Source organism: Emys orbicularis, chromosome 10, assembly GCF_028017835.1.
Source record: "Emys orbicularis isolate rEmyOrb1 chromosome 10, rEmyOrb1.hap1, whole genome shotgun sequence".
Classification (NCBI taxonomy): Eukaryota; Metazoa; Chordata; order Testudines; family Emydidae; genus Emys; species Emys orbicularis.
In genome coordinates, this window is record NC_088692.1 from 50,217,883 (window position 1) to 50,346,747 (window position 128,865).

The 128,865-nt window shown below is 49.3% G+C and overlaps 5 protein-coding genes across 5 annotated transcripts; 3 read left to right on the forward strand and 2 right to left on the reverse strand.

Moving 5' to 3' along the window:
• Positions 1-4,171: 4,171 nt before the first annotated feature.
• UBL7 (ubiquitin like 7) lies at positions 4,172-15,708 on the reverse strand. The gene is made up of 11 exons (XM_065411976.1): positions 15,675-15,708; positions 12,617-12,861; positions 11,971-12,090; positions 11,291-11,373; positions 11,046-11,130; positions 10,274-10,331; positions 8,406-8,539; positions 7,441-7,490; positions 5,561-5,728; positions 5,162-5,284; positions 4,172-4,779 (listed from the first exon to the last, which is right to left on the reverse strand). The coding sequence occupies exons 2-11, from the start codon at positions 12,798-12,800 to the stop codon at positions 4,642-4,644; spliced, it is 1,143 nt and encodes a 380-aa protein (XP_065268048.1). The 5' UTR covers positions 12,801-12,861; positions 15,675-15,708; the 3' UTR covers positions 4,172-4,641.
• Positions 15,709-15,916: 208 nt separating this feature from the next.
• Positions 15,917-18,026, forward strand: LOC135884494 (actin, cytoplasmic type 5-like). The gene is made up of 2 exons (XM_065411903.1): positions 15,917-16,028; positions 16,357-18,026. The coding sequence occupies exon 2, from the start codon at positions 16,368-16,370 to the stop codon at positions 17,496-17,498; it is 1,131 nt and encodes a 376-aa protein (XP_065267975.1). The 5' UTR covers positions 15,917-16,028; positions 16,357-16,367; the 3' UTR covers positions 17,499-18,026.
• Positions 18,027-27,394: 9,368 nt separating this feature from the next.
• On the reverse strand, positions 27,395-29,799 carry LOC135884450 (actin, cytoplasmic type 5). The gene is made up of 2 exons (XM_065411824.1): positions 29,700-29,799; positions 27,395-29,056 (listed from the first exon to the last, which is right to left on the reverse strand). Exon 2 carries the CDS (start codon positions 29,043-29,045, stop codon positions 27,915-27,917), a length of 1,131 nt encoding a protein of 376 aa, XP_065267896.1. The 5' UTR covers positions 29,046-29,056; positions 29,700-29,799; the 3' UTR covers positions 27,395-27,914.
• A 232-nt stretch (positions 29,800-30,031) lies between these two features.
• Positions 30,032-72,027, forward strand: ARID3B (AT-rich interaction domain 3B). Its single transcript, XM_065412312.1, has 9 exons — positions 30,032-30,100; positions 33,446-34,086; positions 45,169-45,240; positions 46,658-46,730; positions 63,002-63,185; positions 65,984-66,243; positions 67,285-67,542; positions 70,414-70,521; positions 71,873-72,027. The coding sequence occupies exons 2-9, from the start codon at positions 33,526-33,528 to the stop codon at positions 72,025-72,027; spliced, it is 1,671 nt and encodes a 556-aa protein (XP_065268384.1). The 5' UTR covers positions 30,032-30,100; positions 33,446-33,525.
• A 29,160-nt stretch (positions 72,028-101,187) lies between these two features.
• Positions 101,188-108,469, forward strand: LOC135884400 (synaptotagmin-7-like). The gene is made up of 5 exons (XM_065411749.1): positions 101,188-101,332; positions 104,569-105,452; positions 106,463-106,628; positions 107,582-107,748; positions 108,308-108,469. The coding sequence occupies exons 1-5, from the start codon at positions 101,188-101,190 to the stop codon at positions 108,467-108,469; spliced, it is 1,524 nt and encodes a 507-aa protein (XP_065267821.1).
• Positions 108,470-128,865: the final 20,396 nt, after the last annotated feature.

Here is a 128,865-nt window from a genome sequence, read left to right on the forward strand (position 1 = left end):
TCCTGTTCATGGCCCCCAAACAGTGCCACTCCGCAGTGGTTGGAGCTGGAACCCAGACCTGCCCTGTACTCCGGGTTCCACTCCAGGGCCCTCTAGTGAATAGTTAGGGTCTGCATCGCCATCACCTTACTGCTCTCACCCTGGCCAGACACCTTCCTACCAGGCTTCTTCTCCCTTACCCCAGGAGGACGACTGCAGGCTTCCTCCCTGCTGCTTGCCAGCCTCCTGGCTTTGCAGAAGCCCCACCTGTTCCCTCACAGGCGATCCTTCATCTAATTAGCTTCCTCCAGCTTCAATCTCCTCCCATTTGCAGCCTAACTGGCTGATTGGGCACACATGGCCTAAATCAGCTCTCTTGGGGCTATTGGGGGGGGGGAGTATGCACTATCACATGGGGTTGCATCCCTGCCCATCTTGGCTAAGAGCCATTGATGGACCTATTCTCCAGGAACTGATCTAATTCTTTTTTGAGCCCCGTTATACTTTTGGCCTTCCAAACGTCCCCTGGCAATGAGTTCTGCAGGTTGACTGTGCATTGTGTGAACAAGTACTTCCTTCTGTTTGTTTTAAAGCTGTCACCTATTAATTTCATAGGGTGATCCCTGATTCTTGTGTTATGTGAAGGGGTAAATAACACTTCCTTGTTCACCTTCTCCACACCAATCATGAGTCCATAGAGCTCTATCACATTCCCCCCATTAGTTGTCTCTTTTCCAAGCTGAACAGTCTCTATCTTTTTAATCTCTCCTCCTCTGGAAGCTGTTCCATCCCCTAATAATTTTTGATGCCCTTCTCTGTACTTTTTCTAATTCCAATCTCTCTTTTTTGAGATGGGGCAGCCAAAACTGCAGGCAGCATTCATGGTGTGGGCATCAAGATGAGGCTGGTTGCTCCTGCACTGCCTCTGGTGAGGTCCCAGCATCATGCAGGAAGCGGATGAGGCTGGGGTAGGGTGACTAGACAGCAAATGTGAAAAATCGGGACAGGGGATGGGGGGTAATAGGAGCCTATATAAGAAAAAGACCCCAAAATCAGGACTGTCCCTATAAAATCGGGACATCTGGTCACCCTAGGCTGGGGACAGGTGGAGGCATAAATTGATGGGGGCGGGTGGTGGAAGGAAGCTACTGTGACAGCGAAGCAAGGACATTCACATCTCCATTCTGCTCCATTTGCAATGTCACCTTCTCCAAATCCCCTTCTTGTCACCGAATGACGTGTCCTTGGCCGGGGAGGCCAGCCATGCCGTGGGATGTTCCTAACCAGCAAGGTGAAATGTGGTGGGGAGGGTGGATAATAGCCAGACAACATCGCAGAGTGGGTCTGGCAACCAGGAAATCGGCTGGGCCATGATCCAGGGCAGCTGCCCAAGAACAGGCACTCAGACCTGCCCTTCCAAGAAAGACAAAGTCAGTGACAGGCGGCCCCAGTATGCAGTGGTGAAGGAAAGGATATTCAGAGATAAAGATGGAAACAGCTGCTACCAACTGATAACACACTCGAGGGCCACTTCGCTCTCCCTACCCTCCCGCAGAGTGATGTTGATGGGGGCAGTCAGAAACTTAACCAGTCAGATTCACTTTGATGCCAAAAATGGGAAGTCCCTGGTGAAACATGCTTACAGCGAGAGACCCTGAGGTAGCCCCATACCACAGAGGTAACTGAAGAGCTGCTAGCACCAACTGAAATTGTATGATCAAATGAACACGTTTCAAAAATCCTATGAGCAAGCCAGCCCATGCTGGGGCAGGTAAGTCTACGAACATTTGACTAGCAAGTAACTCAGCCCATTGGAGATCATGTGCCAAACCTCAACATAGGAGGAAACGTAGGCAGCAATATATGTAAAAATATACTGTTCAGCCCCCTTTAACACAGATGTACACAACAGGAAGTAAAGCAGGTGACTGCATCATCCAGGAAGAGCAAGAAATTATAGGATCTTAGAGATTAGTACAATGGGAAGATCTGACTTGGGCACATGCACCTTTAATAAGAGCAGAAAAATTTCAACCCAAACTAGCATGAACAGGGAGCGAGCTAGCTGAAAAGTAGCTATGGTCAATGACTGAGGAGGGTCGGTAGACAGCAAATTACAGACACGCTTGTGATTTTTGCAGCCACTTGGATTCTGTGCAGCTCACGTGCAGCCACAACATTGTAGAGAAAGGAAGTTGGGGCCGAGTCCCTCTTGGTGACACTGGTGATACCATATCTGGAACAATCATATGCAGTTCTCAGGACCAAGATGATGTCAACAAACGAGAGGGAGTTCAGAGAAAATAAACACAAACCAGTAATGAGAAACTGACTTGGGAACATTGATCACTTGATGATTGCCTGTTCTGTTCATTTCCTCTGAAGCACCTGGCATTGGCCACTGTCAGAAGACAGGATACTGGGCTAGATGGACCTTTGGCCGTCCTTATATTCTACCATTCTCTCAAAACAAAATCAAGATACCCTCCATGGTGACTAAGGGAGGTAGGTCTCAGCAGGGGCCTAGGAGGCAGGAGACCTAGGAGGCAGGAGACCTGAGCTCTACCAGGGACTCCCCATGGGTACACATCAGTGAAGCCCATATGTTCAAGTGTCTACTTATTTTGGGGGACCACCTTGAGATACCTAGGGCCCGATTTTCAGGGTTCCAAAGCATCCACAATGGCCATTGACTTCACTTACTGTGAAATTCAATTAATTGACTATGAAAGTCGGCTCCAAACTGTCCTCCAGTTGGGCAACCAAAACCAGGGGCCACTCCTGAAAACACGGGCCTGGGCTTTTCTGTACCCAGAGTCTCTCCTATGAGAACAGGGATATTTTCCTCCCTGCAGGAGCGTGGTAAAAGCCTTTGAGGTCCTCTGATTACTGGCTTGTCTGAAGTGCACCTCCGATGTGATGTGCCTTTACTGCCACCCTGTGGTGGCTGTGTGCTACTGCACCACCTGCTGGGAATAATCCAATCACATTTTTGTGAATGTGATTGATGAAGTGGGCTTTAGCCCACGAAAGCTTCTGCTCAAATAAATTTGTTAGTCTCTAAAGTGCCACAAGTACTCCTGGTCTTCAAATTCCAAACTGGTTCCCCACAGCTGGTGGGGGCAGGTCTCAGCTGAAGAGGGAATCTCATGCTGTAGGGTACTGAGTCTCTCCTTAATACAAAGCAACAGAGAATCCTGTGGCACCTTTAAGACTAACAGGTTGATAGATTTCCATTCCATACGGCTAAATGCAGTGCCTTGCGTGGTGTCAAGTATCAGAGGGGTAGCCGTGTTAGTCTGGATCTGTAAAATCTGTTAGTCTTAAAGGTGCCACAGGACTCTCTGTTGCTTTTTACAGATCCAGACTAACACGGCTACCCCTCTGATACTTGACACCATGCAAGGCACTGCATTTAGCCGTATGGAATGGAAATCTATCAACCTCTTAAAGGTGCCACAGGACTCTCTGTTGCTTTTCACAGATCCAGACTAACACAGCTACCCCTCTGATACTCTCCTTAATACAGATGCCTGTACAACCCCTCCTGCTGACAAGGCCAAAAGCTCGTATTCACTTAACACAAAGGCCCACGTTTCCAGAAATAGCTGGTAATGCAGGGTGCTCAGCAGCTGTGGCATCTTTCTCTTTGCACTTGCACCCACTTGCATGTCCCTTGCATGTTTTGGTGGGGTGGAATATGGCAGCCACTATAATGACACCAGCACCAAGTTAAGAGCAGAAAACGAGGAGGAAGAGCATATCCCTGGAAAGCAAGAAGAGAACTTTCAGTGGGCAGAATGGAATTATTCCTCCTGGATTGTAGCCAGTTCCTGTCCTTCCCTGCTTTCGCCTACTTCCCAGGGATTATGTGAGGATCAATCAGTGATTGCAAAGGGCTTTGCAGATGAGAAGTGGGATGTAACTGCTACATGTTGTTATGAGGACCCCCCCCCCCCATTTTAATGCACACAAATGATCATCTTGGAACATTTCAGTCAAGAGACAGCACCTCTGACATCACCCAGGGACATTGGCTCAGCATGGACTCCAGGGGAAGAGCACCCCCAGCTGAATTATCGGCAGTACTTCCTCCAGCAGCCTAGCTTATTCTTGGAGGCCTCCCACCCAACAACCACTCAGGCTAGCTCTGAAATCTACCGGATCACAATTCCAATGACAGACAAGTGGAGAGGTTCAGCTTTATTAGACTCAAACACTGATGAACTAAAACTGACCGAGGCTTTCTAGGGTGGCAGGAATGGAAGTACAAGCAGGAGAGGGAGCTGGCAGATGCCTCGTGGGAGCAGCTGTGGCTTTGCAGCATCTCCTGGTTCAGGGGGCTGTTGCTCTTTTCCTGTGGCTGTACAGAAATCCAGTGGTCTTGCCTGTGGTGGCTATAGCCCAGGGGATTGCAGTAGGAAGAACCTCTCTGAGTTCTGAGTCAGAGTTCCCATCCCAGCGTAGTGCATCATCTCCTCTGCCATCAACTGCATCCCGACAAGGCAGGGGAGAGTCCCCTACACTGCCCAGGGCAAGAGAGACGCTCAGTTCTGTCCAAGTGTTTCAGGGCTGAGGTGGGGATCGGAGAGAGGAACTTCACAATCGTCCTAACGTAGCAGCATCTCTGAAACATGCCAGTCTGCCCTCGCTCCCAGGGAGTTAGGGCGCCCCGCCTGCAAATATCAGCTCCAGGGCAGCCTGAATGTCCCCTCCGGTGGCCTGGAGGGCTCGGAGGCTCAGGTCGTCGTCATGTATTCCCATGTCCCGCAGCTGCTGCAGCTGCGGCTGCCACTGGCTCTGTAAAGAGAGGAGAGACAGCTAAGGGGAATCACTCAGTACCCGAGAAACGACAGTTATTCCCGACCCTCCTCCACAGCCTCCAAAGCCGCAGCTTTTCCTTCCTGCATTTCTACACCTCTGTCATCTTGGGATGTAAGCACCTCCTGCTGGGAGCAACCCCACAGTCCTGCCCCATACCCTCCACCTCCAGTGCTTCTGCATCATTCCCTACAGCACCTCCTGCTGGGAGCTCCGGCCAGCCACTGAGCCACCTTTGGATACTGAGTGGCCTGCAACGCGGGACTTCAAGTGAAAGACTTTCCTGCCCTGCAATAGCTCCTGGAATCAGGGTGGAGAGGTGGGTCACAGAACCCTGAAATGACAAGACTGAGTTACTGACCTGCATGGAGGGCTGCCCAGATGCCTGCAGGGCATGCTGCAGGGCCTGGCTGAAGAGGTCGTTGGTGATGGGAGTTCCTGATTGGACACTGGAGGACATCGGAGAGGTGCCCGATGAGTGACCCTGGAAGACAGGAGACCATGCTAGTGGGATCCACACACAGCTGTAATGTTAACTGGCCCACACAGCGATCTTCAGGGCAATGCCTCCTCCACAAGGGTCTCCCCAAGCCCAAACATTCTCCCTCCCGGAGTCTGTACAGAGGAGACTCCTGCCATAATGGGCTAGCCCAGTGTCAGGTCCCAGGGCCGTTAGCTGGGACTGGCTCTCAGCAGTCAGTATCTCGCTGCAGTTTGTGATCTGAGAGAGGGGTTCCCTGATGCTGTGCTGTTACCCTACCTGGGTGCCAGGGGTAGGAGTGTGTGAGCTGCTCTCAGGCGTGCTAGCCAGGGCCAGCGCAGTTGCCAGTTCACTCTGTGTGATTGGCCGGGGTCCAGCAGCCCCAGTGTAGCCGAGTGATGCTGGGCGGGATCCAGAAGTGCTGCTGGAAGGCGTGGACCTTGTGCTCTGCCGGGACGGGAGAAAACCCATGAGTTAGCATCTATGTCACAAAGATACTCAAGGTGCGCTCAGGATTCCAAAGAAGTCACCATCACAGCCACCTTTAGAACTAACATTGCACAGCTCGGCCTGCCAACTCCCCTGCCTTTCAACGTTAACCTTCAGAGTCACCAGCTAAGAACCCCCAGTATTAACCACAGCTGTTATAGAGACACTGGAAGCCCTGAAAAGATGCAGCAATGGACGATCATACTGCAGCGGTGTCAGTAACTTCAAACAAACAATGTGACAGAGACCCAGAGTTCAGAGGTGGCTGGGGCCACCGCCAGTCTGGGCCATCTAGTGATCATGGCTCAGTGCTGGGAAACTGAAGGGAGACAAAGAGAAAACACAGGGTTGGGGGTCAGGGGAGTTGGCTTTGATCTGACACTTGCAGTTACAGGATGTATTATACGGAGGGAATGATTGACTAGCCATTATCAGTGGTTCTGTAAACGGACCATGGGTTGGGACATCGCCTCAGCTTAATGATCCCTGTCAAGCAGGATGTCCCTCCCCACCCATTGCTGAATAATCAAACAATCATCCCCACCAAGACCTTGTTCCTCTGCAAAGAAACCTGCAGTGCTGCCCTGAAGAAGAAGTACTTGCATCACCCACTCTTCACATCCAGGCAAGGTGCTGCACAGCTCCTATGGTATTTGGTGCTGGCATTCAGGGAAGCACCATTCCCTGAGCTGGACCTACTTATTTCTTACTACGCGAGCCTAACTAAGTACTGTTGTGGCTCCTCTCGCTGTAGTATCTGAGCATCTCACAATCATTAATATCTTGAGTGTCACAATAGTCCAGGGAGTTAAGACAGAATTTTTATCCCTAGATCATGGGTGGGCAAACTTTTTGGCCCGAGGGCCACATTGGGGTTGCAAAACTGTATGGAGGGCCGGGTAGGGAAGGCTGTGCCTCCCCAAACAGCCTGGCCCCCGCCCCCTATCCGACCCCTCCCACTTCCCACCCTGACTGCCCCCCTCAGAACCCCTGACCCATCCAACCCCCCTGCTCCTTGTCCCCTAACTGCCCCGACCCCATCCATACCCCCGCCCCCTGACAGGGCCCCCAGGACTCCCATGCTTATCTAACCCCCCTCCCCATCTGTCCCCTGACCGCCCCCCCCAGAACCTCCGCCCCATCCAACCGCCCCCTGCTCCCCATCCCCCGGGACCCCCTGCCCCTTATCCAACCCCACGGCCCCCTTACCATGCCGCTCAGAGCAGCATGTCTGGCAGCTGTGCCACCCGGCCGGAGCCAGGCACGCTGCTGTGCTGCCCTGCAGGAAAGCGCAGCCCCGCCACCCAGAGTGCTGCTCGCGTGGCTGCGGGGGAGGGGAGACAGCAGGGGAGGGGCCGGGGGCGAGCCTCCCCGGCTGGGAGCTCAAGGGCCAGGCAGGACAGTCCCGCGGGCCGTACTTTGCCCACCTCTGCCCTAGATAATACAGATGGGGAAACTGAGGCATTGGGAGAAGAAGCGACTTGCTCAAGGTCACACAGGAGGCTGCGGCAGAGCCAAGGGCTGAACCTGGGTCTCTCAAACCCTAATCCAGTGCTTTGACTGCAAGACCACCCTGCCCAGGGTGCAGCTCCAGATTCTCTGATTTTACTGTGCCTCTAAATGCAACCATCCCCCAAACCCAGACCCCTCACCTGCTCCACTAACATTACCTGATGAAAATCATCTTCGTCGTCAGAGAGACCTTCAAACAAAAAGCCACCTGCCCCAGAGAAGAGAACACATTCAAGTGGAGAAAAGCTCTCAAACCACAGACAACACAAAATCTCAGCTCCCACTTACCCTCCCTGCAGAGACTGTTAGATCTCCCATGCCTTCAGAGAGGTCAAACCAGCTGATAGACAACACTCAGCCTCCCAGGGAAAGACACTTCATGGACTGCGTTTTATAAGGGTTGCCCACTCACCATTAAAATGCAGTCACCTCTGGGGTGGAATGCAGTGACATTAATGTGCCTACAGCACTAGATGGGGAAGTGAAAAATAACTTCTCCTAGTGAAAGTACAGAGGAAATTTAGGGAGGCAGCATAGTTACCCAAATTAGAATACAGCCAGGACAATGGAGCTAACACCTCTTCTCACACAAACCAACTATGGGATCTTTAATATTCACAAGTGTTTTATGTCTCATTGGAAAAGGCACAGCCTTCAGCAGCACAGGGCCAGGACCGCTATGTGGGACACTGGTTTAGTTCTGATTCAGAGGAAAGAGTGCCACCTATGAATCACCAGCATCCTAGGTTTTCCTTGGAGGATTCCCACCCAAGTGGTGAAGAGGGTCAGATCCTAAGTGGGATGGAGAAGATCTACAGCAGCTGAAGGGTTCATAGTTGCAGGCCTAACACACCCAGCAACTTCTTTATTGCACTCTAATTGGATGATTCAGTGAGTTCTACTTAACGCTGCATATGTCAGAGGAGAAGGAAAATCCCTCTCTCTCTGCCCTAAAGATTACGTCCCAGAACAGATGCACGTTACCAACTCAATGAACCAGGCCTCCTGCTCCACCTGCCCCTGGAAGGCTCAGGGTCAGTTACTGCCTGGATTAGTCTGTAGATCCTGCAGTTCATCTACCCATGTGCACACACAGCTGGATGCTTCACACAGGCAAACTGACCAGGCATGTCCCTGTAGGAGCTGGAGGGCATGCTGCGTGAGGAGGTCTCCGGAGTTGGGAGGGGCGTGCTGCCCGCCACTGAGTGCAGAACCAGGATGATGGCGTTCACCAGAGCAGGGTGAGCTGGGATTAGCCTGGGCAGAGACAAAACAAGAAACCTGGAGGTGGCACCAGAGGAACGGAAGGGAGGCCGCCACAGCGCCCAGAGCAGCAATTTCAGGCTTCCCAGTGGGCTATGCTTCACCACCATCTCCGATCCCGGCTCTGGCAGCCAGATGATGTAACCCCTCCAGCCTACCTGGTCTAGTAATAATCCTGCCACCAGCCCAGGAGTCATGCTCCACATTTTTTTTTTATTATTTGTTTTGTTTGTTTAAGTGGATTTGGTGCTTGTGAAAGATGGCAGGTTTGACATCCCCAAAGGCTGGAGTCCTCTCTTCATCCACTGAACATGTACTGCATGGGCCACAGTAGTGCCAGCTCCTCTGGCTGATGTATCTCATGATACAGAAGGATGATCTCTAGGTGAAGGAAGCTCCCTCCCCTTGACCCACTGATTCCTACGCACTCTGCTGAGTTGGCCAACAAGAGGGGCCAGTTAGATCCCATTTTGGCAATGAGTTTCTGATTAGGATCGCCAACCCTCCCAGACTGGGCAGGAGTCTACTGGTATCAGCATCAATCTCCTAGTGACTATTGAAAGCAATCCGGGAGATTTTAATAGGCCGCTAAAAGTCCAATTGGCGGTGCAGCAGGGCTAAGGCAGGCTTCCTACTTGCCCTGGCTTCGTGTGGCTCCCGGAAGCAGGCAGCATGTCTGGCTCCTAGGTGCAGCGGCGGCCAGTGGGTCTCTGCGTGCTGCCCCCACCCCGAGCTCCAACTCCGCAGCTCCCACGGGCTGGGAACCACAGCCAATGGGAGCTGCGGGAGTGGTGCATGCAGGCAGGGGCAGCGCAGGGAGCCACCTGGCTGCCCCTGAGCCTAGGAGCAGAAGGGACATGCCAGTCGCGTCCGGGAGGCACCCGAGGTAAGCGCCATCCAGCCAGAACCAGCACCCCTCACCTACCCCAGCCCTCTCCCACACCCAAAGTCCCTTCCAGAGCCCACACCCCAACCCCCTACCAAGCCCATAGCTCCCTCCTGCACTCCAAACCCCTCGGCCCCAGCCCAGAGCCCCCTCCTGCACCCCAAACTCCTCATTCCCAGCCCCACCTCACAGCCTGTATCCCCCAGCCGGAACCCTCAGAGCCTGTACCCCTCCCGCACCCCAACCCGCTGCCCCAGAGAAAGTGAGTGAGGGTGGGGGAAAGCGAGCGATGGAGGGAGGGGGGATGGAGTGAGCAGGGGCAGGTCCTTGGAGAAAGGGCAAGGAAGGGGCATGGTCTCGAGGAAGGGGCGGGGGAAGGGTGTTTGGTTTTGTGCGATTAGAAAGTTGGCAACCCTATTTCGGATGCAGGCTGCCCACTGGGACCAAAAACGAGATTCCCCACCTCAGCTCGCACAGGGCTCTGAGCAACAATCAGATGGTAGCAATTTTCAGCCACAACCAACCAAGCCTGGATTTGAACTCAGGAAGCAGAGGTAAAAGATCCTGCACTGAAGTACAAATCTCTTGAGCCATCCCGCCCCCTAAAGTGCAGCATGGGCAGCTCACTGACAAACACCAGAGAGAGGGGTTGGAAGCAGGAAGAAGGGAAGGGAAAGCCTTCGACCCTGCCTATGCCAATGGAATGGCATGTCCACACCGGAAGTTGAGAACTGGAGTAACCCTCTCCTCCCACTTAAAGAAAAATAGACTGTGCAATTGTACAAACAGGCATTGCGTAGCTACGTGATGGCTTGGACACAGGATGGCCATTCAAAACTTACGTGTCCAGCATGTTTGGGTCAGCAAAGACCGAGAAAAGATCTTTGTCCTGCAAGACACCTGTAAGAGACCAGGAAATGTATTGAATCAGGGACAGGAAACAAAAGGGGCATCTGTCAAATGTGACCCAAAACACAAGCAAAAGTCACTCAGTTCCTGGAACAGCTTTACTCCTGGGGCAGTGGAGCAATGTGTACTCCAGATGGTATCTCTCCACTATTATTCTCTTGTAAGGCTTCCACCTCTTCCCTACAAGGCTCTGCATCATGACCATCAGCTCCCAAGCACAAGGACCATGTTTTGAGTCAACAATGGTTGCTGCTGAGCATCATACAATACTTCCGCTCTTCAGAGCTATCTGCTCTTGTTGGCTCAGGGCCGTAAGAAGCAATAACCCAAAATCCTACTGGAATCTGCACATGGCCATGCAGAGATGCTGCTAGCTCACTAGGCCAGGCAAGCCTGGATTAGATTTAATTAATCCTTTGTGGCACTTGGAAGGGGCAGGTGCAAAGTAGAGGCATTCATTATGCACCTCCCTCCCTCCAGCTTCCTTATGGGCCAGTCCAACAACAGATAGCACAATAGTAAAATCTGACTCCTGGACAGATTCAGACCTCTCTGTCTCAAAGGTGGAGAGTCTCTGCAGACACTGCCTTTTCCTGCTCTTCCTGGAGCCTGACGCTCCCTCCCCCAACGTGAGGAATTAATAGGTTCCATGGACCATGTCTATTTACTATGTCCTTTACACTGTCTGGCCACATCTGAACTCACCCAGAGCAACAGGGTCGCTGCTGAGACCAGGGGTAGCTACAATGATCTGATCCAGTGATTCCTTGTTCCCCAGCATCTTGAAGACCTACCAAAGAAATCAAAACAGATCAGCAATGCCACATGAGGCCAGTCTAAAACTGGGGTAGCCCAATTCAACTGCTGTTGGGGCTCTCCATCCCTCTCCTTTGTTCAGTCACACATGGTGGATGACACACACTTAGGGGTGAAGAATAAGCCACACTCACTGCGTCTCTGTATGCAGGACTGCTATGCAGGGCGGTGTGCAGGACCCGGAACTCTCGCACTGCAGCCACTTTATCCACAGGCTCTGGGGGAGACATTCAGAAAGGGATGGGAAGAAGAATCAAGAGCTTTTATTGGTCAGTTGCATTCTGCCTGCCCTTTATGTCATCCATTTCCTCATAGCCAAGAAAGCCAAACCCAGTCTGACAGAACAGTGTATGTGCGGGGGAAGAATCTAAAGACCTTTGCTCTAGCACTCCCAACTCTGCAATCCCAGTGCCACTGCTTTAATTTACCTGCTCTGATGCTGACCACAGAACACTTCAAAGGCAGAATAAAGATGGATCAAAATGAGTGGGGATCTGATTTTGGTCCTCAACAGAACCAGTCTAATTGACTGGAATTCAGCTAGGAGGTTCTTTCTCCATGTATCATGGGGCTCTTTCCACAGTTCCCATGTCAGCGTGATACAGACAGAGAGCTCCCCTTCCTTTGAGATTGGCGGTTTCAGAGAAAACACCAGATCAATCCCAAGGAATTCACCTCCTTCCAGTATACCTCTGTCCCTGAAAATGACAGGCAAGCAGGCGTATGTGTCCCCATCTCAACCACAAGAGTTAAGCACCACACATACACACGTTTAAGAGTTCCAGAGGGTCATCCCAGGCATCCTCTCTCTCACCTGGTTTCTGATCCGGCTCGGGCCACGACTTCCGCAGGACATGAACAGTTGAGCCTGACTGGATGCCATAAAAATCAAGTGTTTGGTCATCCTTCAGCTTGCGGCCACAGTAGATCAGATCTGAAAGAGAGAAAGCACAGCTCTATAACACAGGGTGTTCCTGTAGGAAGCCCTATTGCTTGGCCTTTATGGGATAAGTACATTTCCAGGCATGCTATCAGCCTGCCACATGATGTACCAATTGAAGTGGCAACTCCTAAATATTCAGCCACATAAACACTTGCACATTTAAATTCAAGGGGACCTTGAAGCTTAGGACACAAGCCTGGCTGTGCATCCTCTCACAGAACTACACGGTTTAAAAGAATTACCCCAACCCCACAGAGTTCTACTGCTGTCAGACACAAAGTATATATCATAGCAGAGATAGGTGTCTACTAGCCTGCCTTGTTAGAAGGATTTGTTAAAAGCAAACCTGGAAAATAGGGATGGCTAATGTCTCCATAATAACTAACATTATACACAGCAACACTGGAAGCAAAGAAACTATACCCAACTGAAACTGCTGTATGTAATTACTCAGTTGAAATTTGGCATGATCCCAGGCCTGACTAGGCCCAACCTTGCAGTAAAAGCAGCAACTCACCAATGAGTTCTGGGTCTGGGACTGACTCCTGCAGCTTTCCAGTGATAAGCTGCTTCAAGTAGGAGATGCTGCACCCACCCAAAGGACACTCTCCCAGCTCGGTCTCTGGTAGCCGCAGGATGGATTTGGGGGCCAACGGCTGATCTGCCAGCTTCACCGCAATATGCCACTCTGACAAAGACATTGTAACTGTGTCACCGAGAGGAACTGAGCCTCAGAAACCCAGTTCTGAACTCCAGGAGAGGCTGTGAATGGAACGAAACAAACCAACATGAGACGGAATGGATCTACACTAGGCTATACCCTGTCCCCAGCTCTGGGTGGGGATATCCCTGCCCTAGTCCCCAACACTGAGGGGGCGGGGGGGACTATGTCCTTGTCCCAAACCCTGATAGAGCAGGGAGGGGCTCCCCTACCAGGCCTTACCACAGAGCCCAGCTCGGCGAGTGGACAGGTTCTAGGCAGTACCGGGTTTACATTGGCACCAGTGGTGCCATGGGGCCGGGCCCACAATCAGAAGGGGCCCTGGCCGGCCCGATCCCCCGGCTGGCTGAGCTGGCCAGGAAAGCTGACCCCACCCCGCCTCTTCCCCAAAGCCCCCACCCCTGTTCCGCCTCTTTCCCATGGCCCCCGCCCCCGACCTATTCCCACCCCTGCTCTGCCCCAGCCCTGCTCCCACTCCACCCCTTCCCCCACAAGCCCCCTCCCCTGAGCTACACGTCCCGGGGGACTTGTGTAGGGGTCGGGCCCACCCTACAATCACCGGGCGGCAGGAAGTGGAGTGACCCGGCCCCAACCTGCTCCACTCTGCCGGTGAGTGCTGGGGGTCCAGCCTGGGAAGGAGATGGAGCAGTGGGGAATGGGCATGGGATGGGGAAGAGAAGCGGGGGCTGGGGGAAACAGGCAGTGGGGGAAGGAAGGGGATGGGATGGGATGAGAAGGAGGGGATGGGGGAAGCGGGGGCAGGGGAAAGAGGCAGTGGGGATGGGGGAAGAGAAGGGGATGGGGGAAGTGGGGGCAGGGAGGAAGAAAGGGGGTGGGATGGGGAGGAGAAGGAGGGGATGGGGGAAGGGGCATGGGATGAGGAAGAGAAGGGGGCAGGAGAAGCAGGGGTGGGGGTAAGTGTGGACTGGGGGAAAGAGGCAGTGGGGATGAAGGGGGTGGGGTAGGGAGGGGATGGAGTGGTGGGGAAGGGGCATGGGATGGGGAGAAGAGAAGGGGATGGGGGAAGCGGGGACAGGGGGAAAGGGGCAGTGGGGAGATGGAGCGGTGGGGAAGGGGTATGGGATGGGGAAGAGAAGGGGGCAGGGGGAGATGGGGCAGTGGGGAAGGCGCATGGGATGGGGGAGAGAAGGGGATGGGGGGGAAGCGGTGGCTGGGGGAAACAGGCAATGGGGATGAAGGGGGTGGGATGGGAAGGGGCATGGGATGGGGAAGAGAAGGGGATGGGGGAAGCGAGGGCAAGGGGGAAAGAAGGAGGTGGGAGGGGGAAGAGATGGAACGGTGGGGGAGGGGCATGGGATGGGGAAGAGAAGGGGATGAGGGAAGCAGGGACAGGGGGGAAGCTGGAGCCCAGCATGCGGCATCCCCTTGGCAGAAGCTGGGGCTCCCCTGTTAAGCCGGCCCATCAAACCCTCACCCTGACAAGCCCCACCTCCCCTGCATCTGTACCACCCCGTTGAGCCCCCAAGACACCCTCCCCACTGAGCCCCAACCACCTGCACCCCCACCCAAATGAACCCCACCTCCCCTGCACCTAGACCCCCCCTGCTGAGCCCCAAACACCTTCATCTGGATCCCCTGAAGAGTCCCATTTCCCCTGCACCTGGAACTCCCCAATGAGCTTCTGTGCATCCAGATCTCCCACTGAGCCACCCGCACCCAGATTGCCCCACAGAGAACTCTCTTATCCCCACCTGGATCTCCCCACACTATGTCCCCCTGCACTTGGATCCTGCTGCCGGGCTGAGCCTGCTCACCCACACCTGATGAGCCTGGCACAGGGAGGCAGGGCCCCAGGGTATTTCTGGGGCAGGCCTGGCCCTTGCACTGTCAGGATTGGGTGCAGGCTCGCTGCCGAGTCCTTGTCACGGGGTGGGGTTGGGGGAGGCTGCAGGGTAATCTCCCACCTCCATGCAACCAGTGGCCAGTGCTCCCCACTGCCATGTTGCAGCCTCCACATTTATTTATTGACAAATAAAAACTTGCAGAATTTTAAAATATTGTTCACAGAATTTTTAATTTTTTGGTGCAGAATCCCCTCAGGACTATGGGGTACTATGCAGCTGTGATGGTGGGAATGTGAGGAGGGTGGTGGGACATGGGGAGGTCCATGGGCGGGGGGCGCTGGGCAAGAGGTGTGGTGTTCAGGGTGTTGTGCAGTTGTGGTGGAAGGCCCGTGGGGGAGGTCTCGGGGAGGGGTGGGGGCTGGACATAGAGGTCTATGGTGGTGGTCTCTGGGTGAGGGGGCGCTGGGCATAAGGGTGGGGCACTGGGCAGAGGGGTGCTGTGGTGCGGGCCCGGCCTCAAGGGGAACAGGCATGCTGGTAGCACAGGGCTGGGCAGTCCAGTTTGTGTCTGGCAGCTGCAGGTTTGTAAACAGTGCCCTCCTGCTGGGCGCTGTGCCTCATTGCCCCCAGCCCGCCCTTCACTCTGGAGACTGACCATCCTGCCCCCCTGCACCTTGCCCCATGGGGGCCCACAAATAGGTTTGGCACCGGGCCCACAAAAAGTTAATCCGGCCCTGGTTCTAGGCCCCCAGCCCGGGTTAGGGGTGGGGTCTATGTTAAGCCTTGCCCTGGTGTCCAGATCCGAGTGCCGGGGTCGCTATCAGACCCCAAACCCAGCCCACAATCCTAGCGGGAGACGGAGCCACACCAGGCCGAACCCTAGTGCCCAGCCCAGTGGAGAGGGGGCCCTAGGGTAGGCCACAGCCCCTGTGGGGATGGATCGATACTGATCCAACCCTGCCCCGAGGCGGGAGTCGAGGCCAGGCCAGCCCCCGCAGGGGCCGCGGCGAACAGCTCTAAAACCCCCATCTGATGTTGTTTACACTCACCTGAGCACCATCACCGGAAACAGGAAGTGCCGGCGGCTTCACATGCCGCATGCTGGGAATTGTGGTTTACGAGGCGAGACCAGACCGGGCTTAGCTCCCCGAGCGCCTACAGCTCCCAGCATGCTGTTCGGCCTCCCTGCCGCAAGGCCTGCTGGGAACAAGACTGGTTTGGTCAGCGACGTTCTGATAGGTAGATGGGAAGGTGGTAAGGGGCGGATTATCATCGCGGCAACCAATGGGCGAGCGGGGCCGGAGGCGGGTTTCCATTTCCGGTGGGGATAAAGCGGCGCGCGTGGTGCCTGCGGAAGGAGACAGAGGCTGTAGCAGTTTCCGGACGTGACTGAGCTGCTTTAGGTACCGGATGGTGGGGGAGGGGAGGGTCTCTGTGCCCCGAGGACAGGGCGGGGCTGGCGGGAAGAGGTGTGATGGCCGCTCTGGGCTGGGGTCTAGCTCGCTCTGGTCTCCAGTCGGAGCCGCTGAGTCCGCGGGCGGGGCGGGGCGGGCCGGGCCTAGCCTATGGGGCGGGAGCTTCCTAGGCTGAGCACTGCCGCACCCACATCCCGATCCAGACAACAACAGCGTCCCCCTGCCGTAGGGCGCTTGGCGAAGGTAGCCAATAGCATTTCCTTGAAAGCTTCCATGCACCTAACAGGCTCTGTGCTCCTCCCCCTCTCTCTCTCAGATTAACTCAAAATGGCCGATGAAGAAATTGCCGCCCTCGTTGTTGACAATGGCTCCGGGATGTGCAAAGCTGGCTTTGCTGGGGATGATGCTCCTCGAGCCGTGTTCCCCTCCATCGTGGGACGCCCCAGACACCAGGGTGTCATGGTGGGCATGGGGCAGAAAGACAGCTATGTGGGTGATGAGGCCCAGAGCAAGAGAGGTATCCTCACCCTGAAGTATCCCATTGAGCATGGCATCGTCACCAACTGGGATGACATGGAGAAGATCTGGCATCATACCTTCTACAATGAGCTGCGGGTTGCCCCCGAGGAGCACCCTGTCCTGCTCACTGAAGCCCCCCTGAATCCCAAGGCTAACCGAGAGAAGATGACGCAGATCATGTTTGAGACCTTCAACACTCCAGCTATGTATGTGGCCATCCAGGCTGTGCTGTCCCTGTATGCCTCTGGGCGTACCACCGGTATTGTCATGGACTCTGGGGATGGGGTCACCCACACAGTGCCAATCTACGAGGGCTACGCCCTGCCCCATGCCATCCTGCGTCTGGACTTGGCTGGCCGTGACCTGACTGACTACCTCATGAAGATCCTGACCGAGAGAGGCTACAGCTTCACCACCACGGCCGAAAGGGAAATTGTGCGCGACATCAAGGAGAAGCTCTGCTACGTCGCCCTGGACTTTGAGCAGGAGATGGCCACGGCCGCTTCATCTTCCTCCCTGGAGAAGAGCTATGAGCTGCCTGATGGCCAGGTGATCACTATCGGGAATGAAAGGTTCCGGTGCCCAGAGGCCATCTTACAGCCCTCCTTCCTGGGGATGGAGTCCTGTGGCATTCACGAGACCACTTTCAACTCCATCATGAAGTGTGACGTTGATATCCGAAAGGACCTCTATGCTAACACAGTGCTGTCTGGGGGAAGCACCATGTATCCTGGCATCGCTGACCGAATGCAGAAGGAGATCACGGCCCTGGCACCCAGCACGATGAAAATCAAGATCATTGCCCCACCGGAGCGTAAATATTCTGTCTGGATTGGTGGCTCCATCCTGGCTTCTCTCTCCACCTTCCAGCAAATGTGGATCAGCAAGCAGGAATATGATGAGTCTGGCCCATCCATTGTCCATCGTAAATGCTTCTAAAGAGGGTCCCAGCAGGTGTGCTCAGCCTCTGCTGATGGGGTTACACACAGTATAATTGTCAGGGCAAATGTATTTACCAAATTGAGTAGTTACTTGTAAACTTTGCCCTTGAAAAGCTTTTCATGTTGGACCAATATTGTTTGATTTATTCACCTCCCCTTATGTTTAACTTGACTATTCCTTTGATGTACTGTGCAGTAACTATATCCTGTGCATCATAAGCTCTGTTACAGGTTGCACATGTGACCAAGGTTACAGTTAACTGTATTAGTCGAGAGAGAGAGAGCTACCTGTTAGGCTTTAGTTTTCCTGTGGCTGACTAGTGACTCTTAACTTTTCCCCCCCTTTAGCTATAAATTCCCTGGGGCTGGAGACTAGACTAAGGGTGGTTGACTTTACAATGTAACTTTGATGTAATGGCATCTCAGAAGTAGATTTGTAACTAACCCTAAAGGTGATAATTGTATTGTCACTGACAGCTCCTTGTGTAAGACAAACTAATAAACTTCTGTGGCTTAAAATTTAAAATGTGTTGTACAATTACTTCAGGGTAACTGGATTGATCAGCATGGAAAAGCTGATTATTCTTTAAGTGTACTAATAGAAATGCCTGTTCCTTAGTAGTTTGCATAATTAAATTGCAAGGCTATACTGCAGCCTACCAGATTAATCTCGTCACCCCTAGCATGGTGATGAGTGCCCAGAAAATGCCATGGGGACTTCTAAAATCTGCCTAACATGTCTTGCTTCTATTTTGGTGTACAGAGATTAGCTTGGTGTTCACTAGGTAAGAAATTTTGACCTGCATTTACAGCGGGGTCATGAAGCGCCCTCTACTTTGTTAGAAAAGCATGGTTACCTGTAGCTGTTGCTGGGTACCACTAACTTTGTTCAGCGAGGAAAAATGGTGTGTAAAACATCTGTTAAAGATGGGCAAGAGAAATGGACCGGAGGGTGGGGAGGGATACACTGTATGATGTATGAAGGCCTGAATGTTAAGTGGATTTTCTGCTGTAGAAGAGGACAGAATTTCTGCCCCTGAGAATTGACTGGAGAAATAGTGGAAATTCACCTAATGTTTGAAGTTGGGGTGGGGTTTTAGGCTGCTTAAACTGCTCTTTTAATACTGTAAGAATTTTTTTTAGTTTTTTGGAAATTTACTTTTTGGCTTAAAGGTCCATCATCCTGCTGCTTCAACTAAGATACAAGAACCCACAATAACATCCACTCAGGTATCCAACATGTCCTGCCTGGAAGACAGGACATATCATTCCTGATGTTTAAAAATATCTTCTGGACTGCCTTTGGACCATGAGTACTCAAAGCATAGGCTTAACGCTAGTAAAAACTGTCATACACTTCTAAGATCAGTCAGACCAAACCAAACACTATAACTATCTTAAACAGAACTGCCCTGTCCTGCCTTCAGTACTGTCTCCAAAAGAATAAACACACTCCACCCTAGTCTTGTAGGAGGAACAGTTTTTTGTATTCAGCTGGACAGACTTTTTGCAGAAGTGGCCCTTAATTCAGATTTTTGGCAGGCTTCTGTTTCAGTTCACTTTGAAAACACAAGTGTGAAGCTAAACTGTCTTCAGGATGAACTCAAGATGAAGTGATGGTATCCTTTTAAATAGGATACCTTCTTGATCTGGTCCTAATGGTTGGTGGTAAAACTTACCTACCTCTCTTCCTTTCCAAACAAAATCACTCCAAAGGGTAAAACTACCAGGTGTTATGATCTCATAAAATAGTCATTTTATATGCTGTTGTATATCCTTGATTTTTGCTTTTTCTGTATGTGCCCTGGTTTGAATCGCATTCCTTGAGGCTTCCGGCAGCTATTTACCTTATCCACATATTTCATTGCCTACATGCATTCCCATCCAGAATGTCTAGCTAGCATAAGCAAAGGCCAAGTAGCCTGGGAAGAGAGTCACACACAGTACTGAGAGTGCTGGACTGGTGGTTCCTGGTTTATCAAACTTTAGTATAAAGTCCAAGATGTACAATACTTAAAAATATTTCTATGTCCCTATCACGTTCAGATACCACTATGGCAAAGTTACTTTGCTGTGGCAACAATGGGCTTGCCTGTGATCTAGGGCAGATTATATATTTACCCACCATTGTGTACAGTATAAAAGACATGGGTGAGTATTGTGCTGATCTCTATCCAGCCAAAATCCAGATTGCAGCCCATGTACTCTGTGCACACAGCTGGTATCCTGTATAATGAGGAACCCTGGGGGTTTATGACAAAATAGGTTGGAAATAATATGAAGTGAGAAGTGTGGGGCTTTGACATTGTGAGTGTGCAGGACAATGGTGCCCAGCTCCTACACAGGCAATAAAGGCACAAAATATAGGAGGTGCAGGCTCTGAGGCAACACTGTTAATGCTATCTGAATTCACAGACATCTGGCAGTGTGCCTACTTTCTCTCACCTGTCCTTACTCCCATAGCTACTGCCAGGGTGTGGCTTGTGTGCCTGTTACTTCCCCTCCTAATATGACTACCCCCATACCTCCCTCCTGATTCCCCATAACCTGGTCTTTAGCCAGTCCTGCCCCACTGCCAAACTCCTGCTCCACACTAACATGCCTTGCATTCTGCTACCAGGTGTGAGGACTGCAGCCTCTCTAGTTTTTTCTATTCTCATGAAAGAGGAAATACTTCTTTCAGTCTCTCAAGGTGAACAGCTCTCTTTTTGGGGGGGAGGAGAGGAGGGGTTTGCTCCTTTTGCTGATGGATCCTACTCTGTTTCCAAGTGTAGCACAGGAATAGTTTCTAGGCACTTGCTATGGGGAGAACACTCTTAAATGCCATATACTTGACAGGCAACCAAGAGGCTGCTTACAATTGTTCCAAGAAAATGATTGGAGCATTAAACTATAAATCAAGTGGTGAGGTGGGGACTTGGAACCTGAGCCTAATGCAGTCCATGTGGGTTTCTCTCTTGACTACAGCAGGCTTTGGATCAGGCCCTGAATGCAGCATCTTCTGAGGAATTACAGAGACTTGCTTTGCTGCAGGTTTATAAAAGATGGTAGCCAGTAAGTCATCTTCCTACCCTTCTGCTAATAAAATGTTCAAATGGAGACCGCATGAGGCCAACTTGCTTGCCAAGCTGTACAAAGTCATAGCTTACCTGCCAACCCAGGCCCTGATCCCAGAATTGAATCCACTAGCTTGGAGCCTTGCACCCTACATCCACGAGTCAAGGGGCCTTTGTGGGGGTGTTTTGGGATCCCTTGCAGGATCGGGTCCAAATGTCAGACTACAAACACAACAGCTTGTGGTGCTGCAGTCCAGAAGGATACCTTTAGGAACCATCCATACAGTCGCTTCGGGAGCTTGATCAGCCTTGAAGCATAGAAGGGCCCACGCTGTGTTTCAACCATCTTTTCAAATCATGTTGCCATCTAGGGAAGGTGGGTTAATCTCACCTACATTATAAGATTGAACAATGTTTTACCTCTGGTGGCTGATGGCCATATGGTAACTAAGCCCCCAAGGAGGTGAGAATGATAGTATAGATAAGCCCTTATTAACACTGCATAAGCATAAATCTGCCCCTAGCCTCCCATCACTAGTGGGAAACCAGGGATCTGGCTACAGTGTGAAACTGACCATGTTAATAACATCCCTTGGGCCAGCTGGCAGCAAAGACCCAGGTCCACAAAGGTATTTAGGCTCCTAACTCCCACTGAAATCAATGGAAGTTAGAAGTGTAAATACCACTGAGGATGTGGACCAAACTTATAAGCAGGGTACTTTTTGTTTTAAAAACAGCCGTGGGTGTCATGAAGAGGTACAGACCCACTGAGAGTGAGAAATGGGGAGGGCAGAGCCCTTTGTCTTCCTTATAATGCTGGTGCTAGATGAGGGTGTTTGGGGGAGGAAACTCCTGTGGGCCTGAATTTAAGAGGCACTCACCTCTCATGGAGTAGGGATTGTGGATGGCTACCTGCAGAGGGTGGGTGCTGGGGGGGAGGTTCCTGTCATAGGCTGGAGCTGACGCAAGCTCCAGCTGTAGTGTGAGGATGGTACCTGCCATGGAGCAAGGGAGGGGACTAGTGAAGGTACCTGCCATGGGACAGGTGTAAGCGGGGGAATGGTCCCGCTATTGTGGGGAACTTTCCTGGCTTCTGCACTACCCCGGTGAAGTGGGCTAGCAAAAGGATCTGAGTCCTCGCTCCCACTTCCTTTACCCAGAGGCCTCCCTGCCCTTGAGGACTCCCCTTCTACTCTCCTGTCTGGCAGAGTCCTCGTAAACCCCGACAAGGCTGGGCCCAGGATTCCTGGGGGTCTCGACCCCCAACCCTGCTGTGGTCACCCAGGACAGGGGCTAGGGTGTCCCCACTCCGGGGTACTCTCTTTGCACTGGGCACCTCCCTGACCCACTGATCATTTCATACAATTTAAAGCAAATACAAGTTGTTTAATTAACAATTAATTTAAAAAAAGAATAAGGAAAAATGGGAAAAGTTAAAGGAGAAAACGTCACCCCGCTCTGTGGCAGGGAACATCACAAACAGTGTCTCTGGAATGTCAGGGCAGTTCACAGTCTGTTCCTTGTAGGTCCCAGGCTCCTTCTCAGGCCCTGGCTGTGCTGCAGAGATGCTGCGGGTTGGACACTTGCTCCGGCGGTGGCCACACGCTCTCAGGCTCTAGGTGGCAGGTCCCTTCTTCCCAGTGTTGCCCCCGCCCTGACAGGGTTACAATCCCCCTCCAAGTCTGGCCTGCAAGGCCTCTTGGCTGAGGCGTCTCCCTGCGCTGGGCCACTGCCCAGGGTCCCCCTCCTCGCCCCAGCTGCTCACCGCACCCAGCTCCGGACTGCTCCAGCCCCAGCTCCACACTGCCTCAGCACGGCTGCTGCTGCTGCTGCTCTGCCTTCAGCTCCCTGGGCTGCTTCTCTGGCCTCTCTGGCTCTGGTTGCTACAGCTCTGCTCCCAGGGCAGGTCTGCTCTTTTTGGGCTGTGCTCTGGCTTTGGGGCTGCAGCTCTGCTTCCAGCAACTTAGCTTGGGCCCCTGCTCTCTCCTTAGCTCGGCCCCACTCTGTCTGACTCAGGCCATTCCAGTTCACACGGAGGACGAGACCCCCCTGGCCTCCTGACTCCCTGATTAGCCTGCCCGCCCTGTCAATCAGGCTGATCTGGAGCATTGGCCTCTCCCCATTGTTCCTGGGGACTGTCAGTCTTAGGCTCCTGATTTGCCACCGACCCTTCCCCTTTTAGTGCTGGGAGCTAGCCAACCAAAACACCCCCACTGAGTGTTAGTAAGGGGGCATCAGTCCCCTTACACAGGGATGCAGTGGAGGACAGGATCAAGCAGAGGAGGAGGAGGCCAGGTTAGAATGGCTGCAGTGCTCTGCTTCCAGCATTGTGAATGAGAACGGAACGGAATCTTTCCCAACCTCATTTGTTTCCTCATGTTTTGCTGACATCCAGCACAGGCCAGGAAGCAGGGCTGCTTTGCCTCTGTGCCAATGGCTTTGCTTCATTCGGCTTCTAGACCAATGGTGCACACAGCCCCTGCCAGCCTGGGAAGAGAGAGACTGGGGTTGGGTTCTGACTCATCTCCCGCAAGGCATCACAATGTAATGAATCTGCTGAGTGGTCATAGTCCGAGGGTGGCAGGTACTGAGGAGTGGGTCAGGCAGGCAGGGCATCTTGGGGACCAGGAAGGACGGTGACCTTTGGAGATAGCTGGGTCATGACATCAGGGATAGTGTCCATCAGCCTGTGATCTGTCCTATGACAGCAGGGCTGCGTGGCACAGCAGGGGAAACATTAGAGGCATCCAGGACCCAAAACACCTCTGCTGGCCAGATGCCATTTTGGGCCTGTGATCATGGAGGTACTGGCACCCATGGAATGGGGGATGGACGGGGTGTCCCATGGAGAAGGACATGTGGGTGTTTCCAAGGAGGAAGTCACATGGGGACAGGTAGTATCTGGCAGGAGGGTCATGCTCAGCTGGGTGGTGAGTCTCTAGAAGTCTCTGTGATGTCTAGAAGTCTCCAGTATGGGAAGTAAGACCCCAGCAGGGAGCATCAGAGGGGCGCATGGGGTTCCTCAGCAAGGGAATGAGGGAAAGGGGAATGTTGTGTCAAATTAGAATCACAGAAATATCAGGCTGGAAGGGAGCTCAAGAAATCATCAAGTCTGTCCCCCGGTGCTGAGGCAGGACCAAGTAAACCTAGACCAGCCCGGACAGGTGTTTGTCCAACCCGTTTTTAAAAACCTCCAGCAATGTGAATTCCACAACCTCCCTTGGAAGTCTGTTCTAGAGCTTAAATACTCTTATAGTCAGAAAGTTTTTCCTAATATCTAACCTAAATCCCCTTTGCTGCAGATTAAGCTCATTACTTCTTGTCCTATCTTCAGTGGACACAGAGAACAATTGATCCCAGTCCTCTTTGTAACAGCCCTTAACATATTTGAAGACTATTATCAGGTCCTCCCTCCGTCTTCTATTCTCAAGACTAAACATGTCCAGTCTTTCAACATTTCCTCAAATGTCAGGTTTTCTAAACCTTTTATCATTTTTGTTGCTCTCCTCAAGACTCTCTCCAATTTGTCCACATCTTTCCTAGAGTGCAGTGCCCAGAATTGGACACAATACTCCAGCTGAGGCCTCACCAGTGTGGGACAATTGCCTCCTGTCTCTTACGTATGACACTCCTGTTCATAGACCCCAGAATGACATTAGCCTTTTTCACAGCTGCATTATATTGTTGACTCATATTCATTTTTGATCCACTATAATCTCCAGATCCTTTTCAGCAGTACTACCACCTAGCCTTGCTGCCTCCCCCCCCCCCCCCCCGTAACTTAATCTAGACCACATTTCCCTAGTTTGCTTATGAGAACGTCATGTGGGACTGTGTCCAAAGCCTTATTAAAAATCCAGATATAGTATAGTGTTATATTTGGATTAGATTGCAAGCTCTCTGAGGCTAGGGACCATCTGTTTCTTCTGTCTATATTGCACCTAGCACGTAGGATCCCAGTCCAAGCTAATATTGCAATACAATATTTCTGTCCACCGTGTGCTTTTGTAGTCATCTTTCAGTGATCTCTTTAGAATAGAAAAGACCCACAAATAAGTTAAGTCTCTAAAAACACTGGTGTTAAAATGTCACTTCCTTAAATGCATATTTGCTTGTGTAACAAGTTTGCCACCCCCTGGTTTAGAAGTAATGAGTATTATTTATTGTAATTAGAACAGGTAACAGTTGAGTCCCATACTACAAAGGAAGAATTTAATCCCCTCCCCCATCTCTTTTAAGATGTGTTAATGAGAAACTGCTGGTAAGTCTGGTTTCAGATGTCAACTCTGCAAAACCTCCTCAAAAACTTATAAATGTATCTAACTTTTTTTAAACAAATGTGATGGGTATTTCCAATATTAATTAAGGTCATGCAAGAGTAAGGTGCTGCCTGTAATCCTGGGTCTTCAGAGGTAGTAGAAGCTAGTCTTAGAGGATGGAGAGCAATTACTCCCTAGCCCTAAGGGGTGGGGTCTAAGAAAAGCATGTTTTCAGAGCGACTGAAGACACTCCTCAGCCCTTTGGGACAAAAATCACCATTTTCAATGGGACTTTCTTGCCTCCATTCCCCAGTTCCAAAAGGTCCCAATATTTAGGAAAAGTGGTTTCCTCGAACAGTGGAGTAGGTTAAGCACAGATTAGCTGTAACAAGTGCAGAGGCCATGGATGGGTGTGGGAATTTCTTCTCTGAGATTGCCATGTTTTCAAGTGGTCCAGTTGCACCATTCAAAGCTGGAGATGTAGGGCTACAAGTTCTTGATCCTCTCCCCTGTATCTCAGCAGCTGGGTGGAGCCTGGGAAGAAGGTTAGCAAGTCCACAGCTAGAGGTCTGTATGGTCCCCATCCCTCCCCCTCAATCCTCAGGAGGGAGAGGGGATGCAGCTGGGGAAATATTCTGAGCCTACATCTCAGCAAGAGGAGATAGTGATGTAAGAAAGCATGGTTCTCCCGTCCTTGGAGCATGCAATGAATTTTGATATCATGGAGTGCACTATACATCACATCTTGATGGTTACAGACTTCCACAACTAACCAGAGAGCCTGCTTAGTACATTGCCTTGAACCTGCCTCAGCTATAGTGCTCTGCTGTATAGGAAGTCATTTGAGCCAGACCACCGTGGTCCAAAGTGGCACTTTAGGTTGGGTTTCTGCATTGTAGGCGGCTGACCCTAGCTGGAGTGGGGTCCCATCCAAGGCTCTAGTCCCTGAGAAAGAGGAAGAGCTAGCTAAGAGAAGTGACTGAGGAACCAAGGGGGCTAGAAATTCAGGCAGAACTGAATGTATCTATGGGGAAAGCCAAACCAAGAGGCGCACACATATACAAAAGGGAGAAAGCTGGGAATCTGTACTGCTAGAAGGAAGTTGGGGGTTAAACTAGCAAGTAAATTGTGTATTAGCTTGCACGGTGTTGGGATAATAAGAGGTGAGGTCATTTTGGGGGAGCCTGAAGCTGGGAGGTAATAATCAGTTGGTCGGCTCTCAGATTTTGATGTTTGAGGACAGTATTTTCCCCCTACCTACCCACAGAACAAGACCATTTTAAAAGAAAACTGCATGATTGAGGACTGGGGGAGATTGAAGAGTCAGTCTTGATCTCCTATATAGGGGCAGGTTTCAGAGTAGCAGCCGTGTTAGTCTGTATCTGCCAAAAGAACAGGAGTACCTGTGGCACCTTAGAGACTAACAAATTTATTAGAGCATAAGCTTTTGTGGGCTACAGCCCACTTCTTCGGATGCATAGAATGGAACATATATTGAGGACACACACACACACTGAAGTTTTTTTTCTCTTAATTTGCCTCTCAGAGTTGGTAAGACAACTCCCACCTGTTCATGCTGTGTGTGTGTGTGTGTGTGTGTATATATATCTATGTTCCATTCGATGCATCCGAAGAAGTGGGCTGTAGCCCACGAAAGCTTATGCTCTAATAAATTTGTTAGTCTCTAAGGTGCCACAAGTACTCCTGTTCTTTATATAGGGGCAATTGCTAAACTGTTTAGAAATTCACACTTTGCCATGCTATAGTAGGCTACTGAGAGAATTTGAAGGAAACTGCAAGTATTAAGTTCTAGTATCTTCTCTTCCCCAACCCCAAGACAACTCCAAAAGAAGGACAAAGCGGTAGTTTTTAGAACCATGGTTAAGGTCTCATTTTACTATACGTAGGAAAATTCTATACCTTCATTGCAAGTTACTCTTCCCAGGACAACTACTGCAACTTTGCATGGTTTTGCTGGTGTGTTAACCTTGTAGAAAGCCATCTTCAGCTAGACAACAATGGAGGCAGTAAAACACTCCACCCCAATGCCATTCAGCTACAGGGAATCTTAAGAGGAAAGTATTCTTTATACAACAGCAAAGTTATACTCCTACAAAATCAGGAAGTGTGACTTAACTGCATTATATTAAACTGGTTTTGCTTTTAGACATCTCCCTACTTGCACCACCATTAGAAAGTGTTAGCTTCCTTTGCATCAAGATATCAGAGCACTTTTGTTCCCCCTTCTCCTTACTTTGTCTTTCAATGTCAGAGAACAATGCATAAAAGGAACCCCCATCTACAAACTGAGTACGAGGTTGATAGCTCCAATACCACATTAAAGTCTTTAAATATTGAATTTGTGGTATTTCTCTCTACTTTGGAGTGAGAGAGTACATGTGTCCAGCACAACTGTTCCTACTGAGGCATCAGCCTTCTGTACATCACCAATTTGTCATGCAAGAGTTAGAATTATGATTTAGCCAATATATGATGGTTTTATTAAAAAGTGAGATGACCAGGCTCATTCAGCCTGGAGGGCAGACCATGTGTGAGTCCAGGCATACAATTATGACAACTTTTTAAACCATGGAAGTTTATTAGTTTGCCTTATACAAGGAGCTGTCAGTGACATTACAGTTATCACCTTTAGGGTTAGTTACAAATCTACTTCTGAGTTTACAATGTAACTTTGATGTAATGGCAAGTCAACCACCCTTAGTCTAGTCTCCAGCCCCAGGGAATTTATAGCTGGGGGGTGGGGTGGGGGAGTAAAGGGTCACTAGTCAGCCACAGGAAAACTAAAGCCTAACAGGTAGCGCTCTCTTCACTAATACAGTTAACTGTAACCTTGGTCACGTGCAACCTGTAACAGAGCTTATGATGCACAGGATATAGTTACTGCACAGTACATTAAAGGTATAGTCAAGTTAAACATAAGGGGAGGGGAGTAAATCAAACAATATTGGTCCAACATGAAAGGCTTTTCAAGGGCAAAGTTTACAAGTAACTACTCAATTTGGTAAATAAATTTGCCCTGACAATTATACTGTGTGTAACCCCATCAGCAGAGGCTGAGCACACCTGCTGGGACCCTCTTTAGAAGCATTTACGATGGACAATGGATGGGCCAGACTCATCATATTCCTGCTTGCTGATCCACATTTGCTGGAAGGTGGAGAGAGAAGCCAGGATGGAGCCACCAATCCAGACAGAATATTTACGCTCCGGTGGGGCAATGATCTTGATTTTCATCGTGCTGGGTGCCAGGGCCGTGATCTCCTTCTGCATTCGGTCAGCGATGCCAGGATACATGGTGGTACCACCAGACAGCACTGTGTTAGCATACAGGTCCTTTCGGATATCAACGTCACACTTCATGATGGAGTTGAAAGTGGTCTCGTGAATGCCACAGGACTCCATCCCCAGGAAGGAGGGCTGGAAGATAGCCTCTGGGCACCGGAACCTTTCATTCCCGATAGTGATCACCTGGCCATCAGGCAGCTCATAGCTCTTCTCCAGGGAGGAAGATGAAGCGGCCGTAGCCATCTCCTGCTCAAAATCCAAGGCGACGTAGCAGAGCTTCTCCTTGATGTCGCGCACAATTTCCCTTTCGGCCGTGGTGGTGAAGCTGTAGCCTCTCTCGGTCAGGATCTTCATGAGGTAGTCAGTCAGGTCACGGCCAGCCAAGTCCAGACGCAGGATAGCATGGGGCAGGGCGTAGCCCTCGTAGATTGGCACTGTGTGGGTGACCCCATCCCCAGAGTCCATGACAATACCGGTGGTACGCCCAGAGGCATACAGGGACAGCACAGCCTGGATGGCCACATACATAGCTGGGGTGTTGAAGGTCTCAAACATGATCTGCGTCATCTTCTCTCGGTTGGCCTTGGGATTCAGGGGGGCTTCAGTGAGCAGGACAGGGTGCTCCTCGGGGGCAACCCGCAGCTCATTGTAGAAGGTATGATGCCAGATCTTCTCCATGTCATCCCAGTTGGTGACGATGCCATGCTCAATGGGATACTTCAGGGTGAGGATACCTCTCTTGCTCTGGGCCTCATCACCCACATAGCTGTCTTTCTGCCCCATGCCCACCATGACACCCTGGTGCCTGGGGCGTCCCACGATGGAGGGGAACACAGCTCGAGGAGCATCATCCCCAGCAAAGCCAGCTTTGCACATCCCGGAGCCATTGTCAACAACAAGGGCGGCAATTTCTTCATCAGCCATTTTGATTTAATCTGAGATAAACAGTGAGGGGGGGGGGGAGACAGAGAAGGGTTTGTCAATATCTGGCTACCCTTCGTATAAGCCCTACTTAGATTACATTGAGGCAAGAGGATAAGGATCCGTGTTTAGAAAGTAACACGAGAGCCTGGGTGCAAGGCTGCAGGTCTGTATAGGGAGGGTGCATAAGGATGTCTCACCTGAGGGAGATCCTAGCCGCTCACATGACCTGGCTCGACTTCCAGCCAGGCACAGAGACAAGCACTCAGCCAGGTTAAGTGATTGTACACTAGGCACTAGCAGCAGCCTAGACAGGGGAGTTTAAATCTGAGCTAGTTAAACTGGCGCAGTTTTTGCACTCCAGACAACGGCTGAGCCGGGCGAGCCTGGGAATCCCGAGGCTCATTCCCAGCCTTCCTCCTCCCCCACGAGTGGCATCACGTTACGCCATAACCGAAGCGGTTTAAGCGTGTTCACACGAGGGGTTTGCGCCCATTGAGCTGGACTGATTGCAGCTCGTGTCGGGGGGGGAAGGGGTGCCCACGGGGGCGGCGGGCCCCGCTTGCCACACCCAGCCCATAGCACCCTGAAGGCTGGACACGGCCAGCCACCTCAACAGCGGAGATCCGCCACGCCCCTTCCCCACCACCCCGGTACCTGCAGCGGCTGCCCACACACGCTCCAGCACTACTCAGCTTCTTCCCCGCGGCAGTCAGTAGTGTCCGCGCCCAGCACCGCTTTATCACCACCGGAACCGGAAACCCGGCCCCGGCCCCGCGCGCCCATTGGCTGCTGGTGATAACGGCCCGCCTACTCGCCCCAGTTCCGCTCCTTTCCCGAACACTTTCCGCTAGCGGATTCCGCCTCCTGACAGCTACTTCCGGTCAGCGTTCTCTCTGCGGGGGGAGGGGAGGCTAGTGGCGTAGCTTCCGCTATGTGCCCCGCCCCCTCCCAGCTCCGTTTCCGGTCTTGCTAAGGGGGGCGGGGGAGGGGTGACGGTCAGAGCCGAGTGGCTGCGCGCGGGCCTGCAGCGACCCGCTCCCCTCGCTCTGGAGGAGGTAATGGCCCCTCTGCTCCCGCTGGTGGCAGGGCTGGGTGTGAGGTAGAGGTGGGGGCTGGGTGTGTGGTAGAGGTAGAGGTGGGGACTGGGTGTGCGGGCAGGCTGTGGGGGCTGGGTGTGTGGTAGAGGTAGGGCCGGGGGCTGGGTGTGTGGTAGAGGTGGGGCTGGGTGTGCGGGCAGGCTGTGGGGGCTGGGTGTGTGGTAGATGTAAGGGTGGGGGCTGGGTGTGAGGGCAGGCTATGGGGTTGTTGTTGAAGGGCTGGTTTTGGAGAAGCTGGTTTGGAGGAGAAAGGGGTTATGGGGGCTAGTTATAGGTGGTTTGAAGAGGCTGTTTGGGAGGGAAAGGGGTGGTTATGGGGGGCTAATTGTCAGAGTTGGTTTTGTGGGGCAGGATATGTGATTGGTTCTAGGGAGGCTGAGGGAACTATTGGGGATCTCTGTGAGGAGGGGGTTATGAGTGTTGAGGAGGAGCGGGTTGGTTGTGGGGTTGGTTGGAATGACTGGCTCTGGGTTAGTGGGATTTGTGGGGGGTTGCTTACTGGGAAGAGGGGTTTGGTTGAGGGCCAGGGTATGGGATTGGTTAGCGTGACTATGGTGGGAGGAGTTGGTTGGGTGACAGGTTATGGGTGAAAGCGATTAGTTAGGGGGCTGGTTTAGGGAAGTAGGTTACAGTGGCCTGGTGTGAGAACTAGATATAGAGGGGATAATAAAAGCTTGGGGGAGCAGGAACATTCCATAGTGGAGCCTGCCTGAAAATATAGGGAGCGTTCACAGTTTTGTTTACTACTCCTTTCTAAAGCCTCTCATTTCTTTTCAGAGGAGCTTGAATTGTATACTTTTCAGCGTTTTTTCTGTTTCAAAATGTCCTTTTTATAGCCCCACCCAAAACTGCCAGAAGCACATTACCAGTGTGGTTTAATTACAGTAATTAGGTTTTGTTAAAACAAAGAAGGAAGGTTTAAAAATTCAGATGGGAAGACTTTTTCTTTAACTGCTCTTCCAGGATGGAAATCCACATGAGGTTGGGTTACTGCACGAGAACGTGAAAGTTAAACTGAGTAGTTTCACTGACCAGAGTTGGTTGTAATTCAAAAAGTTAAGCAAATACTAATGCTGAAAAGAAAATCAGATGTTAAAACTATTTTTAATTATCTAAAGTAGTAATAGCAACCCAGATGGAGAATTTAAAAAAAAAAAAAAGTATCCTGATCTTGTACTCTTTGTTGTAAGTATCTTTATTTACTTAGTCAACATTTCTGAGCGTTTTATCTTTTTACAATCACATTAATACCTAATTAGGGTGTGGTTACTATATCTTTGGTTCTGGAATCATAGAAGATATGGGTTGGAAGAGACCTCAGGAGGTCATCTAATCCAACTCCCCTGGAGCCCTTGGGTTTCACATTCATGTCTAATCCAGGAGACATGTATGAATCTTGGTATAACCTTTCATGCATTATTGTATCAGAGCTGTGTGAGACACATTGGAACCGCATACCAAGGCTGTGTTTCTGCATCTGAGGTGTGTTTACCTGAAGTTAATCACATACCAGTCACTTCTTATTGTATTGCACATGAGGCATGTATTAACTGCACACCCTGTTGTGTATTGCTACATCTGAGATATGATAGTTGACATCCTAACATGCCTCAGGTGCAGCGCTACACAATAAGATGTGTTGTGGGAGTTGTATACACATGCCTTAGGCACAGTAATACACAATCTGGTTTGTGTTTAATGTTAGAATCCACATTCCAGTTCATTATTATTGTACAAGGGAGATGTGTATGTATTATAACACCAATGCCAGGCTGTGTATTGTGCCTGAGGAGTGTGTGATGCCCTAATCGCATGCCAGATGATGTATGATTGTTACTGACATTTGAATTGTGTGTTGCTTCACTTTTAAGCTAAAGGATATATTGGAGTATGATAGTTAAGAATGCTGATAGACCTGTCATTGGAATGATTTTATTTATGACAATAGTTGCTTAATACAGGAAATGATTTGCTGAGAAAAATGTCTCTGGTATTGTAACTTGCACAATTTAAAATCAATTGTATTGTATTATGTTTGCAGAAGATATTGTTGAATCTCTTTAAGGAGAATCTAGGGACATTTGAGGTCTTTTCTCTTATTTTGGAACTGTGTGGAAATTGCGTCAATTAGTGTATTTGACTTACCTACAGAAATGTGTTTTCTTGCGTTTAACCATAGAGCATTAGCAAACTATCCTCCTTTTTAAGGACCTGGTGTTGGTTAGATTGCATACCACAGTGCTGTTATGTGGGTGGAAGGAGGATTTCCTTAGTTTGTTTGCTGGCTGCCTTTCCTTTGTTTCTTGTACTTTATTGACTGTGTTCTGATTTACTGGTAAGTCTTGAAGGGCAGCTACTTAGCAGTTAGATCTACTTACATTTCTGAGTTCTGTCATAATGCCTGGAAATGCACATTCTCCTTTAGCCTTTGAAAAGTAGGAGCACAATTGTCCTCCCAGGATTTGCCTATTATGTCTCAACTGTATACCTGGTTCTAGTCAGGTCTGCTAGTCTCTGTTCAAGAGGTGCCTAATACTGGAAGAGCAAGGGATGTTGTAGATCAAAATGGAGTACTAACAAAGCCCTGTGCATCCTCTAATTAGAATAACAGAGAGTGTCCCAGCTTGGGATGTTAGGTGCATTGGCAGAGTTGTATGTGGAGAAGGTGGGGTAAAGGTTTCCCAGTGACTAGCTATTTGGGGGTAGGATGATCTTTACTTTCATGGCATCCAAATTACTCAGAAGAGTAACAACTGCTAAAAGAGCCCTGTTTTTACTAAGATCTCAGGGAGCATGTGGAACTTCTTTAAAATCATGAGGGCATGAAATAACCTGCAAAGACAATAGTATTTGGTACAGGATTATAAATACATTTACTTAAAGAGCATGCACTTAGTGAAATTATTATGATGTGCAATTCCTTCAGATAGTATATGGAGTAAGACTGAAATCTAAATTTTAAAATCAAATACTTTAAAGGTAACTAGTAAAACTTGCGGGAGAGGGGTCAGTGAAGAATATGCTCTTAGGGCAGGGGACAGTTTGCAGTTTGTAAAAGCAGTTCAGGTAAGCAGTTTGCACTTTGTAAAACTGAGGTTATGTTGTCGTGTGTTCAGTTTGAAAATACAATTAAACACACTGAAAATGGAGTGCAAGTTTGAGCCTGAGGCTGCAAAACTCTAGGTTTACTATTTCATGGTCTCCTGGACTGGAAAGAGGACTGGCTTTGCAGCCTGCTTATCCTCTGACAGGGAAGAAGATGAAAGTGTGTTATATTCATACAAATATTTATCTATCTTTTAGGTTCTATTGATCTGTGAAGGTCAGGGCTTGAGCCCTGCTGGATAGAAAAGCTGTCTTTTCACAGCCATGCTAACTGCGGGATGAAGCTAGAGGCTGTTGTTGAGCAGCTGCAGAAGCAGCAGCAGCAACAGCAGCAAGGTCCTCTGCAGATGGATTCCAGAGAGAGACAGCAGAGGCAGATGAGAGAAGCCCAGCTGCTTTATACTCAGCAGCTGGCAGCACAGCAGGCTGTTCTAGCAGCCACATCTGGCAGGGCTTCGGGCAGCCAAGCACTTGGTCCTTTGGCCAAAGTTCCACCTGTAGTTGGGGCCATCCGAGCTTTTGATCACAGCAGTGTGACCTCAGAGCCAGAAGAGGATGAAGAAGAGGATGAAGAAGAAGAGGGTTTGGAAGATGGAGATCTGGAGGAGGACACTGAAATGACTGGGAAAGATGCCTGTTCTACTTTGAAGTATTTTCATTCTCAAAAAGTTGCCCATCACAACCAAAGAGTGGCTTCTACTTCGAATCCTCTTCCAGCCCCGGAACTTCAGCGGGGACAGCAGGAAAAGGACGAACAGGGTAAAGACACTACTAAACAATCATGTTCTGGTTCTCCATCTGGGCGGCAGACCTGGAGAATGGATGAGCAGCTCAAGCAGGTCAGTTCTGACATCTCTTCTCTCTGAACAAAGGCTCTTTCTTTCAAAAGTGAATTTAGTACTTGTAAAAGGGGCTATATTTGACAGCTCTGGGGGTGCAGCTCTCTAACTGTACATGGAAGAGGTAAATTAAAGCCCCTTATCTACATGTGTCAATCCTGATCAACAAGGGTCACTGCTAGAGGTGAAAAAGGAGTTTGGTCTTCGTGGCTCATTCATTCTGTCACCTTTCTGCTGAGACTGTCAGCATGGGGCTAGTTAGTACCAGTTGTTGTGATTAATTTTGATATAGGCACCTGTCTGCTAGTAACTGACTTAATTTATTTCACATTGACCACCCGTGAGCCCTCAGGTAGTAAAGATTTCCAGTTGCTATGAAGTTGGCCAGAATTTGAACCTGTGTCCTTGTGGGGAGAAAGTCCATATCCCATTCCTGATCATCTGAGCAGCACAGCCATTTTGTATTTCATGAGTGGATGGAAAGTGACTGACTTGCTTATTGAATAGTTACAGCAGGATGTTAATATTGGGTTTGAATCAATAATTACCAGTGCTTGAAGCTATATGCCAGTACAGCTAAGAGCTCTTCACTTTACTGTGTGCTTCATCATATATGGGCATTTCTTTAGTGTAGTGCTAGGGTGCTTTATAGAGTTAAGATTAGCTCTGTTAGGTATAGGAACAGCCCATCAGTGGGTTGAGATTGGTTCTAAGGTTTAGGTGTGGGGGTTGGATTAGCTGCTCTTTGCTACAAGCTATAGTGTGGGTGAGTTTGGGTAAGGGTTCCATTAGGTGCTGTTAAGGTGGGTTGAATTAACTCTGCTGTGGAAGTCTCTTTGGCTATAGACAGAGAGTTTCTCCCTTGGAAATCCTGTGAATAAGTGGGAAGATTGGAGCTCCTTAGTGATGGCCTATGATAAATCATAGACTTCTGAATGTTTGCTATGAGCGCTGACAGTTCAAAGCCTGTCCCCTAGATACTGTGGGTCAGAGACAAGAGGGCTTTGCTTTACACCATCATGGGTTTTTTCAGTGGGGAAAGATTCTTATTTGACCGGCATAACATGACACAGCTCATGGAATATCACCCAGTAATTCCTGCATCAAGCTCATATCCTGATTCGCTAGCTTCCATGTTGATGCACTTGGCAGGATTCCGTGAAAGTTGCCAGGTCAGTGGTAAATGGGATTCCTGACTCTCCATGCTGGTGAGCACACTAACTAAACAACTGTAGGATTTGTCAGCCTGCCAGCTGATACTCCAAAGTGCTTGTTGCTCAAGAGGGGCTAATTTGAGTGAGGAGTTATTCAGACTGTTCTCAGGAAACTAGGTGGGTATGTCATTCAGGTGACTAGGTCTTTGGAGAAATTGCTTCAGAACTTGCTGGGCTTTCTAAACTGGAGTATAGTGGTTGAAGGGAAGACTAGTTCCCTTTTTCCAGTCTCTTGATATGACATAGCAGTCAGGGAGCTAACAGCACAGCAAGGCTTCTTGATGGTATATTGTAGTGGCCTTAAAAAATGAAAACCTGGAATTGTAGGCTCCTTTGTAGTAGCTGCTGATCATGTTGAGGTAGAGGCTTGTATTTCTATGTTGACTCAGAAGACTGTTTTTGTTTCTGGCTTGGCCAGTGCCTCGTGACTTTCTTTGTGCTTCAGTATAGTACTTTCGTATCTTGCAAGAAATTATGGAGCTTTGTAAGTTAATAGGCTTGATTCACAGCCCCATAGCAGCCCCTTTATGCCACTCTGACAAACCATAAGGGCTACCAACTTGCCAGCTCTGGTGCTCAGGTAATACCTCCGGCATAAGATTCCCCAGGTGGTATAAAGATATTGTTACAGCTCCACCCTGGCTTACATGCTTGCAAGCTCTCATTGCTGTTGTACTTCAGCTGTCCTCAGCTGCCATGTGACCCTTTAGGGTCTGTTGCAACCTCATGTAGTTTTGGACCTGCCAAGTTTGTTCTAGAATCCAGGAAGTGTAAAAGGGGGTTTACAACTAACTTTACTCCCCACCTCCGTGGCCTTCCTGACTGTAGTGTTGCATGGATCTCTACTGCATGCATGAATGTGGCCCAATGTTTGTAAAGCACTTTGACACGCACAGATGAAAATCACTATGGTTGTGTAAAATACTGCTGGTGAATCATGCTCGCTTTGGGTAGGGTAAGTATCAGAGGTTGATTGTTTGTGCCCTCAGTTGGAGTCTCCATATAGGAGAGTGACAATTTAACTGCAAGATGATAGGTTCTGTCTGATGCTAGTCACACTTAAGGTACTGGTAGTTTTACCACTGGCTTCAAATGAAATAGGATCAAGTCAGTAGCAAGTAGCTTGTGTGGTGATTTCTGAATGCAAGAAAGAGTAGGCAGACATTTTTCTTCCGCTATTTAAATGATTTTTTGTTTTGTTTTCCTGGTGAGGTAAAATACCTTAAAAACACATGTATCTGTCTTTTTATTTAACTAACATGCAGCTTTTAAAATGATTTGTGCTGGCCTTTTTAGAAGCTTCAGAATATTAAATACGTCATCATTTCATCCTCTACCATTTACAAATGTCTTTCTCCACGCCCTATTTTTTAAGATGTAAGTTCATGCTCAGATTTGTTTTGCTTGCTTGTTTATGCACCCGCATCATTAGTGATGTTGGCACAACATTGGGAAGAGGAGCTGATTAAATGATGCTGTGACTGCAGCAAGCAGGGATAACATTTTTTTAGGTTGTGGAGCCCAAATGTTTTTAAAGTGTGTACAAATTTTAGCAGTGGTATTTTTAACTGAACAACAAAGTAGCAGATAATGGGTACAGTTTTCAGAAGTGCCTAACTCCCATTGACTGTCAATGGTACTTAGGCACAAAAGTCACTTATATGCATTTTGAAAATGTTATCTTCTGTTTTAATACTGTACAGATGTTGAGCCTGGAGGGACATTCACCAGCAGGATATGACCATTTTAGGCTAGATCAGATTTTTGGGGTAAACTTTATGACAATCTCATGATATTTGTAGGTTATATTTAGCTAGTTTTTGCCATTAATTATGGAATGGAAAGTCATTTGTATTGCTTCTCTTGATAGTGATTTTCTTTTTAAAATGGGGTCTTCTGAAAATTTTTTGACTTCCTAGCATAAGACTGAGATCCTCTGGAAGGGACCTAATACTAGGGCGGTAGAAAGATGAATACCAGCATTGATGTCTGGCTACTTTTAGAGACTTATTCAGCTTTGGACAGCCAAGTAAATAATTGTAGAACAAGCCAGCAGACAAAAGAGCTGGCTCAGCTTCTGACACGGGCGGTGGGAATCCTGTCAGCACAACACAAGGAGGGAGTGTTAGCTGCTTGTCAAGGGGTTGCAGTTCCGAAAGAAGGGCAGAGGGATGCGGTAGGCTCAATCTCTTCTAGCACTGCTCAAATCCTGTGTAAAGCCATCAGCTCTCCGACAGCCGAGGTTTCCCACGGCTCCTGTAGAAAGGGAGATGTGGGCTGCCCGTCTTCATCTGAAAATAAATGAGATTTTAATTCTGCGGGTGAAAATGTTGCTTTTAGCAGACGGTTGGGTGTGAGTTTGTCTAATTTTAAGCATAGCTTGACAGTTTCTTTGGTTACTGGGAAGAGCCTCACTGCTGAGCAGATTGCAGCCAGTTCAGTTCTGCTGCTGCCTTTCCAGTTCAGGTCCCAGAGAATCCTTCGAACTCAGGCTGGTATGCTCAGCATCACGCTATACCAGTGCTATACCACTTTGATTGTAGATATCAAAGTGTATACATTAGTACTTGTATCCCTTCATGGGCTATAAATAATAAGGCCAAGATTTTCAAGTGCCTACTGACCTTGGGTGCCTCATAACACTTTAAAACACTTTAAAAGGGCCTGATTTTCAGAGGGTTGGTGCTCAGTACTTCTTAAAAATCAGGTGTCTCAGGTTGTGTACCCAAAACCACTAGTAACTTTTCAAAATCTTGACGTAAACTTTTAGAAAGATATTATGTGTTTGCAGAAAGAAGCCCACTTAGAGTGATCACTATAAACTGGCTCTGGGAAAGGGTGGCAGAAGTTCCATGGGTGCTGTGTTGCTTTAAATATAATCAATGCTGAGGTACTATTCAGAGGGGATACCTGGTAATCCAAAGGGATTGGAAATCATGGGAATAAATGAATTGTTTTACATGCTAAATGCCCTGCACCTTATTTGGAGCACTCAGTGCACACTTCTTAATATGGATTTCTAATTCCACTTGTGGGTCACCTTTAAAAAGCTGTCATGTAATGGAAAACAATTTTCTCTACTAGCAACTGTGTGTATCGCATGTTCATTTAGTTCCTCTTTATTGCAAAGAACTCTTGCATGAAAACAAATTATTTGATTCTTAAGAATTTCCCTGCTTTTCCTTCTTTGAATTCATTTATTCCCCATCTGAATTCCTTATCCGCTCTTAGCTGTGCAGATGACTGATGTTGCACCACAGCAGAGGTCACCATTGAAGTTGTAACTTAAAATGGGAAATAAGCAGCTGGAGCAGATAAACATCTCAGAAACAAAGATGCTATTTTTATCCCAAATTATAGAGTAGAGAAAGACAGAAAAATAATTGAAATTTACTCTGTGGCCAGGTTTTCAAGATTGGGTGTGTACAATTGCATGCACATATTTGGATAAATCTATGTGCACTAGTACCTGATATTCATGCACAAAATCAGGTATTTGTGCATGTTCATGGCCTGTTAGATAACAATGATATACCCAATATACAAGCATAATTGCATGTATAAATTAACTTTTGTACAGTTGTGCTCACCTGATCTTGAATTTCTGGCTCCAGATATCCTTTTAAAATTATCTAGGAGAAGTCAGTGTGTCTTGGTCTTCTTCATGGTTCTATTGGCCCTGTTATCTTTGAGCTGTAAGGCAGAAGGGTTTAATTTTTTAATTGGAATGCTCTGATCCAATTTCCAGGGAGCAGATTTGGTGCTGGTTTATATCCCATGCAACTCCATCTGCATGGGATTATAAATTCCAAATTTGGCTCAAGTGTTTGCCTTTAACAATGCCTGTAGCTTGTTGTTCCAGTGCTACTTTACAGGTGTACTAGTTAGACTAGGGGTACATCTACACTACAGCTGGGATCGACGCTCTGAGATTGATCCACCGGCAGTCGATTTAGCGGGTCTAGTGAAGACTCGCCAGATCAACAGCAGATCGCTCTCCAGTCAACCCCTGTACTCCACCCCCGATGAGACGAGTAAGGTAAGTTGACGGGAGTTTCTCCAGTCAACCCCCCCCTACCCCCGCAGTGTAGACCCTGCAGTAACTCGACCTAAGGTACATCAACTCCAGCTATGTGAATAACGTAGCTGGAGTTGCGTAGCGCAGGTTGACTTACAGCAGTAGTGTAGACATAGCCTAGGTCAGTGTTTCCCAAACTTGGGACGCCACTAGTGTAGGGAAAGCCCCGGTGGGCTGGGCTGGTTTGTTTACCTGCCCCGTCCGCAAGTCCGGCCGATCGCGGCTCCCACTGGCCACGGTTCGCTGCTCCAGGCCAATGGGAGCGGCTGGAAGCGGCAGCCAGTACGTCCCTTGGCCTGCGCCGCTTCCAGCCGCTCCCGTTGGCCTGGAGCAGCGAATCGTGGCCAGTGGGAGCCGCGATCGGCCGGACTTGCGGACGGGGCAGGTAAACAAACCAGCCCAGCCCACCGGGGCTTTCCCTACACTAGTGGCGTCCCAAGTTTGGGAAACACTGGCCTAGGTGATCATGGCTGGGAAAGGCTTGGGTACCTTCAAGGTGAACATGGGAAATGGCTTTGCTGTATGCCAGTGCGAATCTCTTCTCCCCAGCCACACAACAAATCACAGATTTCTTTGAAAATTAAATACAATCAGCATTGTGAAATTGCATCGCCTAGACTTTGGTTTACTTTGTTCAAGGGCCCAATTCAGCAGTACCCAAATACTGTGAAGTTCTTGTCTTCCATTGGTTTCCTGTTCCACTGGGAATCAGGCAATTGCAGCAGCTGCACAGCTGGTAGAGAGTTGTAAAGGAATCTTTATTAAAAGGTTTAACTGTCTAATTCCGAATTCATGCATTTCAGTCCTTTCTTTTATTTCCTCCACTTAATCTTGAGATCACTAGAATAAGAAGCACCTTCAAAGCCATAGATGTTGAACTGTGCTATCTTGCTAGTAAGAGTGGACAGGATTTTTCAGCTCCTACAAAGTTTTACCAGACAACGGAAGGTGTGTATGTGATAATTATAACTTGGTTCTTACAGTGCCTGAGAGTTTGCAGCTCAGGGCAGTAATCCTGATCTTATCGGTGTTTTGTAGTACAACAGTTTTCTTTATACTGGCATCTGTTTCACTTCCTAGGGCTCAGCCCCACCCACAAAAGGAATTTCTGCTGATTCTCTGATAATCCTGAAATCACCCCTTTGTACATTTCCCATTAACTCAGTGTTTGCTGTTAAGCTAGTGGGACAGGGTAGAAAAGGGTTTTTCACAGTAACATTTAGCTTAGTGTCTAGATAGATATTTGTCACTGGGAAACCACCACAATGTTTGAAGTCTGTCTAGAAACACTAGGACTGAAATAGTAGTGATGGAGGAAACAGATCAAGTTTGAGGTACATTGGCAGGTGAGGCTCCAAGCCAATGTGCTAATGCCTCCTTACTTTTTGTGAATACTGAACCTGCTGAAGTTTACCCAGAATAAATACACCATGGGATATAAGTCCGACTTCATAGTCTCATAAACCTTATCAGACCTCAGCTGAGTCTCATTAAAATTTTTAAATAACAAAGGTATATTAAAACTTTGAGAGTTTTTCCATGAGGCGAGTCTCATGCCTGAGGTGCAGATATTTTGACTTTTAGTGGTGAACCTTTAGGTCCTGGGCCCTTTGAGTTGAACACAGGATTTTGGTTCTTGGGGAAATTAAGACTCTGGCCACTGTACAGAGGGTTGGAATATTAGAACACCTCTACCCCGATATAACGCGACCCGATATAACAGGAATTTGGATATAATGCGGTAAAGCAGTGCTCCGGGGGGCTGCGCACTCCAGTGGATCAAAGCAAGTTCGATATAACGCGGTTTCACCTATAACGCGGTAAGATTTTTTGGCTCCCAAGGACAGCATTATATCGAGGTAGAGGTGTACTCTTGAGTTCTAAACAGCTCAATCATGGGAGTTTTTAGATGAATAATTTGGAGGTTTGGGGCTTGAAGAGGCTGGAATGAAAAACAAGTCGTTTGTAATTGTCAGTGACCTATTCCAGTAACTTGTTTTTGAGGAAAGGGTTAACTCTGGCTTTTGTAGGTGGTAACTGAAACTGCTTTTGACATCTGAGCTCTGCTTTAATAAGATATTCCAGGTGCTTAGGAAGTAATCCTAAAATAGCCCATGTTCTAATTGCTTCTAAAGTCAAGCCTGTCCTCTCTGGGGAGGAGCAGAACATTTTGATAGCTGATGAGCTTTAGAGGTGTGTTTGGGGATGGGGGCAAGGGGAATGGAGCAGGCAGCTTCTGTGGACAGCCTGCAGGCTGAAAGTTCTTTCTCGCGGCAGGAACTATTTACAGAATTCTCTGCCTTTCTTCTACTGATACATGATGTCAGAGAGCTGAGCCAAGCCACAGAGGGGGGTTCTTTAGGTTTTTTTTTTTTTTTTTTTTTTTCCCAGATGTCAGAAACATCAGGTGAATTCTTGTTTGTGACTTCCCAATTGGTAACTATGGAAATGATTATTTCTCAAACATCAAGTAAATTCCCTTGCTACAAAATGAGGGAGAAAACAGTAGCATATTCCTTGATATTAATTTTAAATAGTACTGGAAGGAAGCAGAAAGCATCAACTCCTGACCTATAAAACCCCCTTTTGATGCCTGGTGGAAGGAATATTGATTTCTCGAGCTCCTGCTGTTAATGGAGAGAAGGGTCTCCCAGCATAGAGTAATTGTTTTCCAAGGAGTGAAAGTTCGAGATACTGAAGCTTATGCAGAGCTATATCCTCCGTGCAAGCCTTTATGTAATATGTAGGATCATTTATTTATGTCAGTAATTGTGCAGCATTCTCATCTGTAATTAGATAGCTATTTGTTTTCTTCCTTTTGAGCTCAAGTCACTAGCAGTGGAACGCTGTGAAATTCTGATGGCTGTTGGTGGCTTATGTGAAATCAGTTGATGGATCATGGTCTGTTTCCCAATGAACTGGTTTCTGACCTCACAAAACTGGCATTGCAATTGTCACTGCTTGGTATTGTTGTTGGTAGTCTTGGCAGGGAGGCCACAGAATGGTTGCTCATGAAGGTAGTCCCTTCAGATCACAGTCAAGGTATATGGGCAGGGGAACGTTTGTCTGTTGTTGCCCATGCTGTGGGCCTGTTCTATGGATAAATTGACAATACTGGAGAATAAAGTCTATCTGGTACTTTATACTAGCCTGAAATTCACTAACTCCAGTCTCCTTGTCCCTTACCTTTGCACTGGATTATACTCCGTTGCTACCCAGAAGCAGCCCTGATTGCATGGAAGGGAGAGTTATAAGAATTTGGTCTAGCTCATCATAAAAGAAGCATGCCTTGTGCCCTGAGTCCCATGTACTTTTATTTCCCCAGGTCTCATTATCTGGGAGCTTCAGTACCTTTGTCTCTCTGCTGCTTGCTATGCCAAATGTTGCCCATCTCATCCAGCCACTCAGTTAAGCATTGCAATGACAGAGTTCAGCTGGCCGTTATCTCCTTTTCACTAAAAGATATAGAAGTAGTGATGCTTTCTCACCTTTGAAGTGCTTTGAGATCTAGCGATTAAGGGGCACATAAATACTACTACTTTGTGTTTTTTATATCCTTGGTGATGTCTCTGATAGAATTTAAGCTTCAAAATTCTAAAACTAATGAGAAGTAGATTTTTCTTTAAAATAACGAATGTTTTTAATGCTCCATGCAGTTTTCCCACAGTGGTTCTCCCCCTCAGTTGTAAACTGTTGTCAGTGGAGAGTTGTTGGCTAATGTGTGCCACATATAAAATATATTTGTGGTTTAATCTGCTTTTCACGCTTCCTCTCTGCCTGGGGAAATTTATACATGTTCTCTTGCCCTCTCCCCTCCTGGATTTAAAAAAGAAAAATTAGTACAGCAGGTTTGGCCAAGTATTTTAAATGTGCCTATAGTGAATTTGGGTGCTTTGACTCTTATTATACCCAACTTTAAATGGGGGTCTGCTTTCAGAAGGTGGATGCTTAAGGGAATCTGTTTTTCAGAGTGTTAAGTTATATCCACTTGGGCACTCAAAATCACTAGTCACTTTTGATGATCTTGGCATGTGTGTTTTATTCTCACTATTCATCCAGGTTTTTAGTTGCTCTTAGTTTTCTGGCTTCTCATCAGCAGGATGTTAGGAGCAGCTGGATGTTATCATAATTAGCAAAAAATGTGTGTTTTTAATCTCTGTTAGCCAAGGACACCCAGATGAATCCTCCTGTGAACAAAACCTGTCTTCAGACCTCTTCCTAGAGAGGGTTGGGAATTGACCTGCTGGAATAAACAGCTGACATAACAGAAGTGGCAATAATCCCCAATTAAATATCTTTCAGCTGATGGGGCTCACTGGATAATTGACTTTCCAGCAGGAATTACTGGCTCAAACTAAATCAGTGGGCATTAGCGCAGCCCACTGCTGTTTTTAAAGGGAAAATGTAGCTTTGCCTGTCTTTGACAAGTGCTATTCATCTTTGTAATTCAATGTATATGTCACTACCAGATGACTCCAAGATTTCAGATGTTAAAGCAACTCTAATTAAAATGTATTTTTGTTCTGAAATCTCTTCACATATTCAGTGTCTTTCTAGCTGATAAGGTGCAGTGCATTTGTAACCAGAATGGCAGGTGCCACGTATAATTTACCAGAGCACTTGATTGGGTGGCTGTCTGTACCAGTGGCTACTATTATTCTATGGTGTTTGTGGTTTAAAGATGGCTACACAATATGCTGTATCACCCTTCTGTTACCACAACTGTGAAGTAGCCAGATGCTGCCTTTGCTATTTTCCAGTTCTGCTAACTGTTTCTCTGTAGTGATTTGCCAAGCAAGATAGACCCAAGTGGTGTCCCTATAATGCCTAATGAGAAGTGCAAGCCTTAATCGAACAGAGTTGAGCTTTCTGTCTCCATGTAGGAGATCCTAGTACAACAGTTCCCTAGGCTTGTGCATACCACGATTGGTACAGAGGGTCCCAACCTTATTATACCCTATTTCCCATCCCCTTGACCTATCTTTAGACCTGCTTATGTAGGAACGTCGGAGGAAGCCAGGCTGCATGTTTCCTAGCCTGAAGTAAGGTAGTGCCGGTCAGATGGCTAACAGAAAGGATGAGACTCATCATGATCAGGTTGACAAGTATGGGTGCTTGGCACCTGCTGCTTTCAATATGGGCTCTATAGACCATAAGTAAAATGCACCTGTGTAAGGATGGTTATACAGCAAGAAGCTTCATTCTTGAACTTGCTCCTTGTTTGGCTTTGAACAATGAAGTGAACCTGGCTACAGTGAATGAAGAGATCCCCCACTTCAAATGTTAGATCACTGATGTTTAACAGGTGGAATAATGTGCCATTAGAGCTGGTCAGGAATTTTCCAGCAGCTGGGCTGGAGGGGACCAGGAGTACCCAGCTTCTGGCATGCAGTCAGAAAGTAAAATTGACAAGAGTCTTCCAGGCAGATAGCTGGCAAACTGAAAAATTCTGCCTTGAGGCTCCCAAAATGGGATTTCTCTGGAAGTTCCTTCCTGCAAAATTTTTTGCATTTTTGACTTTTCATACAGTTAAGAATAAATTTTATTTTAAAAAAGCATGAACATTTTTGTGGGAAGGGATTTCTATTTTCCAGCCAGCTTTTGTGGCCACATTTACTTGGAAGCTTAATTAAAATACGACACAATTCTCTTAAATACTTCTCTCCATCTCTGTGCTCCCTACACCAGAAGTGCCCTCCTCCATACGTGTACTCTCCATCTGGAATTACCACCCATAGCAAGGGCCCTCTTCCCCATAGTCCACTCATCCTCTTGTTTCTGTTCCCTTAGAATGGAAGTCTGACTTGGAGCGAAGAAGCTGATGGAGGCCGAGGAAGAGAAATCTCTCGAGATTTTGCCAAGGTAAGTCTGTCTGATCATTGGATTTCACTGTGTGTGGAGCTGGGGTTGGGGGAGATAACTTTCAGCATGTTCCTCCCCTCTGTTTTGTCGAGGGATTGCTAATCCCAGACTGTTCTGCTGCAGCTTGTGGGAATGTGAAGGAGGGACTGTGTACACTGAAATTCACTTAGCAACCTCTGTGTCTGGGGACCGGTAGGGTTAGGCCATGTTATTGCCTTTGATGGCTGAAAGGCAGCTTTCAATAAAGCATCCTAGCTGTCAGTTATGATATTTAACACTTTTGATCAGCAACCCTCTTCGGCTGGCAATACAGGATTCAGCTTCTTGAAACTGATTAGCAATTTTGAACTGTGGCAGCAGTGTGTGTCCTGTCAGACAAATAAACAATGTGTTTAATTTAAACTAGCCCTTTTTGAAGGAGTGTACCTAATTGCTGTGCAAATCCAGTGATGCGTTTCCTTCCCAATAGCTTAGTGTGTGAGAAGAGGTAGGCAATAGAGGAAATGACCCAATAAACCCATTTTCTTGTAGAATAGAGAGACTTTGAATAGCTAACTCCATGTCTTGAGAGAAAGACAGACCAATATGTTTATCCATTGGGGCTTTGCTTTTCCATTGATATCCTTCCCTAACAGAGCAGCTATGCCCAGCAGAAGAAATGATTTCCACAACTACATGGACTTCATTTCTCCTCCACATGCAGGAGTTTTTGTTCCTTGGGACTTTTTCTGCTAGCAGTACTGGCACTGTGTCTCTTTCAACCAGTCACGGTATATCCCCCCAGTGTCCGCCATAGGTGAAAATTGGATTTGCTATGGAACAGTTGCATGATTCTCCTGCCTTCACCTTTTCTGAAATATCAGAGGGTGATGCTAAGTAGAATTTGTTTTCTGAATATACCTTATATGAAACTTTTGAGAAATATTTAATCAGAAACACTGGATCTTGAGGGCATTTTGCCAAAATATGTCTTCAGAACATTAGTTCTAGGCTGATTGCCGAGGTGAGTGAGAGTACTTATTTCAGAGGAGCATCTCCCACTAGGCATTACTTGTTAGCACGATTTGAAAGATCTATATCTTTTCTTTCACCTCTCCCTTCAAGGCATTTCCATTTATGTGACAATCCCTGAAAACTCAAAGGAGGGAATAACAAGGTCAGAAGTTGCACCTCCATAGTGCCTTTAAGGTGTGAATTGGAGGAGCTAGTGTGCTCTGAAGGCTGGTCTACACTATAGAGGCTCAGCTCAGCTTGCTACACTTCAGCCTGGTCAGTGGAGGAGACCACTGATTTGCCTCTACCTCTGTGGCGGCATGTTGTCCCACCATCACATGAGGCCCAGTACAATATATGGTGGTCTTACCCTCTCTGTCTGCCCTAGCATCGGTTATACCGTTATTTTTCTTGATTTACTCAGCTGTACGAACTGGATAGTGACCCTGAACGGAAGGCGTTCCTGGATGACCTCTTCATCTTTATGCAAAAGAGAGGTGAGTGAGCCATTTGCTTTATTTGGATAATATAAAATGGGATAGTGCCCTGGGAGCTGGCTCAAAAGAATGAAACTGCCACTTGAGCTCGCTGATCAGGTGGGAGAACTGTAGTATGACCTGAGATATTTGTTTTGAGAGTAAAGGGGCTGTGTAAAGAACTGTCCTGTCCTTGAATCCTGGATTATAAGGACACGACCAGTTTCCCTACCCTCACTTTCACTTGCCTAAAAAAAGCAGACTCTAGGATCCATTTTGGAATAATTGATTTCTGCTTCTTATCCTGCAACAAACCAATTTTTGAAACATTCACACAAATCTACACCCTGCCTCAGAATAAGCTGCTGTGTTGACACTGATCACCCACAGGAAGCCCCTGGTGTCTTATTTTCATGCTATACATCATGGAAGATGTGTGTGAACACCCACTCTGTTAGACAGGATCTGCATATAAAGTAGGTGCTCGTGCTAATGCCTAGAATCCGCAATATGGGGGCTTGGAAAAGAGATACAAAGCACTCTTTTCCTGTTACCACACTGCATTCCTTAGACCTGGATTTCTATTTCATATCATTCTGCTCAGCTGAGCCCAGGAACATAGTTTAGAGGAAACTGTCATGCTCTTTTTGCTGTCAACCACTTTATCTTGAGGTTTTTCTCATGACAGAAGTAGGGGGGTGGAGTTGCTCAGCTTGAATATTTTATAGGTATCTTTCTAAGTATAGTTCTACCAGTTGAAAAGGAATGATTAATAAATGCCTACTGATACAAGAACATAAGAATGGCCATCCTGGGTCAGACATTGGGTCCATCTATCCCAGTATCCTGTCTTCAGATAGTGGCTGGTGCCAGATGCTTCAGTGGGAATTACAGAACAGGGCATTATTGAGTGATCTATCCTCTGTCATGCAGTCTCAGCTTTTGCAAGTCAGAGATTTAGAGACACCCAGAGCATGGGGTTGTGACCCTGACCATCTTGGCTAATAGCCTTTGATGGACCTATCTTCCATAAACTTACCAAATTATTTTTTGAAACCAGTTATACTTTTGGTCTCCACAACATCCTCTGGCAATGAATTTCACAGGTTAACTCTGCATTGTGTGAAGAAATACTTCCTTCTGTTTGTCTTAAACCTGCTGCCTATCAACTTAACACACAAACCAGGGGTCACAGTGATGTGAAGGGGTAAATAACACTTCCCTCTTCAACTCCTCACCATTTTTTATTTTATAGACCTCTATCATATCTCCCCTTAGTAGTCTCTTCAAGAGGAATAGTCTGTCTTTTTAATCTCTCCTCATATGGAAACTCTTCCATACCCCTAATCATTTTAGTTGCCCTTCTTTGTACCTTTTTACAATTCAAATATCTTTTTTTTGAGATGGGGCAACCAGAATTGCACATGGTATTCAAGGTCTGGGTGTACATAGATTTATATAGAGGCATTATAATATTTTCTCTTTATCACTTCCTAATGGTTCTTAACATTCTGTTTGCTTTTTTGAATGCTGCTGCACATTGAGCAGATGTTTTCAGAGAATTATCCATGATGACTCCAAGATTCTTTTTCAGTGGTAACAGCTAATTTAGACCCAATTATTTTGTATGTATACTTGGGATTATGTTTACCAATGTGCATTTCTTTGCACTTCTCAACATTGAATTTCATCTGCCATTTTATTGTCCAGTCATATGTGGCAAACCATCACAAATCTGAGGCTGAAATGAATTTTCCTTTCAAATGTTTTTCCCCCCACAGGGGTTGGTAAAAAATTGGCAGTCTGACCCTCTTTTAATATCTCTTTTGCAGCACAAAGAAAGTTGAAGTAACATTCCTTTGCTAGAGAACTGTAATGTGCCATACTTGGTCAATTTGACTGTTATGTTTTAGGCAGATCTGTCATTGGAACAGGAAGATAATGGCCTCTTTAGACATGCCGAAAGGACTATGGGCTGGCAGCGAAGAAGTTCTGTAAATGAAAAGTGCTACACCACATTCTGGTCCTTTCATTGTCTCAATCTGCTGGGTTCTAGGAACTGGCATAGTGAGCATTTAACATGTAAGGGGGAAATACCTTGCTCTTCGCTTACTCCCGTCGTAGTATAATGTTCTATAACTGACAGTGCACTAGAACCAGGAAACCATCTCACTTACCTTAGGGCTCTTATAGCAATGGTCACTACCCAGGTTGTTTCTCAGGAAATCTAGTAAAGAATTGTGGGAAACATCTGTCTTCTGAAGCTGAAGAGCAGTCAATTGCCCTTTAACTGCCTTGCACTGAAGTTTGGGCCTCACCTCCACTTGGTCTGACCATTTCACCATGGTATTTCTGGGGCACGTTCCTTTCTTGAAAATCTCAAAGGCTTGAATAAACATGATGAGGATGGGGGAAAGGGTGGCCCCCATTGCAATCACATTTCCGGCTAATTGCGGGCACATCTGCTGCATGGTTTGTACCTCATCTGTCTTCCACAGCTTGGCTGTAACATGCCACACCTTTTCTGACGTTGCTAGGGCTTCCACATCCAACAGTGTGGGGATTTACTCCTGTGGCATTTTAAAAGCTTGAGCCCTGTTTCACTGATTCTGGGTCCTCGGTGGGCAAACGTTTAAGAAGTCCTAATTAGTTTGTATTTACGACTGTTATCTGCATGTTTCAGTCTAATTGAAGAAACAAGAATATAGTCCTAGAAGAGTGTGATTGGCAGCAATGAAAACCTCTTGTTACTGTGAGAGAAATCTGCTCACTACCTCAATACCTCCTTCCAATTACCGTTTAATTATTAACCAGCAACATGCTCCCAGTGCAGAGGCTGAGCCAGTCACCAGCTGGCTGTTGTAGGAGTATAGCTTTGAATCAGCTGTACATTGCCAGTGTTTTGTTTTCTTGCAGCTCTTGTTTTCCAGAAGGATATTTAAGAGGACATGTTAAGAGCACGACCCATAGTGGGAGTTAAATTCTAGAGTGCTGTTTCCAATCTTTCTGATAACTCCTACGACTTGACATCCATTTACTGCTGCTATGCAGAACAAGCTAGATTGCGAGTCATATGGCTGGAGTGGTATTTGCCTGGGAGCCATTGCTCCTCTGGCAACCCCCTAAAAAGTTAGTCAAGAGACTCTGTGGAGTTCAGTTTCTGAGATTGGTGTCCTGCTAACAGTGGGTTGTCACCCTGGTATTTTCCTGTGATGCCTTCAGTACTGCTAGCTGCAGCAGGAGGAGCATATCAGGCAAACATGCACATATTTGTACACACACTGATGGACTCTGGCATGCTCCCAACATTTAGTCACTCTCACAGCAGAGTGGACACACAGATTATTATTAATACTTGTCTCTTTTCCCTCTGCACTCCCACCTAACACAAATAGTCTTCTTTCTCATTAAATATAAACACCTTGTTCAGAAAGAGTCCACCAGAAAGAAACTGATAAACTGAGGCTTTAATGCATCTGGGAGCTGAGAACAAAGTGCTATGTTTCTGTGTCCGTCCGTGTGTGTGTCCCCGTCTGTCCTTGTGTGTTCGTGTCCAGTTAATTTATACCTCAAATCCAAGTGGGAGTGAATGCAGCTCTTTTTGTTAGTATCATTGGTATAATGATGGGGATTTTCCTGCCCTATTACAGAGACACTGGATGATGCTGGCCCTTGTTTGGTGTTGGTGGGGGGGATGACAGCAGACTGCTAACAAGTTGATACTGGAGGCCTGATGTGAAAAACAAATAGCAGATTTCACAGGAGCTACTGAAGAGCTCTGAGCATGAAAAGACTTGGCCCTTGGTGCCGCTGCTTGGAATGTACCTAGAATGTGAAGCCATGAAATGGACTTAATGCAGATCAAATGTGCAGGTCTCATCAGCCTCAGAGCACAGCAGGTTGTCGCAGAATTCTCCAGCTGCAAGTGATAAAATGGCCCTTCAGTGGCAGTAATGATGGAAGAGGGAAATGAGGGGAAAGCTGTAACTCTTCCTTTGTTGGGAGATTTTTTTTTTTTGGTATGTATTTAAGTGAATTGTACTGTCCATAGCTGTGACCGGGGGGGGGGGGGTTCGTACAATCAGGGTGACTGTTGTGCAGAACAAACTTTGAACTGGCTCAACAATGTGACCAGTCTACTGACTTGGGGCTTGTCCGCATGAGACGTTAGTGCATGGCAAGCCTGGTGTAAATCTACAGTGCACTAGCATACTGCACAGTAACATCCTTTATGGACACTGCTACAGCACACTAAAAGTTCCATAGTGCTCTTCGATACATTTGTGTTTCAAAGTGTCCATGTGGGACATTACTGTGCAGCAAGCGGGCACTGTAAAGTCAGACACTGACCTGCCGTGCACAAACGTCCAGTGCAGACAAGCCCTTATCTTTACCTTGCTTTAGGTTGCTGCACTGCTCTTACACTCTCCCCTTCTAGACTGCATCTTCCACCTCCCTTCACTGTGGGAGGGAGAAAGGTTTGGAAGGGCATGACTTCCAGCTCTGCTGCAAAAGGAGAGAATTCTAGGGATGTGAATGTTCACATACAACTAGGCATGGCACTGACAGGCACTGAGCAAGTCTCCTCACATAGTTTTGCTAGTGCGTCTCAGTCCTGATCTATCTCAGTCCTTAGCAGAGAATGATAATCCTAGCAACCTGTGTAGCAGTATTGTGGCATAGATAACATCCACAAAGCGGTAGGTTTTAGACCTAACCCCTCTGACACACACTTGCAACTTAAAATGAATCTGAAAAACAGTTCTCCAGAGAACTGCAAACACCTACAACACTGCACCACCTACAACAACTCCTCTTTTACTTAAGAGTGGAGGAGATGGAGGCATAGAAAAGGCTGGCAAAAGAAATATATGTATGTAGTGTAGTTATAGCTGAGTCAGTCCCAGGATATGAGAGAGACAAGGTGGGTGAGGTAATATCTTTTATTGGACCAACTTCTGTTGGTGAGAGAACCAAACCTTTGAGCCACACAGAGCTCTTCTTTGGGTCCTGAAGAGGAGCTCTGTGTGGCTCAGAAGCTTGTCTCTCCCACCAACAGAAGTTGGTCCAATAAAATAGTTATTTCTGTGGGCCTTTGCTCTGCACTTCCTGCATGTGCTCTTGTATGAAATCTTTAGCATCTTCAGGGTCTACTTTCACTGCATGATTGATCTCATAGAATTTTGTTTCACTGACCAATGAAATATACTCTAATAGCACTCTGAAGTATATTTTACCTTTTTCAGAACCCTCCTAGTCACGCCTTACACTTGGTGTGTCCACGTTTAGTGTAGGTAAGTGCTATGGCACCCACCCCAGTTGGTCATACTGATTCAGTCACAGACTTTGCATTAGGTACACAGTGATGGTCTTCCTCATGACACTCCTCTCCCTCCCCCCACCTCCCTGTTTTCAACATATTGCCATCAAAACTTCTTGGAGGTGTTCTAGTATAATGGAAATATCCTACTGGGATTATTACTAGTGTTTTGCAGGAAGTTACTCTGGAGAAATGACTGTGTGTGGAAGAGAACTAACTGAATATTGTGGTGTAACACTCTGAGATAGCCTAAGAGATTGCATGTATTAGCACATCGGAGAAGGCTGTTTTGTTCATTTAAAGTACTGCCTTTGTGATGATCTCATAAACCCTCTCTGATTGTACAACTCTGCTAATTCTGGTCAAGGTTACTGTGTGACCTTGGTTTTCCCAGGTGGCTTGGCCATTCTGTTTTTGATGTGCATATACATAGGAGGGACTTTGTAAGCCTGAGCATGTGGTTTTAATTTTTTCCTTCTGTCATGTGCTTTATCTGCACATTTTAGATATGGAAATACTCATGGCAAATACGTGGTATTGACAAAAGCATTTACTGATGGATTCTTTTATCTATAGGGAACACTGGTGCTTATCATACACATGTCCAGGATATGCCCCCTCCCTCTGCCCTTTCTCAACTTCACAAGTTTCTTTTGCTCTTGCAGGGATATCTTGGTTTCTGAATAAAATAATGTAATTATCTAAATTGGGTGTAAATTCTCCACTCCTGTTTGTCAATGTTAAGCAGACAGGGTAAGTGATTTTAGAGCAGATGTGTCTCCTAGCACCAAAGCAGAAGTTCCACAGTGGAGAAATCTCCCTCAGCATGCTACCCCAGAAAGAAGAGTTCCCAGTCATTGCTCTCAGGAGAGATGATTTGTGAGCAAATAAAGAATAAAACACTTGGATGTTCTGAATTAAATTAACAAACCTCTGTTCTATGCTACCTAGACCCTGAATTGTATAAAGCTCACTCCATGATTTATTTCATTCACTGAATCGGCTACTGATTTTGGCCAATTTGATCTGATTTAAGGAGCTGAGAACTGTGGTAACTGGGTTCCTGTGTAAAATGATGGATAGGTGTGAAGCAGGGCACATCATTTACTCACTATTCTCCCCATTATTGATTACTTGTTTGTGTGTTAGGAGGAGTTGTATATGCTTTTATTTATATTGCATTCTTTTGTAGGGGCCTTGAGCACTTAAGGAGGGAAGGGTCATGCTGTATATGATATTAATAGAATCATAGGGCTAGAAGGGACCGCAAGGATCATCTAGTTTAACTCCCAAATCACACAAGGAGTTTGTAGCAAAGCAGAAAATTGAACCTGGATCTCTCTTGTCCCAAGCGAACATCCTAGCCGCTGCACCATCATTCCTCTCATTAAGGCTGCAGAGTTAGTCACTCAAGTTAGGAAATTCCAGAATGAAAATCACCCATTCAACCTTAATTCAGCCCCCTTGTGCATATGTGTTCATATACATCTGTGCCCGGCATCACAGTGGACCCTGGCAACTGGGAGGAGCACTTGCTGGGAAAGTCCTGCTCGTTGGAGAATTTAGCTGCCAAACTCGGACAAGTCCCTGCTTTGGAGGCGTTAGATTTTAATACTGTCAAAATGTATTTTTCCCTGATCTGGGAACAGCCTGAAACTTAAAAAATTAGCTTGAGGCAAACACTCAGCCTGGATAATTTCAGCCCAAATGGTTAAAAAGTGGCAAAGTTATAAGCAAGTGAAAACGGGGTCATACTACGGGAAGTTTTGAGCATTAGCATAGTAGTGCTACCAGGTCAACCTATAATTAATAGGAAATCAGAGTGGAAGTTTGATTCTGGACTCCAGAAGACTTTGTTTTAAACTTAGCCAGAGTTAAGGTAACTAAGTGTTAAGAACTTTAAATATTTACTGATTGAAGTGGGGAGAATAACTCCTCTTAATTGGAATGATACCAAATGGGTGTGAATGTGTTTCCTCATAGTTGGCTTTGTATCCCTCCATATAACATGCCAATCTGACATCAGTCTTCTCTTAAAACAGGGGCGGGCAAACTTTTGGCCTGAGGGCCGCATTGGGTTTCGTAAATTGTATGGAGGGCTGGTTAAGGGAGAGGGTCGTGGCCCGGCCCCCACCTCCTATCTGTTCTCCCCTCTCCCCCCCCCCCCTGCCCCCGGGACTCCTGCCCCATCCACACCCCCCCCCCCCGCTCCCTTCCCCTGACTGCCCCTGGACCCCTGCCGCCCCATCCAACCCCTCCTCTCGTTCCTGATGGGGGGGCCCCCCCGGGACCCTTGCCCCATCCAACCACCCCTTCTCCCTGTCCCCTGACTGCCCGTGGAACCCCTGCCCCTGACTGCCCCCTGCCACCCCATCCAATCCCCCTCCTTCCTGACTGCCTCCCCCATCCCCATTCAACCCCCTGTTCCCCCCCGACCACTCCGACCCCTATCCACAGCCCTGCCCTCTATCCAACCCTCCCTGCCCCCTTACTGTGCTGCCTGGAGCACCACGTCGCCACCACCACGCAGCACAGAGCATCGGGTCAGGCCAGGCTCTGCAGCTGCGCTGCCTCAGGAGCTCTCAGCCCCGCCACTCAGAGCATTGCGCTGGCAGCGGAGTGAGCAAGCTGAGGCTGCGGGGGAGAGGGATAGCAGGGGAGGGGCCGGGGGCTAGCCTCCCGGGCCAGGAGCTTGGGGGCCGGGCAGGACGGTCCGGCTCGCGGGCCGTAGTTTGCCCACCTCTGTCTTAAAATAACCAATTTGAGGACTCCCTATTAAGCTTCTCCCTGGAATGCAGAATTGAGGATGTAAAGTTCACCTCCCACCTGGCCATGAGGAATTAGATTTTGGCTTGTGAGGAGTTAATCTATTGTCCCATAGCCTGGATATTAGTGTTCCAAATCCTCTCCTCCCAAATATCTTCTTTATATTGGTACTTCCTAGTCATTGTGGATGCTCTGGGGTCTCTGGCTTCCTAGCTAACTTGGCAGCCTGTTTCTAATCAAGTGATTAATGACTCTTGCTGTGCTCAAGCAACTCAAAACCTAGCCATTTAGATACTGTGGGCCTTACAGGTACATAGGCAAATACAAAAAGGCAGAACTGTTTGGCATGCATTCCAGACCCTCTGCCACAACCCATAAGCAGCTGGCCTTATGTTGCCCAGCTAAGCCTAGTTGTGGCTGTATGTCTGCTCTGCTCCCTTCATTCCTTTGCATTTCTTCCAAACGTATTCATGTGTCCACTTTGACTGGGGAAGAGGAGTTCATCTCCCACCTTTGCTTGTTAGTCCAAAGGTCGTAGGGGTGGAAACCCCACCAGTTGCAAAGCTGTTCAACATCTGGCAGAGAAATGGGGAATAGCACATATATTGGACCCAGCTGTGTCAGTAGCAGTTGAACAGTGGGACTTTATTTGATCTTAATGTGAGGAGCAGCAAGTTTCCGTGGGACCTCGACTAGGATGGGAGTGCACTTGGCACTGGGATGTAGTAGCCCCCTTCCCCAGAAAGTTAAAATGGTTGGTGGCTTGATCAATATAATAGGATTGTGGTCATTGGGAAAGTGTGTGCACATGCCAGTTAGGCCGCCTCCGGCTCAGCAGCTGAAATCTGATAAGGGGCTGCTAACTGTCAGTCTCACTTATTGAGGAGGGAAGCAGAGACCGATGGCATTTCTAGGGGTCCAGATAAGAACTGGGCCTCCTGTCAAATAGAACATGATTAATTACCCTCAGTCCCAGCTCCTGCTTTGATAGGAGTTTCTGATGATCCGCAGGCTTGCAGATCAGGTGGTGACATTCCCATTGGGAGGTGAGAACGCCCGCTGTGGAAATGCAGCAAATCTGGGGAGAGATTAGATCAGTGATGGCGCTGGCAGAGAGGGGTCCTTTATTCTCATTTCCCCATAGCTGCTTTTCTCATTTTAACATCTAGTGAGACCTAGGGCAGCTTACACAACAGAGGTGACAACGGAACCTTTCATGTGGAGGAACTGGGAACAGTTTGAATGACTGCTGTATGCAGGGTCTCTGGTTCAACACAACTAGCCCTGCTTAAAATCCTGGATTTTGTGCTTGGAGATGATTCCAAGCAGAGCAGGACCCTGGAATGGGGACTTCTAATGTTAATTGCATATTGCTGACTAATTTAATCAATGGACTCCATTTAGAGAGAAGAGGAATAACAGAGGGATAGTGCACATGTAGAAAGTACAACCATGTTTCCCCTCCCTCCCCAACTAATTTAGTTTTCATTTCATTTCGAGGTTCAGTTCCTGCTTTCCTCATTTTTTAATATCTCGACAGGCTTGCTCCAGCCTGTCTCACAGGCCTCATAGTCTTCCTTCTCCATTCCCACTGATCATCTGGTGCTTCTGTCCTACCCCTTCATGCACGGTTGGTGTAAGTGTCTGCTCCCCCACAGATTCAGAAGTCTAGAATAGCATCTCTTCCCTCATCTTCTATCTGAATGCAAGTTGTTGAAAACTGTCTTCTCTTTACCTATTCATTTCTAACTCTATGAAGCATTTTGTTACAGTTTGTACAAAAGACATTCTGCAAGATAATATTGCATGGTGGCATCCTTATCTAGTGTGTCTCTCTCTAGAAAGGGAGACTTTAAAGAGGTATGAGGGAGAGATTTTAAAAGTACATCAGTAGGAAGGTAGTGAAGAAATTGCCTAGGGAATCGCTGCGACAAAGGAAGGGTAATGACCTCTCTTAAATCAAACCAGGTTAGAACTCCCAAACCTGGCTAAGAAACGATCTCTCAGAGAAGTGTTGGCACAGGGTAAAGAGGAGAAGAAGGATGGGTTGCTGCTCTGGTAGAGTCCCAGGCTAAAATACCACAAAGACCAGCCATCTTGAGGCATGTGTAATGGGGGGGGGAGGGAGGGAATATTTTGCTCCAAAATGTAGGTCTTGAAATGTGGATAAATTACATTATCCCCAATTTACAGAGGGGAAGATTGAGGCACAAATCAGTAAAGTGATTGGCCAAAGTCCTACAGGAAGAAGGCAGGAGAGCAAAGAACCCAGGTCTCCTGACTCCCTCACCAGTGCTCTTTCCATTGGACCTTGTAGACTCCTGGCCACCAGTTGTAAGAATACCTGTTAAAAGAATACTTCCAAGGTTCTCTTCTTCCTCACCCCCCACACACCTCGCCAAGATTAGGAAAGAACAAGCCAGTAACTCAGCCCCATATGCTTCTTAAACAAGGGAGACATTCAAAACCCTCAGAATAAAACCTTTAAGCTTCTGTGTATTTATTCAGTTACATTCTCTTGAAGGTAAGAGAAGGCTTTCAGAGAAGGGAATGGTATGGTTGGGAAGAAGGGGCTGCAAGGGTGGCTCAGTCATAACTACAGTCATGATTTTCTCAAGAAACCCCGACTGTAGTTACAACTTTCCTCCCCTTCACAAAATCCACCTGCCATGGGGCTGTTCAGTGGCTTCTCCTTTTTTCATCTCATCAAGTTCAGGTGTCTTGCGGAGGATTTTGAAATTGAGGACAGCTTTGCCCCTCCCTATTTGTCCGTCCATCTCCAGAGATGCCAGACTCAGCCCCCAGCTTGCTTACTTCTCCCACCCACATTTTCATGCTTTCTACGAGCTTGCTCTGGGAGCCCCCTTGCTAGATTGATCTAGAAGAGCTATCTTCTCCTGTAAATCATTTCTCAAGGCCCACCTCTGCAGTGATCCCTACAAGTAATGGCTAGGTTGTGGGGTAGTCAGGGAAAACCAATCTAACCTTGTTTTTTAAATATTATATATATACAAAATATTGTGCCATGAAAAAATCTTGACTCCCATTTTCCTGCCCTTGATCCTTTGTCATATTAGAGGACAGAGACAATCTGCCTGATTGCTTGTACAGCATTTAGCACAGCAGAGCCCCCATTTTCATTGGGGCCTGTGGCCACGACTGCAGTATGTAGACATTTGTGTTCCTCAGAATCCCATCATCTCAGTTGAGCAGCAACCCTTTTCCATGGGATGCAAATGCCTCACCCTGTTGTTTATTATAGTGCCTAGGCCCCAGACTGATTCTGATTACTCGGTATCAGAGGTGAGGTGGCCTGGGGTTGTGTAGTGGGTTCACTTCAAGGGAAGAAAAGGTAGTCATTCCCGCAACAACTGTGTGGAGAGGAGCCCCACCACCCCATCTCTGATTTAAAGGAGGCCCCACAGCCAGTGTAGCGGCTGCAGAAGGCGTTTCTGTGAGCTAGTAGAATAGAGGAAGACAGGCTGGAAAGTACAGTAAAATGAGTTTGCCATCAAACAGCAACAAGTCTTATGCTGTGCCCCAGGTCGGTGACCTTTCCCTCTGGAATTCTCCCCTCTGACCTCCGGATCATTAATCCTGATGCTGCCAGATGACAGTAATCCATCATGGGCCCTGACAAGGCTTGCAGCCGACTGTGAAAGGATCCGCTCTGCTTCAGCCTCCTCCTGTCCCGTGATGCTGCTCGTTTTTCAGCCTTTCCTGTTCAGAGCTGGAGGTTTCCAATAAAGACTTTATCACCTTTCCCTTCCTCTGAAAGGACTGGGGGAGGGGGGCTCAAAGAGCAGCCTTTCCTCACTTACTGTCTGCGTTTTGCAATCAGCTCCTGTGAAATGTGCTGAGCTCTGGCTGACTAAACCAATGGAGAGCACCCAGAGTTTACGGGAACCCAAAACACAACCCCTGTTGCATTCCCTAGCTCATGCAAGTTAAGAGAATGTTACTCAACGTTCTCCTTTTATGGAAAGTCCTGTAGCATTTCATAGAAAATGACCACTTCCTGCTATGCTGTGGTTTTAGCTTTCCTACAGAACGTAACTGAAAGTGTCTCTCTCTTGTAAAACTCTACAGGATGGTTAAAGAAAATACATTAAAAATCTCATGCTGTGGGGTTTTGGAGTCATTTTTTATAGATTCTTATGAAGTTCTGTAGGATTTTCCTATAAGGGTCCTAAGTATCAGAGGGGTAGCTGTGTTAGTCTATAGCCACACAAAAAAGAGGAGTCCAGCTTAAAGTCTAACAGATTTATTTGGGCATAAACTTTTGTGGGTAAAAACCCCACTTCTTCAGATGCATGGAGTGAAAATTACAGATACAGGCATTAAGGTGCCACGGGACTCCTAGATTTTTCTATAAGGGTCCTGTTTTTAAAAGTTATCCAGAGGAAGGGAGTATTTCCTGGTGGTTACAGCTGGGTACGGGAAGTCAGATTTGGGTTCTGTGCTTCCACCAGCATTTTGACTATGTGCCTCAGTTTCCCCATCTGTAAAATGGGGATAATATTTTCATAGTCCCTCTGTGAGGTAGGTGAGTTAATTCATTAATGTATGTAAAGTATTTTGAGATCATGGGTTGAGAGGAGCTAGAGAGGGCGAAAAATTGTGGTTTTGGCTAAAGCTCAGTTTTTAAAAAAGATCTGTAATATCTCAGTATTTCCCCTTACCAGCCCTGTGTTTTCCTGAGGAACCTTATTAATGGCCCTTTCTTTCATGTTCCAGCTGTCCCATCTGGCCACCGTCCAAGCATAGCTGGATGAAAGTCCCTTATGAGCGAGCTAATACCATTCTCTAAATTGGATTGGGGAAGAGTGGGTGGTTTTGAGCAGCACAAGATGGCCTCAGGGGAGGAGGAGAGAAGAGGGAGGAGTGCTCCAGTTCTGCCCTCCCCTGTCATTGCTGACCAAAGAACTGGGCTCTGATATGGACCGTAGTATCATCAATGCAACTTTTGTAATTATCTACTTTGTTGGAACACTCTGGCATTCCATTAAAAGTGGCCACCTGGTCAGAAATATGTATCCAGCAGTAAAGGGGTTAAAAACAAACTCTCTTCCTATTTGTGGGGTGGGATGAAAGAGGGATAAATAAGATTTTTATTTACACACCCTGCCCTGCAGAGAAGTGGAAAGTTCCCAGTTCAGTGTCTGCAAGTCCTCCAAGGAAAATAAGCGAATAAGTCATCGACATAAGTCACCAGCTCTATTAAACGAGGGCTGTGGCAAGAAGATGGAGCACATGCTGTTGCCAGACTGCTCCTACAGAGTTTTCTGTACGGAAATGCTGTCTCTGTCTACACGGAACCTTTAACCGTGCTAAGTGAACTTCTTTACAAATCTTAACACAGTTCAAGCTGACTTAGGCCTTGTCTACACTAGAAAATTGTACCACTTTACTCATCCTGTTATAGTTAAAGTGGTATAACCCCTCTATGTGGGCACAGTTCTAGTAATATAAAGGTGCTTGCCGTATGGGAAGGAGAATAAGTTATCTTGGTATAGGGCATATTTATGCTGGTATAATTGCATCTACCCTAGGAGTTGTACTGGTAGAACTATACTAGTAAAAAAAAAAAAAAAAAAAAAAAATCACACCCTAACCAACGCATTTATACTGTCACAACTTTCAAGTGTAGACCAGCCCTTGGTTTAAACTCTGACTGGCTAGTTAGGGTGAATGGGGACCAAACACATTTCCATTTTTTGGGAATGATTCTAGTCTTGGTCCTGGAGGGAACTATAGGATGCAAAATGAAAGCGGCAGATGAGATACCACTGATAGATAACAGGTCTGGCATTACTGCTTTACAGGTGCCTCCCCTGTGGTAAGAGTGACTCTTGCCACAGCGGAGAGAAGACAAATAAACGGGGATATGATCGATGAATACAGAATAGTGAATGGTCAGTCCAGGGTTCCAATTTACCTTCTCCCATAATACAAGAACAAGGAGAAAACTCAGTACAACTGAAAGGTAGCAAGTTTAAAACTAACAAAAGGATGTATTTTATATAGCATATAATTAACTGGTGAAACTCAGTGCCAGCAGGTATTGAGGGGAAAAAGCATAATAGGATTCTAAAAAAGGATTACACGCGTAGGGCACTGAGAATGTCAGTGGAGTTTAGATGGACTCTGTTACCCAAAGCAGAATAAAAACCATTTATAAGGGCTATATAGTCTTTTGCTCTATGGCATATACCATATGCCACTGTTGGGTGATGGAAGAAATCTCCCTGTGGGCTAATTATTTCACAATTGTCCATTACTGGGTTTCTTATGCCTTCCTGTAAAGATTTTGGTACTGACCTCTGTCCTAGACAGGACAGTGAAATTAGATGGACCATTGCTTTGATCCAGCATGGCATTTCCTATGTAATGAAATATTTGCCATGCCTACATTTTTCTTTCTAGTTGGCTAGATTTCATTAGTTTCAACTTTGAAATCCCAGCTTCTTACTTTTAAGTTCTGGAAAAGGGGCACTGGCAGGTTAAAAATCAGATTTTTATACCTGTGTTAACCTGTGAGTTTACTAAAACTGAACAGAAGTTTGTCCCACAGCACTCTGCGAAAGGAAGCCTAGAGTGGTGCAGTGAGTTGTGGGACTGTGATCTATGGGATACACACTCCGATATCTATATGCCTCTCACGACTGGATGCACTGCACTTGTGCGGGTGTGTGGCATAACAGGAGGCATGTGGAGCTAGGCTGCTGATCATCTGCAGTGTGGTCGTGCTGTATCATATAAGGCTAAAGTAAGATTAACTTCTGATTTCCAAACTCAGTGTCAGACTGCAGGAAAGACATAGCCAGTGTCTGAAATCTAATGTACATTTCACTCTGTATGCTGATTGTTTACTCAGTTTGGACAATGAAAATGGATTAGCTAGTTTCACTTTCTGGCTCTCATGCACTAGTTTCTTGCTACTGTATTTGGGTTGCAAATACAGCAAGAGAAGGTCTGCAATGTCACCCAGAAAACCCACTGAAATGGAATTTAAAAAAAAATCAGATTTCAGTTGATCTTCAATTTCTGTTAAACTTAATTTTAGAAAGCCTAGATGTTGAGACTAAAATCAACTGGGCAACAATGTCTCTTTAAACACAAGCTGTGGGGGGACTTAACATTTGCAAATGTGCTCATAATGCATCAAAGAGCCAAACTGTGGTTGGAGGTGAAGGAGACAAAGAGTGCTGGAGTAAGCGTCCAAACCCCTCTCACTCCCTAACCACCCCTCTCCCCCCAAAAAGAGAGGGGGCAGCAGTGACATAGTAACACAGAGTATCAGAATTCAGCTTCCCCATGCTTGTACTGGGGGGGCGGGGGGCTAGAAGCAGTGTGGCAACAGTATCCTACCCCTTAGAGGGAGGGATCATCCATTGACCCTCTCTGGCTTATGCAGGAACAGTTCTGATGGACTCGGGAGGCAGCTGTAATCTAGCTTCCCTCTGCCAGGGAGAGTGTCAGCACCAAATAAGGAATAAGAGAGAAGAGCTTAAAATGGGAGAAGGGGGTTAGGATCACTCAAGGGAGGGGAAACAGGAGTAAGACCAAAATTATTGTACTAAGAGCATGAGCAGAAGCAATTGCAAAAGGGGTGTGTGGATAGGGGGAGAGTATATCTTAGCCAAAATATCATCATTCCCTTTCATCTCTGCTCTCTTATTTTAAGTACAGAAAATATAAAAGAGGAAGAGAACCTTTTGACAACCACTCCGAGAATCCTGATGCATAAGCAGGTCTTGTTCTTTGCCAGGAGCTGTTTCATGGGTTCTTCAGTTCCCTCATGAGCATGAATGAAACAAATTGTGTCTAGCAGTGCACTGGGAAGCTCACATAGTGCTGCTCCTCTGCTGTCTCTCACATCTCCGGTCCTGAATTTAAAAGCCCCCCACTTCTTCCCCTCCCCTGAGTTTGCCTATTCCACAAGTTGCTGCCTAGCCACATATTTTTATTTGTCTGGTAATTGCTTTTGCCAGCAGGAAAGGATTTTCCATGAACAGGACTTGGTGTGTAGCTAAGACGCTCTCATTTTCTTGCCTACAGAGCGCGCTCTGGTCAGGTTACAAACAAGATTGCCTTCATTTCTCATTAGCAGGAAGATCAATAGCTCCAACCTGCCTGACTGTTTTCTTGTCCTCATTTTCTGTCTCCATGATCCCCTCCCTGCTGTCCTGTTGTGATATTGCAGGAACTCCCATCAATCGGATCCCCATCATGGCGAAGCAGATCCTGGATCTCTATATGCTCTACAAACTGGTTACTGAGAAGGGAGGGCTGGTGGAAATCATAAATAAGAAGATATGGCGGGAGATCACCAAAGGCCTTAACCTGCCCACCTCCATCACCAGTGCAGCGTTTACACTTCGGACCCAGTAAGTACAGAGCCCTCCTGCTGGGAGCACGCAACAGGAGGAAGTGGGGAGGGGGGAAGAGTAGAGAGGAGAAAGGAAGAGGGGGGGATGAGGGGAAAGAAATAAGCAAATTGTCCCCTACTATGGCAAGAACGGACATGATTGGCTGTTTGTTTCGACCTTCCTCCTCCTTGTTCCCCACAGTCTCTTCACCTCAGCTTCGCTCCACACCCACCCCTCTTACCTTCTTTCCTCCGGCTCTGCCCTCTCACCCCCTTTCTCTTCAGTGATCCCTCTCTCTTCACTTGTCTTTCTCTTCAGCTAAACTAAATCCAGTCCCCACCCCTCCAAAACTAGTAATCATGGAACTACCATGCCATTTGTTGCAATCACATGGTTACCCCTTTCCCCATCCTGTGTCTGATCTGTGTAGATTGTAAGCTGTGGGGCACGGAGCATCTACTGCTTTGTGTTTGTGCAGTGCCTAGCACGATGAGGGCCCATTCATGGTTGGCCTAAGATACTACTATAATAAATGTGATTAATAATAATAATCAAATAGTCTTCTGAGTTTTCAACGTGTGTTTTAGCACCTAGATACTGTGGTAATTGCTCCCTGCCCCATAAATACTTAATATAGAATAGATACGTTAGCAATAAACCTAGGGAGAGAGGAATAGAACTGGCAAAATGGAGGCAGGCAGAGGTGCCTCCTAACATTTTGTTCAGGTTACAAGGCAGTGTAGTCCAGTGACTAGAGCAGAGCACTGGAAATCAGGACTCCGGGAATTCCCAGCTCTGTCCCTAACTCATTATGTGACCTTGGAGTGACCCGTCCATCCCTCAGTTTCTCATTCTGTAAAATGGAGATACTCACATATTTCACTAATGTTCCTAAAGTGCTTTGAGAGCCTTGGAAAAGGCTCTATAGAAGGGTAAAAAAAAATTCCCCATCTGTAAAATGAAAATAATGATATTGACCTTCTTTGGAGAGTGCTTTGAGATCTACTCATGAAAAGTGCTGTATAAGAGCTGTGTGGTGGTCTTATCAGGAGCAGGAGATTATGAACCTCTTTTCATTTTAAACTGCTTCTCCATAGCTTGGGAGTTCTTGGAATGTGCCTTTTCACTACACTTTTCAAGGCGGAGCCTCTTCCCAAAGTGATTTTTTTTTTTTTTTTTTTAAAAAGCTTGGACAAAAAGTGTTCAGCTGCTTTTGAATACAAGGAGAGTTTGGGGGGTTTTATTACGTTTTTTCAAACAGTCAAAACAGCTGGGGATAGAAAGTTGAAATGTGGCGTGAAAACAGTTCTCAGTGAAGATAAGTACTTGTGAGTGTTCAGTCAAATTTAGTTGTGCCCAGGTTTAAAAATCGCATGCCTAGTACAGTTAATATGGGATTTTTCACCACGTTCATAAAGCACACAGAGAAAGAAGGTGCTGCTGGACCCTGTGCAGCTAATTTAGGAGCATAGTGAAAAATATACTGGTGGTGCATTTGTCCAGTGTTTTGCACAGCAGGTCTTGATTCATAGATTCCAAGGCCAGAAGGGATCACTGTAATCATTTGGTCTGACCCCCTGTATAACACAGGCTGGAGAACTGCCCCAAATAATTCCTAGAGCTGAGCTTTTAGGTCATGATTTTAAAATTGTCAGCGATGGAGAATCTACCACAGCCTTTGGTAAGTTGTTCCAATGGTTAATGACTCTCGCTGCTAAAAAAGTACATCTTATTTCCTGAATTTGTGCAGCTTCATCTCCCAGCCATTAGATTGTGTTCTGCTAGCCTGAAGAGCCTGCTGTTAAATATTTGTTCCCAGTGTAGGTATTTAGAGACTGTAATCAAGTCATCCCTTAAATCTATAACTAGGTCTGTGACTAGAGTCCCAGGGTGATACCATAATAAACTAGCTTCTAGCAAGGGCTGCATGGGAGCTTTGGCCCCTATCCTTCTGAACCTTGAAGCCGCAAAAGGACTACGGATCCCTAATGTGCACTAGATGAGGTGTCTAGGTGGGAGCCCTACTCTGATGCACCTTGGGAACTTGGCAGTTCTTTGGGCTCAGAGAAAGGAGAATTTCTCCTGTGAACCTCCCTAAGGCATTCAGGAAAGCATCTCCCTCCTCAGTTGCTTGAGACAAGGGTGCACTAGTGATCTAGTCACATAAGTTCAGATAAGGGAATTCACATTGCTTATGTCAATTTTCTTACAATCAGAAGAGCTTTGCTGTCTCAGAGAGTGAGGCGCCTGCTCTGTTTTATTTTTCTTTTCTACATAATTTATTTAGAACAAACCCCCAAAACCCACCTAAGAAATTCCAAGACTGGGGGCAAACCCAAGAGAACATTATGGTTGTACAGCTTATCACTCGAGTCAAGCAATTTGAAAGTTAGAGTTGATCCATTAACTCTTCTCCTTGTGCGTAAGCATTCAAATTATGGTCTTTAATTGTATGCTCATGCATAATTTCTTAAAGACAATGTTATGTCACACGTTTTCTTTCTAATTCCTTAGAGTTACACTTGTAGCATCATGTAGTACGGTGCTGTCCTCTGCAAAGGCTGGATTATGAGTCCATGAAAGTCATCTGTATGAAAACAACACTTGACACCCGAACTACACAGCTGGCTGCACACTAAGCAAAAGACCACAAAGCAAAAATGAATATTGGTTGGCAGAGTTAGGTCTTCAAAGGGCCCAGTCCTGCAAGCACTCCTGAGCAATGCTTAGTACCATGAGAATTCCCATAATCTACTTTTTTCAGACGCTGCTGAGTACACTTGCTTTGATCTTCCCTCTCCATGTGTTTCTCCCAGGTATATGAAGTACTTGTATGCCTACGAATGTGAGAAGAAGTCCCTAAGCTCTCCTGCCGAGCTGCAGGCTGCGATCGACGGCAACAGGCGGGAAGGCAGACGGCCCAGCTACAGCTCCTCCTTGTTCAGTTATTCACCCACCGCCACGGTGCCTCCTTCCCTCCTGTCTCCTCCAAAGCTCCGCTTCCCGATCATTGGCCTGGCCCCAGGCAGTGGAACCAGCAACTCCCGTCTCTCTCCAGTGGCAGCTCTCAGGAAAGGTCTGCTATTTACCTATGTGCAGGACAGAGAATGTCGGGGGGGTGGGGAGGGGAGTAGGCAGTGGGTGAAATTCAATTTCAATATCTGGCCAAACTTGTGTCAAAGAAAGTTTGGGGACAGTGAGAGGACTTGGATGGTTCAGGGATATAGAGCCGTCAAGCTCCAGGTTAACTAGTTTACCTATGCGCTGTGTCAGTAGTGACAACATTGGCATTGATACTGACTAATCACCCAGGACTGCAGAGCAGAATGAGAGAGGGAAGGATAGAGGAATGAGGACAGGACTGGGATCAACCAGGAGTTACCGGGGCTCTAGGCCCAGCTCCAGCTCTGACTTCCTCTGCTGCCTTAGGCAAGTCACTTAACCTGTCTGCATCCCTAGTTCCCCATCTGTAAAATGGTGGGTAATTCCCAGCAGTGTGGTGGGGATTAATTAGCTAATCTTTGTTAGTTGTGTGAAGGTGAAAACTGTGATAGAAGTGCTAAATCCTGTTAGGAAGTGGGAGTGATGCTATAAGAGGTTGTGAAAATAAGCAGCCACCCCAGCTTGGGAGAGCATTGGAAATATCCTGGTAAATTTCAGAGGAAAAAGAAAGGGGAGGGGGTGTCTCATCTGCTCACTTTAGTGCCAGTTTCTGAAGGCGTTTCAGAGGCCCAGATCCTCAAAGGATTCAGGCTCCTGACGTTCATTGGTTTCAGTGGCTATTAGGAGCCTAAATACCTTTGAGGATCTAGGCCAGGCAGACTACACCAAGTGGAGTTGAGATTGCTCCAGCAAAGAGAGCAAGGAAGGCGATTCTGTTTGAGGAGTAGCAGTTCCATTTGGGAATGTGGGGGGATTTCAGTGCCCTGGAAGTGTGAGCTGATGTTGGTAGAAATGGCCTCATACAGTGGGAACAGGCCACAGGCTGCCATGAAATGGACTAGTAGTGTTTGGTTCCTCAGAGCAGCATTGTCCCCCTTCCACAGTGGGTTTTAAAAGCTGATTGCTTACACTGGGAAGCTCTGTGCAGAGCTTGACTGACTGACTGCTTCTCTAGGCGATGGCATCCCCCTGACTGTGTCCATGCCAAATCGCATTGCCATGCCAGTGACCTTGGCTAACCAGCAGGCAACTGTAGCAGCAAGGACAGCCACTCTGGAACAGCTGAGGGAGAGGCTGGAGGCTGGAGAGCCGCCGGAGAAGAAACTCTCACGGATGACGGAGGAGGAGCAGCGGCTTGTCCAGCAGGCACTTCAGCGCAACCTGTTCAGCATGGCGCGGCAGATCCCCATGAAGATCAAAATCAATGGCAGGGGTGAGGAGGCTCCCATGCTAAATGAGGGGGTTTTGTATGCTGGAGTGAGCACCCCAAAGAGGGGAAGTCTTCCTTTAAACCCTGGGTATGTGGGCTTCACCCCAGTGCAGGACTTTAGGCAGTGGCACCCTTGCACTTCTGCAACCTATCCCACTCTTTTGGATGCGCCCACCAAGCCCATCAGCCAGAGTGCCTTGCCTTGGTCTGTTCTGATCCTAGTGCCAATGTGCTGCAGCAGGGCATGAATTCCCTAACTTCCCTTTGCTGCTCCTGGCTTGGAGACTAAGGTATTGCACCACCTCCTAGCTTCCCTGTCACTAGAGGCAACAGCTTTTCATATACAGATTGCAGAAGGCAGCTAGGATGTCATGGGTATACAGAGCGTAGGAAGCCCAGGTCATAGGTGGGGAGTAAGCTGGATGGAGATCTGCATTTGTTTGCTTGAGGGCCCTACTTATTATCCGGAGTTGAGTCTGGGTTTTTTTAAAGGGTCACGTGACATCTCAGATAAGGTTGGGGCTAGTGATGGTATTGCCAGTAACTGCTTCCAAGGAGAAAGGACCGTGCTTCTCCTTAGTATAGATTACTGTGCCACTGCCCTGCTCCCAGCCTCCATTGAAAAGCCCCTGGCATTCTGGTGGGAGGTGACTGCCCCAAATCATAGCCTCCAGGCCCCTGAAGGCTGAGTTAGAGGTTTGAGTGTAAGCAGCACTCCTGGCCAGGGGAAACACTCAGTATTTTCAGTGGCAAAGTGGAGATTCCATCCTTAAAGGTCACTTGTCAGAATCAATGTAATTGTAATGTGACTTCCAAAGCTGATTAAACAGCACAGCACTTCCACCTGTCTGCCCTGGGGGCTGCAGTTAGATGGGGAGTGTAGCCAGCAGTGTCTCAGAAGATTTTAGTCCAACAGCTGTTTTCTCTTCTTCAAACGTTTTGATCCATTTAAATTAAAGAGCTCAAACCCCATCTAATTGCACCTTCAGAGGCAGACACTAGGCTATAAAGGTTTGACATTGAGTGGGGGAAGGGAAAGAGTTGTTCGGGAGGCCATTGCACTTTACTCAACAGGAGCAGTGCTACAGTGTGAAGCTCTGGTTGAGAGCAATACATGTGGCATAGGGTCAGATCTTGGTCCTACTGAAGCTGATGGAAGCGTTGTCACTAGCTTCAGTTGGACCAAGACTTTGCTTCCCTAAGACTATGGACCTACTTAAATTTCACACTTAAACTTCCTTAAAAAGGAATAGTGTGTGAGAGGAAAGGCAAACTTTGTGGCATGTCTTAAATCCCCTCCACTTTGCTAATGTCCTTCCCTTATCTCTCCTCCCACTGCTTCTGGCATTAAGATGCAGTTGTAGCCTCTAAACCTAAAAACACACTGATGGAGGCAATGTGGCCTAGTAGATAGACCACTGGACAGGACTCAAGGTCCATGGGTTCTTTTCGTGGCTCTGCCACTGGATGACCTTGGATAAATTTACTTTCCCTTTCTTTGCCTCAGTTTCCCCATCTGTAAAATGGAAATAATTATACCTCCTTTGTAAAGTGATTTGAAATCTACTGATGAAAAACATTATAGAAGAGCTAGGGATTGTTACTATTATCTTAATAACCACTCTTGGGTTAAATGCTAGTTATGCCAATAGCATACCTTGCTGGGACAGCAGCCATGATATCCCAGAAGGAATGCAACATCAGATGGGAATTGGAAAAATGTGTAAGATTTACATAGAAGATTTCAGTCTGAGCTGTCACCCTTGTACATTTCAGCCGCAGGAAAACCTCTTCTGTCCTTACTTGGCATTTGCACACTGCACCAAAGCCAGCACCTCATTGTGAGAGGTTGTTGCAATGTGATGCTGCTGTTTCACAAACTCTGAGCAGGATTTTAGGGCCAGCGAATGTCCCACAAAGCAGGGTGATGGGGGAACAATCCCATGTCTTTTTCCACAGATCCACAAAATTGTAGTGTATCTAGTTCCCAGTGCAGCAGCTTAAAAAGGGGTCCCCAGATATGTTCATCAAGGGAGGAGGAGGTTTCACATGTTCATAAAGGTGACCAATGTCTATTTCTGTTTCTTATTCTGCTCATGAGTCTGGTATTTCAGAAGATTTTGCTCCCTCAGCTGGCAGGCAGTGGTACTGCAGCCTAGCCTTTGCTAACTGAGAGTATGTCTACACTGCAATAAAACACTGGCACACACCCACAGCTGGCCTGTGCAAGCTGTCTCAGGCTTGAGCTGCGGGGCTATGCAACTGCAGTGTAGATGTTCAGGCTCAGGCTAGAGTCGAGAGAGCAGTGGAGGTTTCAGAATGAAGCTGAATAAAGCTACATGCTACCCATGTATCAAATATTCAGTGGGTTTCTAACCAGTTACCTCTGAAGGGCCAGGGTTTAAATCTGGCAGTGGTCACAAGCGAAACAAGTTCAATATTGTCAAATGTCAAACAGTTCTGCACATTTACAAAAGCCTTTTTCTCTATTCAGCACTCTCTGACTCGCTACTCTGGGCATGAGGGGGTGTACTGACAGCTGTACAGGGGGATCTTACATAACACTTGCCTGCATTCTGCTTTTCTTTAAATCCTAAATCCCATCATTTAATAGAAGCTGATTGTACACTGTCCAGAGTACTTCACGGCCTGCAGGCAGGAGCAATGTATTTCCGAACTTCAGAGTCCTTCCCCCCACAAAGCAGGCCACCAGTTCATGAGTCGGAGTAGTGGGACTGGGGGGAAGGGAGGGCTTGGTTCAGTTTTCACTGCAAAGGAGAGGTGAAAGAAGGACCCTCTCAGTACTAGATTGTCCATGGGTAGTGCAGTGGAGATCCAGCACAACCTAACTCTCAATTGTCCTTTCCCCAACAGAAGATAAACCAGATGCCACGGCGGCGGCAGCAGCAGCATTGCATTTGTCACCCAGCGGCATTGGGAGTATTAACATGTCTGTGGAGATTAACGGCACAATCTATGCTGGTGAGAAAGCAACAGCTGCCCAGAGCAGTGGTGCAGCAGGGGAAAACAGCTCTTGTTTGAATGCAGGATACTCTTAACGGATATAAATTTACCAAACATAAAAAACAAAACTTTTGTTACTTTGAGAGACCCTTGAGTTGACACAGGAGCTGCTTTTCCACAGTCGTCCTCTGCACCACTCTGTCAAGATGGCCCCTTCTTATATCATTGGGTTTTTTTTTTATATATTCGAGATCCTTCTAAATGCTACTGCTTGGCAATTCCATCTTTGTGTGTGCTGTCTAAAGAGATATTCTAATCACTTTGTCCAGTTTTCGGAAGTGATCTCTGTGTACAGTGGGACTCTGTCTGAGGGTACGTCTGCACTTCAGTCAGGAGATGTGATTGCAGCACGTGTAGATGTACCTGAGCTAGATTGGGTCTAGCGAGGTCAAAGCAAGCTTGAGTAACAATAGCAGTGAAGCCATGGCAGCCGAGGCCATGGCTGCTCAAGTGCCTCCTCAGGGCTCTGGGTGGACGGGGCTAGCCCATGCAGCCACACTTTCACTAGATGGTTGTTTGAGCTAGCTAGATCAAAGCTAGTTCAGGTCTGTCTACATGTGCTGCAACCGCATCTCCCGATTGCAGTGTAGACACACCCTTATAGTGAAGTAGTTTTGATTGCAGAACTTCTGTTCCAGCAGCATTTCACTGTAATGGGAGAAAGAAGTATCTGGCAAGACATCCCTCCCTACCTTCACCCTGAGTGTGGTGCCAGGGCTGCTTTTCATCCCTTGCTGCTATAGGAGATACCGCCAGCCCTGGGTGAAGGGGAACTTTTGGAATCTCTCTCTCCTCTTGCTGAGGAGCAGCTTTAACAAGACTAGCTTCTCTTCACCCCATTCTGAGGAGTGTCAGTTTCTCTTTACATCCCTCACTCCTGCTCAGTTGGTGGTGATCCCCTCTGAAGGCCACATTTAACACTTCCCTAGGTGGGTGCAGAGTGCTGCGTTTCCACTGGAGTAGCTCAGTGGAACTCAGTTCTAGTGGAGTGAAAGTGCATTGAAAATGGCACCGAAGCTGTTGGGGATTTTCAAGCGAAGTGTCACTCTATCAGCCTTTGTTCTAAACATGTTCTGCTGTATTCCTTCCAGTTGCACTGTTGCTGCAGCTTCTTGAACCTGCTTGATTGGGTTGGGCTAACTCTCACTGGTAGAATTCCCTGAGTGCTGTTCTAAAATCTCTGGGGTTGGTAGACTCTTCTCCTCTCCTGCCGTGTACATAAGTCTGGGCTAGCCAGTTGCTTCACCTTAAGCACTATGTTGTTCTGGTGTCCCAGTAACCCAGTTCCAAACCTGTCTCTGTCCTGCAGGAGTACTGTTTGCCCAGAAGCCCGTCGTCCATCTAATTGCAGGATCCAGCACCCAAAGCACCTGCAGTAGCAGCAGCAGCTCCCACTGCTCTCCTAGCCCGACCTCGTCCAGGGGCACCCCCAGCGCAGAGCCCTCAACCAGCTGGTCTCTCTGACGGATGGGGGAGTGGGCTCTCTCTCTCACTGGCCTCAGGCAGCTCTGCCCTCTCCGTTCAAGGCAGAGAGCAAGCCAGGAAGGAGTCGCACAGATTACCTCATCTCAAGGAACCTGCTTTGCGGTTGGTCAATGGCCAGATGATGAAACCTTCTGTGCTGGCACGTTTGCATTGCCTGTTTGTCCAGCCTTTTTTATTATTTTTTCAGGTTTGACTGTGTTCCTGCTGGGGGGTTGGGGTGAAGGGAAGGGGACATGCGGCATTTTTCAATCAGGGATTGTCTCTAGGGGCTGTGGGTTTGCAGATGACTGAGACATCATCATGGCAGGTGGAAGGAGCAAGGAGGTAGTAATTGGGGTGGGGGAAGGGCTCCTGTTCTCTAATCAACAGTTGCGTGGACTTCCCTATTGTAACACAGTGTATTGACAATCCTACCCCCAGAGGGACTTTGGTCTCTTTTCCCCTTGTATTTGTTCCCTCTTGTGGTCACTTGCAGATCAGTTGTGCAGGTTGATAGCGAGCAAGTCTCATCTAGTTGCCCATTCTGTCTCCACTGTGTTCAGCCTCCTGATGCTGTCCCCTTTGTGTTAGACTAGGCTGAAGGGCAAATGGTCACTAATGCTGGATTCACAGGAGACTTGCATGACTTCTTCTTCCTTTGGCAACTACCTCTCTAGGATCCTGGCAGCACACAGAGGACTCTCCCACCTCTGTTTCTGATACACGGAGATGGAGAAGGTCTTTTAGTCCAGCTAGTCGTCTCCCATGGCCAGTGCAAGCCTGGACCCTACTGTTTTTTCCAGGTCTTTGCCCAGCCTAGTTTTGAATGCCCCAAGCAATGACCCTTGCACTGCTTCCCTTGGGGGAGCGTTGGACAGGCTAAATAAACTCACCACTGAAGCCTTTATCCTTATAGTCATCCTGACTTTTCTTTTGCTTGATGGTTGCTCCTAGTTCTAGCCCCTTGGCCCTCGACAGAACTGGGTTTGCACCAAATGTTGATTTCCTGCAGCGCTTCCTCTCCTGTATGTTTCATTAGCCTCTCCATTCTGTCCCCACATGTCGGCTACGGGCCACTGTCACCCAAAGGAGATACGAGGTGATGCTGACAATCTGCTGAGCTGTGTGTGTGTGTCTATTCATATAATACACACTTTTCTCAGTTGGGCTCTTACCAGGTATCTTGCAGCATTGTCCGAATCACAGACATCATTCATGAGGCTCACCTGGACAAAAGGGACAGAAGAGCCGGACGTGGGACAGCTCCACATGGGTGCATCCCAGTTGAATGAGGACACAGGCCTCTGGTTGCGGAGAGAGGGAAGAAAATCTCCCCCCATTCCCAGTAAATTCCCAATGGGTGGAGCTAGGGCTGCTTTAGGCCATCATTCCTCCTTTGTCAGCCAAGTTAGTTCCTTGGCTCACTTCCATAGACCCAGCTCTTTGCTGCTGCACTCCCCACACACAGGCACCCGTGCTGTCCTCTCCCCTCCTGCAGCACATAGGACTGCCCGGGCGATGTTCTCACAGCCTGTGAATCTGAGCCCTCCCGCTACCGCTCTGGTGATGTCTCTTCCATCGTGCAGGCCTGAGTCAGGTTCTTTTGAGCAGATGAAATACCTCAGATATGGACTTGTTATTGTGTTACCTCTTCAGGAAGTATTGGCATATCTTAAAGCTTGTTTTTATATGTGTTTTGCTGACTTTGTTTTTAATTTTTATTTTTTATTGTAGCACCAAAGACAACAAAGCTGAGTGAAGGAGCAGGTGGCTTCCCTGTCCTTAGCATAGCCTGGAGACAGTTCCAGCAGCATTGACCCAGGAGCTGGGCATGCGGACAGGGCGATAGAGGAGGACAGATGCAGGTAGAGAAGGACTAAGAGGGCAGATTTATTTCTCAGGCTGGCTTGAGTTTCAGGATTTTCCCTCAGTGTGAACAGTGGGGTGTCCCCAAGGGGGACAAGTGGTCCCAATGTGTGTTACAGAACTCTGTGATCTAGTACTGGGCTTATCTTTAGCAAGTTTTATTAGAACAGCTTGAAGATAACAAGCCTGTCTACACTACAGATTTTGCTAGACCTCTTACAGCACGGCAGTTCCTGACATGTTAAAGTACAGTTCACTCTTCTAGTGTGGGCAGGACCAAACACCTGAATTGTGCCGCAGCTTTGGATTTTACCGGTAGGATTTGGTCACACAGATAAAAATACACCTGAGTCCTGTTTATGCAATGAGACCAAACCATGTTGTGTGCTACCGTATTGTACCCAAATGGTACATTGTGGTAGCTTTTCATGGAGCAGACAGGACCTAAATACTGGAAGGTGTTCTAGGTTCTGCTTTTACTTATGTTGTAAAGACCTATGTTACCAAACTCTGCAACCATCCCCATATTTAGGGGGTTGAAATACAGTTTGGTAACACAAGTCTAAACCACATTGTAACTCTCTTCACAGGCAAGATGATCAGCTGTCTAGAAATTAGTTTGTTATAGCATGGTCTGTGGGCTGTCATGTTTCCACTGAAACGCTCAGCGTGCCGTGCCCTTTCAGATCTGTCTGTACTTGGAGCAGAGACGTGCTAGCTCCCACCATGTGTGTGAAAGGTTATTGCTTGCAGGGTGTAGCACTGTTTCTTTGAACAGTGGTTTTTCAGAGAGTCCTGCTGCAGACTGATCCCCCTCAGCAATCTATTGGACGGTTTTCAATCATAGTTCTAAGGCAACAGTCCCTGTTAGCAACAGCCACACAAAACATAGCTAGCCCAGTTTTGCTCCCAGGATCTACAGAATCTAAGGGCTTCTCTGCTCTACACATGCAAGCAATCAGTGTTGGGGGATGGCCTAACAGTCACCCAGCCATGTTATCACTCAATCGGCTCTTGCCTGTGGAGATAGGACAGAAAAATCTTATCAGATTGGTATTACAGCCCTCTGAAGGTAAGGGGCCTGATTCTCCTCCTACTTATGCAGGTGTAAATTAGGAGTTAACTCAATTGAAGCCAGTGTAAAACTAGTTTGAGATGAGAATCCAGCCTAGGGGCAACTGAACAGCTTAGTGACGTTGTTAGAACACCCAACACCTCGAGGCAAGACCAAACTGTGCATTAAGAGGTTTGATGGGCTATAATACTAGGATAACTTACCTCAAGTCAGCTTGCCTGCACAGCTGGACATTAAGCCATTGCACATTTTCCCCTCTCTCCAGCCCATAAGTGTCTCGGACGCCTCCCCTTAGTCCTAAAGTGCTTTTAAGTAAGAGCTTATAAACTGATCCGAGGTTCTCGGTACTGAAATTGTAAGGTACCACTTTGGGAGCCAGTCTGGGATCAGGCGGCTGGAGCAAGTTCCGAACTGTGAACAAAGCACCTTCTGACGTTAACAGCATTTAACCTCAGAGTGGGGGATGCACGCTGGGCCTGAGCCAAAGCCCACTCAAGCTAATAGAGAGTTTTTCCACTGACTTCAGTAGACTTTGGATCAGGCCCATTATAAAAAAACTGGAGGTAACTTTATCACAAATTGTTTAAAAGAGTATTTTCCCAGTGATAGGTAGCTAACAAATAAATAACCCCAGTGTAACAATCACTGCGGGCGGCTCCTAGAGGGAGGGTGTCCTAACTGGCTGGTGAAATGGTAATTTCTCTCCTGGTGAAATATTCCAAGAGAACTGTGATGCTCCATCTTTATATCTACTGTGTAACATATTACAGAAAGGGAGCCCTGTCCCCCAGAAGCAGCAGCAGCAGTGCCTTTGTGGGCACCGGCAAATCCCCTTGGTCCCAGAATGCTCTGCTTCTTCGTGATATAATCCATTACCACTCACGGAAAGAGAATGTACCATAGAACAGGTGATCAGACTCTGAACGGTAAAGGCCAGGCTGGAGACTTTTAGAAGCCCAAGGGCCGGATCTGATTTGCATGTACAAATTTAATTAATGTGGTTTGGATAATTTCAATTTAAAGCTAAGTACACCCATCCCTTACACTCAGTCAGACTTGATGGTGAACAGAAATCACTTGCTGGTTGAGTTCATCAGCAATAAAACCCTGCAATGGACAAGCTTTTTCCTCAGCTTGATGCTCCAGTAAGAGTGGTGGCGTTTTAGGCCTCAGGAGGCCCACAGTTTGGACCCCCCGTTGTAGGACGCTCCCCTGCCCGTGTGTATTAGTTTATATTATATGGCTTAGCTGGTCTCATTAGCAGGCATTCTGCCTTGGGGCATCCTCTCTCCTTTGCCTTCAGTGGAAGCTGTATGCACCCATGCATTTGTGGGGACCAGACTTTGGCCCCGACGCATTTGTGAATCTTGCAGACCTCCAGGGCATTTCATTGTCTCAAACTCTGAGATTTTTTCCAGAGTTGGGGGATCTTTATAATCGTCCTGTTTCTTTTTTGGGGGTGGGGCCGGGGATTATTTCCCAAGGATAGGGCTAGGGGATACCTGCTTTTCCGTATGTTTTCTTCTCTTGTCCTGGGGAGCGGAGGTTAATATTGGGTGTTTTGCTTGCGTATCATGTGCTACCGTTGTGTTTTCTTGCACAGAAAGCCACTTGAATCACTGAACTGATAAACTGCTTTGACACTACTAGAGTATTAATGTTTATAAGCTTTACACAGCTAGTCTGGAAATAGGCAGGGACTAACAGATTGGTTTTTATCAAATTCAGGGAAAGAATAAAGTTGGGACGTGTAACAGATACCTCAGTAAAATAAGCTGCAACAATAAACTATTCTCTTTCATTAGCTGGCTACAAGGATCAGCCATTCAGACTGTGAATACTAACCCTTTCCCTAGCCTGAGCTTGATACTAGCACTTGGCTTGATGCACATTTTGCTTAGATCCAGATATTCCTGCTGAGCTGCCAGGTTTTAGGGACAGGGATATAGAAACCAGCAGCAGATACAGGGTGGAGGGCTGGGAGTGGGGGCGTGTCTCCTCAGCTCCAATCCATTTAACTCAGAATGTTGAAGATTGTATGGCACTCAGGGGTTTTGATATTGCAGGAAGGACTGTTCCTGGTGTGACGTGTTCCGTTTTGCAGTGTGTCTAATCATCTTGAAACTCCAGAGCAACTAGGGTCTCGCAACAAGCGGCCAAAAGGGCCCAGCTGGAGGCAAAGGCACAGTGGGCCAGCAGCAGCCAAGCACTCCGTTTTCAGAATGAAGTGGGTGCAGATGTGCTGTCTGGTTTCCAAACCAGGTCCGCATAGAGAGCCACCTCCTGTCCTCTTACATTCTATACCAGCGTGTTCTGGTAGTGCATGAAGATCGAAAGGATGGAGTCCAGCTCAGAAATAAGCCTCAAACTGCACAGGCGGAGCTGTTAGCAATCGGCTCCTGGAACAAATGTGAATGTGTCACCCAGTCCTTTGGTTGCTGTGTATGATCTCCAAATGGATTCAAACCAGAAGACATTTTAACTGAACAGCAGCAGCCTTGCTACTAGTTTTGTTACCTATTTAAAAAAAAATGTGATAGCCTAGGCAGTGAATAAATACCTCAGACGTCTGCTTCCAACAAGTGTCTGTATATGTTGTTGTTGGGTTTTTCTATCTTACATGTTATCTGAATGTTTATATTCCAATAAACTTCTACCTCTTCATATGATGACCCTGCAAATGTGTTTTGTTCCATTGACTGGGCTGGGAATCAAACTTGCCACTCCAGGTTTCTGGACTCGAGCTGACTTTTTAAACACAAATGGAAGGTGCAGTAGTTTTATGGGCCACCATGCCTATAACCTTGCAGCTAACAGCCTCCCATTATAGATCTGTGCATGGTAAGGGGCCTGATACCAGTAACGGTTTGTACTTCTATAACGCCTTTCATCAGAGGATCTCCAAGCACTTGGCAGACATTAAGCGTTGGAGCCTTGAGCCAAATGAGTATTATCTGCATTTTACAGATGGCTAAACGAATATGCACAGACAAGGTGACATGCCATAAGCCACACATATACATAGTGGTAAAGCCAGGAATAGAACTTGAATCCTGCCACTCGATTCCCAGCTCTAACCAGTAGACACACTCCATCTCAGTGTGAGATGGTCTCTTCTCAGAGAGAGAAAGATGGACACATGCACACAACCACCCACCTACCCCTAAATAACTACAGCAGTATATGCCAAAGCTGTGTATCAGGGTTCTTAGCCCTTTTCTATCCAGTTTTAGAGAATATTAGAGAGTTAAAACAAATTTGGTTGTTTTTTTTTAACATAAAGTGCTAGGAATTTAATCCTGGGTGGATTCCAGGTCCTAGATGTACACTGATGAAAATCATATTATCCCTCTGCACCTGTTACTGTGGGGGAAGTACCCCCAAAGACTAAAATGGAAGTAAACTACAAACAATAACAACTGCACATACGGATCTGTAAGTGTCAAAGCTGATCCCTGAACCGATCTGCCAAGTTCTTTTTCATTTTCTTTGTGTGATAGTCCCTAGGTTTTGTGACGGGTTCTTTTATCTCGTTCCAGTTCAGGGTTGGAGCTTGTCATACATACATGTTTCTATCCAATCCTTTGGGAGATCCTCTTTGTGATGGTCCTTATGTCTCAGACTCACATGCTTATCAGGAATGATGGGTCTGGTTTTGGTCTCTGCTGTTGACAGTGGAGTATGTGGATTGAAAGAGGATGCAGCCTAGCCAGTGTCATGATAGTAGGGCACTTGAGAATGAATTGAGCAATATTTTTAAGCTACCCCAGTAAATTGAAAATTAACACAAAATTATCCCAATAAATTCATGAACAAAAATTTGTTTTGTTAGTTATTAATGTATTGGGGTAGCTTTATACTGTATGTGTTTCGCTCATACTCACTTCTGAGTGGAATTTTACGAGATGACTTAAGTAGCATATTGCTGGGCCACAGAACGTGATGTTGCCTGTTTCAGAACTGGGCTTTAGTGTGCTGCAGAATTCTGCGATTTCTGAGTATCCTCCTCTACTTCTATGGCAGGGTTGGGAGGCTTAGATTTGTCAAGTGCTTAGGGATCCTTGGATGATCTGCAAGTTATTCTTAGATTGGCCCTGGAATCTCCTGGGGGGCAGTAAGCCAGAAAAGTGTCAATTTGTGACACATGTAGGTGGCAGGAACTAGTTTCCAAATCCCTCCGACTGTACTATTCAGTGGTTATAAGAACTTTTAATACTCCAACTATTTTCTGGTTACACAGGAGACCGCAGAGTTGTTCTTCCAGTTGTTGAACCAGTTTGGAAGTTGGATGGAAACTGGTTCCGATTCTTTCACATCAGAGTTTGCCTGTCACCAATGATGGCCTTGCTGTGGAAGTTGGCTCATTCTGGCACTTGGCACAAATATATAACTTCCCCAATAGAAACCAGAGAAGGAAAATACCTCTTGGGTGCCATCTGATCTCCCCTACCCACTTTCTTCCTTTCACAAGAAGCCCAGTCCTGCAAAGCAATGAGCTCCTTGCATTTAAGCCAATAGGAGTTGAGGGCACTCAGAACACTGCAGGAGGAAGCCCTATCTGAAGTGCTTTTTCTACTGCACTTTTAAACGTCTAGCACTAGGTTTCCATTTCCCCTCGGGACACTATTCTACAGGCAAATAAATATTAGAGCTGGGAAATATTTCCCACCATCCAGCTCAAATTCCCCCTTGCTCAGTTTCATCTCATTACTCCTAATTACAATCCCCTTAGACCACTCTCCAGGCTCCCTCCCCCTCCTTGGGAACTTTAGATACAGAATCCATCTTGGAGCAAGCATGCTCCAAGACACTTCCTGCCATGTGAACCACGTTGCTGCACTTAGTGGGAATAGGTAGGTAACTCTTTCCTGGATCTCCCTCCGGACTCATCTGGGTCTAGCAGAAGTTCCAATTGCTTTCAGTTCTCATGTGTTACCACTAGATGGATGCAATGTCAGCAACCTGCTGTTGAAATATGGGCACTGCTGTGCTTCCTTGTTGTTGTTGGACAAGTGTTACTGAATATGGGAAATAAGGAGAAGGGTGATGAGACATCCTACTTAGGACACCCAGAACTGTGAGCCACTGTGGTACCCCTCTGCCTTAGCCAAGAGTGAGAGCTTTGCTGCTGCTTAGCTGCATGTCAGTTTTCTGACCTGCCAGCTTGTCAAGTCTGCCAGTCTGAACCTTGCCTTGCAGGTAACAATCTGTGAACCCGAGTTCCCCAGAGATATCTCCCTGCAGTATCCAGTCCCATTTGCTGGACACTCACACAAATTATGAAGTTCGCTGCCTCCAAAAAGACAGTGCACACACCTGCTGGAGATGCACACTTCACTTCAGTATAACAGCAGTGAGACGATTTGTAGAAAAACTAAGAAAAAGTTTTTTATTAACAAAGAACAGAGATTTAAGTGATACTAAGCAAGAGTAAAAGATGCAGGTCTGATTACAGACAAAACACACTTTCTAGTAACTAACACTTTATTTTAGCAAGTTACAATCATTGCCTAAGCTTTTAAATGAAACTTCTTAAACATTTTAAAAAACTTATTTACTTTACATACAACAATAGTTTAGTTCTATATTATCGACTTATAGAAAGAGACCTAAAAACGTTAAAATGTATTACTGGCACGCGAAACCTTAAATAAATGAAGACTCAGCACACCACTTCTGAAAGGTTGCCAACCCCTGGACTAGGGGATCCAACTTTCACAGGCTCGAAGAGGGCTGTTCCCTCTGTCCCCACATTCATGGGGAACTAAAATGTCATTTTGCTCCCCTTATATTACTCAAGTCTGTTGTCTCTGCCTCAAGAGCCAGGAAGGCTTCCTAGGGTTCAGATTTTATCTGCTGATGTGATTGTTGTAGGGTTTTCTCCCCCAATTGTTTAGCTTGATGGCTTTGTTTACCTTAGATGTAAATGTACTTTCATTGTCCTCTGCCTGCAATGAAGCCAGTCAGACAGGTAAATAAATCCACATTCCCTTGTCTAGGGGGGACTGAGTTTCCGCACTGCTCCCAAACACATTTTAAGAATGTGTTTTCAGCACACATTTGTAACTCTATACACACCCCGTACACACATCAGTATGTGAGACAAGGCAGGCTGCTGACCACTTGAAGCAGTGCCCTGCGCACACCAGAAACCCCTCTGAGCATACGTATAATACTCCTTTCTCATGTCTTTCAGGACAGTCTCATTCCAGGGCAGCATCTTGCTGCACCCAAAGCTAAATCTCCTGATTTGGATGGTTGGAGAAGTCGAGAGGTGCAGTGTCAGGCAACTGCCCTGTTCCTCGTTTTCCCCAGATCTGCCCTTTTCCTCCCCACTTAATTAAGGCAGGATGGACATAGTTCAAGAGAAAGGAGGCTCTGTGAGTATTTGGCTGTGGCAGTGGCATTTGCTTTCTGACCTGAGCTGTTCCATAGTGTTGCTGTTAGATGTCTGCTCCCTGCTACTCCGAGTGGCGGGTGAAGTGACTGTCAACAGAAGGTTGTCGAGCGCTTTGGGATCTGTGAATGGAAAATGCTGTGTAAAGGTCACTCCTCCCCCACCAGCGTTAGGGCAGGTGCACATTGAGCTCAAACTCTGCATCCTTGAAATAAAATTATCTATGCAGGTTCTGATACTGGGCCCATCATAGTGACTGTCAAACCCAAGTGTCTCTGTCAAGGCCTGTAGTATCACCAAACTGTGGGAGAAAAGAAGCATTCGCCCCATTTTACAGCTGGGGAACTGTGGCACAGAGATACTAAGTGACTTGCCTGAGATCACACAGGAAACCTGTGTCAGAGCCAAGACTTGAACCTGGATCTCTCCTGAGTTCCAGTCCAGTTGTGGTAAACCCACCTGATGGCTGAAGGGCTCAGCCTGCCTGTGGATGAGGCTGGGGAAGCATTTGCAGCTTGGTAACTAGTAAGGACATGAGGATTGTTGGGGAGATGGACTCCTTGTTCCACCAGTACCCATTTCAGCAGGAGCCCAAGGTGTCATTGGATGCTCTGCCCTACCTCAGCCCAGAATGGCTCTCCTGTCTTCATCCCAACAAGCTTCGCCCTCCTGTCCCCTCCCGCCAAGAATCCTGGCAGAGTTCAGATGGGCTCTGAAGCACCCCGCAACAAAGTGCTTCAGGCCAGTTTTCCTCTCTCCTGTGTTGGAGGCTATCCCTGCATCTCCCCTGCTGCCCTTAGGATGGAGCAGCCTGTCCTCCCCTGGGATCAGAGGGGAGTAAACAGGTGGAATTTTCCGTCTGTTTGCTCAGCTCTGCCAGCCTGGAGCAGTTCCTGGCCTCTGTATATCAGACAAGCGCAGATTGCCAGAGCTCTCCGCCGCTGCCAGACTCACCTGCTTTCTGCCATCCCAGCTTCTCCAGGCAATGAGCGACTGAAAGCAGAGACCTCCCCCTCCTTTCCCCCCGTCCCTGCCCCGCACAGGAGTGTCCTTTGGTGGCTTCATTTCGTTCCTTTCAAACTTCAAAAGCTTTGTCTCGCTCGCCAACAGAAACTGGTCCAATAAAAGAGATTACCTCTCCCCCCCCCACCCCCCACTTGTCTCTCCAATATCCTGGGACCGACGCGATGACAACAACACTGCATACAGACTTCCTCATGTCAGCCTTGCTGGGGTCACCTCAGGACTCGTCAGTTCTCACTGCTCACCTCAAAAGCCAGAGCGATGAAGCAGGTAAGGCGGACTTGGGAAGCAAGAGTGAACAACCGCCCTTCTGTGCAAAGGGCTGGCGTTTGGCTGGCAGCAGCCTCCACATATGAGCAGGGATGATTGCCTGTGCTTGAATCCGAAGTAGGAGCCGTCGTGCTGGTGCGGCAGCAGGGATCGGAGTGGAGTCCATTGGAACCCTAGCTAACCAACGTAGAGGAGTCCTAGTATCTTAGAAGAGGCGCTTATTGTTGGCATCTGTAGCTGGGGTGTGGATAGCCATCTAGAAAGCAGAATCAGAGGCATCCCTGAGGGGACAGGATTAAAGAACTAGGATATTGTAGTGTGAAGCTGCTGTGTTGTCTTCAGAGATTATGGATGGGGCTGCTGCATATTATTAAGGATACCTGACATTTTCCATTATAAACCCGTTTTGAGTTGCTTATTATTTTGCTAAAGGATCACCATTTGGGCTGAAATTTTTCATGCTGGGTGTCTGGCTGATTTTCTGTGGGAGATTTCAGTGAAAATCGGTCTGCCATTTCCAATGATGAGGCTAGGGAAAAATAAGGTGTTTTGCTTTGTTTGTATTTTTTATAAAAGCAGGGTTTTGCGTGGGTGTAATTTACTATGTTAAAAGAACACTATTAAGGCTGCAAAGTAAAGCACTGACAAATTAGGAAATGCCAAAATTAAGGTTGTCTATGCAATCTTAATCCAGCCCCCTTGTGCATGTGCATTATCATGCAGTCTTTAATTGCATGACCACATACTGTTTTTTCCACAGGGCCCCTGCCTCATTCAGTGCACAGGATGGGGACCTGCTCGAGGGATGCATCAGGGTTATGTAGCGAAGGAGGCTGTTGACCACAAGAACCTGTCTTGTCTGTTGCAGAAGTCGGCAGGGGCATAGTGAATGAGGCAGGGGGCTGCAGGAAGAGAAAAGATGGTCTTATGGTTAAGGGAGTTGAATACTGCCTTGGAGAGCTGGATTCTGTCCCTGCCTCTGGCACGGAGTTCCTGTGTGATTCTTGGGCGAGTCATTTAAACCATACTTCACAGATGGTGGTCACACATGTATTCCTCATTCTCTGGGTACTTGACGTGCTACCCTGGGGTCTGATTTTCAGAAGTGCTGGGCACTCTTGGCCACAGCTGAAGTCAATGGGAGCTGTGTGGTGAACATATAAAGTGCTATAGAAAATTAAGGATTCTAAAAATCAGGGCCTAGGTGTCTCAAATCGGGCACCCAAAATTAGTGGAAACTTCTGACTTTAATCTCTCTGGGCCTCCATTCCCCATAACAACCACCCCTCACCTCACAGGGGTGTTGTGAGGCTAAATTAATTGATGTTTGTGAAGCACTCAGGTACTATAGCAATGAGTGCCATAGAAAAGCCCATGAGGAAATTAATAATTCTGCCTTCAGAGCAGCGTGCAATAAATAGTGGACAGTAAATAAGGCCTGGTGCCACACAGGTGCAGTAAGGATAAAACAAAATATTGGAAAGTTGCTCATTCAATTAGCACCATCCATTCTGGGTACTGAAAGAGGCTGGAAAAAATAGCGTGTGATCATATATATTATAGATTATTATAATGCACAAGGGGGGGTGCGGAATTAAGGTTGCACAGGCAACTTTAATTCTGCATTTGCTAATTTTTGAGGGCGTCAAGCAGTCTCAGTCATGTTTTTCTGAGATAGTTTGTTGTTTGTGTGTAATGTGTACGGCGTGATAGTGCTGCGTTACACAGGCCTATGGATTTTTGTGGTCTGGGCCCTACTGTGTAAGAAAAGAGCCTAGAAAAAAAGGGCAGTACAAGTGCTATACAGGTGACAGGACACAGGCACGAGACAGCTTGGTTTAGCTCTTCAGAGGAGACACAGTGGCGGAGGGAAGAGGATTGCAATCTTACCATCTCTAGGATTGACAATGTGCCAACTAGTGTCTGGCATGTTTTTAATCCAAATCAATACTTTCAAGGTTACAATAGAAAGGAAGGGGTATTACAGTAACTCAAGATGCCAGGGCTCGGGTGGAGAGCTGGAGGTGGAACAAAAGTCAGTGTTGTTTAACAGAGCCATTAGTAATAGTCTTTAGCCGCTTTTCTGCTGTAGAACTCAATGCACACTACAAAGCTGGACTGGACTTCGCTCTCCCTGTTTTACAGATGGGGATATTGAGGCACAGAGGGGTTAAAGCTGGGATTTTCAAAGGCTCTAAGGAGAATTAAGTGCCCAACTCCCTTAGGCTGGGATTTTCAAAGGCACCTAAGGGACTTATCTGAGGGCACAAAGCGAGTCAGTGTCAGAGCTGGGAACAGAACACGGGTCTGGTGCCCTCTGATCTAGACCCTGCAAGCAGTGGGACAAAGGGTTAAAGCAGCAGCATGGCCAAGCGTCAAAGACGGGAGATAAGGGAGAGGTGGGGATGATGTAGGAAGTCAGACTGGATGACTGAAGTGTAACATTTTTTTAACCCTACTGTCGGTGGACACAAGTTATAACCTGCTCCTTTGGGACCCTGGCCTCCTCAGTCAGGTAAAACCTCAACTTGGAATCCATGGTAAGGGCGGTGCAGGATCAGACTGAGCTAAAGAAACCATGGTGAACTTCAACAATGGCAGCTTGGTCTATCACTAACTTCATCCTTGTGCCACCTGGCCTGTCACAGGGATCTGGAATGTCCTACCAGTTCTTTGACTGCTGCTTTTAAATGTTTGTTTGCGGTGGTTCTGTTAGAGAAAAAAAAAGACTCTAATGGCATCATGGGCTTCTATGTTTAGTGTCTCTTGTTAATTTCAGGTCAACAGTGCTTTGTTTACTCGCAAACGGGGGTCTAAACATTGAATAGTGGGCTTGATGTGTTAACGATTGGGCGAGGGTCTCTGGCCTGTGCTATGCAGAAGGTCAGACTAGATTATCAGAATGGTCCCTCCTGGCCATAAAAGCTCTGCATCTAAGTTGGGTTGTTTTCTGGCTCACGCATCGCTAGCAACATCAGTTCTGCAACTGGGCCTTGCTTAACAAATCTATGATGATACAGGAGCTGGGATAGAATCCAGCTCCCTTCTTTATAGGCTTCCTGGCTCTGCAGGGCTAATGGGAGGAAAAAGGAGCAGGAGCTTATTTTCTGGTTACATGAAGAGAGCAGATTTGCTGAGTAGAAAGGGACCATTTTTATAGTCCTTTCTCAGGGTCGCACTGTACTCTGTGTGGTTTTTAATCTCCTTCCCCCCCAGATCCTCTAGTGTGTAGAGGTGCAAAAAGGCATTTCATTTTTTCCTAGTCCTGCTGCACTCATCCGTCTGCATCTTTTAACAACAACTCAGTGGAATCTGGGCTATCTGGCACATCCCTCTGCAGTTTAACTGGCCATTTCCTTGGCTTGTTTTACACACCGTGCTCAACTCTTTGATTCAATGTTGGGTAAAGTTTTAATGCACATAAGCATCTCCGAGACACTTCACTTTACTACACTCAGTGCAGGATGTCACTTTCTGCCTGTCGATGCACATGGTGTGTTGCAGTGTTACACATGTGATGTACGCAATCCTGTACCTGACCCACTTGGTGTATTCAGTTCCTCTTCCTCTCCATCTTGTTAGCTTTGGGCAGACAGGTTGGAGGGCTTGTCTATACAGAGAGCTATTCTGGAATAGTTTGCTTGGCAATAGCTATTCCGGTCAATTTCCCCATGTACCCTAGTATCCTCTGGGGACCAGAATCAGCCCTGGAAAGAATTGTACTTACTTATGCAAGGGCTGAATTTAGCCCTCAGTCCACTCAACCTATAGAGATTCTCTCCATTAGCAGCACAGCACACTGTGATTGGGCAGGAGAGGTGGCTTTGGTGGCTACTTAGTATAGCTGGAAAGCTATTAGAATGGGAGGAGATTGCCACTGATGCACCTTTCCCATTATCTCCAGTGATCAGCACTGATATACAGCACAAACAGCAAGGGAATCCACACCTGGCATATTCTGGCTCTCCTGACTCACATTCCCAGAGCTTGAAAGCCCTGGGTATTAACTTCTGTGGTCACCACTGCAATAGAATACCTTGCACATCACTGATCCCACCTCCACCCCCTTCGCCTTCTTAATACAGGCCATTCACTGTTCAGCCAAGCAGGAACCCAGTCTTCAAAAGCTGCTTGGTCTCCTCACAAATAACAAAGGAGCTAAAGATAGCTCAGTGCAGATGAAAAGGCCTGCATGTTAAAACCCTGACTCAGCACAGTCCCATAGTATAAGATGCTGCTTTCCCCTCCCCCCCCACCTCCTAATATTAAGATCCACTGTGTCGGTCTTAGACCAATCTCAACCTCTAACAATGCTCTGTCCAGAATCAGACTCCGCTTAGCTCCTCGCTTAGGGCCTAATTCAAAGTTTATAAAAGTCCGTGGGAGTCTTTCCATTGACTTCAGTGGGGTTTTGGATCGAGGTGTTTAGCGCACTTACTGTATCCACCATTTTTCCTGTAGTTTGGACTTTCTCTGGCCTCTCTCAGTTGATGGCTCCACTGCAGCTGGCCTTCCCCAGGCAGCCCAACTAAGTTTACTAAATGGGGACTCGGGTGCCTTACAAAATTGGTGATCGAGCTACTGAGTTGAATGGTGCAGCTCACACCTTTTTCAGAGCTTTTGTTTCAGGCTGTCTGCAAACTCAGGCAGATATTGCTGCATTAGTTTATGTTCTGATGGCTTTTTCATATAAAATATTCTAAAACTCCTAGGTGAGTTAGGAGCTGAAGGTTCATTTTCAAAGGTGATGTGGACACTTAGGAGCCTAACTCTCATTGGCTTTCAATGGAATTTGGCCTCCTAAATCACTTAGGTCAAAACTTTACCCATAGTTACTCTCTTCTTTAAATGAGACTTGGATTCTGGAGGAAAATTCCGTAGCAGCTTCAGAAAGGCGGGCAGCCATGCATGCATGGAATTTGCATAGCCAAGTGATCACATTATATACAGAGCTCTGTTTACTGTCATCATCTGATGATCAGCCCAGTGGTGTCCACTTCTTGAAATGCACCACAATTAGCAGTGTCTCCCTTGTTAGCCATCTCAGCCAAGAATCAGGGAGATTCACTGGATCCTGGCGGCAGATGTCCCCTCTCAGGGTTGAGGCATGTTGACAGACCATTGTGGGGGAATCTTGCACAGCTGATGCCTGGTATAAACGTAGAGAACTTCAGTTTCCAGGGCTATTAATCCAGGATTGAGTGGAAGCAAACAATGGGATTCAGCGTCATGATGATGTCATTATTATGCCCTGCAGGACCAAAACAAATAGGTGGAAAGCTTATGCCAGATGGAATCAGCTGAGTGCCAGTCCCATCTTGAATTAACTAGTTCATTGCCATCCTTTCTCCTCTGCAGCTTCTCTCGCAGTGGCCAATAAGGTCTGTAATAATCGGACACTTTCCCACCTGCATCCTGCCAGGTCGGTCCGCATGTTCAGGGCACTTTAAGTGAGTTCGGGGTGGGGGCTGGGGGCATGTGTGAGAAAATACATTGAGTCCATGGTCACTCTTCCTGCTTGCAGGAGTGAGTTTCATAGTGTAGGGCCAGCTCCTGGGACAGATCTGTCTTGTGCATGCACAAGCCTACCCTTTTTGGGTTGGTTGCTCTGCTGGAATGTTGCTTTGTGGGAGGTCTGTGGTCACAAATGGAGAGGCAGTTTCCAAGAACTGATCTCAGGGAGAGCTTGGACTGTCAAGACAAAGGGCTCTGTATCCAACAAAAGGGAGTCTGCGCAGAAAGAGGAACCCCAAAGTTGACCTCGCTAGCTGCATGGTGTCACGGAGTGTGGGGGGACACAAGGCCCTGCACCCCCCGGCTTCCTGCGATTCACCATGACTCTTAGCCAGCCAGTAAAGCAGAAGCATACAGTCCAAGACAGGTCTTGCAGGCATAGACAACAGGACCCCCCTCGGTTAGGTCCATCTTGGGCTCCCAGGGCGCCCCAGCCCCCTTGGGAGGTCAGAGCCCCATCTGCCTCCCAGCCAGCTCCTAACCAAACCTACCTTCAGCGACCCCTCCCACAGCCTTTGTTCAGTTTTCCGGGCAAAGGTGTCACCTGGCCTCTAACCCCTTCCTGGGTTCTCATGTTACATGCTCAGGTATTCTCCGTAGGTCAGTCTCCCATCCCCCAATGCAGACCATCCTAGCCACACTCCCCTGTCAGCATTCAAAGACCACAGTAAGAACAGTCCCAGTTCGTCACACATGGGCCATTGGGTATTGTATTTTCAAGGGTGCGTGGCCACATTTCCAGAAGTGAGTGTCAGTCACCAATGCATGGATAATGGTGGCCAGGTGTATGTCTGATGGGATGGGGTGCGATCTCCTGACCAGGTACGTACAGATGGAAGTGGGGGTGCTTTTAAGCAATGAGGGGTGCAGTTTCCTTCCTTCTGATTTTCCTTTCATCATTCAGCAGCACTTCCCATACGGTAAGTGCTATCCTGATTCTACAGAGGGGAAAACTGAGGCACAAAACTCTCATGATTGTCCAAAGTGTCACAAGCCTGGGGCAGAGCCATGACTAGATTGAAGGAGTTCCTGACTCCCAGCGTTGTGTTCATTCCTACAGAACACATTGCGACACGCTTAGGCTTGCAACTCTCTGCAATAGTATTCACAGTTAAAGCCTCCCCCCAAATCCTCCGCAGAGTGGTTCAAATCCAAGCCCAAGAAAAGTGACAGACCAGTACTGATAGCTCCATTGCAAATAAAGAAATGAACAATCTGTGTGGTCTAATTCGACCCCTCTCAGGAAATGCTGCTTTTGCTGATCGCATCCATGCTGTGGGCCCAGAGATCATGTCTGGGAGGGAGCTGATGCCAGCAAGCAAAGTCCTTCCTAAATGAGCCGGCTTTCTGCCACCTCCTCTAATCCTGCTTGCTGCTTCCTCAGCTCTCAGCCTCTTTCAGCTTTGTTTTATCTCATTGCCGCAGAGCAGAGCGAGCTCTAGGGGGTGGCAGGAGTAGTGGGGGAGGGGAATGCTTTGCTTTCTAGCACTTTGCACTAGAGAGAAGAGAGGCCCAGATCCTCAAAGGTATTTAGGCTCCTAACTCCCACTGAAATCAATTGGAATTAGGAGCCTGAATACTTCTGAGGATCTAGGCCAGAGTTCCCAGCAGCGTTTGGGAAGATCAGTTCCAGGATGGTGCCCCAGAAAGACACAACCAGCACCCATTCCTTAGGGCTTGGAGCCTCATGCCCCGGAGCTGGGATTGTGAGGGGGGATCAGGCAGAGGTACAGACTTGTCCTGCCAGCAGCTATGTTTAAAGAAGGTGTCTGGCTAGCACAGTTTTCGTGGGTAATTCCTACCTCAGGGAGGCTCAGTTCATTCATGTGTGCTTTGAGATCCTTATGTGGAAAGATAAACTATTGCTACTAGCAGGACAGGAGCTAGACCTAATTCCCTCACGTGCAGACAGGGATATTTTTTCTCACTTGTGATGTGTGGTATAAAGCCAGCCTTTGGGTCTCATTAGAGCAGCTTTGCTGGAAGGCTGTGCCCAGCATGGTACAGTGCACAGAGCATGGGGCAGGGAGTCAGGCCACCTGGGTTCTATTTAATGCCTCGGTTTCCCTATCTGTAAAATAGGGCTAATGCTTTGAGATCTACAGACTAGAAGTGCTATCTAGGCATTAGGCTTGGCCATTTATTGAATGTGGCTCCATTTTGAGCTACAGAAAGGACTTTATTTGCACCCTCAAAGTACTTTAAGGAATTGAATGGTCAAGGTTCTAATACCATTCAGGATCGCAGCTATTGCCCTGTGGAAACATGTTATGTCTGGGTTGGAAGATGACTGCTTGAATCACAGTTAGAGTGTAGCTGGGCCCATCCCCTGCCTTGGCTAGTTATCTACAGTGTGATTTGGCAAACGTGGTTGCTGCTTTATTAAAGGTCCTTTTTCATACTGGCCATGTGTGGCCTTCCATCTGAGGGTCTCAATCACGTCACTAAAAATTAAGCCCCTTCACGCACCCCTGAGGTAGGCAGACATTATCCCCAGGGGGAGGACACTGAGGCATAGAGAAAGAAAGTGACTCTGAGTGATTTGGGGCAGACCTGGGAATAGAACCCCTGCATCCTGACACTTACTGCATGGCTTTAACTACCAGACAGTGCTTCCTGCTGTGTTAAACTTGAACAGGATGGGGCACTGGGAGGGCCTCCAAGCTGACTTTGGGCAAGGAGACGAGGAAGTTATATTGGCAGTGTCAGATGAAGAATGTCAAATGTTTATTATAGCTACAACTCTGTAGCCCAAATAAATATTGGGCAGATCCTCAGCTAGTGTAAATCAGCAGCAGTCTCTGCCAGTTTACACCAGCTAGGGATCTGGCCCAGAATACTTGGAATCTGTTAGCACCCATTGTGCATTTGTTTCCAGTGACTGCGATTTCTGGAGCCATTCGTTCCAACCTCCAGGGCAAGATAAAGTCAGAGGCATAATTCTTTTGTCTGTGCTTTAAGTGCAGGACCTTTTGGTATCTGTCTCACAGAGGTTAGTGGTGTCCTGAGGTGATAGGCTGTCGTGCCATGAGCGTATTGCTGCTGCCACCCGTCTTGCTCTGATGGAGGTGACAGAGGGATATCACTGTGATTCTTCAGTGCTTTGAAAACAGTGATTTAGCTGAGGACACAGCTACTGAGGCAGCTGGAGAGACCACAGGCAAATGACGCAAACCTCCCAGCCCATTTACTGGAGCAGTCCCAGTTCCCCCTATCAGGGCAGGTGGGACAAGAATTAATAATGAACAAAGCATGTTAATCAGTATGCAGGGCATTATCGCCAATTCTCAGTGAAACAAAAATAAACCAGTGCAGGTCTATGGGGTATCGCCAGCTCTGCTTAACTGCGTAAGCACTGCTTCAGATAGCAGGTACACAGCACTCCACGTGCTTTCAGCTCTGTACGTGATCTGCCCTTGATCTTGAGGTTATAGCTGGAGCCTGGGAACCAGGCGCTCCTGAGTCCTAGTCCTGGCTCTTGTCCCTGACTCGCTGTGTGACTTTGGCTGAGTCACCTAATCGCTCTGCATCAGTGTCCCATTGGTAAAACTTCAGTTTGCTGTCCATGTGCAGCTAACTGACAGGTAGCTTTGCTGTGAAATGGCTAATCTGCTAGAAATTGGTAGGGAGAAGTGGGTCTGATGGAGGGTTCTAGCCAGACTTGTAAGGTTCATAGTTGCTGAGGAAGGGCTCTGAATTAGGGTTGCCACCTTTCTAATTGCACAAAACCGAACACCCTGGCCCCGACTCTTGCCCCAAGGCCCTGCCCTGCCCCGCCCCTTCTCTGAGGCCCTACCCCCCCACTCACTCCACCCTCCCTCCCTCTGTTGCTCACTCTCCCCCACCCTCACTCACTTTCACTGGGCTGGGGCAGGGGATGGGGGTGTGGGAGGGGGTGAGGGCTCCAGGGTAGGGCCAGAAATGAGGGGTTCAGGGTGCGGAACTCTGGCTGGGGTGCAGGCTCTAGGCTGGGGCCAGGGATGAGGGATTTGAGGTGCAGCAGGGGGCTCTGGGCTGGGGCAGAGGGGTTTGGAGTGAGGGTGGGGCTTCCGACCTGGGGCAGGGGGTTGGGGTGCGGCGTATGGGAGGGAGTTAGTGTGTGAGAGGGTGTTCCGACCTGGGGCAGGGGGTTCGGGGTGCGGGCTCTGGCCATGCGGCACTTACCTCAGGCGGCTCCCAGGCGGCAGCGCAGCAGGGCTAAGGCAGGCTCCCTGCCTGCCCTAGCTCCATGCTGCTCCCTGAGGCAGATGGCATGTCCGGCCCCTAGACGGAGGCGTGGCCAGGCGGCACTGTACAGTTCCCGGCCAATAGGAGCTGAGGAGCTGGCGCTTGGGGCGGGGGCAGCGCTTGGGGCGGGGGCAGCGCATGGAGCTTCCCTGGCTGCCCCTGCACCTAGAGACTGGACATATCGGCCCCTTTCGGGGAGCTGGGCAGAGTCAGGGCAGTCCTGCTGCGCCACTAACTGGACTTTTAACGGCTCGGTCAGCAGTGCTGACTGGAGCCGCCAGGGTCCCTTTTCGACCAGGGGTTCCAGTCAAAAACCAGACCCCTGGAAACCCTACCCTGAATCAGAGAGGCCTCTGCTTTGGTGGCGCTTGAGAAATGCATTGACCTGGAGTCTTACCCAAATTCATAGAACCGAAGGGACCTGATTCTGCATCAGTGAAGTCAATGGGAGTTGCAGTGGGAGCTGTATCAGAGGGGGCATGTAGCCAGAGTTCCTGGTTATGGAATTTATCTGTGCTATCTGAAATGCATTGCAATGCAGCTCTGAAGTTCTGGAGTCTGAAGATCATCCTGTGCATTTTCTTTTCAAGAAAAAAACACCTAGGAAACTCTATTAGAAAAACCAAACAAACTTGTTAATAGAACATTAAGGTTGCACAGGTAAGGATTTAAAAATCAGGAAATGATTGAGGTAATGCATGTGTAACCTTAACTCTGCCCCCTTGTGCCTATGCTTCTATGATACCACCTTTCAATTACATGATCATGTGTTATACCTAATTTTTCCTGATACGTTAGATCCACAAGTGTAGCGTGTTGTAGTGCTGTGTAGTATTCTGTGTGTGCCACTCGGAGTCCATGAAATTCACATATATGAAGAATACACACAAAATCATACATACCCAGAATACCATAAATTAAACATCGTAGCACAGATATTCTGAGCTATATCAGTGATGGGTCTGTGTAAGTACCTAGCTAGCATAATACTGCCATCTTGCTGGAATATAGATAGGCTAATTAAATTCACAGCTAAATTAGGCCTGGTCTACACTACGAGTTTAGGTCGACTTTAGCTGCGTTAAGTCGACTTAAACCTGGACACGTTTACACGACGAAGCCCTTTCTTTCGACTTAAAGGGCCCTTTAAACCGGTTTCTTTACACCACCTCGACGAGGGGATTAGCGATAAAATCGGCCTTATGGGGGTCGGAATTGGGTAGTGAGGACGGAATTCGACATTAGTGGCCTCCGGGAGCTATCCCACAGTGCTTCATTGTGACCGCTCTGGACAGCACTCTCATCTCAGATGCACTGGCCAGGTAGACAGGAAAAGCCCCGCGAACGTTTGAATTTCATTTCCTGTTTGCTCAGCGTGGAGAGCACAGGTGACCACGCAGAGCTCATCAGCACAGGTAACCGTGATGGAGTCCCAGTCCCAGTCCCAGGATCGCAAAAGAGCTCCAGCCTGGACCGAACGGGAGGTACGGGATCTGATCGCCATCTGGGGAGATGAAGCAGTGCTGGCCGAACTCCGAAACAGTAAAAGAAATGGCAAAACATTAGAAAAGATCTCCAAGGCCATGAAGGACAGAGGCCATAACACGGACGCACAGCAGTGCCGCGTGAAAATTAAGGAGCTAAGGCAAGCCTACCACAAAGCCAGAGACGCAAACGGAAGGTCCGGGGCTGAGCCGCAAACATGCCGCTACTACGAGGAGCTGCATGCCATTCTAGGGGGTGCAGCCACCAGTAGCCCAAGCATGTGCTATCAGTCCCTCTCTGGAGACAGGGAAGCGGGTTCGGCGGACGAGGAAGATGAGGATGGAGAGAACATCATAGATAGCTCACAGCAGCAAGGAAGCGGAGAAACCAGTTTCCCCAACAGCCAGGATATGTTTGTCACCCTGGACCTGGAACCAGTAACCCCCGAACTCACCCAAGACCCTGTGGGCACACAGGGGACCTCTGGTGAGTGTACCTTTGTAAATATTACACATGGTTTAAAAACAAGCGTGTTTAATGATTAATGATTAATTTGCCCTGGCAATCGCGGCCAGTACAGCTACTGGAAAAGTCTGTTAACGTGTATGGGGATGGAGCGGAAATCCTCCAGGGACATCTCCAGAAAGCTCTCCTTCATGTACTCCCAAAGCCTTTGCAAAAGGTTTCTGGGGAGGGCTGCCTTATCCCGTCCGCCATGGTAGGACACTTTACCACGCCAGGCCAGTAGCACGTAGTCTGGAATCATTGCATAACAAAGCATGGCAGCGTATGGTCCCGGTGTTTGCTGGCATGCAGACAACATCCATTCCTTATCTCTCTTTGTTATCCTCAGGAGAGTGATATCATTCACGGTCACCTGGTTGAAATGGGGTGATTTTATTAAGGGGACATTCAGAGGTGCCCCTTCCTGCTCTGCTGAACAGAAATATTCCCCGCTGTTAACCACGCGGTGGGGGGGGAGGGGTGAAGTGACCATCCCAGAGAATTGGGTGTATGGGGGAGGGGAGTTAGTTGGGTTTGTGCTGCATGTTAAACCTGAAACCGCAGCCCCTCCTTTTACATTGCAAACCCATTTTAAATGGCCAACCCAGCGGGTGCTTGGTATGGGTAATGAGAGCAGTACTGTTTTAAACCATCCCCACTTGTTAACAAGGTTAAAAAAGCCAAAAGACTGTGTCTTACCATGGCTGCCTGCAAGCTGAAATCTGTGGCTTGGAACTGCGTGAGTGATCTCTCACACCAAACAGGCAGGCCCTCAATATAAGAGGAAAAATGCGACCTTGTAACGAAAGCACATGTGCTGTGTGATGCACGGCAAAATCTAAAGTGAAAGAGTGTACCCATTGTTCTCAAAAATGTATCTTTTTTAAACAACTCTCCCTTCTCCTCCACCAGCTGCAAATGTTTCACCTTCACAGAGGCTAGTGAATATTCGAAGAAGGAAGCGAAGGACGCGTGACGAAATGTTCACTGAACTACAGACTGCCTCCCACGCTGACAGAGCACAGCAGAATGCGTGGAGGCAGTCAATGACTGATTTTAAAAAAGCCCAATATGAGCGAGAGGAGAGGTGGCGGGCTGAAGAGCAGAGTTTGCGTGCTGAAACGCGGGCTGAAGAGGAGAAGTGGCGTCAACTTGTACTCAGAAAGCAAGAGTCGATGCTCCGGCTGCTGGAGCATCAAAGTGATATGCTCCTGCGTATGGTTGAGCTGCAGGAAAGGCAGCAGGAGCAGAGACCGCCGCTGCAGCCCCTCTGTAACCAACAGCAGGAGCAGAGACCGCCGCTACAGCCCCTCTGTAACCAACAGCAGGAGCAGAGACCGCCGCTGCAGCCCCTCTGTAACCAACAGCAGGAGCAGAGACCACCGCTACAGCCCCTCTGTAACCAACAGCAGGAGCAGAGACCGCCGCTACAGCTCCTCTGTAACCACCAGCCCTCCTCCCCAAGTCCCATTGCCTCCTCACCCAGACGCCCAAGAACACGGTGGGGGGGCCTCCGGCCACCCAATCACTCCACCCTAGATGATTTCCACAGCAATAAGTTTTAAAGTTTTAAAGTGCAGTGTGTCCTTTTCCTTCCCTCCTCCCCCACCCATCCCGGGCTACCTTTGCAATTATCCCCCTAGTTGTGTGCTGCTTCCCTCCTCCCCCACCCATCCCGGGCTACCTTTGCAATTATCGCCCTAGTTGTGTGCTCAATTAATAAAGAATGCATGAATGTGAAGTAACAATGACTTTATTGCCTCTGCAAGTGGTGCTTGAAGAGGGGAGGGTAGGGGAGGTTGGGGTGCTTGGTTTACAGGGTAGTAGAGTTAACCGGGTGTGTGGGGGGGGCTGCGATTTCATCAAGGAGAAACAAACAGAAGTTTCACACCATATCCTGCCCAGTCACAAAACTAGTTTTCAAAGCCTCTCTGATGCGCACCGCGCCCTGCTGTGCTGCTCTAACCGACCTGGTGTCTGGCTGCGCGTAATCAGCGGCCAGGCGATTTGCCTCTACCTCCCACCCCGCCATAAATGTCTCCCCCTTACTCTCACAGATATTGTGGAGCGCACAGCAAGTAGCAATAACAATGGGGATATTCTTTTCGCTGAGGTCACAGCGAGTCAGTAAGCTGCGCCAGCGCGCTTTTAAACGCCCAAATGCACATTCCACCACCATTCGGCACTTGCTCAGCCTGTAGTTGAACAGGTCCTGACTCCTGTCCAGGCTGCCTGTGTATGGCTTCATGAGCCATGGCATTAAGGGGTAGGCTGGGTCCCCAAGGATCACGATAGGCATTTCAACATCCCCAATGGTTATTTTCTGGTCCGGGAAGAAAGTCCCTTCCTCCAGCTTTCGAAACAGAAGAGAGTGCCTGAAGACGCGAGCATCATGTACCCTTCCCGGCCAGCCCACGTTGATGTCGGTGAAACGTCCCTTGTGATCCACCAGGGCTTGCAGCAGCATTGAAAAGTACCCCTTGCGGTTTATGTACTCGGTGGCTTGGTGCGCCGGTGCCAAGATAGGGATATGGGTTCCGTCTATCGCCCCACCACAGTTTGGGAATCCCATTGCAGCAAAGCCATCCACTATGTCCTGCACGTTTCCCAGAGTCACTACCCTTGATATCACCAGGTCTCTCATTGCCCTGGCAACTTGGATCACAGCAGCCCCCACAGTAGATTTGCCCACTCCAAATTGATTCCCGACTGACCGGTAGCTGTCTGGCGTTGCAAGCTTCCACAGGGCTATCGCCACTCGCTTCTCAACTGTGAGGGCTGCTCTCATCCTGGTATTCTGGCGCTTCAGGGCAGGGGAAAGCAAGTCACAAAGTTCCATGAAAGTGCCCTTTCGCATGCGAAAGTTTCGCAGCCACTGGGAATCGTCCCAGACCTGCAACACGATGCGGTCCCACCAGTCTGTGCTTGTTTCCCGGGCCCAGAATCGGCGTTCCATGGCATGAACCTGCCCCAGTAACACCATGATTTCCACATTGCTGGGGCCTGTGCCTTGTGAGAGGTCCATGTCAATTTCCTCATCACTATCGTCGCCGCGCTGCAATCGCCTCCTCCTCCTCAGCTGGTCCTCCTGGTTTTGCTTTGGCATGTCCAGGCTCTGCATATACTCCAGGACAATGCGCGTGGTGTTCATAGTGCTCATAATTGCCGCGGTGATCTGAGCGGGCTCCATGATCCCAGTGCTAGCTATGGCGTCTGGTCTGAAAAAAGGCGCGAAACTAGTATCTAAAGACCAGGGGAAGAAGGGAGGGAGGGAGGGAGGGGCGGGCGACTGACGACATGGCGTACAGGTACAGGGAATTAAAATCAAGAAAGGTGGCTGTGCATCAGGGAGGAATACAAACAACTGTCACACAGAATGCCCCCCCCCCTCAGAGATTGAACTCCTAAGCCTGGGTTTAGCGGGCCGTTGATTTGACGGAGGGAGGGGGGAAGGAAATGAATACAGAACAAATCTATTTTTTACATCTTAAGACGACAGTGCAGCATGACTGATAGCCCTTGGCATTTTCTGGGTGCTTGGCAGCAAATACTTGGCAGCAAATAGTATACTACGACTGGTAACCATCATTGTCCAACGAGGACGGTTAAAGGCAAGTATTGTCTGCCAGCACCCAGATCGCCCTCGGCCTTTTCTGGGTGCTTAGCAGACAATACTTGGCAGCAAATAGTATACTACGACTGGTAACCATCATTGTCCAACGAGGACATCTATGAGCATTTCAGGCAACCTGTAAATTTACTTGCTTTCAGACCTGAGGAAAGCTCTTCTTGCAGATCTGCTGAGCACCCAGATCGCCTTCGGCCTCTTCTGGATGCTCAGCAGACAATACTGACAGGACGGTTACCAGTCGTAATAAACCATCTACTGCCAAAAGGCAAGGGGCTGGTGCAATGCAGCCCTACGGCTGCCAGCCCCACAGCTACCAGCATCCCGAGCGCCGATGAAGGCTACTACTCATGCTGCACCGTCTACCGCCAAAAGGCAGTAAGCTGCTGCTGCTGTTTAGCAATGCAGTCCCACGTTTGCCGGCACCCGGAAGACATATGGTGACGGTGAGCTGAGCTGAGCGGGCTCCATGCTTGGCGTGGTATGTTGTCTGCACAGGTAACCCAGGTAAAAAGGCGCGAATCTATTGTCTGCCGTTGCTGTGACGGCGGGGGAGGGGCGTGACGCAATGTACCCAGAACCCCCCGCGGCACTGCTTTGCATCATTCGGGCATTGCGATCTCAACCCATAATTCCAATGGGCGCCGGAGACTCCGGGAACTGTGGGATAGGTACCCATAGGCACCCATAGTGCAATGCGCCGGAAGTCGACGCTAGCCTCGGTACTGTGGACGCGGTCCGCCGACTTCATGCACTTAGAGCATTTTATGTGGGGACACACACAGTCGGCTGCATAAAACCGGTTTCTATAAAACCGGCTTCTATAAATCCGACCTAATTTTGTAGTGTAGACAAGCCCTTAGCTTCATAATTAATTGTTGAAAATAAAATGTACAGCAGATGGGTGCTGACAAAGTTGTTAAAATAGAGACTATAAAGATGTATGTAAAAAGAATTAAACAATAAAAGTATGCTGGCCCATTATGACTATGAAAGGAATTAAAACTTTGCAAGACGCAGCATATGTTGTGAAAACTGTTGTACTGTATTGTGTTGTTTGAGAACTGCACGATCACGTGATTTAATGCTACTGCAAGAATACATATGCCCAAGGGGGCAGAGTTAAGATTCCACATGCAACCTTGTCTTGGACACTTCTGAACTTTAGTCTGATAAGGTGTGTAACTGTTCCAGTGAGATATTTGATAGGGTGGAATCCATTTGCTCTCAGCTCAAAAATAATGTGTCTCAAGGGTGAAGACAGAGGGGTTTTTGGCATTTGTGTAGGGAGGGAGAGCAAATGCAGAACCAGTGGAGGTCTGGGTTGATCTGTTTGAGGTCAGGGATACGGATAGTGTAGTGGGGATCTGGGAACAGTGTGTGTGCACGGTTAAGAAAGAGATAGGGTTAAGACTGGGATATTGGGTGGGGGGGAGAGGGATGCAGATCCATAGGAAAGATCCACTGTTGGAATACTTTGTCCAGTTCTAGTGTCCACAATTCAAGAAGGGAGTTAATAAATTGGGGAGGGTTCAGAGAAGAGCCACGAGAATGATTAAAGGATTGGAAAATCTGCCTTATAGTGATACAGTCAAGGAGCTCAAGCTATAACCAAGAGAAGGTTAAGGGGTGACTTGATCACAGTTTATAAGTACCTACATGGGGAACAAAACTTTAATAAAGGGCTCTTCAATCTAGCAGACAAAAGCACAACAAATCTAATGGCTGGAAGTTGAAGCTAGACAAATTCAGATTGGAAATAAGATGCACATTTTTAACAGTGAGGGTAACTATCCATTGGAACAACGTACTAAGAGCTGTGGTGGATTCTCCATCACTGGCAATTTTTAAATCAAGGCTGGATGTTTTTCGAAAAGATCTACTCTGGTTCCAACAGGAATTAATCCTGGAATGTCCTGTAAACTGTGTTATGCAGGAGGTCAGACTAGAGGATCACAGTGGTCCCATCTGGGATCTATAGAAGGTCCAGGATGGGTGTGGGGCATGTGATGACAGAGAGAGGAAAAGCTGGATCAGTAAGTCTCAGAAGTAGGTAGGGTTTGCAGGCAAGTATCTCAGAAATAATAGAGCAAGAAAGGACAGAGCTGTCATTCTGCAGGGCTCCTGAAGTGAGCAGCAGAGAGGATGGAGTCCAGATTGTGAAGTCTGGTAAATTACCAACAGGGAACGGCTGGGCCAGTCAGAATACTGATACCATTAATAAACAAAGGTGCGTGAGTGTAACATGTACAGATGTGACGAGTGTGGGGGAGTGGAGGGAATGGGGGACTCGAAGATAGCAGCAGTAAGTCATAGACTAGTTACATGTATGTAACAAGTTACATGTAGTACAAACATGAATGTAACTAATGTGTGGCCTCATATCACGCCAATGTCTCTTGCCCTCACTGTCCTTCCTGTTCCTCGCAGTGCATGCTCCCTCCTTCCCCTCCCCCCCATCACGTGCCTTAAATTGGCTCAGAAGGTCTCCGGGGCAGGGGCTGAACCCTGCTCTGTCTGTTTATGTGCAGCACCTAGCACGACGGGGCACCGATCCTCTGGCTGCTCATGTTGTACCAGTAATTCAAACTGAAAGGCAGCTGTGTTCTGCTTGGCTAGCCTGTCGCTGCTGATGTGACGTGGCAGGGCCTTGGCAGGGAGGAGGGCTCTGGATTGGACTGACTGGAGCAGAAGCCATACTGATTATTAACAGCAACTGAGATGACTCCCTGCCTTCTGCATCTGTCCCTGGAACTATTTAAAGAGGGCCACTGACCTCTTCACTGGCAGGTGGTCTCTGGGGCTGCTGGATAGCTGGCAGCCTGCTGGCTGATTGGGGCTGCGCTTTCACACCATCTGCCTGCCGGATCCCACCAGGAGCTGGCAAAGCATAGGCTCTGCTGGTGAACTCTGCTGCTCTGGCTCTTGTTTAGCACACAGGCAGGCTGGACTGTGTCCTCCTCCCAGCCAAGGCCCTGAGGATGCTTTACCAGGGCAGAAATCTTCAGCAGGAGGAAAGCAATTCCCCTGAATGGGAACCCAGTCTACGAGCTTCTCCCTTAGCCTTTGGGATCTACTCTCTGCCTGATGGCTCTGCTGCAGGCTGGTACCACAGCTCCCACAACCAGCTAGAGCTCCTGCTCCGCTCCTGCCCTCTCTGCAGCCAGTAGGATGGCGTACGTGGATCCCGAACACCCAGCTCTCACCATTTGCCAGTCCATCTTCTTCTTCTTCTGCAAAGGAATGATAGAAGGGGTGGTGGCTATCCTCTTCTTCTGGCTGTTCATCCAAGTCCTGCTCACCAAACATCAGCAAGGTTGGTCTCTTTCCTTCCCCCCACCCCTCCCTTCCCTGGGTACATGGATTTTGTATCTTGTCTCTTGCCACATAGCTCTCCAGCCTGTTAGATCTGTTTGTATGGGGGAGTGGACCTTTGTTCCTTGTGACCTAGAGCAGGACAGAGGTGTTTGGACAATCCCGTTTTTATCCCTTCCTTCTCACTCCCTTATCCGCTTCCACCCTCCCAGTAGTGAGAGGAAAGTCATCGGTCGATCCCGCTAATGAATCAGGAGACGTTAGCAGCTGGGCATTAATCGCAAAAGCATTTTAAAAGGTGAAATCACACTCCTGGGCATGCTCTGGGGACAGGCCCTGGGGAAGGGGCTCCTCCGGGCTGGTGACTTCATCAGGTATTTATAGAGTGCCCATGTCTAGCTCTACTGAGGCCCAGCATGTGCTCGAGACAGGGATGGCAGGCGGGCCCTGCCCCAGAGAGCTTGCAGTCTAAAAGGAGCAGGGAGATGGCCCAGTGATTGGGTATTGGAAAGGAACCTGGGCTTGGGAACCTGGCCAAATGGCAAAGTGGTTGTATCCACATGACATCATCATGGCAAAACCCAAACTCCTAGCACAAGGATCCATTGAGCTCTACCTTGGCTGATTCGGATGGGCTGGGATTCCCCCGGCACTGTCAGTTACCTCCACTCCAGGGGCTTTCCAAGCTCTCTGCATTATGGCTGGTTTATAAAGTAGGGACTCTGAACTCCCCAAGGTGAGATGGGAACTCCGTCGTGCAGCACTGCTGAGCGCTAGGAAGGAACTGCGTGCGCACCTTCACAATCTTGGTTTCTGCTCCCCACCCTGCCCCATTGTACTGTGATGCCCAAGTTCTTCCCCCTCGCCCCTGCTCCTGCAGGCTGTTGAGATGCAAACTAGCCATAATGCAGCTGCTCTGAGTCATGCTGCAGATGGAACGCCATGGACTGACACCTCCTCTGTCACTTAGACCAGGGCTTGTTGGCACTGAGCCCAGGGAACATTGTCGACTGAGCTGAATAGAATCTCTGATGGACTCTGGCCAAAATTTTACAACTTGGGAGCCTAAAGGTAGGGCTCCTAAATCCATACATAGGCTCTTAGATACAAGTCTGGGCTGATTTTTCAGCGGCGTAGCACACCTGCAGCTCCCACTGAAGTTTACAAGGGCTCTGGGTACACGGCACTTCTTCAGATCAGGCCTTTTTTTTCTGAATCAAATTTTAGCCACTCAAGTTTGAAACTATAGGCCTTGCTCTAGGCACCTTGGGATGCTACACAAACCCCGTAGATAGTCCTCAGCCTGAGTCCATTGCTGGGAAGGGGCATGAGAGGATGGCCTGGATGGACTATGTTCGGTCTCCTCCCCAAGGCCTGAACGGACGCCCAGTCTTCGCAGACCGGGAGGGCAGCGGTCTCCTTATTCTTCGTGCAGTCATCTTTCGCTTTGCCTTAACCCTACGTTACTCCATCCCTATGCCCAAGAGCTCATCCAACTCCATAAATCAATCCTAGCATCCATTTTGTTCTCTTATTCAAAATTTCAGTCTCGTTTAGTGCTGTTAAAGAAACAAATAATGTACTAGAACTAAAGGACTAAAATGATCTAAGTTTCCATCCCCGTTGGGAAACTGGCTGGAAGTCAAGAGCATGGGAACTGCCTTAAATATTTAGGGCAGATTGTCCCCTGTCCTGGTTACTCCACATATGGGATTGGAAGCTTGGTGACTTTTGACACCCGGGTTGCCCCATTGAACCTACTGATCCAGATCTACCATGGCATCCAAGGTGGATTAGCTCTGGCACGCGAGTGGTACCGCAACCTGCTTCCCATGCCACGCTTTGAGGTCGAGATGTCAGCATGTTCCTTCACTCTTGGCCCCGCAGCCATAGGGAGGAGGTTGGGGCTCATGTGGCTCATCATGCTCAATTACTGGGGGTGGGAGGAGGTGTCTCATGTGGCAGTTCCACCAGCTGACTTACAGTAAGACAGGCGTGGATGGGTAGTGAGGGGAGCCACATCTAGCTCTCCTAGGCTGGCATGGACAGCATCATGGGGGTGAGTGCAGGATGGGAAATCGCTGGGGCACTGAAGGAACCTTGAGAGTCCTCTGTGAGTCAGGGGAGAATGTCAAGGCTGAGTTTACCATCATGATCCTACCATGCATGCAGTGTTAGCAGTGCCACATGCCACTGCCACACAGCTGCTGTCTGCGTCAGGGCACCTCCACTTCCAGGGTGTTTGCTCTTCCTCTAGCACATGTGGGGTCACCCCATGGCTGTCAACGAAGCCCCAGACCCACTGACTTGGAAAGGAGGCTGAAGAGAGGATTCTGTGTTTTTTTTCCCCTGGGTGTTTGACCGACGTCAATCATGTGTCTTACATAAACAGTGCGTCAATTCGGCTGTGGGGCTGATAAGAGGAGATTTTTTTCCATGGCCATTATCTTGTTTAGGGTGAGGCTGGGTTTATTTTAGCCTTGCGATGGATGTGTTGATCTGATGTAATAATTCCAGCTCTGCTCGAGAATGATGCTCAGAGAGAATGGAGCACTGCAGATGCTGACGCCCCCAGCACAGCTCTCTGATCCTGCTCCTTTCTCTTATCGCTCGCCATTACACAGTAATCTTTCCAGCACGTCCTGTGCGGTGATGAGAGAGGGGCTGACAGGTTTGGTTTAGTAACAGCACAGAATTGGACCACTGGCTCTGACTGTTCCTGGGGTGTGAGGGTGTATCTGGATTTTGACTGCTGTGCAGTTGCTGGTGATTGCCAAGATTCAGTTGTCATCAACCTATTGGTTCATAGATCTTAAGATCATAAAGAGTTGGACTGGGACCTAGGTTCTATACCTGGCTCTGACACTGGCTTGCTGGGTGACCTTGGGCTCTTCATCACCCTGTGCCTCAGTTTACCAATCTGTAAAATGGGGATCCTGAAATAGCCGGGTATTATTATTATTATAAGGGACGATTCTGATCACTTCGTCCTTGGAGTAGTGATGTGAACTGCTGATTTCTGATGAGCTGAAGGAGGTACCTGCCCAATCAGTCTAGCTGTGGCATTTGTAATAGGCCCATCGCCGTAGAACACAGGTGCAAACTGCTACATCTTAATCACATTTCCCACCCACTGGCCTGGCACCTTCTGCCAAATGCCTTCTGGTCACACAGGAGCTCTGCTACCTGCAGCCCCCTTCATATACTCATCCTGTAATTCTTCTCTGCTCCATTCAGTGCATTTTCAGGTGCTCCTCGGAGTGGGGCTGGCTCTTCTGTGCTTCTGCCTTCTTCTGGGCTGTGCCATGTGCTGGCGTCGAAGCGAGAGGCGCAACCAGAGCAACAGGAAAGAGCAGGCACCGACCAATACTCTGGTGGAGCTGGGGCCTGCTCTGCCTTCCCAGACCACCACCGTGCCCATCCAGCAACAGTACGTGGAGCTAGAGGGAGAGGTGCTGGAATGTGCAGGGAATGACTCGCTGGGTTCTCCTGGCGCTGGCAGTCTGCCACAGAGCATGTTGCATGGGAGGGCCTCTTTACCCAGCATCCCTTTCTCCCAGAAGCTTGGCCTGTTCTCCAAGACAGAGCCGGGCTGGGAGCGCCGGTCCACCATCTCTGGAGAGACTGACGAGAGCAGCCTGCTGACTCGTCCTGTTCTGGGACCCAGCATCCGCCAGTTGTCCACCATGCCAGGGAGCCTCTCCAGCGCCGGCCCCAAGCAGCGGCCCCAGCTCCACTTCATCCTGTTCTACTCCCAGCCCGAGGCCACGCTCACTGTGACGGTGATCAGCGTGTCCCACCTGCCCAAGGGCTTTCGAAGCCGCCGGGACTCCTATGTCAAGGTGTACCTGCTCCCCAAGTTCATCGAGCCCCAGCGCACGGCTGTGCGCAGGAAGAGCCTCAACCCCGAGTTCCGAGAGCAGTTCCAGTTCGGCCGCTACCACCTGGAGGAGCTGAGGGGCTTCACCCTGCGCTTCGCTGTCTATGTGAAGGAGTTTCGCAGCTTCAGGGACTCCTTCGTTGGGGAAGTGATGTTCCCATGTGCCCAGGTTACTTGGAACCCCGAGGCGGCCTCCAGCTACATCCGGGAGCTGTCAACCACCAAAACCAAACTCAAAAAGGTCAGGACTGGGTCACTGAACTAATAGTACCCAGTGGGGATAGTGCTGGCTGAGGTCTCCAGGGCCCCAGAGACTGAAAGGTCCACCCATACGGATGCAAGGGGACAGGGCCGGCTCCAGGCACCAGGCAACCAAGCTGGTGCTTGGGGCGGCACCTGGAGCGGGGCGGCGCGGCGCTCGGGCCGCCGGGGAGAGCGGGGCCACAGCCGGGCTCGCCGCCCTCCCCCCGGCGCTCTGGCCGCCCTCCCCCCCGCGCCCTCCCCCCGGCTGGGGCCGCCGCCCTGCGCTCTGGCCGCCGGGGGGAGAGCTGAACCCCAGCCGGGGCTCGCCGCCCTGCCCCCGGCGCTCTGGCCGCCGGGGGGGAGAGCCGAGCCCCCGCCGGGGCTCGCCGCCCTGCCCCCGCCGGGGCTCGCCGCCCTGCCCCCGGCACTCTGGCCGCCGGGGGGGGGGGGGAAGAGCCCCCGCCAGGGCTCGCCGCCCTCCTCCTCCCAGGGCTCCGGCCGCCGGGGGGAGAGCGAAGCCCCCGCCCTCCCCCCCCCGGCGCCCTGCCCCCGGGATCCGCCCCCCTCTCCCCCCCGCCGGCCCTGCAAGGGGAGGACTTTTTCATTACAGAACCTCTGTGTCATTCAGTGGAATTCCCCTCAAAGGGCAAGTGAGGACTGGGTGTATCACCACTTCCCTCTGCTAGATGGGATACCAGACCAGCTTAGGTCTGATCATGCATCCTGTAAAGGCCGCAGGTCCAAAAAGATCCTTCTTTAGCTCAAGGTGAAGCGAAGTCCGCCTTAGCTGGAAGGAGAGCAGCTGGGCGGGAGGGCATATGTGATGGGGGTAAGTGGGTGGGAAATCCTTTGGCTGTGGTAAGAACGTGAAGGACTTTCCATCCTGAAGCTCCTGGATGGGGCTGACCTTTGTTTCTGTCTCAGTGGCTGCTAGGTGCCCTGGAGGCTGAGGGGAGGAGGTGAGATTGGTGGGTGTTTCATTGTTTCCTGCTATCCATGTTGTTTCAGTGTCTCAGTGCCCAGGACATGAGCTACGGCGCTGCGTGCTCCCAATCCACGTCCCTGGGCCAGCTCTTCATTCTCCTCCAGTACCAGGCTCTGGCCAATCGTATCAAGGTGCTGGTCCGCAAGGCAGAGAATCTGGGCCGGCTCACCCGCATGCCAGGGGCACCAGGTAGGGAGGTGCAGGGCTGAGGGGCAGACCAGGTTCAATAGGCCTCGGCAGCAGGAAGGACTTTGGAGGGACCGGTAATAGTATTCCTGTTGTAGAACATACAGTTGTGTCATTTAAAAGTCCCCAGGATCTGCTATGGCACATGCCCCTCTCAGTTACAGACCCCTTGGACCATGGAGTCTGGGCATCTCTGCTATAGGCCCTATCAGCCCCCCACCCAATGTTGTGTACAGCACACACTTAACCCTATGAGGAGCATGCCCATGGTGACACCCCTGGGACCATGGTTAGAATGAAGATATTTTCAGTACAGGGGAAATGTGGGCTAAAGTGAGGGATCCAGAATGGGGGGGATCACAGTTGTGGGATTTCCAATTTCCCTCGCAGAGGTGACACATGGGGGTGGGGGGCATGAGGGGACACATGCCCCCCCATTTGCTCCTGGGCTTGTACAGGGCATGCTCAGTAACACTGCTGAAGCCGATTGCCCTCCCTCTCCCCCACCCCCTTATTGGCAGGCACGGGTCCTTTCTGCCCCTTTGTTCTAACCCTTCTTTGCATCCCACTTTCCCAAGCCCAGCAGTGGCAGATCCAGTCGCCTTCCTGGGAGCAGGGGTAGAAGGGCTGTGAATCCTCTAGCCAGGCCAATGCTGTAGGCCACTAGTGAAGAGAGTAGCTGGCTCAGATGCCTTCTCTTGTTTAAATGACCTTCCGAGGCCCGGGGCCCTCTGACCAGCACTTATGGGAGTGTCCAGTGCTTCAAAGCTCTCTCCATTCTATCCTGGTAGCTCCACAGGGCCTGACACAGAGCTTCTGGGAGACAGGACACACCTATTCAGCCGCCCCTAACTTACCTCCTCATGAGCCTCCGTGCGTCCAAGCAAACCTGTGTCTGTTCACAGCAGATCCCGTGTGCTGTCGGCAGTCTCCTTATTCTCCAATTCCATTCCCAGACCACTACGTTGTCATTCACTTTTACTACGACGGGCGAGTCATGGACACGAAGGAGACCAAGTCCATAGCCGGCTACAACCCCGTGTGGAACACGCCCTTCCTCTTCAACGTCCCTGCAGGAGACATCCAGGAACAGCAGCTGTGCCTGGAGTTCACCATCGTGCAGGTCGGAGGGACAGGAGTGGGAGTGGGACCTGTGTGCATCAGATGGTGCATTAGCATGCTGCAGGGCATAAGGGGGGGGTGCAGTATTTATCAGTGCAGGCACCGATTCCAGAGCAGGCAGGTGACAGTGGGGCATTTGCAGGGGCAGGCTGGCAAGTGGGTGGTGACATATGCAGGGAGGTTTGTTGGAGCCAGGTGGTTTGTTAGGGCGGGTTCATGCTCGGGCGCATTTTCAGGGGGATTGGTACCAGTAGGGACTCAGTGCCCTGGGGAAATGTTTTTGCTGTGGGAAGGTTGGCTCCTCAGTGGAATGTTAAGGAGTTTGTCAAGGCAGCTGGCACTTGTAGGGGGTTGGCACATGGTGGCATTTGGAAGGGGTTATGGGGGGGTGTTGGCACAGGTGGTATTGGTGGAGGAGGTGCAGGGACTTGTTGCTGTCTGCAAGGGGCTGTCGGAATGGGATGGCATTTCCAGGGGAGGGGCTGTTTGCTGAGCCTTCTGGCTGCTTCTCCCATTGACTCCTCCCTGCCTCATGCTGCCTTTCCCCTTCCTCCCCAAAGGCTCGTCTCTATACGCGCAGCTGCACCCTGGGCCGAGTGCTGATTGGGCCTCATGCCCCAGAGGCAGGGCTGCTCCACTGGAAGGAGATGTGCTGCCGAGGGCAGGTGGAATCCGCGCGGTGGCATGTGATTCAGCCGAATGTTTTCAGTCTCTCCCCTTGACATAGGTCAGTCGGCAGGTGACTCATTGGAGCTCGTCAGTCGGAGCAGGATGGGGAAATCAGTGCTGATGCCTGAGCGTGTGATTCCCGCTGGCTGCGTGGCTGCGTTGAAGAACTGTAGTCATGTCAGAAGTGTCGTCTCCTACGTGGTGCGAGTCTGCTCTGTGCTGCCCTGGATGGCCCCGAGGCCACCAAAACAGGGAGCAGCAAGGAACTTGAAGCAAAGCGAGACTTTCCTTGTTAAGTATCTTAGATAGAGAGCATGTGTCTGAAATTAAAGGGAAAGAGCCCCACCGTCAGCTCCTGGCTGCTGTTGGGACATTGGCCTGGGGAAGGGAGCACTGGCAGCAGCAGCGAAAGGAGGGCAGGAGATGGGCACAGGAACGTGAGACGTGGAAAGGAGCAGAGGGAAGTGGGAGCGTGGAGAGGAGAGGAAAGAGCATGGACAGATGGAAAGAGCAAGCTTCATGTGCTCCAGACTTGCTCAGGAGGATTCCAGGCTGGCACACCAACAAAGCTAGTTGTCCCCAATCCCCAAACCAAGACAGTAACCAGTGATCAAATTTAAGACAGCCTTGGAGGCCCTGACCCACATCCAGCCTGAGGATAACCAGGCGCAACACCATTGATTTCACTGTAGTTATGATGACAACTTACTCCATGCTTGATGCTCTTGTGAAGTCAGTAGAATTACACCTGCTTTGGGCTAGGTGTGGCCCCTACTGCATTTATGTGAATTCTGCTCAGCGTAACATGTACGATCAGTGCTGCAGTCAGAACAACCTCCAGTCTGTTCCAGTCCACTCGTAGGGAACGGCCGGACCACACATGGATGAAATGTCAGCCCTGATTCCTAGATCTCTGTGTAAGAAAGCCCAAGCTAGCTGTACTGTGTAGAGCACTGATCTGTGGGGTCACTGTGAAGGAGGAACCCATGTGCCCTGAGCATGGGCAGGGAAGAGGTCACAGAAGGGCTGGAAGGCCATTTTCCCTATCCCCAACTTCCTGCATAAAATACCAGATTCCATCCCATTCTCCCACGTCATTGTTTTATAATGGAGTGTCGAACTGTTGCACGTCTCACCTTGGACCTGCCCTGGGATGCATCCCTCTGGTGCATAATCCTCCCTGCTTTACTTGGACCTACAGTTCTGGAGTTCAGAGCTGCTGCTGGAGGAGCAGGGCTACAACGTGAAAAAAGGAAGACTGCAGGGATGAGGTCCAGCAGGTGGATCCAGGAGAGCCCAGCTTCCTGCGATTCTGCTGATGTCACTGAATCTTCAGAGGGATTCCCTTGTTAAGCCATGGTCCCCCTTCCGGCACAACACGGAGGTAATGCTGGCAGCGCTAGCTTGGCATAGAGCAGCTGCAGCTTGCTGGGCTGTTACTGCCAATGCAGTTGTAATTTTATGCCTATTCCAATGGCCAACGCATCACCCCAACATCTCTTCATTCATATCCTCTTATCAAATCAAGCTGCAACCATAGCAGTCAGATACTTAACACATCCCCAGTCAATGAAAAATACACCCCCCCAGGGTAATAGGTAAGGTAATAGCCTGGAAACTTATTTTTAAAACACAGCAGCATTCCATAGAGGCTAGGTGGTCTCCCAAGATGCCAGACAGGAAGTGACATCACTGGGAAGGCCCCAGGGAGCCGTCACTATAGTGCAGGGCCCAGGCCCGCAGCCCCACATCTGGTTGCTGGCTCAGACCTTTGTGTTTTCCATCCACTTTGTCCCCTTTAAACAAATAAAAGGAATTTGTTCTGAAAGTGTATTGCTGCCTCCGTGAGGTCATTCCTGCCATGCGACTGTATTGATGTCAGAACAATATTAACAGGGTTTCCTTGGGTTTTTGTTATTAAACTCCCAAGTCTCGCTAATGAATGGTGCCGTTAAATAATCTGGATTGTTGGTTGTGTTGGGGGGAGGTATATGTACATGGACTGTAGGTGTGTATGTACAGACGGAGGAACGGCCGTTGTGTAGTTGCAGCACTGCTCTCTCCTAACTGGATTTAGAACCTGTGTGTCATAGGCTCTCTATTATTATGAGTCGCCTTTAACTCCTGTGGCCTGTGCTGTGGCATGGGAGTTCCAGCCCTGCCATCACTGCAGGTCCAAACGGCCATGGTTCATGGGCTGGTGGAGATGGTGTTCTTGTGCCACATCTGGTCTGCCTGAGACAGGCCCACGTTGGCGACCTTGTGAGAAGGGCAGAATGCGAAGATATTGAAGCTGAGGAGGCACAAGGTGTTTCATTTTCTTCCAGCTGCTGTTGATTTTACACCGAAGGGGCTGAGATGCGGCGGTGATGGGTGGCAGGATAAACCCCTAACAGCGAGCGAATCACAGGGCGCTAACTTTGAGATGTTCAGCTGCGGCATGTCCCCATCTGGAAAAGGAAGCCAGCCTGCCTCTCCTCATACGCCAAACATTGGGGAGCCTACCTGCACCCTTAGCACAGCAATGGGCTGAACCAGAACCTGGCTCTGTTCCCTAGATCTAGAACTCCGGCCTGAAAGGCTTCCTTGTTATTAGCCTCTCGGCCATCTTCCAGCCAGCCTTGATGCCCAGCCTCCCGTCCCTGGGGGCGCAGCAGAAGAACAGTCTGAGGCAGCAGAGCACATTCCAGTCCTTTATGGAAGACAGACACATTATCCACACAGGAAGCAGAATAGTGAGAGTGGGGATTCGCTCCCACCCCAGAAATCAGCTGCGGGGATAGCGATTGGTGCCCGATGCCAAGGGGTTTTCACAGCAAGCACAGGGCAGCACGGAGAGCTGGGGGAGAGGATCAAGGCCTGCTCCAGAGGGCATCAGGCCTTCACAAAAATCAAATCCATCTGTGACTATGCTGACAATCCTTAGCTGCCCACCACTGAAACCCACTTCCCTGGGAAACCCAAGCACTGCCAGTGGGGCACCTGCCCCCTCCACCAACTCTTCCAGCTCTTTGGAAGGGCTGTGGCAGCACAGCAGTGAGCAGTAAGGGAGATCTTGCTTACAATGCAAAAGGTGGGCCCATCCAGTGGTCATTGCCTGATGACTCTGAAGGCAGGGCTGCTAGGGACAAGGGAACTGGAGGCAGTGAGCTACGTGGGCCTGCTCTGCTGCCTGTTCCTCAGTGCAGCAGCTGAGCAATGCAGCTGGTGTAGCTTGGGGTACTCTGTCTACGGCCTCCTCTCCCTCGGGAGGTTGAGCTTCCAGGAAAGGAGAAGCAAGCTCTCTGTCTCAGGGGGAACAGAAGAGGCCCAGCCTATGTAGAAGATCACCTAAAGCTCTGGGCTGCGGCCTGGTTGGGCTCTGCTCCTCTGGCACCAAGGCACTTCCTAACTTCAGGGTAAAGCTCGGCTATGCAGGAGGCAGAGCTGTCTTGGGGGCCAGCCTCAGACTGTGGGATGAACCCAAGGACCGTCACAACCCTCCCCACCTCATGGTCTAGGTGCCAGGCGCACCCCTCTGACCGTCCCTTCCCCATATAAACACAGAGCAGGGGGTATGTTTCCCAACACTCCACTGCACACAGTTCTCCCCCTGGGGAGAAGACGAGCGAAAGCAAGAACTACGCATGGCAAAAGTGAGTCAAATCCCTTAACGCATGAGCGGCAGGTGCTCAGATGCTCGGGCGAGGGCAGGGGAAGAACCTGTAGCATACATCGAACCATTTGCTGCTTACAGACCACACTGGTGGCTCCCTACTCCAGGAGGCCCAGGTGCGTGGGGCACTGAGGACTGTTGGACTTAGTTGCCCGGCTAGTGCAAGAACAGCCCCTCCCCTGTAATGCCCCCAATCTGAATTCCAACCCAAGGGGTCAGGAGACCACCTTTCCCCGCTGCCAGGGGGAAACAGCCAGTTCCAAGAGAACATGCTATGTTCATTCATTTACCAGCCAGACTCTACGGCGAACAGCTCAGGGGACAAGGAGAGGGCACAGAGCAGATCATTCAAAGCCACGTGTACCCAGCCATGCAGGATTCATAGATTCCAAGGCCAGAAGGGGGCCGTTGTGATCATCTAGACTGACCTCAACGGACAGGGTGCTTCAGCTGCCACAGCTCTCCCCTGGGGGCTCCGGGCTCACTCTGAATTTAAAGGGCGAGCCCAGTCGTTGTGCCCGGAAGGGTCTCGGCGAGAGCAGCACTGCCCCCTTGGGAGTGTACGAGGACTCCTGGCTGCCAGGCTGGCTCCGGGGGCTCACTGGGGACGAGCGGGCCTCGGGGGAGGATTTGCCAGATGCCGGGGTGGAGGCTGGGAGGGGCAGTGTGGAAGGGGGAGGCAGCTTCCCAGTCACAGGATCACCAGGGAGCTTGCTCAGCGGCAGCGCTGGCAGTTCTGACCCTGCCTGGGACCTGTGGGACTGGCTGCCACTGCTTTCAGAACTGAAGCAACACAGCTCGTCTCCTGCCTCGGGCAGCACCACCTGCTTGGCTAGGTACAGAGAAGCATGGGGATCACCGCCAGTCGGAGGTGCAGAGCCATCGCTCCGCTGGCTCAGCCCCAACTCCAGCTCCTGCCAGCTGGAGAGCCTAGGAACCAGCAGGTCTGAGTCGCTCCTTTCCTGTCGCTGCTGCTGGAGGCTGCGGATGTCTTGGATTTGCTGCTGAAACCGCAGTTTCGCTGTTAGGAGAAGAAGAAGGAGATTGTTACTGGGCATCAGATGATCAATTCCATTGCAAAGCTCTAGGTGGCAGTTCCTTTCAACAGCCTCAGCAAGGAGTGCTAGATCACTGGGACTAACTCCTGCTGCAATTCCGCTGAAGTCATGGGGTTCTAGCAAGGATGGACTGTGTTCTCCCAATGGAACACCAATGAATGGTCAAGCAGAGACTCCCAGTCACCTTTTCCAATCAAAGAGCCGGAAAGGGAGTGGGGATCTCAATGGAATTATAAAGCAAACCAGTTACAGCTGCCAAAGGTAAGGTTGAAATTGCAGAGTACGTGCTAAGCTGCAGAACTCACTGCTGCAGGATGTTACTAAGGCAAAGGGCTGGGTAAATGCTGAAATCTAGTCTATAAAATAGCAGCAGCTGGGGTCACGTACGTTACGGTAAAGATATCAAAAGCTATTAATGTCCCAGCTCAAACATGCCTTCCCGTCACAGCATGATATTGCGCTTGCGTTGTGTGCCCTGAAGGCTGTCCTGCCTTCCTCTGATGCATCCAGAAACTAGATGCAAGATCCTAGACATGGAGGATCATTGGATTGTTCAGAGACATGGTGATTCCTAACATAGGCCTCAATCTGGAGAGAGACTGTCTCTCTTCATGGAGGCGTTGGAGCCCAGATCCTCAAAGATATTTAGGCTCCTAACTCTCATGGATTTCAATGGGAGTTAGGCCCTTAAACATCTTTGAGGATCTGGTCCTGAGCGACCTCAATTCCCATTAAAACCAGGTGGGATTGAGAGCACTCAGCATCTCTCAGGATCAGGCCCTAGTCTGCAGAAAGGCCTTGAGCTTTCACTTTTTAAATGAGCAGCCTACCTCAATCTCCGCTGGCCCAGCACCCCATTCCTGCTGCCCTGCAGTATAGCTGCAAGCAGCAGCCTTGTACCATTAAGAACAGCCTGTGCCGTGGTAATGCCGCCACCCTACCTTTCATCAGGTGTTCGTTCTTTTGCTGCAGTCCCTGGATCTCAGAGGCCATGGCGGAAATCTGGAAACAACACAGAGCAGCTCTGTTAGAAACCCTGCGGCGGGTACGTTGCCTGGGTGGCCCCTTGCACATGTACATATTTAAATGGGAGGCAATGAAAATGGCAGATTCCTTAAGAGGTAGACAGAAAATCCGATGCAGAGGGATAAGGGTGTGGAGTAGGATGCACAGAGCATGATGGGCTCTTGCAGCACATGGGCCTGGGGATCCTTCCATAATGGTGGATGGCAGAGGAGGAGTTTGTACTGATGCTCAAACTGATTCCCAGCCTCTGGCCAGCTTGATCCCTGCCTCAGGAGAGCCAGATCTACAGCTCCCCACTCAGTACCGAGCTTGCCCTCGAGCTGCGGTGCGTTCCCTGGGGCAGGGCAGGGCCATACCATTTCCGTTTTCTCTTGCAGTTGCAGCCTGAGGCTCTGCGCTTCTTCGGTGCTGGTGGAGAAGCCCAGATCTCCTGGCACAGGCTGCTGCTTTTCTTTTAGCTCCTGTGGAGGTTTCCCGTGTGGCTTGATGGCTCCTCTTGCATTCTGCAGAAACCACATGAGACCAAAGACGATAGTGGGTTCATGGCAGATACCAGGAGTACCTGTTGGGTTCGTGGCTCGTACCCGACAGCCCTTCAGAGTCAACCGACTCCCACATTCACAATTGCTGCCTGTGTCCCAACACCCACAAACCAGCACCAGCCTTACTGCAGTCGCCTCCTGGGTGTGAAGATGGGCTGCACAGAGCTGGACTAATGCGGGGCGGGGACAGGGGCAGGCAGTTCTTACCGCTTGAGAGTTCTTCACCCATTGCTCCACTGAGCACTCATCCTTCTGGTCTCTTGACAGCTTCCTGTGCCCTGACTGCAGCTGCTGCCTCTGTCTGAACAAGCCCTTGAGCTGTTGGAGCAGCAGAGAGTGAATTTCAGGGGCTCTACCAGCCCTCACTGGCATCGGCCTAAATCCCTAGGTGCAAGAGGCTCTGGACAGTAACTAGGAAGCCTGTTCTACTTTCCATCCATTCTGGGTCCTTGAGATACCCCCGCACTTTCCCAAGCTCCTTGTAGCCACCCCTGCCTTCCTGTGCCTTGCTCCAGCAAGCTGGGACACTCCATCCATCCCTGTCATCTCAAATGCCCCATGCAAATTCAGTCAAGGCTTTTGGCTACCTCCCCTCCATGCCCACATGTTCACGCAGCCACATGCCAGAGCCCACACTCACACAGCCGCTCTGACAGCAGAATCCTGCCTGTGATGGCTCCCTGGCCCCGGAGACCATCTGCCCACTTCAGAGAAGCATAAAAACTATGATGAGTCAGAGAGCTCGAGACAAAGCTGAATGCATGCCTTGTTACCTGCTCGGTCACCAGCTGATGCTGCTGTTCCAAGGTTTGGCTCTTTTCCTGGGGGCTCCTTCTGACTTGGCCGGCTGTGCACTGACTCAGCCCCTGCGGAGAAACAGACCCGGGCAGGGCGGAGCAATGAATGGACTCTGATCTTTTGCTCTGTTCTATTTCAGTTTCATCTCCTCGCCCCAATGAGAGGAAGGGGTCAAAAAAACACCTTGGAGACTGTTTGGGGAAGCGGAACCATCAATCTACAGGGATTCTGAACGGATGAGTGGTCGGAGCTTAGCCCATTAGGAGCTGTTCCATGTCTTCCTGGAAAGGGCAGTTTCTCTAGATCTCCAAGAAGGTCTCAGATCTGTCCCATCACCATGGTGTTACTAACAGTTCCGCTGAGAGGCCCCATGCGCAATCAGAGCCCCATTGTGCCTGGCACTGTACTAGAGCCGGTCCCTGCCCCAAAGATGTTACAGACCGAACAGACCAGCCAGCTAAAGTGCAGGAGAAAAAGAGTGGCATTAGCTATGTTGTACCCATGGGGAACTGAGGCCCAGAAAGGCCTTTAAGCCTGGAGCATTGCTACATCTGGATACCTCATGGGCTAAGCAGTAGGCAAGACTGACCTGGGCTGAGGCTGGGGAGTGGGTGTCCCAAAGAGGGTGCAGCTTTGCTAGGCGGCCAGCAGCAACCTGACTGAGCGACATTCTGATAAGGGGATGTGCCCTGCGGTGCTTTGTTACCACGTTTAGGGACAGTTGAGTGATGCAGTCCATGGTGTTTGTATGTCTCGCTGTTATATCTGGCTCTCTTAGGCACTGCCCTGGCTCCCCGCACCACAGGAGCTGAGTGCCTCCTGAGCCTTTGTGTATTATCCTCACACACCCCTGGGGGGCAGCACAGAGCTACCAACACCATTATACAGATGGGTAGCAGAGGCTCAAAGGCCCAGATCCTCAACGGTATTTAGGTGCCTAACTCCCTTTGGAGAGCTGGACTAGAGAAATTAAGGGCAGGTTTTCAAAGGTATTTAGGCACCTAACAATGCCAATAGGCTTTTGAAAATCCCACTGGGCACCTAACTGCATTGGGCACCTAGATACTTCTGGAAATCTGGCCCTAAGTGACTTGCCCACGGTCCCACAGGGAGGCAGAAGGCAGAACTGTACCCGTCTCGCCCAAACCCAGACTGGTGCTCTAACCACTACCCAGTCTCTCTGCTTCATTCTCTGCTTTTCTCTCTGTTTCTGGACCAAAGCCAGTAAAATGTTGGTTTGGTTAAGACCAACTCAAGGGGGTGTGGAGGCTAATTTGCAGCATTTGCTCCAGCCAGAGGGGAGATAGGTCTCTAGCTCCTCATGGGAGACAGGGCAACAATGGGTCTATTTCTCTTTGTCTGTCTTGTCTTTTAGCTTGGTAAATACGGTAGCAGAGCGGGCATCTGTGTTTGAAGCCTATGGTCTGAAGGGAAACACAAAGGGAACTGGAGTTATGTAAGCAGGAACAGTGGAAGAAGAGCTGTTGGTTGATGTTTTAGGAGAGAAGCTGAATCGGAAGAAAGAATTTGTGTACTTGTGTACTTTGAGTGTAAGGGGACTGCTGGACCCACACTGGAACTTAGTGGGGCTTTTTAGAAAGGGGAAGGGCTGATGAGAAATCAAGACCCTGAGACTGACAGTCCCCGGGGCAATGGAGAGAGGCCAATGCTCCAGGTCAGCCTGATTGACAAGGCAGGCAGGCCAATAAGGGAGTCAGGAGCATGGGGTCCCGTCCTCCGTGTGAGCTGGAGCTGCCTGGCCAGAGGGGCCGAGCTAAGGAGAGAGCAGGAGCCTGAGGGGCCAGAGGAGCAGCCCAGGGAGCTAAGCAGTGCCGAGGCAGAGTGGGGCTGGGGCTGGAGCAGTCCGGAGCTGGGTGTGGTGAGCAGCTGCGGAGACCGAGGGGGATGCTGGGCAGAGGGCCCAGTGCAGGGAGACGCCCCCAGCCAAGGGGCCCTGCAGACCGGACTTGGAGGGGGATCATAACCCCGACTGGGGGGCTGACGCTGGGAAGAAGGACCTGCCACCTAGAGCCTGAAGGCGTGTGGCCACCGCCAGAGCAAGTGTCCGACCCGCGGCATCCCTAGAGCCAGGGCCTGGACAGGGGCCTGGGATGTGTGAGGAACAGGCTGTGAACTGCCCTGACATTCCAGCCAGGGCTGGTTGTGATGTCCCCGTGCCACAGAGCCGGGTGACGGGTTTTCCTTTCACCTTTCCCATTCTTTCCTTATTTTTTTTAATTGATTGCTGTTTAATACATTGTATTTGCTTTGAACTCTAGGCAATGATCAGTGGGTCAGGGAAGTGTCCAGTGCAGAGAGAGCACCCCAGAGTGGGGACACCCTAGCCCCTGCCCTAAGTGACCATGACAAGACTGGGGGTGAGGCCTGCCAGGAATCCTGGCCCTAGCCTTGTTCGGGTTACGAGGACTCTGCCACACAGGAGAGTGGAAGGGGAGCCCCCGAGGTCAGGCAGGCCTCTGGGTAAAGGGAGTGGGAGTGAGGACTCAGATCCTTTCGCTAGCCCATTGCACCGGGGTAGTGTATAAGCCAGGAAAGTTCCCCACAATAGCGGGACCATTCCCCTGCTCACATTAGTGCCACTGGGGAGAGGGCTGGAGAATTAAAAGAGTACTGTGCATGGGTGTTAGCAGTACTGTGGGATCAGCAATTAAGGCACAAATTGAAATGAGACGTGTACGCTGCGTGTGTCTGTCCCTGCCTGCTCTCTGGTTTGGAAACGGTGGGTCTTACGGAGATGGGAGAAAAGACGATACAGGCAGTAGAAAATAATATACTGAGGAGAATGGCAGGCAGGCGGTGGGTAGACAGTGTGCACATGGAAGGAATTAGGGGGAAGATGAACTTGGGACTGTGAGTGATAGATAGGCTGGAGGGTGCGTGTTTGTGGTGGGCTGGACGTGTGATAGAAATGGGAGAAGAACAGCAAAGAAAGCCTGGGAGGAAGAGGATGGCAAGAAAGGGCGTGGGAGACTCACGGTATGATGGAAAGAAAAGGGTTGGAACTCCAAGACCTACGCCCCAGTGCCATGGACCTGAAGGAGAACTGTGGGCCCTCCACCCCTGTGTAAACAGGAAAAGAAGTGAAGAAGCAAAATGAAGTGAGCTATTAGCTTGTGAGCTCTTCAGGGCAGGGACTGTTTTCTAGTCTCTGTTTGTACAGCGCCTAGCACAATGGGACCTCATGACCACACTAAAAATACTAAAGGAGCAGCTGGGTGCCTGGACACAAAGTCATAGGCAAGGCTATGCCCAGAGGGTGCCACCGATGGGCACTGAGGTTGTTGACCATTCCCCTGACCCCCCCTACCTTGTTACAGTGAGACACACGGTGCAGATTTGAGGGTCACAACTGGGACAGCACACAGAGCAGCTCTCCACATCCCTGCAACATCGTCCGGCAACGCTGCATTCCCTGTGGGAGCCCTTTGGCGGCAGAACCGGGACAGAAACGGACCCAGAAATGGACTGGGGTTCCTTCAGGGGATGTTAAAACCCCTGCGTGAGCTGTGCTGTCCCACAGGGGGCCTCTGCTGTCACTCACCTTGAGGAGCCCCTGCAGCTCACACAGGTAGGTCAAGGTCTGGTCCTCCTGCAGCACAGCCCCTTTCTCTGTACAGCCTGGAGCCAAAGCAAACAGCGAAGGAGAGACAGGGGTGAGGAAAATGTTATAGCAGCAGCTGCAAACATTGAGTCCAGCACTCCCCAGCCAGCAAATGCCTCATCCACCCTCCGAAAAAGAGCCTTGCTGTTAACCAGCATGCTCAGGTCCAGGGTGCCGATAGAATTAACAGCCAGGAGGGGCCATCAGATCATCTGGTCTGACCTCCTGCATGTGTCGGGCCAGAGAATTTCACCCAGCTCCCCCTAGATTAAGCCCAAGACTTCAGTCAAAGTATTTGAGTCCTCTGGAAACTGAACTGTTGTGCCAAAGGGAGAGAACAGGAGGGACCAACGTGCTACCACTGCCCTGCAGAGAGCAGCTGAGCAAGTCAAACCAGCAGAGGACATTAGACTCGGGGTGACAGTGTAGGGAAAGGAGAAAGAATGGACCAGCAGGTGACCGTCACCACACTCGTGTAAGAAGGAACTCAGAGTCCGGTTAGTGATTCTCCAGCACCTGCCATCAGGGATCTCCAAGCCCTCTGCAAACGCTGATGAACTGAGCCTCCTTACCCTGGGAGTCAGAGCAGCTTTCACTTACAGGGAGAAGCCCTTACTTTGAATCATCTTGTTCAGCTGGGCCAGAAAAGCATCACACTGGGAGCACTTCTCCTGGGAGCGGCTGGCACGGCTCTGCCTGGGGCCCCAGTTCTGTACCTCTGGGGGGCCCGATGCCTGGTTGCGTCGGTGGGCGTCGTCTCTCAGGACCTCCACTTCTGGCAGCTAGTCAGGATGCAAAGGGGAGGTCAGACGGGAGCATTTAAAAGTGGCCTGTGCTGGGCCAATCACTGAGACAGCCACAGACTGCCCAGGGTTTGGCCAGAGCCTCTGGCATAAGGGATAGTGTAGCCTATTGGAACAGGAGAGCGATGCCCTCTGTCCATAGGTATAGCACAGGCAGCAGCTGCACCAGCTTTCCTCCACCACCCTGCAAATGTGCCTCTGTCGTGACCTAGTGGGAGCCCCACAAGGAGGAGTGGGGAGTTCGGTCTCCGTGGCCCATTTGATCCTTGTCCTCTGTGCTGCGACTGCCAGCAGGGATTGCACTAATGCTGGCAGTGGGGGTGGGGTTTTAAATGCAGACACCTCCATCCCCTAGGAACCAGGCCAAACCCCCAGTCTCCTTTCATGGGGGCTGCCAACCTGCCACCAGCTTTAAGAGCCCAAGGAGAGGGGCTGGATTTGAACCGGTGGCTCCACAGCTCCGCCTAAGGCTCCTGAGCCATCCAGCCCCCCTGCGATCACATCCCACATCATCCTCGCTCTTCATCAGTGGTGATTCACTCCAGCCTACTAGATGTTGGGAAGGGATGGTGAGTGCAGAGAGCATTTCCATGGCTTCATACCCACCGTCAGTGCTAATTAGCTCTCTTGCTTCACACTACTAACCACTCCCCAGCCCGTCCTGGTATCCTCCCCCCCCCAACCACTCCCCAGCCTGCCCAGGTATCCTTCCCCCCAACCACTCCCCAGCCCGTCCTGGTACCCTCCCCCCCAACCACTCCCCCGCCTGGGTATCCTCCCCCTCCCCCCCCCCCCCAACCACTCCCCAGCCTGTCCTGATATCCTCCCCCCCAACCACTCCCCAACCTGCCCAGGTATCCTTCCCCCCCCAACCACTCCCCAGCCCGTCCTGATATCCTCCCCCCCAACCATTCCCCAACCTGCCCAGGTATCCTTCCCCCCCCAACCACTCCCCAGCCCGTCCTGATATCCTTCCCCCCAACCATTCCCCAACCTGCCCAGGTATCCTTCCCCCCCCAACCACTCCCCCGCCCGCCTGGGTATCCTCTCTCCCCCCCAACCTCTCCCCAACCCGTCCTGATATCCTCCTCCCCAACCACTCCCCAACCCGTCCTGATATCCGCCCCCACAACCACTCCCCAACCTGCCCAGGTATCCTTCCCCCCCCCAACCACTCCCCCGCCCGCCTGGGTATCCTCTCTCCCCCCCAACCTCTCCCCAACCCGTCCTGATATCCTCCTCCCCAACCACTCCCCAACCTGCCCGGGTATCCTTCCCCCCCCAGTCCCCAACCACTCCCCAGCCTGCCCAGGTATCCTCCCCCCAACCACTCCCCAGCCTGCCCGGGTATCCTTCCCCCCCCCCCAACCACTCCCCAGCCCGCCTGGGTATCACCCCCCCACCACCACTCCCCAGCCCATCCTGGTATCCTCCCCACTCCCCAGCCCGCCTGGGTATCCTCCCCCGTCCCCAACCCACCCCAGTATCCTCCCCCCTCCATCCTCTCCATGTAACAAGTAGTAGCAGCTGGAGACTGTTAGGGCAGCTAGACCGTTTGGATTAACTTGCCCAGGATGTCGTGGAGATGGAGCTGACTACAGGAGACATAGGCCTAGGACACACCTGTGCTGCTGCACAAAGGATAGTCTCCAGCACAAGAGGTTCGCTCCAGCCCCATCCTCTATGATCATCCCAAGAGCTTCACGCAGTGGCCACAATGTTCCAGAGGACTGAGGTTCTGAACAGATTTCTTGAGTGCGCTGTTCAAAATCAGGGCCATGTGTTCTTGGGTGCACATTGGCTGCTGGATTCTTTTGGAAATCTGGCCCCACCTGTCAGGGCCAGGCACTCAAAAATCCAACCTGCCGCGGAGTCCTCTGAAAAGTCCTGGCCATAGTGTGAGGCTGTAGTGTGGATGGGGTAAGATGGAGCTGGAAAGGAAGATTTGGCCCTATCTGTGTTACGATCACAGTGCGAATTTAGTGACACCCCCACAGAAAATCATATGAGTCTTTCCTTGGAGTGCCCTTGCATGGAGGGGACACACAGCTTTCTCAGGCATTACCTTCAGCTCTAATGAAGAGGCTTGAATCTCCAGCTTGGTTTTTTCCATCTCACTTGCTTGTCGAAGGTGCCTCAAGGCCTGTTCTCTGTGGACACAAGTCCCTCCTTTAGTGAAACTGCTGTTCTCTGGAAGAGCCTCCACCCCACCCACGCCACCCACTGTTGCACCATCTTTTATGCTGCAAAGTCTGTAACCATGGGCCTGGGGGGTCTGTCCTGTCTCGAGAGGCTCCAGTCGCATGTAACTCACGCTGCTCTTGTCACAGCTCCACACGGTCCCATATGGCTTCATGGCTCAAGAGCACTGAGCGGAGCCCCAAGCAGGGAGCTTGAGATCCTATAAGGGGGGGCTCCTCCCACTGGTAACCAACCTGTTCCCTGTTAAACAGAGGTGGGTAACATGAGCCCATGCACATGCAGGGCCAGACTACGGTGTAGGTAGCAAGGGAGGAAGAGGCTGCATGGGGGCTGCCAGCACGAGACTCTGTGCTCAGGGGGTCAGATTGTGCCCCAGAGATCAGTGCTCAGAAGGACTCCCCATGCACAGATCCTATGAGCAACGGGAGAACATCAGCCACTCCTGCAGCAGCATCCCTGCCCTGTCCCTCAACCCAGGCAGGGCATGTGGAGAGGGGTGGGCAGACAGGGGTGGAACTGGTGCTCCCCTTGGAAACCTACAGGGATTATGCAGGAGAGTTAGTCCAGCCTGAGGCCCCCCAGGCTAGAGGGGGTCTCCAGAAGAGGGAAGTGCTGGCAGTTCAGCTCTCCCAGGAGCAGAGAAAGCTGAAGTGTCCTGGAGCCAGTAGAGAGAGACAGGGGCTTTTAGCAGATCCCTAGGGAGCCTCCCCACACTAAGGGTGGAGAGAGGAGCCTGATGGAAAAGTCAGGACGACACTTTGTGAGGGGCATCTTGCAGGGAAAGCCCATCCCTGCCCCTCTCCCACGGCTTTCCCCACTGCACGGCATGACTCAGGCCAGTGCAAGGATCTAGTGCCATGGCTGGTGCTATCCTCTCCCAAAGGGGCAGGGCCTAGTTTGCTCCTCCCCCTAGGGTGACCAGATAGCAAGTGTGAAAAATCGGGACAGGGGGTGGGGGGGTAATAGGTGCCTATGTAAGAAAAAGCTCCAAAAATCAGGACTGTCCCTATAAAATCGGGACATCTGGTCACCCTACCTCCTCCTCTCCCTGGCCCATCCCACTCCCAACATGGGGCCACCATCCAGCCCTCAGCCTGGCTCTTCTGGCTGAAAGGGGCCCTATCAGTCTAGTTCCAAGGGCTCCCACCAGTTCCCATCTCTTCTGCTCTGGAAGACCTGGGGCCCAGCTCCACCCTAGCGCAGCAGTTAAGCTCTGCAGGTACACACTGGCTCTCAGTTGCTCTCCCAGCACAGGGCTTCCATGTGGGGAGCCCACCAAAACCCACCTGTGGCAGCCTTCACGCCACGGTGGAAGGGCTTGCTTTATAACCAGGTTTTTAACAAATCACCCTCCTGGCACAGGATGGCGCCTGGGCCCCGATAGATGACTCAGCTGCAGCTACCTATGTTATCACTGTACTAGAGATGGCTCGGGATCCGGCTGTGCTGACCCAGCTGGTGACCGTCTTAGGGATATGGCCCAGCTCCAGTTTTCAGCTTGTGGGTCTAAAGAGAACTTGCCTCCTGAGCCAGGAGTGCCTCTCACACGCCTGGTGCTTGGCGTTCCCAGGGCTGACTGGGGGGCAGGCAATGCTGGCTGCCACACATTGCGGCATCTCGGTAGTTTCTGACACATGCCCAAGAGAAACGTTTCCCTTTAATAACTAGCGCAATCCCTCTCTCTGGTGGCCGGAGCAGGATTCGACGCAGCAGAGACAACAGTTTGCTAGAGATGGGTCTGAACCAAAACTCTCGACCCAAACTGCCCCCCTCTTCTGGAATGCTGGACCCGGATCTCTCTGTACATCACCGTCCCTGGCATTGGGCCCCCTCTGCTGCCACTGCTATAAATGAGGTGACTGCAGCAGCCAGGCAGAGGCACAGAAATGCCCACCTGAGAAGCAGTAAACCATTTCTTTCCCACGTGCATCTCCACTTTCCACATGGGGGCGATGTGTCCCCTGGGGATGTCCCAAAGGCTAGTGGAGCAGAGCTTTGGTCTACCTGGAGCCACGTTAGAGGGGACAGGTCTACTGGATTTGCACTCACCACCTCATCACGTTGCAGGTCTCGGTGGGAGCCTGCCATGGCTGTTCCATTCACAGACAGGGCCAGGCTCATTCCCGGTGCAACTCCACTGGAGTCACACCAGGGATGATTCTGGCCCATACCTTTTAAAGTTACACGGCAGGGGAGTTGTGCCATGCAGTGGAGACAGCGCAGCCTCTCCTGGGGTTTCCTTAGCGGGGGTGGCATATGGAGCACCCACAGCTCAGTACTGCCCTAGGACTGAATCCCTGCTAGCTCCGTACCTCTCCGCCAGCTGGTGCTCCAGCGAGGCAACAAGTTGTTCAAGTCTCAGCTTCTCTGAGCTGCATTCAGTGTACTGGCAATAGACAGAGGATGCAGGTTAGCATTACTCAGTGAAGTCACCTACTTCATCATCAGCCGCACCTGCTGTCTGCTAGCTACTTACGCAAGGGCTATTTGAGTTACCCCAGATGAGGAGCTAGCCCAGACAAGCCCTGTGGTATCGCCGCTGGTGTTCCTTATTCACAGACAGTAGAATGGCTGGTTCTGGGCTGTATTCTTATCCCATGGAGTCGCCGCCTTGACACCAGAGTAGGGCTCTTTGCTGGTAAATCTAATTTGCTAACGTCCAAGAGAAGGGGGTAGGCAGCTCAGACTGGGGTTGAGGTAGATCTCCACAAACAGCCAGGGACTAATCCAGCCACCTGCCAGGCATGTGCAGTGAACTCTGGGGAACCACTAAGGGAGCTGATCCAACCAACGGACACGTACTGGCACAGAAACACACACCACTTTGAGATGAGTCCGTCTGAGGGGAGAGGCAGCCTGGTTCCATGGACAGGGAATTGGCCTGGGACTCGGGAGACCAGGCTGGTCAACGGAGTGACCATGTGCAAGTCACTTCCCTTCCCATCCCATCCATTGTCTGGCTTGTCTATTTTGACAGGATGCTCTTTAGATCAGGGGAAGTCTCTCACTCTGGCTGTGTCTACACTGCAATTGGGAGGTGTAATTGCAGCCTGTGTACAATCCTGAGCAGTTAAGGACTAAGGCAGCCTGTGCCATCACTGCCAAGGCTACACTGCTATTTTTAGTGAGTGGCTCCATCCAAGCTAGCTCAGGTATGCTGCAATCACACCTCCTGATTGTGGTGTAGACATATCCTCTGTGTTTGTACAGTGCCTAGCACAACAGGGCCTTGATCTCAGCTGGGGCCCCTAAGTGCTCCTGGAATACAAATAATAGTATAATAACCCAGCATGTCTCTGCAGGATGTTCAGACAAGTTTGGTACCTGGCTCCTGGCCGATTCTAACTCCAGGTGTCGTTCTTCCAGTGCCGTATCACGTGTTTTCAGCATGTCCCAAACCTTCTGCAGCTCTTCTCGGACCAGCACTAACTCTGTGTCTACTTCCTCCAGGGAGGCCTGAAGCATGAGAGAGAAAAATTGGCATTGGACCCCTCTGCCAATAAGCTGTGCAGGAGGAGCAGAGAGTCAGACGCCATTAGGGGGTATTCCATTTCCAAGCACATTTATGAAAGAGCTTCCAGATACGACAGTGATGGGTACTTTAGAAATGGATGTAAAATAAAACCAGACGCATTCTCTAATCTCAACAGGCTGTTCTAGCCAAGGTCACGCAGCAAGTATTGCCGCACACCAGATCCTACACCAGCCCCGGCTGTGGGACGCAACCAACTTCAGGTGTTAGCTACAGATGACCACAAAAGCCAGCGTGAGCCTATGGAGTATTGTCAATGGGTAACCTCAGTTCTCAACAATACTCATTACATGCCAACACCCAGGAGAAGTGATGCCAGTGGAAGGTGAGGGTGGGTATCTCACCCACAAACTGTCCATGGGTCCTGACACAGTGCCAGGCATGGACCAGCCATGGAATTCATGTCCAAGCAAAACCTTTGACCCTCTTAGAACTCTCCCAAAAGTTCCCAGGGCTGAGTCTGAGACCCGCCCAAATGTACTGCATAGCTACAAGGCCTTGATCGTACAATGAGATCTCCTGGGCCTGCATGCTGCCTCTTGGAAGGTCAGAGTCCAAAATGCTCAACCCAATGGTGGCCTAAACGCTGGACTCTTGTGGGAAGGAAGCTGTGTGCCACACGGAATAACACTCAAACCCTTGAAATGCAGCGTATTCCTGACAGAAGTGGACGCAGCTTGTTCCAGGATCAAGCCCCCTATCAAGGCCTTCTGCATGTTTCCTGACTTGTTTGGGAAACAGAGGGAGGCTCTACACTGGGGGTGATTATTATGGCCAGTGTCACCATGTTCTTGGGTTAGCAGCGACTATATTCATCTAATAATATTTTCCATTTATTTCAACACCTTCCATTCCCCAGGACCCTGTCATTCTTCCCCATTGGCGAGGAAGGGTCACCCAGTGGTTAGGACTTGAAAGAGCTGGGTTCAATTCCTTATTCTAGCATAGACCTTCTGGTGTCACCCTGGGCACATCACTCAGCCTCTCTGCGCCCCAGCTGTACGACGGGGTAACAGCACTGCCCTACTACACAGGGGGCAGGGAAGAGCAATATATTGAAGATGACAAGGTGCTCAGAGACCACAGTATTGAGGAGCAGATAAGAACCTCAAGCCGAGCACCACATTTCTGCCAGACTCACAGAGCAAAACAGGGGCTTGCTTATTGCAGACTAAGGAAAACAACAGACCAAGGACAAAGTGCTCCAGGGCCAGATCCTCAGCTGGTGTAAATCTACGCGACTACGCTGGCTTTAAATCAAGCACGTGCGTAAGTGCTTCGTTCAGCTGGGGCATCAGGCCCCTAGAACTGGCTGCTCTGAGAGCCTGCAGGCCACCCCTGCCACGATGAGTTACTGAACGCCACTGGCACGGCTGCAGTTGTACCTTGTACCAAGTCACTCTAAGTGTTAAGATGTCAGGGTAGATCCTCTCACCTTGATGTCTCCTGGCTGCTTTAGTTTCAGTTCTTCTAATTCCTAGCAGTAAAAGAAAGGAGATTTAGCCTCCCTGCCTGTTCTCTTCCTAGGCGCCCTCCTCATGCTGTTCCCAGGCCTGCCTGCAGGGACTTTCTTCTCCTGGAAGGTGCGTGGTTCGTTTTCACATGTCCTCATCTCTTGGCATCCCCCACAGGGATGCACATATTCATCCCCATCATGCCCTGAGACTGGCCCCCTCCTGGCACATCCCCACAGTGGGGGATCTCTGTATTTCCTTTGTGTAACTATCATCTTCCCAGTGTCTCACTCCTAGTTTCCTGTCGTGCTCTGCAGAACCCCCTGAACCCCATAGTTAGGAGAAGTTCCTTAGCCACATGGGAACAGAGTGTGCTCTCCATTAGCCAGTATGAGCCCAGAGCAACTCCACTGTCTGTGGATTCACCCTGGCGTAACAGTAGAATCTGGCCCACAGACTCTTCCCTAGGAGGCACTCATCAGCAGGAAGGGACCAAAGAGAAGGTATCACACTCCATGATACCCATCCTGTCCTCTGCAGAGCACTCTGGGATTCCTACCCTCCCCCTCCATCACCTCCTATGTGTCTACGCACAACAGCTGTAAAGTACACATCCAGCTTGCACCTCTCTCAGAGTCCAGATCAGCTCCTCCTTTTCCTGCCGGGATGCAGTCTCCCTCTGGAGCTTCTGCTTCAGGCTCTCCACCTCAGACAGCCCCCCTGAGGCCATCAAGCCCTGAGGGCTCTCCATGGCCAACGGCTCTCCTTGAGGACTGGAAATCTGAGAACTGAGATACAAAGCGGATGCCGTTCACCATCAGTGGACATGGTCCTCATTTCAGCAGAGTCCCTGGAAGGACCTTCACTCTGCTCTACAGCATTGTCTAGGGTGTCCTCCAACTCCCCCCAGGGCTGCGATCATCACTTTAAGAGCCCACATGCAGATAAAAGTCTGATCCATGTTCACTTTCCTTCCAGGTCTCCCTTTTCCCGTTCCCCTTTTCAAGCTGCAGGATGGCCATGGATAACATACTGCCTGGAGAATGGGGCGGGTAAGGTGGGTAGCACAAAGACAGTCAGACGTGCTGCTGGATATGTGGCATAGTGAATATGGGTACGTCAGGGCAGCATGCAGGATGGGACTGATGGACTCACAAACCATGCTGTGGCGCTCACCTTCCTGGAGAGGACACAGGACAATCCATTTCTAAGCCAGATGTTGTTGTGGTATTGGAGGCTGCTGGGAACTTGATCTGCTGGAAAATACACACAGAGATGTCACCTAGGCAACAGTTGCTCCCTGGCACACAGCTCACACCTTATCCTCTGCAAAGAGGTGGCTGAATCTGGACTCCCACTTCAGCCGAAACACATCAACATCACCTCCCAGCCAGTGACCTCAAAGCCCCACTGCTCCCCAGTGGGGTTGGTCAGTATCATTAACCCCAGTTTACCAAAAAGGAAACTGAGGCACAAAGAGGTGCCGCGACTTGCCCACGGTCACAGAGCAAGTCAGTGAATGAGCCAGGAACAGAACCCAGGTGTCCTGACTGTTGGGGTTGTGCTTTAGCCACAAGCCCTGGCTTCTTGGCTACTATTGTTAAGTATCTGTTAATTCTTCAGATGTGTTCTTAGGGTATCTGCAGCTCACAGCTAGAGCCAGACTGGACAGGGACACTGCAGGGCCCAATTTCTAAGCCAGACAATCACTCCCAGGAAGTGGTTAAAGCCCTGATCTTGCATCAGGATCTACTACC

Bases quoted from the DNA above. Each gene is read 5' to 3' on its own strand.
- UBL7 (XM_065411976.1), bottom strand. From the start codon at position 12,800: ATGTCTTTGTCAGAGTGGCATATTGCGGTGAAGCTGGCAGATCAGCCG. The intron at 11,131-11,290 runs GTGAGTGTGGCT...TTTCTTTGGTAG, and splicing joins GTCCTGCATACAGAGACGCA to GTCTTCAAGATGCTGGGGAA. The intron at 7,491-8,405 runs GTCAGTTTGCCT...TCTCTGGGGCAG, and splicing joins CTCCTACAGGGACATGCCTG to GTGGCTTTTTGTTTGAAGGT.
- LOC135884494 (XM_065411903.1), top strand. From the start codon at position 16,368: ATGGCCGATGAAGAAATTGCCGCCCTCGTTGTTGACAATGGCTCCGGG.
- LOC135884450 (XM_065411824.1), bottom strand. From the start codon at position 29,045: ATGGCTGATGAAGAAATTGCCGCCCTTGTTGTTGACAATGGCTCCGGG.
- ARID3B (XM_065412312.1), top strand. From the start codon at position 33,526: ATGAAGCTAGAGGCTGTTGTTGAGCAGCTGCAGAAGCAGCAGCAGCAA. The intron at 34,087-45,168 runs GTCAGTTCTGAC...CTGTTCCCTTAG, and splicing joins TGGATGAGCAGCTCAAGCAG to AATGGAAGTCTGACTTGGAG. The intron at 46,731-63,001 runs GTGAGTGAGCCA...GTGATATTGCAG, and splicing joins CATCTTTATGCAAAAGAGAG to GAACTCCCATCAATCGGATC.
- LOC135884400 (XM_065411749.1), top strand. From the start codon at position 101,188: ATGGCGTACGTGGATCCCGAACACCCAGCTCTCACCATTTGCCAGTCC. The intron at 101,333-104,568 runs GTTGGTCTCTTT...TGCTCCATTCAG, and splicing joins GCTCACCAAACATCAGCAAG to TGCATTTTCAGGTGCTCCTC. The intron at 107,749-108,307 runs GTCGGAGGGACA...TCCTCCCCAAAG, and splicing joins TGGAGTTCACCATCGTGCAG to GCTCGTCTCTATACGCGCAG.